The following is a 120197-nucleotide window of genomic DNA, read 5'->3' as shown; positions in this document are numbered from 1 at the left end:
AAATAATAACAATAATAATAATAATAATAATAATAATAATAATAATAATAATAATAATAATAATAATAATAATAATAATAATTTGTCAGACAAAGATGATCTTAGTAATTACAAATTTCTTTGCAGAATATTTGTACATGAGCCATAACGGAGGCCTTTTGAACATGAACAACCTAAGGTCATGCTACAGCATCTCAGTAGATCTTTGGGTCTGACTTTGACCTTTGGTGTGCATCGTTTTCCTACACGAACCAACCAAGCAGAGGCAAAGATGACTGAATTTTCTCGTCCAAAGCAGTTCTAGATCACCACACTGCCACTACCATGTTTGACTGTAGGTATGAGGTTCTTTTTCTGAAATACTGTGAATTTTATGCCATATTTAATGGGACAAATATCTTCCAAAAATGCCCACTATAGTTTTGAGTCCACACAGCATTTTACCAAAAAAATTAGGGTTCTTCAAGATATTTTGTTTGGAAAATTTAAGACTGTTTTTTATGTTTTATTTATTAATTTTTTAAACTATTATTATTTTTAAATTGGTCAATTGTAATTGTAATCAACATTTTTAGTTAAATTTATTATGTAACTCACATGTTCCTTGTCACCACGCAGCTTTTATTAAAAGCAGAATATTTTATTTTCTCTCTAAAGTTTTTGAGTTGCATACACCTTTCCCAAATATTATATGGGTTGATTTTTTTTAACTCAAACTCAGCTGTGCATATGCATTTTTTGTGCACTAGATGGCAGCATCTACCAACATTATGTTATCCTCCAATCCGCCGACACGTCCTGAATTAAATCTCGCAGCTCTCTTTCAACACCGTGAACAATGTAACCAACATACGGAGACATATTCACAATAAATGTGCCTTCCAGACTTAAAATGCTATGTTGTTTTGATTATTTAGTTCCTTCATATCTAGCTTTTAGCTCCCATCTACAGTTTATTTTCCCACAGCAAGTGGCACTCATGAGTGTGCAGGGAAGAAAATCCAATGTTGATAGTTCTATGTCTGCTTTCTACAGATAAGGAGTGCTGAATTTCCTCCATAGGCCATTTGGAAATGGGTCACTCGAGGCACATTATCCATCAAAAAAGAGGAACAGCAAGGCCACGAACATAGGTTCGCTGTTAATAAGGCCTTTTTTTTTCTTCTTTTTTTTTTTTACAAGTTAGGTTGCCTTTAAATTTTCATGCAACCATGCATATGTGAACAAAGTTCCCGGAGAAAATCCTCACTGGAGGGCAGATAAAATAAGGCGTATCAATAATGTACAAGTAAAAGTATCCTCACCGAGAGTGAGTCTTCTTCAGACTGTCATATTTTCACACAACAAAACAAGAAGAGTAGCTTTTGTGTACGATGTAAGAAAAAGGGTCAGGGCTGGCAGTTTTGCTTGACTCCTTAACGCGGGTCTGTAGTATCTGGGGCATACAGAATACCTGAAACTAGCAATTATGTTTTGCTGCAGGCATAGTTGTCAGAGGATATAAATTTACAAGGTTTCTGGTTTAGGTACAGCCCATAAAATTTTTGCCACAATGCTAGGTTAATGCTAGCCTGCTTCACCTGTTCAAAGCCAGTTTTGAAGTTTTTGGGGTTATTGTCCAGTTGGAAGACCTCGCTGTGTCCAAGTTTAAACTGCTAAGCTATTGGTCTAAGATGAATTTGAAGGTAGTTGTCCAAGAACAGTGTGGACAACTCAAGCTGAAGCTCTCACTGCATAAAGTTTTCACAGCACCACACTTTTTCCATGGCCTTATTCCAAATTGTATTAAATTAATCTCTTTCCTCAAAGTTCAACACACATATAACCCATTATGACAATGTGGAATTTTTTTTTTAAGTGTTTTGCAAGTTTATTAAAAATAAAATTCCAAATAACTCAATATCTGTCCTTACATACCACGAAGCATTAGCCAAAGCTAGTCCGCTTGGGCTTCTGGATTGTGTCTTTGGTTGCTCGCCTAAGTCGATGTTAAGCTAGCTTCATTGTTGCTTGTATGGAAATCAAATCTTTATCTTTTCCTTGCCTTTTGATATTTTCTTTAATGTCTTTTTTGCTATCGTTTGTCTTCTGCTTCTACTTAAACTACAGAAACTGCATTTGTGTATCAATCTTCAACCCTAATAACCTAATGTCTTTACACAGGTGTCCTGGATCCGAGTCCCGGCACCTCGGTCATTTCCCTTCTCTCTTTGGCCTACTTCCTGTCTATCTACGTATGAACAAAGAATATTAATTAAAAAAAAAAAAAAAACAGCTTTTTTTTTTTTTAAAGAACTGTACTTGGGGAAAGTATGGTGTGGAAAACTAGTCAGCAGGAGGGCAATGTACAGTTCTTTTTGTTGCATGGACAGAGAAATATAAATGGCTGTGCAATAAACATCTTCTTTTCTTACTTACATGTCCAAGTACTGAATCCACTTGCTTTTCGTTTTTGATTGCACTGCATTGCATTAGGAAGAAATTACTAAAGAGGAAAGTCTTTCACTGCAACATTTTATACTTTTGAAATCCCTGCAGAATAATTAGGGCACCAACAAAGGAAGCATGATCACAATGAACCAGCTGACCATGACTTCAACCCAAGTCAAGAAATGGTGCAAAAATGCATCACTTGAGTTCAAAGTAAATTGTAGGTGAAGGAATGAGCACAGTGGAATGAGGCAGTGGCTCTCAAACACAGGCTCCTAAGAGGGACACTGTAGAAAAGTGCTAAAAAGATCGAGGCCATCTTGATTTCTTGACTGACTCAAAAGTAAACCACTACTTGGTGTGTACAGGTACATCTGTACACCCAAGCTTCTGGCATGATTCTGAATTGGCTAACTGACCACGATTCTTGGCAGGACTTATTTGAATTGGTTGTTGCCATTAGCCTGTTTTTTATTGGGGGGGAGGGGGGTTCATCCCAAACCCAGTTGGGATTATTGTCCTGTTAAAGAGGCAGTATGGCAGTATTATGTAAAATGAACAGTTTTGAGCTTTACATTGTATTAAAGTGTTATTCCCTCATCAAAAACATACCTGGAGTGTTGCTTTGGTTCTTTCATGCTTGTTTGAGAAATCCTTTAATCTCCGTGGCAACCATTCAGATGTGCAAAACATGTGGGTGGAACTAGCACCGCCCCGGAGGACGAAGCTCATCTTTGGAGCCGCAGTTTCCAGTCTTATCTTTGACCCATCTGCTTCAACGCCCCCACTCAGCCCCTTCAGACTAGCCAGAAGCAATTAGCAAACACCTGGTGGAACTGCTGAGCTCGTTATGCAAGCGACTTCACAGTGCAACTCTTGTGAAAACATTGTTGAAGAGCTAATAGAGGAGCCATGTTATGATGACTTCCTGAAGAGCGGGAATTTCTTAAAGAGACAGAGACTCAATTTCAGTGAATTAAATTACAAAGTCAAATTTCTTCTACGTCATGTTTGGCAGCATTTTTATAATAACTGAAGGTAACATAGTTACTTGATTGTGCTATAAAATGACACTATGTCACTGAAAAATACATAATACTACCCCTCTAATTATCAATAGTAAAATAGTAAGATAATGTGAATTTATTTCCTATTTTTCAGGCTATATACCGACGCTGTTTCTATTAGGGAACATATGGTCTTTCTTGGATATTTCATAACATTTTCAGCCAAAATAAGGTTGAGCTCACTGCAGTACTTCGCCTCCAGCTGTTAAAAATCTCTCGGTGGTCTAAACTCTAATCAACCAATAATTATGCGCAAGACTTGCCTAATGGATGTGTAAATCTCAAGTTGAAAAAGCACCGTTTTAATGAAGAATGCTCATAATATATTGCACCTCTGCTCTCTCTTGTGGTGCTTATGAGGTTTGAGAGATTATTAGTTTTGCAGCTTCTGGCCTCTTGTTCTTAGTAGATCAACCACTCAGCGCCTCTTCCTCATACAGGGAAGCGTGGTAGACTTTGTGTGTCACGCTGATCTGTTTAATATCCTGACTGTATGAGTGGCTTATCATTAAATGAGCAGCAGAGGTGTTTATTAGGCAGCCCACACACAACACCACACGCCATAGCGAGGCAGAAATAGGAGTATGGATTTCATACCTGGCAGTGTGAGGCGGTATGACCTTCGGCGGGAGAACTTGGAGTGGCTGTGGGTTCGTGACTCGGTGTGAAAAACAGGGTTTTGTGTGAACAGTGGCAGGTTAAGTTAGGCTCTTCTGCTGATCCCTCATACAGCGACGGCTGGCCCTGACACTTCCTATGAGCCTGGCTTAGTTTGATCCCGTCCCAGTGGCGCTCTTCATTGGACGAGACGGTGTCGCGCCACATCATTTGTCTGACAAGCAGACAAGCAGGGCACCTGCCTCATCAATATTTATACCGCCCCATGGGAAAGGCAAAGGGAAGGGGGGGCAATTTAAAACATTGTGTATGCATCAGTTGGACGAAACCTTGGCTGTGTGTGGGTCTTTCCTGTGCTTTAATATTTGAACACATTTTTGTGAGCAGCAGACTAAATACTGTAACAGTGCTCTTACAGTTCACATGCTAGCATAGTTTCATGTAAGTTTTATTGCGGGCCCAAAGCGTCCACCAGTTAGCATATAGCATCACTGTATAAAAGTGGTCAAATGTGAAATTCCACAACTGAAAATTAAAATTAACTATTCAGCTTGGTAGATGTTTTTTTGTCTAGAGTTAAAACAAAGAAAAGAGGAAAGACGACATAGTGTAACTTTTTTTTAAATTGTAAAGCTTTAAGTCTTACCCTTACAGAAAAATCCAATGAAATTCACATGTTCTCATTTCTCCACATGTAACCAAGTACATTGTTCATGTGTTCCATATTAAATTCACATCTAATCATGTGATGGATTGAAATTTGGTACCATCAGAGGTACATTAAGAGATTGTAATGCTTTGCTACCAGTTTGGGCTGAACATGTTGATGACTTGTCTGATTTGCAGTGTTCAGATGCAACCAGCAGGGGGAGTCTAGCGCTTGCGCTAGCTATAGTGAGGAGTAGAGGTCTTGTGAGAAATTCTGTTCCCCTCTTGTGAGAAATTCGTGTGTCCGGCTTTCATTAAAATATCCCCTTTCTTCAGGTATGAGTATATATAAACACACTTGTATGTTGTAAATTAGTTTAACTTTCAGAAAGCTTGTCAGTTTTTTGACGCTCCGAATGTTACAAACTCCATTGTTGTTAGCGCCTTTGTTAGCTATCATACTGCTGTTTGTGATATCATTGTGTATGTTTGTCAGTTAACTTAGATAATAATATACGCTGGAGCAGAAGCAGTCCGACTCTTTTATTAAAATATTCCCCTTCTTCAGGGCGTTTACAGTCACACATTTCGCATATGTGTAAACAATATGTGAAACCCATGTGAAGATGTGAATCACGAGGCTTTCTACCATCAAGCGTTCCCGATCCGCAAGTTATTTTCACAAGTGGAATTCATGGGATATTTTTTAGTTATCAATTTCCACTGGTGTCGTTTGTAGTTTTTCTGTTTATTTTTCTTCATTTAACCTTTTCATTTCATCATTGTCTGTTTCACGTGGTTTCGATTCTATTTTCTCCTGGTTTTGTTACTTGAGTTGGCAATATGTTTATCAGTGAAGCTTCTTTTACTCCACTCACTAGAGGCAGTGTAGCATGTCAAAAATATTTACTCAATAAAGCCTTGGTCTGAATATATGAAATGAAAAATTGCGGATCGATCTTTGATGTAAAATGTTAAACTTCAAAACAGAGGTAAATATTGGCTCTACCTCCAGGCGCAGAAAACACTGCGGTTTTACTTGACAGCTGAAGTGAACTTTACAAAAGGTCAGAAGTCTATTCTTAGATAAATATGCAGCCATCCAAAAACATTTGTAACTATTTAAAATTTTGCTAAGCTGCAGTGAATTTCATTGGGGTTTGGTTTGACCCACAAACACAAAGTGGTGCATAACTGTGAAGAAAAGGACTCATGGTTTTCTCATTTATTTGTTAAATAAATAAGAAAATCATCCACACAGCATGAAGCAACTTTATTTACTAATTAGATGGCTTCTAAAGGCAGTTGGTTTTATTTAGGGGTGTCAGGGAGAATTGGGGTAGAATGTAACAGACATGTTTTTCATATTTTTATTTGTTAAACACTTGGAACCAAGTGTCCTCATTTAAAAAATGTGAGGATACCACAAGATCTGTAAAATGAATTCACAGCACTCTAGTTAACTTAAGTTTTTCTCTGCACCATGTCTCCCAATAAGTGAATTAACATTTTCTTTCATAGTTAATGAGTTGGTAGATATTTAATCAGGTATTTTTTGTTTTTATAGAAAGTTAATTGGTGGGTAATTTGAAAAATACTGCTCTAAAATGGAAAATAAATATTGAAATAAACAGTATCCAAAATCTCTTTATTTTACTTACCATTTCTTGGGTAGACTTATGTTTGATTTTAAAAAAAAAATACACGGGGTAATGAAATCTTCATTTAAAACAATTATCAGAGATGGTAGCCTCAACTCGGAGAGCTACACATGTTCATCATGAAACAGACAACAAAAAGCATAAAAAGTTTTAATTCACTCCATTTTGACAAGTATAATTCAAATGATTGGCGACAGTAAATACAGTGTAACTGTGGACTTTATACTGCATGATCTGAAAATAGCTTGGTTACTAATGGTAACAGAAGCACTTCTCTTATTATATATCAGAGATAGACTTTCAGAATCTAAATATTTAAGAAACTGATAAAAACCAGAAAGTCTTACAGCTATCGTCTTCTGTCTACTGTAATACTGTTACACAAATAGATACAATCTGAATACCAAAATATGACACACAATTCATACATTCACAAAACAAATGTACGTCAAATAACTTATAGTCATACCTAGCTCTGACATAAGATGTATTATTATAAAAGATACAAATTTTTCACTTGATTTACATGTATTTCAAGACCATAAAAATGTGTTGAACGTATAAAAGACAAAGTTTTAATGAAAATGTGGCACTTGAAGTTGTCCTCTGCTACATTCATGATACAGTCTTGTGGGACAGATAAATAAATATACATTTTTCAAAAGAAATAAATTAATTAAAAAGTTCACTTTAGCAATAGTTTGACCTTTCAGGTTAATTTTACATGACAAAATATGCCTTTGTGCAGGCTAAAGGAGGAATAACATCCACTAGCTAGCTTAGCATCTCTTAGCTTAGCATAAAACTAGACTAAATCAGACCTCGCTCAAAGGTTACAAAAAAAATCCACATACTTTTTCTAATGTTTTCTAATTAAAATGTCCAACTGTTAAAAATGTTAGTTTGTGCCTAGTCATATTTAGCTACATAAATAAAGGCCAGGCTGTGATCAAACAAAACAGAAGTTACACATCAACGTTATGTGATTAGTAATGCAATAAAATACAATCAATGCAACTGAAAACTATAAGCTCAGTGAATATTGTGTTACTTTTATTATGCAAATACAGTGCTGTGAAAAATAATTTGCTGCCCCACAGATTTCTAATCTTTTTCCTTAAATCTTAGATCAAACAAATTCAATATCTGACAGTCATGAACAGAACAAAACCAAAAAGGAGCTTAATTTCCTTTATTAAAGATAAAAATCCATCTAAACACACCTGGGCTGATGTAAAAAAAAACAAAAAAACAATTGCTCAAATCATGAAGTAACTATTATTAACCACATTTCCAGCATCAGTTTCTCTAGCAAAATATAGGGATTACTGCCAAACCGTTAAGACTCAAGAAATCACCATAGAACTTGACTAAAGTACACTGAAAGACTTCAGCATGCTAAATGCCTACGGCATAAACTTAAAAATTCAAGAACAGATGGGAAATCAATGTCAATGACACCTAACAGTCTGGAAAAGGCTACAAAGCAATTTAAGCAACATTGGGAGCCCAGACAAAGAAAATGAAAGCTATTATCCACATATGGACAAAACGGGACATTGTTGAATCTTCCCAGGACTGGGTTCAAGAACACACAGGTCACAAAAGATCCAAGAAGTTGAGATCAGTTTTCATGGGACAGAGCCTAAACAAAAATGACATCCATGGCAGAGTTCTAAGACCAGGACCGAAATGACCACATGGCCCTGTTTCATGTTTCCCAAACAACCTCTCAGTCATCCCCAAGAAGACATATGGGAAATTATTCTGTCGACTGTTGAGACAGCAGTGGAGCTTTGTGGAAAGTGTCCCATTACATCCGGAGCAAAACTAACATGTCACTACAGAAAAACGACATGATACCAGCATTGAAACACAATGGTGGCAGTGTAAAGCTCTGGGCCTGCTCTGCGGGTTCAAGACCTGGTTTTAGGGTTTCTCAGCACAGTACATTCATTTTCAACATTCACAGTTGACAACAACAACCAACCTTTCTTGCAGATGCCATAGCTGTTGTGGTCTGCTCAGACATTGTGTGTTTTTGCCCTTTCGTGCAGTAATTTTGCAATTGATTTTTTTGATTACCAAGTGGAGCTATATGCCATGGAGCGTTGTGTACAGGGAATTTCTCAATTTCTATCTACGAAAGTAGACATTTGTGGACACTTTGACACAAATGTCAAAGTCAATGTGTTTTCCTATCTTTTAAATATAGCCTACTGTGAGGATATGTGGTTTTAAGACTCCATTATTTCATGTCTTCCCACAAGAGGTCAGCCATAGTTGTTGGATTGATCAGGGACATAATCTGACATAATTCAATGGAATCAGCTGGTCCAAATAGAGATCAGAAATGACAAATAGATGAGAATTTAGAATCTTTAGAAAATAATGTAGATTACTAAATTATATGTGACCATTTTATGACTATCATGAAAATAATTAGGGAAAAAACTGAACTGATATACAGCTGGAGTATACAAGGGAGGAAAATAATATGTAGGTGCAAAATGAATGTATGAGTTGATGAAACTGAACCACAGTTTTAATAATTGGAGAGATTTTATAAAGAAATCCCTGCTCACAAGTGAGAGAGAGTGCATTTTGGTAGTGAAGTCAGAAAAACTTGAGGGAAGTGTTTTGTAGGGAAAAAAAAGTCTGAAATGGGAGTTGATTGGAGACAGATTGTGGCCATTTTGGTGAAGAAACTTATCCGTCTGGTTTTATGCTAAGCTAATGTAGAACTTGTGTATCTTGGCTGCACTGTTCTTCAGCTTAAACTTCTACGAGCAGCTTTTTCTTCATCTCACCTAATTCTACAATAACATAAATGGGACAATCTAAAACCCAACGGCTGCTTATATCCTCCTCTTATCTGATGAAAGACAGCAGTTACAATGTGTAAACACAAGACACATTTTCCTTAGCATACTGTCAAAGTGAATAGTCTTATACTGAAACTATTGTTAGACTGGTTAAAAATCTGTTTTCAAATAAATAAATGTACATGTATCCATTGGCAATCTTATTCAATTGTCAAGTAAAGGCAGAATCTACTTAAATGTAAAATATTACATCAGAAATATACAGCGTGTTTGCAAGATATTTCACTACTGCATACGGTGTATTTAATTCTTATAAAATGTAGGAACTTAAGTAAAAACTATCGAGTGAAAATGACCACAGAGTGACTTTTTCCTTATATATTATCACATACAGCGCATGTCGACGTAAACTTGAACATGTAGCAGAACTCTTAAAACTGCAGTATGTAACTTTCATAAAAAATATTTTTTACATATCTGTTGAAACTGACACTGTCGTGACATTTTTGTTTGAGACAGATAAATTGTGAAAAAAATAAAAAAAGATCAAGCTCCTCTGCCTTCTCCCAGTGCTATCTAGAAACAACCAATCAGAGCCAGGAAGAGGGTCTTACCGTTGTCAGTCACCCCTCTGTGTGGCGCTGCTCATTCTCCCATTTATCTCCCCCTTCTTGCTCTCTTCTATGCTACCGCGAGCACAGTCTGTCATGAATGCTCAAGCTAGTTAGTATGGCGACTGATGACTGTGATAAACGGTTTTCCTGTAATGGTAAGTTATTTCTCCTCCATTAGCATATCTAGCAGCGTGTACACAAGGATGAATGGCAGCGCTAAGACCCTCCTCCTGGCTCTGATTGGATGTTTTTGATTGGGAGTGGTGCATTTCTTCAGATGACCGTAGTAGCTCATGGAGGAGTTGGAGGAGATCGATCTTTTCACAAATTGTCTCAAACCATACTGGCACGACATGGTGACAGTTTTAACAAATGGGTAAAAAAGACATTTTAAAAAAATTCAAGTTACGCACTGCACCTTTAACGTTTAGGGCATCAAATTACAGAGTCGAAGCGCTCTGCTTGTAGTCTCCAAGAATGACAGAGGCATACGTCACATTTGGAGGTGTGCACAAGACGGACTCGGACACTGGTGAATTGGGAAATGGGCTTATTGGGGTACCAGAGCGATCGCGGAAAGGGGATGGAGGCATCAGGGCGACGGAGTCCTCCATTGCTAATTTGACCTCAATCATGTCCTCCTCCTCCTCGTCGTCGTCGTGAATCTGGGTGTTGTTATACATGTAGCCCTGTAGGAGGCCGAACTGCTCGCTCTCCATTTCCTCCTCCTCCTCTAAAGGGGAGACGGGCTCCTCATCAAATGGGTCAAGATGGACAGGCAGGATGGGTTCCTGCTGGATGAGGTGAGCCTGGTGGTACACCGGCATGCCTGAAACAGCCGGAGGCAGGCACACGTTGTCAACGAGCTCATGGGTGTCACTGCTGAACTTATTCAGAACAATCTCCTCCTGCAGGCGGTCTGTGACGCAGTGTTGAGGGATGACGCTATTTTGCTGGAGACGCTCCAGGGAATAGAGCTCCATGTCCCCGGCCGCCTCTTTTGTCATGTCACAGGCTGGCATCTGTCCGTGGGCCATCATGGGGGGAGTGGTGGGGGAGCTGTAAGTGAGCGGGTCGTTTTCATCCTCCTCAGCCACATTGTACAACGTCTTAGTGCTGAGGTCTGAGAACTCCCCGGCAGTGTTTTGGTAGGTATTAGTTAAGGGTTTGATGACAGCCATCTGATTGGAACCTGCTTCCTGTCTCTTCACATGCACTGACAGTCTGTGCCACATATGATCCCCTTTGGGAGGATGTCTTGCACCTGGTTCAGACCATGACACAGACTTTCCATTAGAACTATGAACAAAATAAAGATGGCTGTTACTGCGCAGGAACCCGCAAAGGTGTAGAAGAAAAGACAGGTTCAAGTTCATGTCAGAAAATCATGCTAGTTTGAAACTAACAATGGTTTTTATATATGTTCTAGTTGATTTTAAGTGTATAGATGGTATTTCAGGGTATCTTCAGGTTTAATAGAGAGTTGAATTTAGCACACAAAGGCCTCATAGTTTTAGTCTGAAGCTTACATGCATTCAAGATTGGCATGAATGTCAAGTAATGTTCAGTAGTTCCTTTCAATCTTTCTTTTTCCTGAGTAGACTAACCATAAAACAATGAATTTCAGTATTTTTAAAAACAAAACTTCACTGCACTTGATTGATTGTGAATTTTCTCTAATCCACAGAGGCTCAATTTTGACTACACACTCCTATCACCATTTGGTCTCCTAGTAAGTTGCACCTTACCAACTTAAACAAGCTTCCAGATCAATTCTAGTAGAATATTTGACCATTTGTCTTGGCAAAAATTGCAGAATTCACTTAAATGTGTTGGTACAACGGTCAAGCATGGTGACGGCAGCATCATGTAATGGACCTGTTTTGCTGCCAGTGACAGTGATGCATTGCAAATAGAGGTGGGAATAATGAAGGTTTACCATTACCTCCAGATAAGTAGCTAACATTTGTAAAGGAGTGGGTGTTCACACAATACAAACAGGCCAAACACACAACTATAAATTGGCCAATTAATGTATATATTTGAGCCAGTATGGAATATATAAAGTCAAGAATATATAAAAGTTGTGCTACCAATTTTTGTAAAAACAAACAAAAACAGTCGATCGTGAAAAAAGTTTTGTCACTGAATAAATTACTAAAAGTTTTAAATAAACAGACATTTATGCCAGTGGTTAATGTATGCAGACTTCTGACGTGAGATGTATTATTTTCTGGTCTGATCTTTAGTTCAATGAGTCCTGTAGAAACCCTTTTTATTCTTTTTTTATCCCTCAGCACATAGGGATGCTTGTTTTAATTTCGCCAACAAATCAAAGGATGACACGTCTGTGTGAATTGAGTGATGACCTATATTTGCCACACTTTACAACAGGTGCCTCTCTGACAGTAAATACAGCTAGATGTCAAGCTCCCTCAGAGAGGGAGTTCCAGTAAAACGAGCATCCCTGAGGTGCCTCAGGAGCAGGACTCAGACTCAATTAATGAACCCACCTGCCGTTCCCGGTGTTCTTCTTCCTCTTGAACATGTTGAGGAGACTGTTGCTTCGGCAAGCTATCTTGCCGTCGCCGACATGCATGCGCACAGCGTCAGACGTGGTGAACGCGCTGCGCACGTTCCGCTCCGGCTTCGCGATGATGATGTACATCTTTGGCGTGAACATACACCCCAAAGCCACAGTCACGCTGAGGCTCACGGAGAACGACGTGGTGATGATCTTGTAGTTGCTGCCGAAGTAGATCGGCACAAAGGCGAGCCAGATGATGCACGTGGTGTACATGGTGAAGGCGATGTACTTGGCTTCGTTGAAATTGGCGGGAACGTTGCGGGTCTTGAAGGCATAGTAGGTGCAGCTCATGATGAGCAAACCGTTGTAGCCCAGTGGCGCCACAACGCCGAGGTTGCTGGTGTTGCAGATCAGAAAGACTTCTCTGATGCTGGGGTAGGATTTGATCGGTTCGGGAGGCTCCATGATGATAAGCGTAACTTCCAACGTCAACTGAAGACTAATAAGTATTGAGGCAATGACCAGCTGAGCCCACGCGCTCATGAACCTCGGCTTCCTGGTGCAAATCTTCTTCTTGCTGCCCGCCAGGATGCGAGCGATGCGATTGGTTTTGGTCACGAGTGCGGAGTAGCACATGGCAGCCGAGAGTCCGACGAGAATTCTCTGAAGGTAGCAGGACACCACCGTGGGTCGCGCTATGAGGGTGAAAGGGCACAGGTATCCCAGGAAGATCCCCGCGAGGATAATGTAGCAGAGCTCACGGCTGGATGACTTCACCACAGGCGTGTCACGGTACAAAACGAAGACAAAGGCAACGAATGACGTAACCAGGATGCCCAGGCAGGAGAAGACAACCTGGATGATGGACTCTGGATTGCTCCACTCCAGGTAGTGCAGGGGAATTGGTTCGCAACCTGACGGAAGAATACATGCTATTTTACATCATGTCACAGAATCACAAAGCTCACAGTGGTTGTTCGAGTTGACCAGCAACATTATGGGGATTTTATGTGTCAGACCAAGATGAAATTGCATTGATCAGTAATGGATTATTAGGTGCTGTTGCACGGTTATTGTTTCTTAAGTTAGGTTGTTTTTGAGGTTGTACTAGAAGAAATCTTGGGATGCTTCTTGGGAGGGAGGGGGCTGTTGTTGGAGGATGAGAGAGTTGGCTGGTATTTCTTTGAGAACTGCCCCGTTATGTTTGATCTAAATAAACCAGTGTTAGTCGCAAAACCTCTGTCTGGTGCTTGGGGGTCAAAATGGAACATTACAATATTTGTTTTTTCAAATGAAATAAATTAATTTAAAGGAAATAGAGCTTTCTAAGAAGGCATCAGATGTTTGCCAAACAACATTAGCATCACGAAGACCCAGGAAGACTGCAGATAGGTCAGGAAAAAGGAACGTTTAGGCAAAAATCACAACAAAATTACGTAAGAAAGCAAAATTCCAAACTTTGAACATCTCAAAGGATGCTGGTCAATCCTTTATTAAAAAATGAAAAGAACATAGCCAGAATGCAAACTTATTAAGGAACTAACCCTAATTTGAGAGGCCAGCAAAAAAGCATTTATGAGAGGAGCAACAAGAAGTCCATGATAACTTAGAGGGAGTTGCACAGATCGACAGCTCAGGTGGGAGAAACTGTTCACATCTGGCCATTGTGGAAGAAGAGCGGCCTATAAGGCTAGCTACATAATCTACAGGGGCAAGATGAAATGCGCGTAAAAATGGTGCTCGGACGAGACCAAAATCTAACTTTTTAGGCAACATGCAAAATAGTATGTGTGGTGGAAAACTAAGACTACGCAACACCATTACAGAATGGCGGTGGCTTTATGATGTATCAATATATGGACGTTTGTGGCTCCAGCCTGACAAAATATGATTATATTAGATTGGCTATCAACTCAAAGGTGAATAAATAATTTTGAAATAAAAAGCCCTCAGACTTCAGGCTACTTTACATGACTGCATGTACAAGAAATGACGAGCATCTTAGTCGGAGAAAATACAGTAATTTCTAAAGTAGGTTTTTAGCTCAACTATAAATAAACGCCTTTCAACTGAGCCATGGCCAGGCTGGGCTGCAGCCAGGCTAGAGGGGGCCGAAGAAGCAGGACAAAGTAAATAGCTGCACATTTCAGTCATCAGAGTAAAATCACCTACGGTATATTTTTACATTCGTAGAGTACAAGGGGAATGTGGAATCTGTATATTTTCTAACACTTTTAAACTAGACATAGACAGTCAAGGGGTGATCTGTTTCTGTTGGTGTCATCAGCACTGTTATGCTGTTGCTGATAAAAATGCAAAAGCTTACGTTTGATGAATGTGTTAAGAAGATGTCTTTTGTTTGGAAAGGCGTACAAGGCCTTGCTAAAGTGGGCCAGAAGAGTGGTAAGTGGAATAGGGCTGCTGTCGGATGAAATGGTGAAGATGATGAATGTGCTCTCAGGTGTCATGGGAAGGCAATGAAAATAGGACAGAACAGGTTTGGGAAGCAGAAAACTCTTAGCAGGACAAACTGTGCAAGGTGCAGTAGTTCTGGCAGAAGAAGTAAGAGCTTAGGGGAACTTTTTGGTTTTGTAAGTCAAGCAATTGTCGCTGCTTGAAGGCATAATGCCAAAGGAGTGGGTACTCTGGCAACTAAAGTAACCCCAGTTTAAGTCAGCATGAAAGCAAACAAACCAAACATAATAACCCTTTTCTAATCAGACAAAAAAAATCATCTGATTGGGTCCTCCATAAAAAGAACAAAAAATCTGATTGTTCTTGTGCATCTTAATCAATTTTCCTTTGAGGGTGACCGCTTGGGTCAGATGGTGGACAATACCAAAACCGTCAACTCTGGTTGTGGAGTGTGTCATCCAGGAAAACATTAAGATTCAGGAATTGTCCAGACTAAAACCGGGTTGTACATGTGACTATACTTAAAATGTATCAATTACTACAAAAATGAGTGGTTGAATATCCAACTAGAATTACTTCAGAAACTTGATAAGATATGATTTCTCTGAAACATGCATGATTCATCCAGATATTGGTGGTGTATGTATTTATTTGAGCTTATATGCTGTATGTTGATTCTATGTAGAGGAAATGCACAATGAATTTAAAAACCATGCATCCAATTTGCAATTGAAGATCACTGAGTGATTGGCCCTTCACAAAAACGCCCCCCCCCAAAAAAAACAAGAGTGGTTGAAATCAAATGTAACAAAATGTGTATGACATTCATGCCATCTGACTGGAACTCCACATAGTCTTATTTATTTATTATCTGGTGATTTGGTACAGTTCTGATGATAGCTTTTTAGTTCCTCTATCATCTTGTCTCCAAAACTGACATAACTTTACAGCAGTTGTAAAAGTGAGGAGAAGAAGACAAACAAACGCACCCTCCAGTTCTTCGTCAGGCCACCAGCCCAGCTCACAGGCCTTGCATGTGAACTCGTCCTGCACATATTCATTGTCCTTGCAGGCAGTACATATCCAGCAGCAGCTCACCTCCCCCTTTCTTATGACCTATCCAAAAGAAACAAATATATATATATATATATAAAGTACTTATCTAAAAATACCACTGTGTGACTCTCTGCTGCCCAGAACAAAAGGAAAGCCAGTAAATATTTTATATTAGCTTAAAACATGGAACATGTAAATAAATAAAAGTTATAAGTAACAAATTGGTAGTGTAACTATTATTTTTTAAAATCTTTTACTAATAAATAACTTATTACAGTTGTGAGTAATAACAGAATTATAGAAAACAAATAATATCTCAACTGGAATTACAATGCTTTTAACAATATTTTTATTGTTGATTAATAAAAAGTCTATCTAGATCTATTGACAGGCTGCTAGCTAACTACCTCGCTGGATAGTTAGCTAGCAACTGTCTAACTATTTAGCTAGTTAGCTAGCTGTCTAGCTAAGTATTAAGCTAGCTGGTTAGCTAGTCAGCTAGCTATCAACAAACACTGTATAGTTAAATAGACAACTAAAGAGTATGACTAAAGTCTGTTCTGTCTCTAATGGGAGTAGACTTTCTCAGTGCAAAAACATTAAAGATGTCAGCCATCAGTGGAGTCTAATCGCAGCGTGTAAAAGATTAGTCCTGGACCTTGATTTCTCCTTTGGAGCAGGGCTCGCTGCAGACGGAGCGGACCATGTCACTGCTGTTCATATGGATCATTTCATCGTCGAGGCTCAGCATGCCCTCATGCCACGAGCCGATGTTGATGTAGTCATAAACACCAGGCTCCACGTGCTGGAAGTTCATAATCTCATACCTGAGTGAAGATGGGCGGGACAAAGATGACAACAAGGTTATCTAAATAATTTATAGCTAAAAAAGACTCTTTAACAGACTCTTTTTCAAATCAGTTTTTCCCATTTTGTGTTGTTCAAATTAGTGATATTTCTTTTTTTGCTTTCCTTCCCAATAGATTTCTTGTTCATTTGTAATGCTTAAGTACTTGACTTCATCATGCAATTTTTTATATAGGGCACAGATAATATGAGTAAATACAACAAGCAACTTTAAAATCATAATTTAATTTATTGAGGGACAAAAAGGTATTCAGAAAAACCGTGGCACATCTATTTCAAAAACAATTAACCACTTCCTGAACCCAGTAACTTGACTTTCCAGCCTTGACGGCAATTGTCAGTAAAAACTGGTATTAAGTCTTTTACATTGCTAAGGATTAATGTTAGCCCACTCCTCTTTATAGATTTGTTTTCAATGAGCCACATTGGAGGGTTTTCAAGCCTGAGCAGCTTTTTTTTTATTTTTTATTAAGACAATGCCTATGAGATTTATATTATCTGTTAGCCACAATTGTGGCATACAACCACGCTTTAAACCACACATATAAAGTAGCTCACCTTCCAGGCGAGTCTCCATTCTCATCAAACCATATGTCCTCCCCGGACACTCCTGTGAAGGACGTCTTGAGTAGAAACTCCAGCAAATGGCTTCCATCGATGGGCTTCATGTCATCGCACAGTCCCACATGGCCATCACAGAGGTGAGAGTGCATGTCATGCAGACCGTGTGCCATGGCGTAGATGGCATTGATGACAAAGCCCATCTTGCTGTCTTGAACATAGTTGTCTTCAAGACTTTCGTAACCTGCCCATGAAGGAGACAACAGTAAGGAATCTCCTACAAGATAAGTGTATTCGTTTTTTTAAAAAGGGAAAAGCCGTACAGTGCCTCGTCAATGCAAGCAGTAGCATGTTTTATGTCATCTCTCAGGTTCAGATGTACCCAACAGGTTGCCTGGCAGGATGCAAGGTATTACAAAGGAGTGATAGGGTGCACATAGATGCAGAAAATGTTCTCTGAATTCAAGCTGCTGGAAACACGCTCGTTTTTTTTTTTTTTTTGTCCTCTGTGGGAGACTGCTTTTAAGGAACTGGAAGTCTCAGAAAATGGCTTCAAAGAAACCTTGTTACCATGGCAAAACTATTCATTCTTGGAGTCATGAGTCAGGATTCAATTAGAAATGGTCCAACTGTTTAAAACCTGCACCGCATCGACTCTGTATTCTGCTCGACCACGGTTAATGTCACAAAGTCTCACGGGTTTGTCTTTTATTTAGCTTCTTAATTTCATCTGTCACTGCGGGGATTAACAAATACTTAAAAAATGAGTAACATTAGAGTATGTGATCTTTCAAACACACCCTATCAGTTCAGTGTAATGCAAGCTGGAGAAAGCAGTTTTTTAATTAAGTGTTTCACATTGTACTTAAACCTCTCTTGCGGCAAGCTTTTTGTGTTAATAGCTGTGTTCAATATTTTGCATCTTCTCGCTGAAGGTCCCTGAAGTCTGATTATTATTATTATTTTTTTTGCAATGCAAGCTAAAGCAACTAGTAATAATGCATTACACTGCAGTCTTTACCTTGACTATCAGTACAAGATAGCATTATCCTGTACATGCACATGCCTTGGAAAAGTATTTGTACGTCTTAAACCTTTACTTATGTAACACTTCCTGTGTTTTCCTGAGACTTTACTGGACACAATAAAAATATAAAGAAGAGCACAGCTGTGAAGTGGAAGGTAAATGATAAATGGTTTTAAAATATTTTTGCAAATAAAAATCTAAACAGTTCAACACACACACACTTGTTATTTCGAGAAAACCATCAGGAAAAGCTACATACATAAAACGTCTGGTCTCGGCTTCCACACGTGGCTACTAATTGTGGTGCGTAATATAAATTATCTCAAAACCAACAAAAAAATATATATATTTTTTTTTGTTTTAAAAACAGCCCTTTTCATTATTGAACCATTATATTTTAGCAATATTTAACTGTAGTTTATCTGAATGTGTGTGTGATCTTGGTGGTGCCTTGATTTCAGCCAAAAGATAGATGGGTCCAGGCGTTAATGTTGCAGATCTGAGCACCAGTGTGAAGGCTGGAAGTCTGGCAAGGTTTATCCTAAAGCAAGAATTATTAGTATTTCGCCTGTCTAAGTATGATCCACTTTTGAACACAGACTGAATGTCCATTCCTCCTTTGTGTAGAGAGCGATTGCACTGTTCTTCTCCTTAAACTATGCTGTCACAGAAACACTGCTTTCTCTGAGCTTTGTGTAAACGGAGAAAAATCTATAAGGGTTGTTTTATTTTGGAGATATGGCTTCCTACAAGCAGTCCCGAAAAAAGAAGGAAAGAAAGAATAGGTTTTCTATTGCTTGCTTGCATGTCCAGTAAATATTCCAATCCTGTGTGAGCAAAATGATGCTGGAGAAGCTGGTGTCTGAGTGTAGGAGATTCTGTTGTTGCTAAGTTCAAATAGCCATTTCACTCTTTTTTTAGGAATATATTTGATCATCTTTAGTCTAAAATAAGAAAAACCAGAGAATGATCAGGGTTAATCTCCATTAAACTGAGCTTCTGTGATTTATGAAACATCATACTTGTAAACATACAAAAAAAAGGATTACGGTATCTTAGATTGAGACTAGCATCAACGCGTCAATTTCACAGAATCCTTAAAACACATTTTTGGATTTGTAAAAATCAAAAACAGGGTGTGGAAAAAAGATCTTGGCTGATTTCCAGGAGAGCAGTTCATTAAATGTATCTTACAATTGGATTTAAATTTTCTACTTGTTTTCTGCTGCTGGTTTGTTCCACTCTCCTGTTACATGGCATTTCAATCATTTGTTGAGAATTCATGCAATACTTTCTGTGGGGGAAAAAAAACAGATTGCAGCAGCAGGTGACGATATTTCTTTATAAGCATCCCCTCCTGTATGCTGTGCTTGTTGCAATAATGATTTCAGAACAACTGGTGGGAAAGCTGCCTGTGCAAACAAACACACAAACAGTAACTACAGTCGGGTTAGCAGCTGGGTGAGCATCCGAAGGGAGCGACTGGTGATGACCTACTTTAGCAGCTCCTTGTCTTTGACGCTCGCTGCACTCACTAAGCTGTAGGAGATTCAGTCATGATGCGGCGATGTTATGATGTCTGCATGCAAGCAGAGGGACCTACTGCTGCATGTCGGGATTATTCGGCTGCATGACAGCGGGACTTTGTCTGCTTACTATATGAGTAGAACAGCACGGTTTGTGTGCTCACATGCAAATTCAGCAAGATTCAGCCAGTTATTGGGCTGTTTTATGCGACTGCCTTAAAGTCCAGAGGGAGGGCGTGAGAGCACAAACGAACCCAATTATTGGGCTCTCGGAACCCCAAACAAAACATCCCAATAGCTTCATATATAAGAGGTCCACTGAGATTAATTGTATCATTAATGTGTTTCAATTTTAATGTCAGTCAACCTCCAGGTATATTTGTGAGGTGAGCAGCGTTATGTTTCCATTCAGAAAAAAAATAAAAATAAAAAATCACTCACCATCTTGGAGTTCTAAACCAAAATAAATTAATAAATAAGAAATAAAAACAATAAAAATGACTAAACAGCAAACGGGAACTACTTTCCACAAAAAAGACAAAAATAAGTATTTTTTTTATACAATTTTTAATGTGTTGTTTTTTCTTAAATTAAAACATGACAGCTCATGGGAGCAAACAAAAGCTTCAGGTTTGTGCATCAGACCAAAAATATCACACACAAAAAAAGTGTGAATGCTGCAAAAAATATTATTTAACAAAAAGTGCAACATAAATCCACATAAGTAGAGCCGGAGGTGTCAACTGAAGAAAAAAAAATAGGTGTTGCATGCACCAATTTATATTTACGTTTATCAGTTTCTTTAAACGTCATTTATATCAAGAGAGAGAATCTTTTCTTTTTTATTTTAAATAAAACCCTCATATATTTTGATTAAAAACGTAAATATATATACAAGCTTTTTGTTGGGGGAAAAAAACTCATGAATAAATAAAAAGAGCTGTGTCATAAAAAAACATTTAGAAACATGCTTGTTGAGCATCATTTCAAGAAAACAAGAACCAAAGCTAATGCATTAGCAGTGTTCCTTTAATAATGAAAAGCACTTAATTTACCTAGATCATCATCCTCTGTGAAAGCCAAGTAACACACAAATGAACAATATGAAAAAATGTACTGGATTCACTGGTGGAGAATTTTACCCTCGGGTAGTCTAATTCATATTTAAAGAGGTTGTTCCACTTCATGGGGCCTTTTGGCTCCTTCGCTCTGGCACTGAATACATCACAATATTTCAGAGTAACAAACGGATACTTTCTCTGTTAAAAATAAATACTACCTGAGCAGTTGCGTGCGTAGTTCAGGTTCTCCTGCGGGTGTCCGGGAAGGCGGCACTGAAAGCGGTGCTGCCAGAACTCCGGGAACCACGGGTTGCGCGTGTTCGTGCTGAGCTTGAGCTTCAGGAAGTAATTGTCGAAGGAGGAGACCTCTTCGGAGTGTAGCTTCACGGTGATGCCGCCAACAGCCTCGTGTTCGTATCCCTCCACTACCTCCACGCGGTCCGCCCAGCCGTCACTGCAGAAAACAGCACAATTAATCAGATTAACTAATCTGAAGGTATGTGTCTCTGCTGCCGCCATGATTCATCGTTGAGATTGGAAGCTAGCGTTTTGAAGGCACGTGCACACATGCTAGGTGGTGCTAGCAGCGGCGGTTATGGGCGACATGCCAGGGCGCCATTTTGTCAATGAGACGCTTAAATACTTTAGAAAGTATTTAATTTAGATGTTCGCTTTGCAAATGCTGGTGAACACCGAAACTTTAGCCAATTTATTTTTTACAATTTAAATTTTTTCATTCACATAAGACAAAATATTGGAAATGTATTGGGGCAACACCCAGTCTTGTTAGAATGTACTTTATTAAATGACACACAAAGTTGTTCCATTAGAACACAGACCTGCATGTAAACAACATATTCCCTCGATGACTACAGCCCTAAAATGAATGTGGGAAAAAAAAAGAAAACATCAAAAGAAAAAAAAAAAGAAAAAAAATCAATGGTCATAAATTCAGAGCTCTCTCAAATATCCTCCTGTGTTTCCACAACTCCATTTTCCAGTTTCCGAAGGGTGTGCGGTTCTCACTGTACTTGCCGAGAAAAGACAAGAAAAGCCTCCGAGTCCACTGACACAATCACAAGTCCAGTGAGAATTCACAGATTAGGAGCGTAGCTGTGCCGTCTGCCCCTGAGAGATTCAAACTCTCACCCGGCTCACACACTCCGAGCCTCAAGAGGGAAATCTGTTTCTGCACTGGTCATAATCTCTATTTCCTGCATGTGTCGCTTATTATGGTTAACAATCTGTCTGTCAAGAACTCACCTTCATCTTCTGCAAGGAAATAAAAACATGTTGAAGAAAAGGCAGAAGTGTGTGCCATGTGAATGGAATATAGAGGTGGAGAACAATCTGCATGAAAGTCCTTTAGAAGGAAGTGTTGGCGTCTTTTCAGGTTTTCTTAATGGTAACTTTTTTATGCCTTGCATTAGGTTTGATTAGTTTCTTCTGTAATGGGGGGATCAGCAGCTCCACTTAATGAGAAACCTAATTTTCCATGGGACTGTAATTGGGAGAACGCTGACTGCCACCTTGGCTGACTCTGCCACCGTGTGCATTATTATTTTTGCTCCCTAGCAGTGGTTATATAAGCCTAATTATTATGTTTTTCGTAGGAATAAGCAATAAGATCCTCAGCACTTGCTGGGAACAACCAACACGGATTCCCCAGAGTTTTTTCCTCGACAGAACTGAGAAAGCAGTAGCCCATAGCGTAAGGTAAATACGGATACTAGCCAGGCTTCCGCTAAATACCGTGGTTTGGGGAAAAAAATCCTATCCTGAATGTTTTCACTTTTTGTCACAGTACAACCACAAATGTGATGTGTTTTATTGGGATTTCATGTGATAGAGCAACACAAAGTAGCATGTAACTAAAGAAGTAGAGGGAAAGTCTGAATGTTTACACATTTTTCACTGATAATCTGCAACTTCCAGCTGTTTGGGGATACGCCTCTAACAGGTGAAATGGCCTGGGTCAGATTAGCTAGAGAGTTTCTATGAACAACTATTTCAGCATCAAAAATGGTCACAGACTTTTGATTGGATTTAGGTTTGACTTTATGTCATTCTAAAGCAGTGGTTACCAAACTTTTTCTCCTGGGCCCCCCCAGTGGTTTCCAAACTATTTCTGGGCCCCCCTATGGCTTACAAATAGCTGTCTGGTTGAACGATGTGTGTGAGCGAAAGGGGTGCAGGGGGATTCTTAGAGACTCCCTGTTATATTCAGCCCCGTCTCCAGATGAACAAGGGGGGGGGGGTCAACTTTTTGGGGGGCAAAATGAATCATAGCTGAACATAGACAACAACACCAGTACCCTACAAGCTACTTCTTAACAAGCTTAAAGGTGCTGTATTGATATTAGCTAGCTAGTCATCTTTTAGCTAACTTTACCTGCATCCAACACCTTTACTCAACTCAGTCTGTTAGTTTGGAGGAAAAACTGAAAAGTTCTTTGCGTTTTGCTGGTTTGCTGCCATGATTCTAACACACCTGCGTAGCTCTGGCCAGCAGCAGCAGGTCTCCTTCACTGGTGGAAACCCAGCGCGAGCGTTGTAGCGCTCATGTTTCGTTTAAAGGCGGCTCGGAAAAACAGGTTAAGACATGTTAACAACGGATTAAACAGTTTTAACTGCTGATAAAAGTGACAGAGGACACAAATATGGGAAGTGTGGAAGCCTCTACTGTATCAAATTTACAGAGGAATAACAGAGAGTTGGCCATTCTAAGGTAAAAGCCCAGCGCATACTGCGTTCAAGTTTTTTTTTCTTTTCATCCAGAAGGCTTCCCGCGCCCCCCTGCAATGGCATGGCGCCCCCTCAGGGGTCGCGCCCCCACAGTTTGGGAACCTCTGTTCTAAAGCATGATTTGATTTAAACCAAAGCTTTAGCATTGCTAAAAGCTTTTCCATTGTCTCAAGTCTTTTGTTGCCTCTTACAAGTCTTCTAGTTGCCTTGAATTCAGCTTCATCCATCTTTTTTTAATGTCTGATCCACCACCACAGATTATATACTAGTAAGTTCCATTACAATTACACAATTATGTTTGTTTCATTCATTTAGAATTTAAAATGAACATGCCACATGTTGCTATGAAGAAAAGTTTTGAATGAAAATGAGTAGTTGGCAGAATAAAATCTTATGTTTTGTGCTCGATCTATCGCATAAATCCAAATTAAACAGGCAGTGGCTGTAGTGCACTAAAATGTGAAAAAGTTTGAGGTGCCGTAATCGGTAATAAATCTGGGTCATAGCATGCCGTTTCCGACTTAAAACATAATCTTTGGACAAATTGCTGTTTATCCGCAGGACAGAAATATCCCACCTCAAACCCTCTTTTGGGTTGTGGGAGCCAGTCGCACGTTTGGCTTGGCTGACACTTCAAGAATGAGCCGACAAAGGCTGTGCGCTACGATGGTCTCAACAGTACCTGGCCATCTGCTTCACAGCATCACGCCACCCCCAGGCCGACACTCCCAGTGCCAAAAACCTACAGCTCTGACGTCCACACACACATGCACGCACGCACACACACACACACACACACACATACTGTAAAGTACTCTGAGTTCATACACTTGTACATCATTTAGCTTCGCATGGCAAAACTGAAACTATTCATGTGAAGACGATTTTAAAGTAATTATGCACGAGAGGAGGAAATTATTTTAAGATAGATTCGAAACCAAATAGAGTACATTTTCATTGAACGGGGGCATCGCTTCCGAGCTGGTTAAAAAAGTTATTTGTTGATTGGGAGGTGTGAGAATAGCCTTCCTCCTCCGTCTTCCTCTACACAGCAGAACAGAAGATGGATGGCCGATGACCAGCACCTCCAGGCCATCCAGTTGGCCCGCTGCACAGGCGACTGCGTGTGTTCACTTACTGCATTGCTCTAAAAAACATTTTCCATTTTAGAAGTCTCCTTGACCCAGAAAGCACTCCGTCACACGCACACGCGCACACACACACACACACACACACACGTGCACACACAAGCTGCTTTTCTGCACCCTTCCCACCAGCCGTGGCAGGCATGAAGCACAAGAGAAAGCGCTTTTTACTTGATCGTGTGAGTTTCAGAAACATTCGGGTGACATTTTAATGCCCACACAACCAGCAAAACATCTATAATGAATGAAAGAGATTTAACTTTAATTACGGCCTCAATTCAGCTGCTAACTAGACCAGCGACAAACCACGACTCCACAATAGGATAATTTCTGCCGTATTAGCTTTGATGTTTCTTACTGCACACTCCCCAGATTATGCTGGAGGTGCTGTCCCATATTAGCCCGTCCTGCCGGAGATCTGACAGGGAGCGGGAAAGCTTGCTGCGTGGATGCATTATTCATCAGTGAGCCTGATTCAAAGCGTCTCCTGCCTTCAGAGGAACTCTTTGGCAAAATTGGGAACATTTGAGTTTTGTGTGAATTTTGTGTAACAACTGATTCAGGCTGAGAACATCTACACGCAAAAATATGGATTCCAAACAAGAGACAAGGATGAGTGATGTCCTTTTTCCTTAAGTTATGAGGAAAACCATTCGATGAACAGACACTAACATTTAACCTTAATAAAAGTTGCAAAACTTTTGCATGATACGCTGTTCACAAACTTCAAAGTATTAAATTAGGGTTTATGTTATAGAAAAATATGCATACTTGAGAAGTGTTAGGAAAATTGTCAATTGTTTCTAGTTTATTATTGTTTATTTATTTTGTAATAATATAGGTTTCATACTTTTCAAGCATTTTCAAGGTAAGTTTTTAAACTTTTCCAGTTTAAACCACACTTTGGAGATAGAAAAAAATAATGTTAAAGAACTATAAAAAAAAAACAATTTCAATTGACTATTGTATGATTTTATTTATTGTCATTAAGAATATTTTGTGATAGTATTCTACTTTCTACTGCAAGGACACGGTTGACTAAAACCCTAAAAGTGTCTGAAAAGTACAGCATGTATTTGTATTCAGTCCCCCTTACTCAGATACCCCTAATAAAAATCCATTCAGAGTGTATTTAGAGGTAATCTATTCATTATATAGACTACACTTGTTTGTAATTTATTCTCAGTTTTTATACAATTAAGAGACCTGAATGCAGAAACCGACTGAGGCAAAACTGAATTTCAGTGATAAATAAATACAGTGGAGACTTTGAAAACGACAGGAAGAGACTAGAGCAGGGAAGAGCCACAGGCAAACCATGGACAAACAGAGAATGAGAGATAAATACTGGTTAGCTGGATTATTGAAAAGAGACAGGTGGTGGAGGGAAAAAAGAACAATAATCACAAGAGTAGCAGAAGAGGACATAAACAATAAACCAAGAAGGGGAGGCTAACACTAATCTAAGGAAACTACAGTAAATTCAAATGCACAACCAGAACAGGTACGGCAAGACTTTCCCACCATTATTAATGAACTGAATACGGCAAGACATGTTGAACAATAAAGCATGCAGGAACTAATAAAGTAAATAAACAAGAAATTGACAAAAATACAAGCAGACAGGCCAGGTAAACAATTGTAAATAAGTTTAAAGCAGGGTTAGATTATAAAACAGAAATGCCAAGTTTTAAAGATCTCAAAAACACGGCACAAACCTGAAAACAGAGAGGAGTAATTGGAGAATGGGTGCATGTTTACTGTAATCTGAGATGACAACGATTAAGTCATGGACTCATTAAATTTAGGCTTTATATTGGAGTGACAAGAAGAAACCAATTGGTGACAAAATGCTGAAGCAGCTCCTGTTTGCAGCTTCTTTGGTCAGATGAGGCAGAGATTTAGGTTTTTGGTGCACATCCAAAATCATATATGGCAACACTACACATCACCCTGCACACACCATTTAGACATGGACACATGGTAGTGGCAGCATCATGCTGAGGGAGTGTTTTTTTTTTCTTCAGCTGGTAGAGGGAAGTAAATAATAATTGACAATATTTCAGTCTCCAGGTGTGCATTGATTATAAAATATATCCTAGTTTAACGCCCTCAGAGGAAGGTGATCCAACAAAGTGCTGATTCAGGGCTTTGAATTCAAATTTGAGCTACTTGACTCAGTTTTTTGTAAAAGATTTTAGAAATCATGAATCCTTTTCCTTCCACTTAAAGACAGACTGTGGGATCTGAAGGTCGTTAGAGGGGGGAGGACTTTACTTTTCATAGTTTTACTCCTTTTACTATTTTCTTGCACTATATTCATGTTGGTCTGTCACAACAAATCAATACAAACCACAAAAAAATAAATGCTGAGGTTTGAAGTGATAATGTGACAAAAATGTGAAAAAGTAGTAAATATGTTGACATGGCGCTGTAATTGAAATGGAACTGGAAGAACTATCTGCACAAAACTCTCAATAATTGTCACATAAATACCACAAAGTTGTAAAAGAAAAAGGAGTTAATCTTAATATCACATCTACTGTATTTTATGAAGATATTAAAAGTTAGTGGATCATTTAATGATAATGACAGAATTACCTGCATATTCTATAAGGAACAAAAACATGCTTTGACAGAGCCATTAAGTGCCGTTTTTAGTCCTACTTGGTATCATCAGTAAGGAGCTAATCTGAGTTTTACAGCCTATTTTTACAAAAAAAACAGCTAAGGATAAAAGCAACTTTAGCTTGTTAGTGTTTCATCTCCCGTCCTCCAAAAAACAAAACAAAACAAAACAAAAAAAAAACACAACACATAAAGCTGGAAGCCCCTTGGGAAAACATTCCCTAACGAACCTGCCAATTAGGAGGAACTCTCCCGCCACTCCGAGGCGCCTCATAGCCATGAGCAGCCCGCGGACTGTCATGCCTTCACAGAAGCAGACAACAACCCTGGCTTTGGGAAGACGCTCCCGCAGCTTCCTGAGCAACCGGTCGAAGTGCTTCTCGCCAGCGTTGCTGTAGATCTTGTCAGAATGAGCGATGCAGAGGCCTTCCTGCGAGGCGAGCTCCTTGAACGCTTCCATCCCGCTCTCGCCGTAGTTACCTGAGAAAGACAAGAGGAGCCGTCAGCAGAGGCTCATTTGCAGGGGAACAGACGCGATCAGTAGGCTGTCATTCATAACTTTTCTCGACGGCGTGGTTTTTCAGATTCGATGAAGTGTCATTGAACATGAATTTCTTGTTGTTTTTTTGGGCACAGAAGAGAACATGGGTTGTAAAATATCCAGAGGATGCTGTAACAGAAGTTAAAGACTTGCATCTTGTTTCCACTTGCCTGCTCGGATCTTAAGAATAAATCAGTTGTGGCAAAACACATTAAAACGCGCCTCGTGCTTACTGCAGGTTTTGATCTGTTTGCCAAATAGATTTTAATCACCTCAAAGAAATCTTACCATGTTTTAACAGGATTATCATCTCCTCTTCCTACATTTATCATATTCTGTTGTGAAAAAAAATGAAGCAGGCATGAAATTTGACTCCAAATCATGTGAGGGATTTTTGATATTCTTGTAATTGCCATACAGTGTTTTTTACATATTTTGTGACTTTTAAATTTGCAAATCTCAATGTGCCTTACTTGGGTTGTATTTAGCTTCAGCTATTTTGGAAATACCTCTGGCCTTCTTCTCTGTCCCTGCTGAAGAAATAAATCCCCTCACGATAATGCCTGAACCACCATTTGTAACCATGGTTACAGTGCGCTCACGGCGGACATAAAAGTTTGGTCTCATCTGACCAAAGTGTCTTCTTCCACATGCTTTCCAGGTCACCCGTATGTCTTGAGGAAACGTTTAGATTTGACTTCTTAAGGCTGTCGCTCAACAATGTCTTTCTTAGTCATTCGATTTGTGACGAAAAGTTCAGTTCATATTCCTCCACCTGAGTAGTGGATCTGTACGGCTCCTCCAGACTTACAGAACCTCCTGACTATTGATTAGAGATGTGAATCTTTCACTATCTACCAATTCAATTGCAATTCGATTCGGAAACAATCGGTCTGCAGATTCTGTTTAAATTATGTGACTGATAAGTGGAAAAGACAGTGTGGAAAAGACAGAGCTTCTGTATCAAATTCAATCAGTTTATATTTAAACAAAATCGGTTTGTGCATAAGCTTAGCAGGCTGGCTTTCCCTTAAATAAAAATATCATAGAATAAGTCAAGATATATACAGAGGCCGACTCAGTCTTCTGCGATATGCAGTGTAGTTGCAAAGACGTACAACTTAAACACATCTTAAAATTGATTTAGCATTTTGATTCAATTCAGAATTACCAGGCCTATAAATTGCAGTTCTCTATAGAACTGATTTATTTTTCTGCACCTCTACTGCTGATCCCCTTGAAATGCCTGTAAGTTTAGGAGAAGAAAAAAAACAACAACTTTGTGTTGGTTTGTCACATAAAATGCCAACAAATTACATTGAGGTTTTGGTTTTAACATGACAAAATGTCCAATGGGGGTATAAATACTTTTACAAAGTATTACAAAACATGGCTTCAACTCAATATGTATATTTTTGTTGCTGTATAGGTGAATACATCGTGACCTTTATTATAGTGGCTTGACTGCAGGACTTGGTATTGTGAACAGAATGTTACAAATGCAAATTACACTTCTTAAATAATTCAACGGCTTTTATAAAGAAACCCAGAATCAATTAAGGAAAGAGGCTTGATTTGACCTTCGTAGACCTCAAATGATCAGTGCTCCTGATAAGCCAGGAAACTCACAAAACTGAATGCCTAATGAGCACAGATCATAACCGTGGCTAGAATATCTATTTGTCCAAAAGCTGGACGCTTTGCCTAATTGAGTGACACGACACATTGAGGGACAATCAACAGTTTCACCTTTTGAAAAATGTACCAATACTTGGATGCACTGTTTGTTCTGTGTCTCATTCAGTTTCCTGTGCCAGGAACAGACGAGAGGTGGAGTAGACCTCGAACAGTTCATCAATCAGTTCCAGGGATCAGAGGAACACCTGCAGTGACTTGCAAAAGTATCAGGACCTCATAAACATTTGAGCATTTTGTTGCAATTTTACAACAAGCTTCCGTTTATATCATTTAAACTCGATGTGATGAGTCAACATGAAACACTGAGTAAGTATGAAACATTTTACAGATTTGTTTAACTAATAAAATGTGTGGTGTGCATTTGCTTTCTGTTCCCTTTATTCTTTAAGCACTGAAAATAGAGAATCAAGAAATCCATAGTACCATTAGAGATTCCCAGAAGAAGGTGAAAAAGTGAACATTTGGAATCACTCTTGATCAAAGTCAGACTTTTCAGCCTGTCTCCAAAATGCTGCGTGTGTTGGAAACAGACTGTAAATCACCCTGAACATGCCATCAGCAAGGTAGAACATGGTAGCAGATGCAATATATCGCGGGAATATTATTCATCAGAAGGAACAGGGAAGCTGGTCAAAGCTTGGAAGGATGGAAGGATTGGTAGTGAAGGTTCACCGACTAGCAGGTTCCCAAAACTTATAACCGTAGTTACACTATTCGTGTGTCAGAATGGCCAAATCAAAGAACAATCGTAACAACGGAAGATCATTCTACAAAGTAATAGTCCAGGTTTACTGAACATGAATGCATCCTAGAAGTTTCAGGTTTAAATCTGTCCAAAAAACTTTACTTGCACTTCTGAATTAAATGTTAATTATCACATATAAGCCCAATAATAAAGTATTTTTTTTGTTTTGTTTTGTTTATGAGAGTATCAAGAGAAAACCCAGCTGGTTTGATTCTTGACCCAGTGGATCTGATTTTTTTTTGTCCAAAAGATTGCATTAGCAAGTATTTAAGTAAGTTTACAGTCACTCCAGAACTACAAAAATTAAGAAGCAAAGCATTCATTGAAGTCATAAAAGGAATATAAAATATATGATCAACATATTAACTAACCGGTTCTATTACCCGGGACAAGCTATTGACACAACCGCAAGCAATAATGGAAAAGGAAAGTAAATGTGCTGCCCTCTTTGTCTTTCTTCCTCTAAAATAACTTACTGAAGAAACGTCACAAGCAACCATATAACAACGGAGCCACTGTACTGCACACGTATGCTGTTGATTTTATGAATCATCAAGAAACAACAAAGTGACTGATCCCGCTCAGCTTGTTCTCAGAGACAGTTATTAAACTGTGATCCTCTCGTCTTAGACTTTCTTTAGAACCTTCTCTGGTTTATTGAAGAAAATATGTTCTTTCAATGAAAGAAGAAGAAGATGATTTATTAAAGAGGCATTGTATGAGCTTTATGCCATATGGGGGTTGTCTCTACTATTCAGAGATTTTGTTCATGTCAAGACACATATATACATTGTACTATTTAGCTAACGATTTTGAAAATCATGCATCGTTTCCCTTCCATGTCCCACTTCTTTGCAACTTTGTTAATCATTTTTGGATGCAACGTGGCAAAAAGCCATTAGGCTCCAATAAAAATATCACTTAACATCTAAAAAGAAGGATGATGTCTTACCCTCTGTGTGTACTGCTGACACATAGGTCCAATTGTACTGTTTGACAATGTCCAACAGGGCTCTGGCTTGGAGAGTGTCCGAGGGCACAACTCTGAGGAAGTACTTGAACAACGTCTTATCACTGAGGTCAATGCTTGTTGCAGAATAGGCAATCTGCGGGATGTTGAACAGCTGCAGAAGGTTCTGGACTTGAATTGCAACCGAGCTTGAGCCAGGACCGATGACTCCTGCGATGGGCTTCTTGGTAGGAGGTGGCTGGCTGGAGGGTGACCCTTCAATGCACCACTTGGAGCCCTCCGTGTCATCTCGGATGGAGATGAGAGAGTCCCGTATGAACTCAATGCTCTGCTCCAGGGCCACAGAAGAATGCCAGCAGGAGTCCCTGATCTCACAGCCAAGGGTGATGTTGGGTAGCAGGTTGGGGTCCGAGTTTATTCGATCCAGGGTGTGGAACATGGCCTCCACTCTCTGGATGCCGTACTGCTCACGGACTTCTCCGCATTTCCTCTCAGCAACCTTCTCCGCTGATGGCTGGTGGTGTACGGAAAACAGGGCACCTATTATTACATCCCCATCCATTCGTGCCACCAGGCGGGAGGCAGAACTTGGGACAACTGACCTCTCATACTTGCCTTTGGACAAGACGAATGCCTCAAAGAGTAAAATGGGCAAGTACAAATTGCTTATTACAGTCAGGTAAATCATGCTTGTCATTGTACAACAAGTGATGGGTGTACAATCATCTCCTTTGAGCCATAGTAGAGGTCCATTAATCCCGTATGGATTCAATGGGAACTTCACAGGACCGTCTTCATTGCTTTTAACCTGCAATTGAGACAAAAACACTTACGCTACTTTCCATACAATGTCTGTCGGAGACATTTGAGTGGTCAAGATGACATTAAGTTTCCTGCCACTGGTAAATCTTTTCAGTTTCAGCACCTTGGACAGCTGCCTCTGCTGTGTGAGGAAATCAGTTGTTTTAATCTCTTTTAAACTTTTACCGAAAAGCATCACATACAATGCCAATATCTAATTGCGACATCTACTATCAACAGGACAATAGTTGACTGCACTACATTACACTACAGCTTGCATCCACATGCATATCGATCAGAGATAGCTGCATATCTAAGCTGTGTTAGGAAGCCTATTGTCGGGTAGCAAACATGAGTTTATTTACCTGCGACAGGCAGCTCCGGGTATGCGGGCTCTGTGTCTCCGGTGATGCAGCCAGACTGAACCCCAGCTTCTCCTTACCAACAGAACACGGTGGGACTGACTCCCTCTCTCTCTTTTCTATCTGCACTGATGCCCCCTTCTCCTCCTATTCCTCACTGCATCTTAAAAGCGGGTCATAGTCGCTGCAGTGTCCCTGATTTGAGTGCACAGTTTGTAAACGTCGGGGCGGGACAGTGACGCATTTACAAATCAGATTTTGGGGGCGAAGTATATTGGGACTGACGTGAAAAGAAAATGTATCCGGGGAGCAGAAATGTTAACTTTTAAAGCTAACATGACAGCACAAACACAGTACGATATAGGACGACACGCCAAATGATAACTAACTATGTAGGGACTAATCAAACTTCATGTACAGAAAACGCTCCTGTTTCGTTTGGTCACTGACAGATGTGATGCACGTGCAGTTTACCGCTGCAGCTGAAAAAAGGGGAAGCTCTCTTGTGACACCATGTGGTAAATATATGGTATGACAACCTTTATTTCAAATACAAGTTTAAAATCCTTTTAAATTGTTATCCCAATGAATAATATAAATAATTCATTAAATATATTTGAACTATACATTTAATTGTAGTTACATAATTAGATATATTAATTTATTATATTGGCTTTACATTATGACATAGGGAAAACTAATGATTTAGACTCATCAATCCGTTATGAAATACACAAGTAAACTATGAAATGTGGAAATTGCTGTTTAAAACTTGAATACATAAGGAGATCAAATTAAAATTAATTATGTATTTAGTATGTATTTGAACAATTCTTGTGATACATTCGAACATGGATTATTGAAAAAAAAACCTTCAGTATTTAACTACGAATTTATTAAATCAATAAATATGATACATTCCAACAAATATTAATCAATTACTTTTATTTTATTTGTGATATAAATATAGGCTAAATTATCTTACGACTTCAAAACTCACTATCTAATGAATAAGCCAACAGTTATATGAATTTATATGATGAAACATAAATATTTATTTCACAATATAGTAATGTACATACTTGTATCTTTTTACCCTCAATACACATAGGTATCAGAACCAGAACAAAAAGAAAAAAAAAAGTTTTTAATTGAATAACTTGAAAATATTACATTTGACATTTTGGTATTTTTTTATTATTATCTTCAAAATATATGTATATGCTAAATTTGACCTAAATTGTATGAAAGTAAAGATCTAATTTCTTATCGTGGAAACCCTTTTTATTATTTATTTTTAGTATGGCTTTTGACGCAGAACGAAGATGTTAAACTCTGGAAATTCTACGTCCTCAGACGGCAACAAAACAAAACAATAATAATAATAAAAAAGACGTCACTTAAATTGATCAGAAAAGACATTGTGAAGGGTTTTAGTTTCCAAAAACTATGCTTTTTTGCCCCCCTCCGACGTCACTTCCTGTATTTAAAAATGGCGGACATGAACGTCGCTGTGGATAATTGAACTGTGTTTTTGCTGCTTTTTCTGCTCGTTAATGAGGAGCTTCTTCATCATGAAGCGACTTTTGCTACAGTCGTAGTCAGCGGAGCAGCTTGGGGAAGGCTAAGAAGGTAAATGTTTTTAATATAATTTGCTGGTATGTCAAACGATAAATCTACAACGTTAGGTGAAAGCGCTCTCTGTACCGTTGTTTATATTAGCAGAAAGGCTTCCGTATTTCAAATCCTGAAACAGTGCCCTGTGCAGGTGGATAAACAAACTAGTTGCTGGTTTGCAGTAGGTTTTACCCTAAAATTAGAAGCTGTGTTAATGTACGTCTGTGTTTCACCTGATGTAATGGAGCCAAGTACATTACATAGGTTTTGTAATGATACAAATGCTCTTAACTGACAGGTTAAAGTAGTAAAATGACGAGAGCATCATAGTTAAAATGGTTGCTAATAACCCTTTAAAAAAGCCTCTACTAGACGCAGCAAAATATAAAGGTTGCACTTGCATAAAGCATAAGAGACATTGTTGTGCAACGTTTTTTAATCATGATACTCAGTTCAAAGAAATGTAAAATATGAATAAACATTATTTACAGAGTAAGGCTCAATTCCAGCTTCTTGGCTCTCTCACTTTCTAGCTCTAGAGATTTAATTCAGGTAATATGGGACACTTCAGATTTTACTATTCTATTCTAATTTTATGTATGTCTCTTATACCCATAAATAAACAGAATAAATGTTTGTATTGCCTCATAATGACACTTTATCTTGCTTTGTTTAGTTATGTGGCTCCTATTTTTGATGTGGTACAAGGTAATAAGTAATTCCTTATTAATTTTGGTCTCTGTTAAGGTTTTTACAATGAGCAGTCGAAGGAAGAGGGCCCCTCCTGTGAGGGTGGACGAAGAATCGAAGAGGAGGCTGGAATGGAACATGCTGGAGGACCGGAAGAACGAAGCCATCCAAGAGGACGACCAGACTCCGTCCTCTTCTTCCTGTCTTTCAGTTGACCCTACCGCCTGCAGCTCTTTTCTCTCCGCCGTAGAAGACATCACCGAGGAGGACGCCTGCGCTCGTTCGGTTCAGCTTTCAGATGAACTTCCCAGCACGTCCTCGGACAGCAGCGGCGCCGCCTCCGCCTCTCTGGCGGTCTCTGTGGTGCCGGCTTTAAAGCTGGGTCACGTCTGGAAGGCTCTTATCGGGGAGTTCAGCATCAGGCCGGCTTGGCTGCCGTCTGACTACGAGCACAGATCTTTTCTGGCGTACCGGACGGGCAAGCAGCTCTACCTCAGTTACAGCAGCTGTGATGAGAGCCCGGGGCCACAGTGGAGCTCTGAGGAGGACGGCTGTGCCGTGGAGTGCAGCCTCAGCAGGATCCCATTCGAGGACCTCGACTGGCTGCAGAAGAGGAGGGTGGTGCAACTCTGCCACCAGACCAAGGAGCAGGAAGTTAAGGTGCAAGTTAGGAGGTCGCTTAAACTTTTCCACATTTTGTCACGTTACAACAGAAAACTTTGTTTGGATTACATTTGACAGACCAACACAAATTGGAGCATAACTTGCTCTGTAACTTATTGGAACAGACTTATGTGCACCTATGAGTAATTAATCAATTTAATTGCATGATAAACTAAAATGAGCTTGATAATTTCCAGGGTGATGATTAATATTTTTTTGACAGGCAGTTCTTTTCACAGAGACTTCATAATCCTTCTTATTTACGGTTTGGGATGGGTGTGCTTTTTATTTCCATGTTATTTATTGATTTTGGTTGTTGTGCTTTGTTTTGCACATTTAAATATCTTCAAGTTCCAGTGTTAAATGTCCTTTACAAAATGAAATTATGCCATTTTGCCATTATAAATACATTACTGGAAAATGGTCTCAAAACACAACAGTATTATCATTAATCACGATAATTACTGGGACAATTTATCATCCTGAAAAACGTGTTATTGTGACAAGCCTACTTATTGTAACATAGCAATACTATATCACAGGATTAGTGGTTGTAATATTAGGAAGACATATTTTTGCAATTAACTACAGGCATATTCACAAAATTAGATTACACACACCGATGAGGCTCGTTTGTCAGATTAAGCGTATTTTTGAAAATAACAACCTTTAAGCAATTACTAAGCATGCATTTCATTAATCCCATATTTCTGCTTTGAATATGTGTTTTTTTTTGTTTTGAGTTCTTTTTTTGTTTTTAATTTTTGGTTTTTTTTGGGTTTTAGGCGGAAATTCTTCTTATTTACCGGAATTGGGGGTTTGAAACCTTTTTTTTTTTTGAATTTTTTTTTTTTATTTTGCCTTGATTTTGTTTCTTGAATTAAAAAACACCTAATTTTTAATTTATTGAACATGACTGTACAGGTTTATAGTCTGTACACAGTAATGTTAATAATCCGGTATAATTAGTGATTAATTACAGATTTGTTTTCCGGATGCTTTAGAGCTAATTTAAGATATAATAATATTGTTTCCCTCATGCTGCATGAAAGCTGAGTGTTGTCTTTGTGTGACAGGTGGGAATTTACCTGCTGGAAACTGGGCTGGGGAAGCCAGAGTTCCTCAGCGAGGGAAACGCTCGGCCGAAGAAAGCGACTCAGATAATGCAGAAGCTGATGGAATATTTCTACGATTTCATCATTCCTGGTGCGCGTTTGGGCCCAGTTTGTAACGTTAGCCACTAAATGAACCCTATGCTCCTTCAGAGCCCTCTCTTAACCGTTTCTCCTTCTTTTTTATTTTGATGCAGAAGTCGTAGAGAACGAGGAGGAGGAGTGCGACACTGATCTGGAGAGGCAGAACGTGGAGGAACTCTACGACTACGTGAGGCACCAGCACCAGGAGGAGAACCAGGACGTAACATACGACGTCCAGCACAAGGTTCTGATTCCCGTCCTCAGGCCCTACCAGAGCCAGGCCGTCAACTGGATGCTGAGGAGAGAGAAATATAACATTAGTGCACCTAAAGGTACATATGATGATGATGATAGTGAAAGGTATGCATGTCCATTTCAGGGAAACTTGGGAATTTAAGTGATTACTTGAGACTATATAAAAGGTGAAAAAGACGTTTCGAGTGTTCGTAGAAAAAACCAGAGATTATGCGAGCTTTATATATTGAAGATTGTGATGTATTTTCTGCTTTTGTTTGTAGAACACTCCCTGCATTTCCTGTGGCGAGAGGTTGTGACTTTATGTGGCAAGAAGTTGTTTTATAATCCCTTTACCGGCTGGTAAGAAGAACCACTTTTTCTGAAACACGTGTAATCAATAATAAGAACAATAACAAATCTATTTATGTTCCTCGTCTTAGGTTGTATTTTAGTGCTTTCTCTTTGAGCATGTTTTTTTTTTGGTCATAGTGCTACAGTTGTTACTTAAGAAAAACAAGCCAGTAGACATTGAAACTCTGCTGAAGTTGCGCTGCCATTTTTTTCTCCCCCCAATTAAACTCACACTGCAGCCTTAACCAGTAAAACTGGAGACTTCCCTTGTAAATAAAGAAAAGTTCATGCACTGGTTTTTGGATAAATGTAACACCACCCACCAGTAGGTGGCGGTATAGCTCAACACAAATGTTATAGTTTGAATATTATATGGTGCTAAAGGAGGGTTTTACTCCTCAATGAAGCCATCTGGGTTTCACTTTCAAATCTGCTCACACAAAATAAAAATAAAACAACATTGAATGGATAAAATCATTGGATGTTTCTGCATGTGATGAGCAAAGCCACGCCCTTATGTCCTCCAAAGAGATTTTGTCACATCTTTGCAAGGAAATTTCAAAACGTTTTAAGCCTGACTGGTCCAGAAATGTGCATGTCTTACTAAGAAACAAAGCCGAATACCATAGGTAGTACAATTTTTGAAAAATAAACAAGATGCACGTTTTACAGCTCCTACCTAAAAGCTAGATTTTAAAGATATTGTATTAGTACCTGCAGTTTTATCTGTTTTTTTTTTCCATCCTGAAGCATATGTTTAGTTTTATCTGCGTTTCCTGTTATTTTAGCTTAATTCGAGAATTCCCGCTGGCCGGAATCGAGTGGCCCGGTGGGATCCTGGCCGATGAGATGGGGCTCGGGAAAACGGTGGAGGTTTTGGCGCTTATTCTCTTCCATACTCGTCAGAATCTGGAGCAGGAGGCCCTCACTTTGCCTGTGGTGTGAACTTCTTGCACAGTATTATCTTTTTGAACGAGACCTTTGAAAACTGCAACCCTTTTATAGCTCGTTACCTTCTGCTCACTGCAGGGAAAATCTGTGAATTACTTTGTTCCTCCTCGTCCGTTAGAAGTGAAAGCTACGTGCTACAAGCCTGAAGCTCAGCCGAAAATAAAAACGTCCCACCCAGGTGCGACACCCTCATCCGTCTCTTGACACATCTGTATGTTCAAAGTTGATCTTGCATTTTTTTTAAAAGTGGGTTTTTTTGGGGGGCGTTTTCTGCAGCTGTGCGTGTGATGTTGCTAAATGCAATAAAGGAGATGCGGACCGGCAAAGGAGCCTCTGTCAACGCTGTGTTCACCTACATCCGGGCCACTTACGGCTACGACCTCCTGAAGAACCGCAATCACATCAAGAAGACGCTCGCGAAGCTGATAAATGAAGGATTTGTCGACCGCGTAAAGGGCCGGGGTCTGGCAGGTTCTTTCAAGTTGGGGAAGAACTTCAAAGAAACAAAGAAAATCTTGTCTGCAGCGTCCAAGTTGGTAAGAATCTGCAACTTCCGTGTCAAAATTTGATGCCGTGATTAATCGGTCACTTTGATTTCTCTCCTTGATCAACGTTTGTCTTTGTTAGATCTTCAGACCAGCAGAGAGCACGCCAAGGAAGACGTTTCAAAGGCGAGCGAAGGAGAAGGCCGAGGCGGCTCTCCAGAACTCCCTCTCAGACGATCAGAGAGATCTGAGCCCCGCATCGGACCGGCGTGACACAGAGCGAAAAGAACAAAAGCAATGGGAGGAAAAAGCGAACAAGAAAGCCGATCTGGAAGATGGTGCAACGTCGACGGGTTCTGCCGCGGTATCTTTACGGCTTTCTCTGGGTAAAGTTGAGTCAGACACACAGGGGATTCCCGGGGCAGACAGAGGAGAAGAAGCCTCTGGGACGGATTCGCAGGACAAGACGGAAACTCCCACCAGAGTGTCCGTAGTCCCGTTCAACACTGCCGATTACCGCTTCGAGTGCATCTGTGGAGAGCTGGGCATTATTGACTACAAGCCACGTGTGCAGTGTATGAACTGTCAGCTGTGGCAACATGCAGAATGTGTGAACTATAAGGAGGAGAGCCTCACAACCACACCCTTCTACTGCCCTCACTGCCTGGTGGCTATGAAACCAGTATCCACTGGTGCCACACTAATCATTTCGCCCAGCTCCATCTGCCACCAGTGGGTGGAGGAGATCAACCGCCACATCAGATCCTCCTCCCTGCGCGTGCTGGTGAGCGAGATTTATTTACTCTTTTTTTTTAAAGCGGCTAAATAGTTCTGCAATCAATTAGCTAATCAATTGATTGGCGATTAATTGATTCATTGTCAGTTATTCTGATGATTAATTGATTAATCGGATAAAAATACTGTCACATTCTACAGAGTTTTCATTTAGCTACTTAAGCCTTTTCAATACAATATTAGAAATACATTAAAAGATGCAAAGAAACGTTCAATTAATTTTGTAAACTTTTGCCTAAAATAAATTAACTAAGAATTTCTTTAGTAAATTTGAACCTGGTGAAGCTAAAACTACAACACCCGAGGAGTTTTAGATAAAACAAAGGCATTTTACAAAATGGATATATATTTTGTACAATTTTGACTAATCGCTGCTAATCACTGAATATATATATTTTTTTATTTCAGCAAATGACCTTTTTTGAGGCTGTATATTCCAGTTAATGATTAATCAATTATTAAATTAGATTCATCACGATTAATCCAATTAATCGTTTCACCTCTATTTGGTTTTAAAGCCTTCTATGTCTTTCTATGTGTTGGAAATAGTTGTCATTCTGTCTTATTAAACTCCACCTTACATCTGTTTTCTTACATTTGAGTTTATTTTTTTTTACAGCTCCTGTTCTTCTCTAAAATAGCTCCGTGTGTGTGTGTCCGTCTCTCAGGTGTATCAGGGCGTGAAGAAACATGGGTTCATCCAGCCTCGGATGCTCGCCGAGCAGGACGTGGTCATCACCACCTACGACGTTCTTCGCTCTGAGCTCAACTACGTCGACATCCCCCACAGCAACAGCAAGGACGGCCGACGCTTCCGCAACCAGAAGCGCTACATGGCGGTCCCCAGCCCTCTGGTGGCCGTGGAGTGGTGGCGCATCTGTCTGGACGAGGCCCAGATGGTCGAGTGTCCCACTGCCAAGGTGAGTCGAGGTCGCGCTCTTCTGTTGTTCATAAACGTGTCAATTTACGTGTGCTACTTTTCTGGCCGCCAGGCTGCAGAAATGGCTCTACGTCTTGCCTCCGTCAACCGTTGGTGCGTCAGCGGCACTCCCGTCCAACGAGGCCTCGAAGGTAAAGTTGTCGATGGAAAACCGTCGACCTGAGTCCATTGAATCTCTCCGCTCCCCACTGAACTCGTCGTGTTTTGTAGATCTGTACGGCCTGACGCTTTTTCTCGGAGTGGATCCATACTGGGTGAAGTACTGGTGGGACCAGCTGCTTTATCGCCCCTATCGCCGCGGAAACACAGAACCTCTGTACAATGTGATTGCTCAGATATTGTGGCGGTCGGCTAAAAAGGACGTCATCGATCAGGTAGGGTTTTTAAGAGCTCCGCGCCGACTTTTCAGACAATTTCACCGAAACTAAATGCATTATTTATTCTTCCCTCTTCAGATTCAGATCCCCCCTCAGACAGAGGAAGTGCACTGGCTTCATTTTTCTCCTGTTGAGGGCCATTTCTACCATCGCCAGCACGAGGTCTGCTCCCAGGATGCTCTGGTCAAACTCAGGAAAATCTCTGACTGGAGCCTGAAACTGGGCAGCCTGGACCGCCGCACCGTCAACACCATCCTGTACCCGCTACTGAGGCTGCGCCAGGCCTGCTGCCACCCGCAGGCCGTGAGGGGGGAGTTCCTGCCTCTGCAGAAAAGGTTTTCTTTTAGCACCCACTAATTACTAACCCTGCTAGACTAGGCAGAGTCAACCAGGAAGCTAATAGGGCGCATTTGTGTTTATTTTAAGCTCACCAAGTCTGCGTAGGCGAGATTTAAGCGCGTTTCTCTTCTTTCAGCACCATGACAATGGAGGAGCTCCTCAAGTCCTTGCAGAAGAAATGTCGAGTGGAGTGTGAAGAAGCTCACAGACAGCTGGTGTGCGCACTCAACGGCTTAGCTGGAATTCACATCATCCGAGGTATAAAACGCCCGCCCGCTTTGCTCCCGTTTCCCATGGGAAGAAGTTCAAAACAAAACACGATCTCATCTTTGTTGCGTTTTGTACGGATATGTGAGGTTATTCCTACAGTCTCATCTCATTACCTCAAATTGCAGCAAGAGTCACTCAGGACAACTGCTTCTTTTGTCACCTGCAGGCGAGTTTGTGGAGGCCGCAGAGATGTATAGAGAAGTTCTTCGCTCATCAGAGGAGCACAAAGGCCGGCTGAAAACTGATTCATTACAGGTGTGTGGGATCATTGTTGATTATTTTTCAACACTACATTGACGTTTGTGGTTGAGGGTGGCAAACGTAGAAAAATTCAAGGGGTTATAAATGTAGGAAGTCGTGCTCTTCTCCGGTTTTGTCCAGACATAAGAGTTTAATATTATTCTTTCACCATTAATGCAAACCAGCGACTTCACGCCACTCACAACCTAATGGAGCTGCTCAATGCAAAGCATCGTGGGATTCCTCCAACACTCAGAGATGACCGACTCGGTGAAGAGGTACGCAGCGCAGATTTGTTACGAAAACAAGTGTAGTGTTTTAGATATAAACATCGTTGGAGGTCTGTTCCAAATTCGTTTCCTTTTAAAATATTTGTCTGCAGGCTGAGCAGCTGCGGCAGCATTACATGACCAAATACGACTCGGAGGTGGCCGACGCCCACCAGGCTCTGCAGCCGGTGCTGCAGAACATCAAAGAGCTGAAGCGCAAAGTGAGAAATGGCACATATTCTTTCAAAAACATTCAAACATTCGTTGTTGCTGTCAGATTTATTATTTTTATGCTACAGAAATAGATGAATTTTTCAATAATTATCTGAACAAGATGAGCAGTTACAACAGAAGTATTTATTATTGTTTTATTGCTTTTTCTGTTACTTGTATTTTCTTGTATTTCTAGTTTTTTGAACATAACAAATAAACTTGAGTAAACAAACTGCAACATCAATAGAGACAAAATAAAAAAATATAAAATGAAAGAAAATTTACTCAAAATTAGTCCTGAGATTTTGGGCAGAAATGTTCCATTGCTTTCATGTTGCTGTTAATTAAGAATCCAGTAGTGTAATTAAAATAATTACCTCACTATTTTCTGAGATAATTTGAAAAAGATAAGCTTCCAATCAGACAGATTTACTTTTTAATCTCCAGGTGAACTTGAACTCCCCCTGGTGGTTGGAAGTCGTCCAGGTGTCAACTCGCTGTTCCACCGATGAAGATCTGGTGTCTCGTGTGAAGAATGAGCTAACTTCCAGCTACAAGCAGCAGGCCAACAAACTCTCCATGGCAGACAAGTAAAACGCCTCTGCTTAGCTTCCACTGTTAGCAATCACGCTAATAACAACTAAAAACATGCTGGGTTCCCTGCAGGTTCCGTGACGCTTGTGGTCTGCAGTTCCTTCTCACCACACAAATGCAAGATCTAATGAAGTCACAAAAGACGGTCCGAGACGCAGTGAAGAGTCTTGAGGGCCCAGCTTCTAAGGAAGTGATTGAAGAGGCCACCATTTGCCACCTTAGGCCAATGCGACTGCCTCTCAATAAGTAAGTTACCGATACCAGTACTCTGGGTCATCATCACATTATACATGATGCTCTACAATATGTACAATATGTAGTTGTATGAGCGACCCCTCTTAAAGCTTTTATAACTAACATGTGTTTTACATATTTGTTAAAACTGTGACTGTGTCATGACAGCAGAGCACGAGACAGATAAAATGTGGAAAGAAAATGTTATCTCCTCCATGTGGTTCTACTGCCATTGTGAGAAATACACCGCTTGGCCAGAAACAACCAATCAGATCCAGGAGGAGAGTCAGTTATGCTTGGATACGTGCTGCTCACACCTCCCTTCTTCTCTGCTACCCTACAGCTAGCTCCCCTCACAGCTAGCTCCTCTCAAATTACTAAGGCTAGTTAGCATGGCCACTGATGACGGTGGATATGCAATTTTTTATAAGAATGTGCCATTAGCACATTTAGCACCATGTACATGAGCATGATTGACAGTGCCAAGACCCTCCTCCTGGCTCTGATTGGTTGTTTTTGACTGAGCTGTGTATTTCTGCAGATGGCAGTGGGACCACAGGGGAGCTTGATACATATATATATATTTTGTTTGTTTTCCACAGATCATCTGCCTCATCAGGACATAGTGACAGTTTTAACAAATATAAAAAAAAATATTGTTTATAAAAGTTGCATAAATCAGCTTTAAAAGTCATGAACTACACCTCATCTCTTTTTATGTCACAGCTGTGTGTTTTGTAAAGCCGACGAGCTTTTCACTGATTATGAATCCAAGTTGTTTGCTCACACGTAAGTAAGCAGGCGCCTTGAGTTTTCCAACTTGTATTGAAATTGAACACCCAAAGTGATAGAAACTAAATCCGTCCTCAGGGTGAAAGGCCAGACGGCCATCTTTGAAGAGATGATTGAGGATGAGGAAGGCCTGGTGGACGACCGCCTCCCCACCACCAGTCGCGGTCTGTGGGCGGCGAGCGAGACGGAGCGCACTCTGAAAGCCATCCTGTCGTTCGCCAAAGCTAAGCGCATGGACCCAGAGCTGGTGGAGGAGGGCAACACGTTCATGGAGCTGTTTGAGAACTGGAAGAAGGAGTATAAGGTAAGTGGGCTTCTCTTATATTTTGGAATTGAGGAAGAAAGTTTCCTGTCTGCTTTAGGAAAAATGTCAAATTACAAAAGGTCAAAGAGATTTTTATATTTGTCTGTAACTTGTTAGACAGTTGTACTTTTGCAAGTTAAAAAGAAGATTCATTTGGTGTTATTCCAGGTGTTGCATGAGTACTGGATGGTGCTGCGCAATCATGTGTCGGCCATTGACGAGTTGGGCATGGCGACTGAACGGCTGCGTGTTCGTCTGCCTGACGAACCGAAGCCCAAACTGCTGCACATTATAGAACCACATGAAGTAAGTAAACAGAGTGATACAATCTGTTACTAATCAGATGTTTAAACCCGTCTTATCAAAGTAGGACTGTACTATATGACTGAAAAACATATCATGATATAATAGTTTCATATCAGTCAATATCGATAATTACTGATTAGTTTTTTGTTTTAAATATTTGCAATGCTGACAATCTAGTGCCATGACCTTTCCTGTTTTATCCACAGTTTTTACTCTGTCATTATTTTATTTTTAAGCAGTCATAACAAATTTTGCTGGATGATAAATTGTCTCAGAAGTTATTGTAATAAACAGTAATGCTGTTTTACACAATTTTAAGTTATATAATGGTATATATGTATGTGGGTATTTTTATTTAACTAGGAAAAGAATCTAACTGAGTTAAAAATTATTGCGCCACGAAAGCAAAACCTGAAACTGCTGCTTTGCATGTTACTCCACAGGTTGTTGCTAGGTAACCAAAGAGCGAGTGAGTTAGTTGATGAGGCTCACTTTGCTTAGCTAGTCTTGAGAGGTTAAAGTCTTTTCTCTGCCTACATCACCCAGAATTCTGTGCGGTTCTGAATTCAGTGAAATTATTGAATATTCTATCAGACATATTATCTATTGATTGATGACGTGTCTGTTGCATTGTTATTGATTTATTGTCCAGCCCTACATTAAAAGGTAAAGTACGTTTATCTAGTTTTGACCCTTGTGCTCGCTGACTTTAATTATGAAACATTTTCACTGATAGTCTGTCGCTTTTGTTGCTTTTCTATCTTTTTTGCCCTCTGCTCTCCATGGTTTTGCCGTCAGGTGGAGCAGAACAGGGTGAAGCTCCTGAACGATCAAGCTGTGGCCAAGTCTCAACTCCAAAAGAAGCTTGGACAGTTTCTGTATCTAACCAATCTGGAAAAGGTACGTTTATAATTGTTAGCAGCATTTCGTTGTATCTTTTGGAGTAATTATGAAACATTTAATGTAGTCTGACTCCATGTTCCATGAATTTTGTATCCAAGTCACAGGACAAGTCAACTGGAGGGCTGAACCCAGAGCCATGCCCCATCTGTGCTCGTCCTCTGGGGCAGGAGGTGAGTGTTTTATATTAAATATATTAAAAGAATGAAAGAACAAGGCTCAACTTTTAAGCAATATTCCCATAAATATCAATTTAAACAATTTTGCTTTTGGATGCTTACTGATAAGCTTGTCAAAATAAGCAATAGATCATGATAAATTTGAATGATAAATTAAAATGAGTTCAATATTTTCCATTTGTATGAGTTGGCGTTTTTCTCTTTTCATACCAAAAATTACCAAAAATTGGACAAAAGTCATCAGTCTGGTGCTTTGGTCTCAACCAGCCCTAGTTTTATTTACAGACTTCATGATTCATTTTATTTGCCGTTTCTTTTCTTTTCTTTATTTTGAATATTTAAAATGTCTTGCATTTTCCGTGTTAAATGTTCACGAGAATTTAAAGTTTATTGATCTTTGACAATGTCTGGCGTTATCGGGCTATGACCATTATATCACATGAAAATGGTCTCAAAACAACACTATTATCATTTATTGCAATAACTTCTGGGACAATTTATTGTCCAGTAAAATGTGTGTGACAGGCCTACTAATTGCTTTTGAATTTTTTATAACATCTAACATTTGACATTTAATCAAATTTACCACAATCTCACTGCTATTATGCTGTTCTCTGGGAGCAGTGAGTCAAAAATAACCTCAATCAGGTTGCAAACTGTGAACTACTTACTTTCCACCGTTATTTCCTCCTTATAGTGGGCCGTGTTGACTTGCGGCCACTGCTTCTGTAACGAGTGCATTGCCATCATCGTGGAGCAGTACAGTGTGGGCTCAAGGCGGCGAGCCATCAAGTGTGCCATTTGCAGGCAGACCACTTCCCACACAGAAATCTCCTATGTGTTCACTACCCAGTCTTCCAGCCACGACCAGGACATACCAGTCAAGGTTGATCGACAATTGCATTTTAAACATGTTAAGTTTTGGACTTTTTGTTAACAGCTGTAATTGTTTTGTGCAGGGCAGCCACTCTACCAAAGTGGAGGCGGTTGTGAGAACACTAAAGCAGATCCAGATGAACAATCCCGGAGCCAAATGTCTCGTCTTTTCAACGGTAAATGAAGCATTTCTGCTGCGAAGGACTGTTGTTTGTTGTGATATTGAGCTTGGATGTGATCTGGATTGTTTCCTCGTGTCTTGCAAACAGTGGCAGAGTGTCCTGGACATCATCGCCAAGGCCTTGTTGGACAATAATCTGGAGTTTTCACAAATCAATGGAATTCATAAGTTCCAGGTTTGGCTTTAAACATTTCACAGAAATCATAGCAAACCATCTAGATCACTGATATTTTTTTTCTTGTGTGTTTTCAGGAGAATCTTAGTTCTTTCAAATACGATGAAAAGATCAATATTCTCCTCCTCCCACTCCACACTGGCTCCAATGGGCTGAATATCATCGAAGCAACACACGTGTTGCTGGTCGAACCAATCCTCAACCCAGCTCACGAACTCCAGGCTATAGGGAGGGTGCACCGGATTGGCCAAACAAAGTAAGCGACAGGAAGCTGCACATCAAGAAAGAAATCTAACTTGCGTTCCCACAAGTAAAGATGTAATGAGGGGCAATGTTTCCCATTTTCAAAGCTTTCTTATACAGACTCAAATGATCACTTTATGACAATTACAAATTCACAATCTTACATCAAGCACACATACAGAACTTTTCATTGATGTCTTTTGTATATTTAACTTTAAGCTTTTAGTTTAGCCTTCACAGTACTCTGCAAAAATGCGCTTCCCCTTTAAATGGTTTTACAATCTGTGTTGCTTCGACCACAAACGTCAGTGTATTTTATAGGGATTTTTATCTGATGAATCAGACAAAGTAGTACATCATTGTGGACGACTTTGGCTGAATTAAATGTGTTTAATTATCTCTTTGACCTATCATAAACACATGGAAGTTTGTGGTTGGCACATGACAAAATGTGGGAAAATGTAACATTGGTGTTCTCTGTCCAACAGGCCGACATTTGTACACAGATTCCTGATCAAATCCACTATCGAGGAGCGAATGCAAGCGATGCTGAAGACGGCAGAAAAGAGGTGGTTTTCAAAACACCATCATTGGTATATGTACTATTAATTTAAATACTAACAGAATGTGTTTTGCTTTAATTGTAGTCACACCAGCACAGCCATGAAGCATTCGGAGGCTGCCGTTCTGACGGTGGCTGACCTGGCTGATCTTTTTACGGAGGACACCGAACCTCTGGAGTGAATCCGAACTGACTCTGTACCCAGTGGCGATGGAAGTACTAAGATTTTGCACATTCCTTTTTATATACATATGTAAGCATCTTACGAAATGCATTTCCAAGAATATATTGTTGTTTTTTTAAGCAAATCACTGACAACAAGCAACGTATTTAAAGCCACATTTTAATGTAAGTCAGTTCTCGTTCTAACAGACTCAGCTGTTTATATTCACTCTCGGTTGTAACGTTTGACTAGACTGCACAGCATCATGCGCTACTCTGAATCTCACTGTACGGCCACAATAAAACCTCATTCAGGTGAAGCTACCACAAGCGGTAAATAAAAGTGTGTCAGTGAAACAATGTTGGCTTTTCATTTATTTCATTAATGAACGAATAAACAGGAAACCACTCAATCCACTCGTATTTACTCTTACAAATGTCTGCTAAAACAATGACAGGGAGACGAACCAAATTGTAAAACATGTCTCATTTACAAAAACAAACCAAACACAAGATTTGTTGTGTTTGAAATAAAAGAACATATAAAATCTAACAAAGGTGAAGAGGATTTCTGCCTCACTTCATCTTTTTTTCCCCTTTATTTCCATTTGCAAAGTGCCTGAACAAGTTTAATGTTCAAAATGATTTAATACATGTTGGTGTTAAGTTTTTTTTTTTTTTTAAATGAGGATGTATTTCTTGAATTTGCATGCGGTAGCAGGATTTTACTCCGTGTCTAACTACACACATGCAAACTGGTCAGTGAATTGCCCTTGACCTATAATGAGTCTCTTTTGTCCTTGCCAACTGGGATTCCCGCACCAATAAAATGTTTTAAAGTGTCCAAACAAAAGACGGAGAGAACAAAGAGTAACCCTTTCAGGGTTTTTTCCACATATATAGTTGCTCCCCGCGGTAAGCAACTTAGTAAGGTGTTTACTAAGACGACATCCCTGTAGTAGGCGGTGTCATCCGTGTTACCTTGGACTCGCCTCGGTCAACCCTATTCATGTGTGGAATCTCATTGTTGTCTGAAGCATCATTCAAACTGGTGTTTTAATGCCAGAGAAGGGGATAGTGGGGTGGGAGGGTGGTCCCAGTTCATTTAGAGCTGGGTTTCATGGGTTGGAGAAGGAGAGGCGCTACATCTTCTGGTGACATTGAGATTTAGGGAAAGATTCAAACGGCAGCAGAGTGGCAGAGCAGAGAGAAACCAGAGGGACAGGATGTGGAAGATGGTGTCCAGCGGTGTGGTTTTCACCTGGTTGCTCTTCGCTCAAACGACGGCGGTCTCGGCAGTTCACCTGGAGCCCATGGTGGAGGGTCAGTGCACACTTTACAAACCGCATACATGATTCAGTATCAAAAATCAGGCAGAAAGCTCTTTTACTACTTGTTTTCTTCACTTCTAAGTTGTAGTTATTTGCATAATTTAAATATAAGTAATGTATTATGTGTTGAAGGGAAATCTGACTCAATTCGAAGAGTAGTCGTCCTACAATCAGAAAGTTCTGGGTTTGATTCCAGTTTTTTCCTGTTACTTATTGTTGACTTAACCCCAAGTTGCCATTATGAAGCTTTTCATTATGTTGACAATTTTTAAAGAGAAATTCACAGTTCTGTAAAAGAAAAGTTGTTTTTATTTGCCACACTTAAATGTTCCTAGTCATCTAAAACAAAAACAAAAAAGCTTGATCTCACTAAATAAAATCTATTGAAACCAACATTCCCTTAGGCCACATTTTTGGACAGCTTAATTTCACTTCTTACACCCATATCATTTGTATCAGTTGCCTCAGTCCTCGCACGCACAAGGGTTAAGTACCTGTCTGACAGTATGAAGTAGGTGTGATCTAAATTCAATGGAAGGGAAACAGAGTCGCTGACATTTATTGATCTGAAAAGGCTGATGAAGCCATTCCTAGGGGTTGGCTTTCACTGGACTGACGAGACAAAGTGCAACCTTTTGAAAGGTGTACATGTGCTGAAGTGTATCAGACGAACATCACACTGATAATGAAACATTGTGGGGGCATTGTAATAATCTGGGCCTGCTTTGCTGATTGAAGCACATATTCTGCTCTCTTATAGAGAGAATCCCAAATGAGAATGTCTGGTCCTCAGTTTGTGACCTTAAAGTCAAACAAATTTCTGCTATGTAGTAGAATAAAGATTCAGAGAACAACATCAAGTCCACTTCTGACTGAATGGCTCAAATTGAACTTAAAGGACTTCTCTGGGTCAGGACTTCAATCTTGTTGAAATACCGTGGCGTGACCTTGCTTTCTCTAAAGGGATTTTTTTATTGTCCTCTTGTTTGAAAACCTTTTTTTGCCCCCATTTTTTAAACACCAGAGCTCAATGAAACGGTGATTTGTACCAATGACCAAATGGACGTCATTATTCCAAGTGTGTTTTTCCTCAACAAGGTTCCTCCGGTTGATGTGAGCAAAACCGTCCCAACATTTTCTCTTCAAGTGCGACCACAGCAAAACGTGAACCTGTGTGACTTTGTTTTTCAGGTCGATGATTTGCATCTAAATGATCCAGAATGCAGAGGAGAGGAAATCGGGGACAACTTTGTTTTTAGCATAAAGACGAATCTCTCAGACTGCGGGACCATAATGGTAGGACACTAAACCTAAATGGTAGAAAACTTTTTTTGTTTTTGAGTGTTTTGCAGCACTCATCTAATTAATCAAACATTGCACGTGAGCTCAGACATTTAGAACAGCTCCTTACAAATGAGAGAGGCTTTAACTTTAACTGCTATGGAGACAAACAGCACTTGGTATCAGCATAATGGGCGATGTAAAACTGCCACTAATAAATTTTCTATTTTACGATGGCTACCTTTGTTCTGGGGCTAGTTCCCAGCCAATTAGTGTTGCTTTTGGCACCAACTTGTGCTATTAACATCTTTTTTTTAAACAAAGGTGACTTTTGAGTTGCATAAAAATGAGTCAAGGAAATGTAAAAATAAATTAATTAATTAATTAATTAATAATTTAAAAAAAAAAACTGAGAGAGGAACAAACTCTGAAGTCCAGCCAGAAAAAAGTGAGGCAAAAAGAAATAGGGAGTGGCTCTTTTTTCATCAGGAATTATGGGTAGTGTTTCTTTCAACCTCATTCAAGGGAACCCTGAAGATTTTTATTGGGAAAGCTAAATTATTTATTGAAAGTTCTCTGAATAAGAAGGTGGTGAATCACTGGCCATTTCACCTCCTGATCATTTTAATCCGGTCACTTTTACGAGTTTTGGGGAGCTTTAAATGCCGGCTGCACCACACAAGTTTTCTCAAACTTGGAATGTTTGAAGGTTTCTCGTATAAAGAAAGCCAAAGGTTAAACCAGCTTTCACCGGGGGAGACAAACCCTGCCAGCTCTCCACCTCAGTGTTTTACAAGGTTTCTGGCACAGCAGCTGGTGAAAGTAACCCTCCACACAGGATTAGGCTGTGGGTTGCTAAAGAAGACTGGCTGCCTCAGCTGCCAGAGCCGCTTTCACCCTGACTGTAGATCTTTAGAAACTTTTAGAAACGTCATGTGATAGACAAATTCGCAGTTGTGTAGCGAAAGGTCAAAATGTGCTTTTTATTATTTTGATGGAGCCTGGATGGAGATTGTCAGGTGGATTTGGTGACATCTACCTGCCACTGATAGCCCTAACCCTTTGGTCCCGTCTCACCAGAGCAATGTTTTCTATTTAACCTGTCATTCGTGAATGACAACCTGTGAATGACAGGTTAATACATTTGCTTAGCATAAACAAATGTATTGAGTAAATTCCGAGAGGTTAGAGTCCTTGTCAAACGGCGTTTTGACTAAAGTCCAAAGGGTTGGAGTCCCAGTTAACGGTGTCTCAACTAAAGTTCTTCAGCTTTTTATTTCTTTTTCTCACTGTTTACGTTTTAATTATGTTTTTTAAATCTCTTTCTCACATGCTGTTTTTATTTTAATTATGTAAAGCACTTTGAAATGCCTTGCTGCTGAAATGTGCTATACAAATAAAATTTGATTGATTGATTGATTGATTGATTGATTGATTGATTGATTGATTGATTGATTGATTGATTGATTGATGCGGCCTCATACCTTCTGATTTTAGTTGACCTTGAGTTCGTAGGGGGGCTTTTTGGCAGCAGTGTCCTCCACAGCAGGTTGCTGGACGGATCCTTTTGTGTTTTTCTTGACAAAAACTTCCCATTTCGTGCTTGCTACGCTAGCTTGTCGAGCAAAGCAACTGGCAGCCAATCAGAGAGATGAGCGTGGCAAATAACATTTGAATATTAACGTATGTTTTACATTAATGGCTAAAAAGCAGACTGAATATTATGATATCAAAAGCTACAATTGAAAACTTATGATTAAAAATATATAAAATTCAGTTTTTTATTTTCGCATTTTTTTCTCATCTTTCGTCAAATTATCCGAGTCACCTCTAGCGACCCCTGGTGGCCTCCACTTCGAAAAACACTGCTCTTTACCACTTGTAGCTACTGATGGCTTACTTTTGATGATGGTTTTGTTTTTGCCTCTTTATTTTGGTCTTAAACAAATATAAAACACTGAACTTTATGACTGTAATGTGACATGTGAAAAGGTTCAAAGAGTATGAATAATTTGGCAAGTGGCTGTGTGTAATATTATGGGATACCTGTTTTCCTCAGCATGCCTTACACATGAGGAAAACGTCTCAACTAATTACTCTTGTTAACTTTCTGTTCCTTAATCTCTTTATAGGTCTCTGATGATACACACATCATGTTCATCAACACTATACACAATAACTATTCAGATATCATCACAAGAAACTATATAAACATCACGTTTGTGTGCCGCTACCCCATAAACTACATGGTCCAACAACCCAACAGCGAAAACATGATCCGAGTGGATGTTCGGTAGGTGATTTGTGTGCTGCTTCTTTTTATTTATACCCCTGACATCTGATTTAACAATAAGACTTGTGTTTGCTTGACCTCTTCAGAAGCATCACCCTGAACACTGAGGATGGGAATTTCTCAGTGTCAATGCTGCTGTACAAAGATGAAGCCTTTGAGGACGTGTGGACAACTGTGCCGTCCCTGACCCTGGATGAAAACATCTTTGTCAAAGTTTTTATGGTATCTCTGCAGATAAAGAAAGCCCTACAATAAAAAGTAAAAAGTAGTCCCCCACTTTATTTAGTGGGGGACTATTTATTTAGTCCCCCACTAAATAAATACACACATTTATTTAGTGGGGGACGTGGTATGAGGCTGAATGAGGACCCATATTTATCCTCAACTCTCCATAACTTACAGTTAGAGAATTACAGCCAGGAGTGACATTTTGGGGACATCAAATTTGTATAAAAACCATTAGAGGCTATCTCCATGCCAACTGGTTGTTCCTGTCCTTCTGTCAGAAATAAAAATGGACTTTGTTTACATTGAGTTTCAGTTGAAATTCAACTGAAACCCTGTGCTTCAAATCAGACTAAGATTAAGCATTCTGGTAACAAACACTCCTCCGTTTTGCATTAAACAAAGGGTAATTATGTGTAAATGTGCCGCTGTACAACATCTGTGGTGCTTTGGGCCTATCTCTCCTCCAAAGACCCTTGGAACACACGAAAGGAACTCTGAACGATATAAAAAAGTGAACAAAGATGGCAAATATTCTCTCTTTATTTGCTCCAAACTTGTGAAATGCAATACAGAAACAGTATGGGCTGCTCTGTTGGGGTTTTGTTTCTTAACACAGAATATTTCCCATGTTAAGAAATACCCCATTTAATTTATATACATCAAGTAAATGTATATAAATCAAATATTAAATTTAAAGAATTTTTACACATCCTAACCAAGTGTGATAATGAATATGACCGTCAATGTCTGAATTGTACTTTTATTCAATGGTATTAAGTTTTATAACCCAATGACACCAGAACAACTAATACGATTGGGAAAACTAGTTCTTTAGAATTAAAAAAGCAAATTGAGAGATGACAATGATTACATCTGTTATCTGTTTGCTTAACAGATTGGGAAGGGATGTCCTGGACCATTTTAGAAAACTGAGACGAAAATGTTTCAAATATTCTTAGTGTTAACAGCTATTTTTGGATTAGTTGTACGCTGCCTGCCTTAGTTGCCCAATGTTAAGAAATACTGCCTTGTGGATTGATGTCCCAAATTATCCCGGAAATCTAACACTTCAGCCGTGACTAGACGGTCATGTGAGAGCTTCTGCACATCTTCTCCAGGCTGTCACCACCCCTCGGATCAGCTGTTGTTTACACACAGTGAATCAGCAATTCGTAGCACATCGTGAAACAGGTTTTGGCTTGCATTCAGAATGACTTGATTGCTGCTTGACATTCAGATTTTTTTATTTTTTTTTCGTTTAAAGATACCGGCTCACTTGATGCTCCGTTTGGAGAGATGCTGGGCCACACCCACCAGGGATCCATACGGCAACATTCAGTACACCTTCATCAGAGACAGGTGTGTCACTGTGATAATGCTCAACAAGTTCATTTTGACTGCCTGCCTTTCTATTTACAAGAGAAGCTTGTTTGTGGTGCGCTCTATTTCAGTGTTATTGCTCCACGTTTGCGACGAGCTCTAGAGCACTGTTGAAATCTGAAATAAGAGAATTTGTTGCCTAGAGAGCGGGTCAGACAACAAATCTCAGAGCCAGGTCATGTGACTCCGGTCTGAAAGGCCACATGCGGTTCAGTTCAACAGCTGTGCATGCCCTTGACAACCGGGGCAGCGTTTGGTACTATTAGCGACAGCAGGACTGTGAAATGCACAATGATTTCACAAGGTCAAGAAAAGGAGGAAAACACTGCTGGCTTAGATGAGCTTAAAGGAGTAGTTCAGAATTTTTAGGGAGAGTTTCTGTGAAATGGTTATAGCAGCTAATAACTAAACTCTCTTGGCATCTTCACTTACTCTAAATTCAGATTAGCTGGACCTGGAAGCTGAAGCTAACAGCTAGCCCGAGAGATGCAAGGCTAAAGCAGAGGTTTTTGTGTTTTAAAACAACTTTAAGTTTTAAAATGTCATAGTTGTTGACGTGAATGCCAGTTTCTGAGTCTTTAATCCGCTGTCATATTCAGAAACAGATAATTATTTATGTTTGAAATGTAAATAACATTGGTAGAGGCAGGCCTTCACCAAACCTCTTCCTGAGTTAATATGTTCTGAAAAAAGAAAAAGAAAGATGTGTAAATAAATACATTTAAAAAATAATTCACATAAACCACTATATTTTTCGTCACTGTTTAACTTTTATTATTTCAGTACTTGTTTCACATCGGAAGATCATTGGTGATGCACTGTCTCCTACTCCTATTTCCCTTCTAAATCATAAACCTTTGTATGAATAATCTCCCAAATATCCCAATAATCTCATAAAACAGGAACGCTTTTAAGAATGGACCATCCATTAGCTTCAGCCTCAGCGATAAGCTAATCTGGATTCATGCAAAATGAAGACACCAAGAGAGTCAGGAAAGACATCAAACATGCTTTAAAAGAGCTGCACTCATACATTCTGAACCATCAAGATTAGGTTCAGAAATGTTTCTAAACGGACAGCTCACTCCTAGCTCGTTTTTTTTTTTCCACCTTCCTAGTTGTTCAGTGTTGGCCGACAAACAGACTCTCAGCGTCCTGAAGAACAGCGAAGGTCCGGAGGCCACGTTCAGGATACAGATGTTTAAGTTTGTTGGCAGCTCTTACGCTTTCGTCTTCCTGCACTGCAACGTCCAGATCTGCCACAGCAGCTTGAGTGTGTGTAAGCCTGTGAGTGAGACCTCCTTACACACACACACACACAGCTCAAAGTGAAAGCCAGACGCCAGCTCAGAACAGCAGTCAGCAAGCCTTGACTTGTTTTTACTGGTATGAACTGAGACTTACACAGTCCTTATTTCAACTGAATTACAAGTCTACATCGTTACAACCAGACATTTACTTTTTTTTCCAGCTAAATTTTTGAGATTAAATCTAAACTTTTCCTTTTTCCTGCAACCTGTAAAGTATATTTTTATGCAATTTTTCAAGTAAATGACATCTTCTTCTCTGAGTTGCGTTTTAGTTCACATTAGTACAGGACTCGTTTCCCTTCGATAGGGTTGATGTGCACATTCTAAATACATTATCTGGTTTCAACTGTGATTGTTTGTCTCTGCATTTGCTACGCAGAACTGTACCACCGAAGACGGACAGATGAGGACACGGAGAGACGCCCCACTGTCCCACACTGTGTCCTACGGCCCAATCAGACGACTGCTCACCGCCAGTGAAAAACCCAACCTAAGTGCGTCACTTTACAATCCCTGCAACTTGCACAAGTTAAAACAGTTCATTTAAGGGATAATTCAACCTTTCTCTGCAGAGCCCAGCGGTTTCCCTCCGGTGGAGACTCTCGTCCTGGGAGGCTTGCTGGTCGTCTTGGTGCTCGTCACTGGGGTGTTTGGGAGGCTGTGGCTTCGCTCCAGGCGTTTCTACCCACCACAGGAGGCACAGCTCACCCTATCTAACATTCACCACATCTCAGAGGTGGCTTCATGAAGTGAAGCTTTTATAGAACTGACAAATGGACATAAACCTCACATTGTGATTGTAACAGCAAATGTTTTGAGTGTTTCCTGTTCATATTTTATTATTATTATTATTATTGTTATTTTAAAGAAATGACTAAGTCATCAATCATTTTTTAACATCTCTTTCAGAGTGCTATATTGCAGATTTAATAATAAAACAACTAAATAATGTGTGCTTTATTTCAAAAATTTAAGTAATAACCATATCATTGCTTTCTTTGTCCTAAAATTGTCTAAAGTGACATATTTCAGATATATGTTGTAAAATTGCACTTAGGGTATTTCCTTACGCTATTTCAGGACCTTAGCCATAGTACTGTGTCCATTGTATGGCAAGCCATTTATTATATTGAAGTACAAATCAATTTTTTGTTCTTTTTTCCTAACATAAACCAGAACATTTTAGCTTTCTAGAGTTCATTTTGTCTGGTGCACAATCTTAAATTCTGATATCTCAGTAGACATTCTTTATAGTGATTACTAGGGGTAAAGTTTGATTTTTGTCTATATTTTTGGCCACATTACTTATCAAAATGGAGTCAATATTATCTGTCAGCAAGTGATTTCATCTGGTGTTTATGTTTTGGCTATTATAATGGTATTTGGGATTTAAAAGTTAGCTTTAAGCTTTGACAATCTACAGAGGGGTCTTCAAATTCAGACCTTGACGACCAGTGTCCTGCAACTTTTAGATGTTTATTTGCTTAAACACAATTTTTCGCTCTATAAACACCCCAACCAGCACCAGTGGTGGTACCAGTTTGAGAACCATGAAGCAAAGCCATATTTTTTAACCTTGGAAATGTTAAGGTTGCAAAGGAGTGGGAAATCTTTCAGAAACCTTTCATTAGAAGTTAGGCAGAGGAATGTTGAACCATTGTGAAGAGACATTCGATGAATAAAGATTTCTTAGGCTGTATAAAGCTCTAGACGTTTAAATCTAATAATTAGCAGATAATGTTAATTTTTTGTATCTTTATTTTCAGCTTGGACAAGTAAGTATGTTAATTTGACTCAGATTGTTTCATTTAGCTAAAAAGAAAAGAAAAGATTGTATATGACAACGACCTGCCATAATTCGCCCATAAACCTAAATGTGACAGGCCACTTTACGTGATGAGGTAGTGCTGCGACGTCCTAAACCAGGATCAACACTCGGAGAGAACCAAAGGACCCGCACCAACTAAACCAGCTGCGGCCAATTCACAAGATTTGAAGTTGTTAAGTACTTTAAGTTGTTGATATGTAGGTATAGTTTCCGGCTCTTTGAAATTAACGAACCAAATTTAAAGAGAACAATATTAGCATAAATAAGACTTCAGGGACTTCAGTAACTCAGGTAGGTTGTTTCCAGAAGCTACCGGCGAGCTAACAACTGAGAATACAGAGTTGTACACGCTAATGCTAACAGGCTATTTGTGTTGTTCTTTTGTTAGCTTAAAAAGTTTTTTTTTTCTATCTGTTCGCCGCTGTTCGGCTGTTACTTGTTTAGTGATAAAACAAGTTTATGTAAATCCTATTATTTTTAGTGAAGTCATAGGAGGAAGGGATAAAAGTGGGCAGAAGGAATTACACCGGCTGATGTGTTGTTTACGTTTAGCTGAATGCTAACCTGCCAGCTGTTCTTGCGCAACTCTGCTGTCAACTGCAGCAAAGATTTCAACAATAGTTATTATGTTTTAAACTTTTCATTTTAGACCAACAGCGTTGTTGCGGGTGTTTAAATTGCTGTCTGGAGACACAACGCCGTTCACATCCGTAACCTGACCTGATAAACAGTAAACTCATAAGCCATCAACTGGTTGTGTTGGTTTGGGAAAAGTCTTGGCATGTTTTTCTGAATACCAGAGATTTTGAACAAAAGCTTAGTTTCAGCTCTGAAAGTAACATTTCAGGTTTTCACCAAACCTGAAAACCCCTGTTGTGAAATGTTCCTCACCAGACAAAAATATTTTTATTTAGTGTAGTTATTATTAGTATTCTTTGTTGTTCTTTGTGTGTGACAAACAAGCACTAATTATTATGTGATGTGGAAGTGAAATGTTCATAATTCTTCCTGAATAATTATTTGAAAAGTGTACTTGTATCCAGTGGTGAAATTTGAAGCAAATTATAACCCAAAATATGCAGTCAGAGCTACAATACAGTGGTTTAGATCATGAAATTTGTGTTTTAGAGTGGCTCGGTTAAAATCCGATATTTTAAATTCCTTTAAAAATAGCTGAGCTTGTTTAGTATAAAGAGGATTAAACAACATTTTTAGTTCCTAGATGTGCAAAAGGCCTTAATGAGAGGTTCATTTTGGTATTGCATGTTTTCTCTGTATGTGAATAATGGCTGTAGTTATAAAGCAACCCTTTTCACAGTGATTACACTTTTTGCATTTGTTGTTGAATTTCTCTTTTTCAGGGTACAACGTGTTCCTTTTTGAGATTTTCTAGTCTACAACATGGCAGGTTCTGTTTAAGTGATTAAAAATAATAATTATAAGAAGAAGAAAATTACAAGTCTTGTAGTAATCAGGTATGGGTGTGGCCAGTAAGCAGTAAATCTGCTGAATCACAGCTGCTATGATTTAACATGGGGGGGATTGCTTTTTTTCTGTAGTCACTCCGCTTATCTTCATCTAATTTGTATGTATATATATTTTTATAATCTGAAACATTTTAGTGGGACCAAAAGGTACAAACAGAATTCATCTGTAATGGCACAAACGCTGTTTCACATCACTGTATATACACCAGACTTTTCAGGTTTCTATTTGAAAAAAACAATTAAAAAATACAGTCATACTCACTAAACTAGCATATGCGTTCCATTGAACCTCGTTTGTCAAATTAAAAATATATTAAAGCAGGTGTTAAACTTTTAATTAGGCCCACATTTCTATGTTAAATGTCTTTTTTTTGTATTAGTCTGATGTGATGTTCTAATTTTAAGTCATGTTTTCATCAGTTTTGTGCTGAAAATCATTAAACAAAGGCTCAAAAAACATCAGTCTGTCTGTAATTAATCGTTATGTGTTTCACTCGGTGAATTGAGTTACTAAAGTAAATAGTTTTCAGTAATATTCTAATTTATTGAAAAAATCTGTACGACAATGTATAATTTTTAGGACTTCAACTAACAATTATTTTAGCTATCGATCAATCTCTGTTTGTTCTGGTGATTAATCAGATAAAATAAATTGGCACGTTCTGCAGATTTTTATTAAACTACTTGAGCCTTTTCAATGCAATACTAGAAATTCTTTTAAAAGGTGGAATAAATTAAATTAATTTTTAAAAATAACAAAATATTTTATTTCCTAAAATGCAGTAGTTTATTGAATTGTGTGAATATATAAAAAAAATCCACTTGAGGATTTCAGGGTAAAACACATTTACAGACAAAGGTGTTTTTTTTTTTTTGTGTGTTTTTTTTAAATCTTAGAAGCAAAATATATACATGTCCAGTTTTGGCTTAATTACAGCTTTGAATATTTTATTTTTTATCAGCAAATGGCCTTTTCTTGAGTCCGTATTCTCCAGATAATGATTAATTGATTACTAAATTAGCTGACGAGTATTTAAAAAATTCATTAATCCAATTAATCGTTTCAGCCCTAATAGTTTTTCCTCCACTTACCCAATAGGTGTACAAATCCTAGTACATTTGAGTTTGTTGTGTTGTGACACGATGTGAAAAAGTTTTAAGAATAAACATTAAAGGTGAGGGATTCACTATAAAAGTCTTTTTTTAATCCTTTGTCTTTGTTTACAGGGTCCAGCTTTTGACCACCCCACTGCAGGCAGGAACTACTTTAAAATGGAGAACCTGCATCCGCACTGCCTTAAATGCATCAACAGAAGGTGCATGGCCAAACCAGAGCCGGGTGTCTCCTGCGATCTGGTTGGCTGCCCTCTCGTCTGCGGGGCTGTTTTTCACTCCTGCAAGCTGGACGAACATCGTCTCCTGTGCCCCTACGAAAGACTGCCGTGCCTAAACAGCGGCTTCGGCTGCCCCTTCACCGTCAAGAGAATCAAAATGGCGCAGCATCTGGAGACTTGCCCTGCCAGCATAGTTTGTTGCACAATGGAGTGGAACCGGTGGCCTGTGAGCTACGCCGATCACAAGTCCTACGAAAACCTGAGCAAAGACTTTGACGAGGTGGAGCAGCTGGACATGGCTCTAGCTCTTCAGGATCAGAGGATGCTATTGGAATCGCTGAAAGTTACAACCAACGTGTCGAAGAACGGAGAAAAGGGAGCAGGTTATGGGAATGAAATGGCGTCGGTGTTGGGCAGTGAAACGGTAGAAATGGAGGAAGAACCTTACAACAACTTGTACAGAGCTTCAGGGGAGGCGACCAGGAGCTTAGCTGCTGCGCTCGACATCCTCACTAATTCCAACAACATTGGCAAAATCATCGAAAATATAAATGGAGATAAGAGTGGAGTGGTCCATAATGGAGAAAATGGGGAAAGCAGGCATGTTGCTGAAGGCGGGAGGAACGTAGAAATGCTTGAGAGTGACAGTGATTCAGAGTGTGAGCTGGGGGCTGTGGGTGGAGTTGATTGCGCAGTGGAAACGGATGGAGATGAAGATGCTGCTAACTGGTCTGAAGAAAGGAACTTTGTGGAATTGCATTTTGAGGAAAAAGATGTCGTCATCAATGAACCAATTCAAAACGGTGACCTCGTCTGGCCTCTCATCCCTCAGGACTACATACCCGTCGTAGCACCGGAGCCTCCCGCGCCCCAGCTGGTCCCGCTCACACCGCCATTCCTGGTGTCGGATCAAGTGAGAAGGAGCTTCTGCAGGTATCGGTGTTGGAAGCAGAACTTAGAAGTGCTCAGCATGTTTACATATAACGTCCCCCAGGCCCTGATCAACCCTTACTTGTTTCGAGTAAAAATGGAGGACAAAGCGGTGGACACATCTGACCTGGAGGTAGAGGAGGACCCGATGGGGCTCCATGGCATTGACCTCATCACTGCAGCGTTGCTGTTTTGCCTCGGGGATTCCCCGGGAGGCCGGGGGATCTCTGACAGCAGGTTCGTCGACGGCTACCACATTGACTTTGGCACTCAGACATTCTCCTTCCCTTCCGCCATCCTTGCCACGAACACCATGGTGGGCGACATCGCCTCAGCCTCAGCCTGCGACCACGCCAGTCCGCAGCTTTCCAACCCCAGCCCCTTCCACACGCTGCGGCTGGAACTGGTGCTTGAATGCGTCGCGCGGTACCAAACCAAACAGCGCTCCATGTTCACGTTCGTGTGCGGGCAGCTCTTCCGACGCGACGAGTTTTCGTCTCACTTCAAGAACGTCCACGGGGACATCCACGCTGGCCTCAACGGCTGGATGGAGCAGCGTTGCCCCTTGGCGTATTACGGCTGCACTTACTCCCAGAGGCGCTTCTGTCCGTCCGTGCAGGGCTTTCGGATCATCCACGACAGACACCTGGGTTCCTTTGGAGTGCAGCCCGGATTGCCTTTGAAAACCGGAGACAGCCACTCAAGAAAGCCCCACCACATCGACGCTCAGTACGATCAGTTTAGCAATCTTCCTTTTGAGGTGCTGCAGCACATAGCAAGCTTTCTCGACAGTTTCAGTCTGTGCCAGCTGTCCAGAGTGTCTCGCACCATGAGGAACGTGTGCGCCAGTCTGCTTCAGATGCGTGGCATGGTCGTCCTGCTGTGGGAGAAGAAGCGGCGCGACGACGGGTCTCCTTCGTGGCAAATAACGCACAAGGTTAGAACATTCAGGTGCTATGTTGTATGGTCATTCAATTGTCAAAATCCTTGTCATAATTAAAGCAAATGTGAGTTTTTCTCGCCATGGTTGAAGTTGCATGCTGTTCTCGTGTTCTGCCAGGTGTGGCGCTTCAGCACGGCCTTCGGCACGGTGAACGAGTGGAAGTTCGCCGACATTGCCAGCATGGCCGACCACCTGAAGAAGTGCAAGTTCAACACAATCGCCCGCCGGGAGGAAGCCATTCCTCTGCCGTGCATGTGCTTCACCAGGGAGCTCACGAAAGAGGGAAGATGTTTACGATCGGTTCTGAAACCAGTAGCATGAACACTGACGGCATTTTTTGACACCTTTTTCTTTTTGACTGACCAAGAGAACTTTGATCTACTTGTACGTTCTTCAGCGTTTACAGACATTTACTCTCTCCACGCTTCAAAACTGCAACTCCAGTTAAAACGGTGTCAATTTCAGGTTATTCTTTGTTTCACTTTAATTTACAGGAGACTGTCAGCAAGGTGTTGTGGTTCAGCTGAGGTCGCGCTGAAATTCAAACGTTTTTCTCCACAGCATCTCAAATGGTTCCACTAAAACGTACATCAGCTCCGTTTTAAATAGAGATTAGGTTTTTTACTGAAATATAACGTTGTGATATTCAATATCTATTATGATTTACCTAAATTTTCCCCTATTTTCTTTCTATTTCGTCAGAAGGATCTTGATCAGGGAAAGGCGAATAGTAAAAGTTCACCTTATTGGCAAAATATACAAGATCATTCCTATTTCTTGGCCCAAAACAAATGCCTACAACCTATATACATGTTTTGCTAAACCCTACTTTTCTATATAATGAATGATTTTTATATATATATATGTGTGTGTGTTTTTTTTAATGACTTAAACTCGAATACTAAACATCTGACAGATTTCTTAGTGAGACGTCATCACTGCTGTTAGCCGGTTAAAACTCTTTTTCACAGCTTTATTAGAACATATTGAGACAGACAAAACACCTGAGCAGAAGTTGGATGTTTCCCAGGATCCTTCTGCTTTCAGCTCAGCAGCGTTGGCGTGTCGACATCGCCGTCTCTGCGAGGCACGTCTTGTGGTTGTGGAGTGTTTTGTCTTCATTTCTACTTGTCATTTCTGAGTAATTATCTGGCTTATTCAGGGTGAAATGAGAAACGCTATTATTCAGTCTGTTTGGCCAAACTTTACCAGCAGCTTATTTTTTTTTTTGTGGGTTCTTTGCTCCAAAAATCTAAATGGAGCAATGAGATGAATATGAATGTACTTGGTGAAAACATAAGTGACATAAAACCCTGCTGGCCAGGTTTTAGGAAGCTTAACCAATGATTTTGAACATCACTACTTTTTTCATCTTTGATTTTGATGTGTTGAATGTTTTTGCCATTACCTGCCAGGTGGGTAAAAATGGATGGCGTCTCAGGGTTTTAGGATGTTTTTGTTGTGATGTTGGTTGTGAGACGACGATCACAGCGCACAGTATGACGAGCACAGGTTGTAGTGCAGCAACAGAGAAATCTAAGATTTTATGGGTGTTTTTTCTGATTGCTGATGTATTAAAACAGGTTGTTTTTCAGATATTGAGATTAATTTCATTAGCATAAAAACACGTTTTGAAACACCGTGTGTTTTGTTTCTGTTTGAAAGAAAATGCTTGAATCGTTTTTTTTTTTAATAAAAGGTAGCGGAAAATGTCAGCTACTTTAGGTTTTAGCTGCCAGTTTTCATCTTTGTTTTTTTTCCCTCCTCTTTATGTATATATTTTTTAGAGGTTGCTGTAAACTCAAAGCTTTATTTTTTATCCACTTGTGCTATTACACTTTTATTTTGGTACTTTAAGCTTTTTTTTTTTTTTAAAGAAACCTGCCTCAGTAAGGTGTAGATGTGAATTATTGGTTTGCACATGAATGCATGTACTGTAAACTCCTACAGGTGACCGGTTTGTTTTTGCTTGACATTTTGCTGTCACTCTGCATGTGAGTTTGAAACATGTATTAATCAGTTCAGCTGCAGATTGATTTTTTTTTTTTTTTTTTTTCCAATTTTTTTTAGGCATCTGGATTACTTTTTTCACTTTTCTTTTGACTTGAACCACCAGGTACTTAAGCTATACTTCATCACATGTGCCCAGTGTTCAAATTTAAACAGATGTATGTATAGTAAGGGAACTGGTCTTTCATCGGTCCATAAGTTCATGATCCCAGGAAGAAGGCAAGAGAAAAAAAAATTAATCTGCTGATTTTCTAAATGTAGCCATTTTTTGTGTCTGCAGTGTGTTGACAGTATTTTAACTTTTATTTTCACTCCTGTGTTTTGTTTTTCTTGCACCAAAGTATGTCAGTTTGTTTGTAGGTAATAAAGAGATCTGCCAGTATTTATGCATTTATTTGTATTTATTGATGTGTATGCAGGTTTAACACCATTCTTAACTGAAAACTGCCATGTTTACACAGAACTTTTTTTTTTTATTTAAAATTTCCTGGTCTAAAGTAAGAGCTCAATCAGTTTTAACCAAATAAGCACTCGGTGTTTGCTGTTCACACTAAAAAAAATTTCTAGAAATTTATACTAATAGTTTAAAATATGATCCATTTCCTTTCTTGTCCTGTTTTGGTAAAAGGGTCTAATTTTTTTATGGATTTGTTAAGGTTAGTTTCTCGGAAACGTATTCATAATCCTTGTAACAGAACCACTAAATTCTGTTATTTTATTTGACAGACCAACATACAGGAGCACATTTCAAGGACTATTTCATCTCGTATATTTTTACCATGGGATTTTTCTGCCAGGCAAACGTTTGCGTCGCATACGGGTATTTTTATGACGTTCTGTGACTTGAGGCTACTGCTAACTAGCTGTTAGCATACCCTTGCTAGCTAGCTAGCGTTGTGCGTCTAGATAAAAGCGTCATTTTATTGCCAGTTGCTGGACGACAGTCTTTGCTACTGATTTGCTTCTGTTGCCAACCCATACGATGCTGTGCATTCTGTGCAAGAAAGCTTGGAACTACAACTATATAAAATATGGAGTGTTATTTTGTACATTTTTGCCATGTACAAAAATGTCCATTAAATTTCGTTGATAATGGACTTAAAATGTATTTGAATTGGTGAAACCTGCAGAAACCCTGCTTACAGCTAGATGGCACCAAATTCACACAACTTATTCCTAACTGAAGATGTTTAATGAGTCCTTGTGTCTTGTAGTTTCGATACCGTTTTGTCTGTGTGTTAAGACCGGACAGCATTATAAAAATAGTTAAATAAGGTTAAAATTGACAAGTGACTTAATGATGTTCCAAGATTACTAATGTAAATGTTGTCCTTAACTTTGAAGCCTGGATGAAAAGCCCTTATTCATCATATGTAAATATTTTAAAGGAATTTTTTCTTGAGTTTCCCACCCTCCTACATGTACAGGCAATAAGCCCACACATAACTCTCAAACAGCCACACTTCCCATCAAACCTGGGGGTTGCAAACCCACAAGGATTTAGCCCATCGACTCTAATCTCCCACACCTAAACCTTCTCTGCCAGGCTGGGGTCTGCAGCTAACCACAACAAAACAAACGTGAGCAGTCGTGTGCGGACGACGGGCAACTTTGTAAAGTCTTGGTGCAACGCCTCTGACAGAGCTGGTCACACTGCCTGTAAGCCCCCCCTGCCTCAGCCATGTAAACCACAGCGATGCTGCTGATGGAGGAAGTGCAATCATTGCAGACTCATTTCAACATTGAGTGGCGACGTTGCAGTTTGAAAACGCCCACGACAACCACGGCCATCTGACTCACCTTCATGTTACCAGCTGACAACTGGCAGCTCCTGTGGGAGATGGCGTGTCGCACATTTTCACCTTGCTGTCGCGCGGCCAGAAGGCCCGCTGCACGAACCGAGAGCCTTCTGATCTGCTCTCCATTCTATTGTTGTTCCTCAGCCTTAGCAAACACATAGATTCAGGTCACGAGAAAAGCTGACGTATTACGTGACTGGCTTCTGTTGTGTACTGTTGACTTAAGATAATACCATTTCATCTGAAACTGCAGGAGCTCTCAGTCGAGAAAGACAACAAAAGGCCTGTAGGTGAATTAGGTTGGCCAGGCTATAGTTTCGTAAAGCATGTAAACATATCTTCCCTTAATTAGAGGCCTTAATGTATTTCTAAAGACCTGCTGAACAACAGCAGCTGCAGCAGGAACCAGAACCGCTTTTATTTCCAGTTTCATGCTTGCGCCGTCCAAACCACTCGAAGGCATTTAATCTCACTTTAAACAAAATCACATTTAAATATTTTACACTGCAAAAATGACAAAGCTGAGAGTCTAAACACAAAGTTAAAAGGTATTGTACTTTAGATTTATGTCTTTGCAGGAGGTCAGAGGGAACTGCTTAAAATATAATCAAAGTAACAATCAGGAAATGTAACATCCAAATTACACTCTCAGTTTTGCATGAGTGTGTGGTTTGAAGTGACTCTTCCTTCTTAACACTGTAAAAAAACAAAAAGAACTGTGATGTCAAAGTACTGATGTTGGGCTGCAGTGCAACACTTTAAATTAAACAGACACAGACACATGGCCGGCCCAAGATTCTACAGGATCCTGGGGCAGCAGCTGATTTAAGGCCCCGTAATCTTAAAACTCACTTAAAAGTAGACACAAATTTGAAGATTGTGCTCATGCCTGGGGTCAGCTCTGTAGATATGGATAAAGGAATCGTTTTGCTAAACAAGTCTCATTTGCAGCAAGGGAAGCAGCAGCAGAAAAGCTTCTTGCACGGATTGTTTTTCTTGTACTTCACAGCCTTCTTGATCTCAACCGTAGCCTTGGCGACGTAGTCCTGAGTCGCGCCAACGTTGGCCTCTATGTTGTCCAGCATGGAGCCCTGCTCCTCCACCAGCAGCGCCAGCTGAAAGAAGAGTTCGTGGATGTCCTTGATGCGGCTCTCCAGCTCCAGCAGCTCCTTGTGCCTGTTCTCTATCTCGTTCAGAGCCGACCTAGCAGTCCTGCCCTCCTGGAGGAGATTATCCACGAAGATGTTGCACTTCCCCGTCTCGATCATCTCGTCTATCTGCTCCCTGCTCACCTCCTTGCCCATGATCTCCGCTTGCCTCTGGATGCGGTTTTTGCAGTTCTCCCTCTGGATCATTTCGGCCTCGTTGAACTCGGATATGGCTTCGTGGAAGGCGCTGGTCAGGGACACGTACTGCGAGCGCACCATGCGAGCCACGGCCGACGTGGGGCCATGCTCTTCCTCCAGCTCCTTGCTCAGCTTCCCCATCTTCTCCAGCCGGGCGTAGATGGCCTCCCCCCGTGCCTTGATGTCCCTACCGAGCGCGTTGGCGTCCCGCTTAATGCTGCTAAACCTCCTCACCGACGTGAGGAAGCGTGTGTTCTGCTTCCCCATGCGCTTCACGTCCAACTTGAGAAGCAGCATCTCCTTCCTCATCATCTGGGCGTCTTTGTAGATGCTGTCCATCACGTCCTCGCCCTGGAAGACGACAGCGTGCTGCTCCAGCAGCTCCTCGTCCTCGTTGGGGCCCCTCTCCTCCTCTGTGGGGGCAGAGGGGAAGGTCTGCAGCTCGCACAGTCGGTCTTTCATTTTGCCTGCAGGAGTGAGCAAGAAGCTTAGTCAACCTCTTTAGGGAAATAACATTTTACATTGTAAAACAGAAGCTACTGTAATACCATAGATCTGTTGATCGAATGTCTACCAGAAAAGGGAAACAGAAGCAGTTTTTTTGTTTTTTCTTCTCTTGTGAATTATCTGATCTGCATCAAAGCCTTCCTAAACACAAACTGGGCCACAATTGTTAAAAATAGGTCAGTAAAGTGGCATGCAGTCACCGTTTCAACAGCTGCAGGCAGCAGAGTTTCACTCTCAAAACAGTAGAAAGGTTAGGCTTTCATTTTTGGGCAGATAGAGTAAATAAAAGGTACCAATAGCCTTAGCAACAGTTTCAGCCATCTGCCTTTTTAGTTTCATAATTATGAAATAGCTGAAAACAGGAAGAGTGAAGATAAATTTGTGTATAAGAACAACGAGAAAAGAGAACTTGTTGTGAGGTAGGCGGGAAGGTTACTTGAAAACTTCAAGAAGATTCTGGTAAACTAAATAGAATCGTTTGATTTGAGAAAGAAATTCACTTCTGGTGAGACCAAGTTGCAGTCAACCAAAAGTGGATTGGAAATGCAGGAAAACCAGCTGAAGATAAAAAAAAGACCAACTCAATCAATTAATCAAGTTTATTTGAACTGCAGACACAAAGCAGTTCAAAGTTACATCGCATTCTATAAAGATTACACTCTAAAAACAAATTTTGGAGCGTGTTAACTATTAGATATTAAATCTATTTACATTTCAACTAATTACTGTAAATGTACCATCCAATAAAAGTAACATTCTAACAACACTTTTCTTTAGTAACAATTTTTTTTTTATTAAGGATTAACTGAGGAGCTTAACTGAGCTAACCATAAGCTAGCTATTACCGTTTGTCTACAGCAGTGAACAGAAATGCTGACATGTTCAATGTTGATATGATACGGTTTTGTTATGAATGAACATGACAACAGCAAAAGTTGAGATTTGTCATTAAGAATTGTGGGCCAGAAAGTTGCAGTGGTGGGGGGAAAAATTAGGATTGTACCCCACCATAGGTAGCTTAGCGATAGCGCTAGTGCTAAAGTCCAACTTGTATAGAAGGAATCTGGATGCTAGTCTGTTAAATGTGGGATATTGAAGGTATTTAGACTTTAATTAAGTGCATAAATGTGCAGCAAGTTTCAAGAAATTATATATATTTTTAGAAACATTAGCTACTTCATTGGAATGTAACAACACCCAACATTTATTGAGCACACAAGAGAAGGGTGATGTTGGTATGTTTTTATGGACTGTACTTTAAATTAATTTCATCAAATGTTTTTCAAGATATGTCTTGACTTTAACTTCTTGCCTTTGGTGATTATTTGCATAATTAAATCATGGCTAAATATTTTAATATAAATCCATAAATTGGTTTTCTTTAAAAATCAAATATTCCTTAACTTGTCACCTTGTGACCCACAAAAAGTAGGTATCAGAAGCTTAGCTACTGGTTTAGTGTACTAGTTATTCTATTTACTCAGTAGGCTGTAATAAAGGTGCCAGCATCACTAGTTGACCTAAACTTTGGAGACGCTGCTACAGCTCCATTAGTTTTCATATCCTGCATCATTTCATAGTTTTAAACAGAACCTTGTGATTCGTCAACATATATATCTAGCATTAATACGCCCAGTTTCAACTATAACCAAGAAATTTTAAGATAAACTGACCTAGATTTTTCAGAAACTTCTGTAAAACTTTGAGGCTATTCTGAACAAACTATTTTTAGAAAACTCCTATAACAAACTTCCGATGTTCTTATTCAGGTTTCTAGGAAGGAAACCCGTGAACTACTTCCTCGGATGTGATGATGCGCAGATATACTTAGCCGCTCGTCTCAGACTCAGGCTTGTACAGAGAATCCGCTATTAACATTTACTGATAAATGAGCGATTAAAACTTGTATTTTACAGTCAAAACGTTAACCAGAACGCGTTTTTTTGTTTTTGTTTGGTCAGACTGATGGAGAAAAACTGACAGAGACAACCTGACTCACCCCACCACTCAGTGAACTTATAGATGCAACATTACAGAAAATATAGTTTAAAAGATTGCACATACCTTGAAGCGTCACCCTTCAGCGGTACTACGAAATTAAACTCACAGAAGCACAAGGAGCGAGCGATGAAAGACTCATTTCCTCTTTTTGACTCGGTTCCAAATGTGAATATTTCAACATGCAGCGTGCAGTGAACGGAGTGAGGGCGTCTGACAACACTGCAGCGCCGTGAGCCAACGCGGAAGATCACGCCTTAAGTTCTTCATCACCGCCGCTGGGTACAGGAAGAAGATCCAGCAGTCATTCAGAAGGTGCAGCCCCACACACTGTGACATGTTACGGTTATTAACAGAAAGATATTAAACAAACGTCAAAACGTTTTATTTTATTTTTTTTTAAATCCATCCACCCATTTTCGATACCCGCTAGTCTTGTCAAGGCCTGTGCCAATCTCCAGCGGCCATTGGGTGAGAGGCGGAGGGAGAAATAACCTGGACAGGTCACCAGCCAATCACAGGGCAACACAGAGATACACCTGGGAGTCGTGTAGTTGGACTTTGGGAGGAAGATGGAGACAACCCAATAATACACAGGCTACACCAGTGCAACTAGGATTAATAAATGTTCAAAAAAATGAAGCTGAAATAAATGATTTGTAAGATTTTAAACTTTTATAGTTTTTTTTCCATCCCCGTAATTAATGAAATTACTTAACTACATTAGACACACACTTAGAATATGTGCATGAATGCTAAATGGTTTAATTAAATGGATAGAGGGACAAACTGGCATTAAAATGGTGTGGAAAGGAGGCACAGACTGGCAAATGCCATTGTAGCATGTTTACGATGTGAAAGATACAAAACATCAGTCTCTTCGACCTTTCACCATCGTTGTAGTTTCAGTTGTTTGTTCCAGAAAAGAGCCGTCTCCGACACTGGATCATGTTTTCCATACCAACGAGGCATCAGCTGGAGAAGTTTTCTACAAATTGAGGACTAAAAGGAAACGATCTCTAATCAGTTGCTAGAAGGAAATGTGCTTACGTGACCCCAGTAAATAATCAGGAAGTCACTCAGAGTTGGTTTGGTTCTGTATGGGTCATAATCACTTATATTTCATAAGAGTCAACCGGCCAAACAGGGATCAGAGGCAAGGTTAACACAAATGTGGCTCATAAGATTAAATACACATTTGAAATAAAATTAAATTTGTTTTACATTCATTAGAATTTCATGCATCATTTTATGTGTGCATTTGTCAGCTGATCAATAAGATATTTAAATGTAATGCTAAACAGGGTTAAACAGAAATTACAGGAATTAAAGCTGATTGTTTCGTATCTGTTTTTTTTATTATTGACCTACTAAGCTGGTCACAGAATGCTTTTCATTGCAACATACTTCATATCTTTACATAAAAATATTAGTGTCAAAGGCATGGAAATTTAAAGCAGCACAAAATTAATGTTGGCTCAATTAGAACAAAGCGTTCCACATAAAAACAAGTAGAAATATTTCCTCCACAGATTCTGAGAATTTACAGAAAGCGCTTCTTTGTCTTTCAGTAATAAAAATTTCTTTACATTCAGAGGCTTACATTCCTTCAGTACTTATTAGATTTACCTTTTTGATTTTGTCCCATTCCTACCGAGCAGGTTTGCAAATGTAACAGTGGTCACTACTATTTAAAGATACTTGGATGATATGAGTTACAATATTTCATTTTCATTTGGGATAAACTAAGCATTTTTTGTATTTGAGTTGATTTGAATACCATCAGCTTCAATCAGCTCCTTCACAAGACCTTTAGCTTTCTTCTTTTCAGAGATGTATATGCAAATTTTACAGCAAAGCATCTTCATTTCTTCAACCATCTGGTTTCTGAATGACAACTGCTTCTCTTGCTTCATATATTTGCTTAAATAGATGAATATAGTAGCACAAAATTTTATTCACTTTAAATGAGAAGTTTACAAACCCTAGACAGTAGCATCCAGACTGTCCAAAATAGTTTTAAAACCATGAATTTTGAAGAAGTTGGTAAAACGTCTTACTTATGCATGCATTGTGGAAATAGGTTTTCAGTAGCTTATTGGTGTCTGACACAGCAGTTTGTTCTTATACTTCCTGTCATGTAGGTTTTTGGATTTGCTGCTTATCTTTTCCGCGTGTGTAAAATAAGCACCGTCATAACCAGATCTGTTATTTCCTCATCACAAATCAAGGCATTTTTTTGTAACACGGAAAACAGCCACAAAACATCTTCTTGAAGGGGTTGTTTTTGTCCGAAGCGAGGGCCCTGTCCAGCTGGAACGTGCCCTCCTGGACGGTCACCTCGGCTCTCTGGACGTTCCTCTCGATGCTCTCCACCCCGGCCCCTTGCTCCTCCACCAGCATGGCCACGTCCAAGAAGAGCTCCTGGATCCCCTCGATCCTCCTCTCCAGCTCCTGCAGCTCCCGGTGTCTGCTATCGATGCTCACCAGGGCCGAGCGGGCGGTCTGGCCCCCCACCTGGATGCTGAACACGCGCGGCTCCTCTCCCTCCATCATCTCCTCCAGCTCCGTCTCGCTGACCTCCCTCCCCACCACCTCCATCTGCCGCTGGATGTGGCGCTTGCAGGCCTCGCTGTGGCTCATCTCGGCCTCGTTGTAGCCGAATATGACCTCCCGCAGCGCGGCGCTCAGGTAGCGGTACTGGGTCCGAGCGACGCGGGCCGCGGGGTCAGAGGAGCCCCGCTGGTCCTCCAGCTGACCCCGGAGGTCGTTCATCCCGTGCAGCTGCTGCAACACGGCTTCCCCTCTGCGCTTGATGTCCATCCCGATTGTGTTGGAGTCTCGCTTCGTGACATCGGGAAATGAAGTCTTGTTTAACGTCTGGAAGTTCACTTCCTTTAGCTCGCCAATGTCGTTCTGGATCTGCTGGATCTCCAGACGGATCCGCTGGGCCTGCTGCAGGATCCCATCCAGATCCGGGTTGGAGTCTTCGTGTTCTGAGCGGCCGTTCAGGTCCACAGCGCTGAAACCTTCAGGATCAGTCTGGGCCTCCTGCAGGTGTCCCAGTCGGTCTCTCATGTCTAAAAAACAACAGGAAGGAGGTTAGATCCATTCATTTAACAGTAACACATTAAGCACAGCTGTGCTTCCTACAGAGGCTAAGAAAACCTTCCAAACCCCATCTAAACACGTCCATTTCTGCCATATTGCAGCCACAAACTTAAACATGTTTCATTGACATATCATGCGAAATGAAAGAAAATGTATACATTTCATAAAACGATATTCAAATCTGAAAAGAGTGGCTTGTATTTGGGTTCAGTCCTCCCTCACTCAACACCTCTCCAATCTGTTTATTTTGGTTGTGGTTGGTGTCCTGTAACTTTAGGTGTGGTCCTGCTGCATAAAGGCTGAATCAAAGGTTTACTCATTTCCTCAGTGCATCATCAAGTTCTGCAGGACTTCATCCATCTACCCACCAAACTTGACCTGACCTAACAAGATACTGCCACCACCGTGTTTCAGTGTGGGAATCTACTTCTCCAGTGTGTAACATTAAATATGGAGCAACAACAGTTACATCTGACAGTTTCATTTGACCTTCTTTTGCATGTTTATTGTGTCCCCCACAACTTTATAAAAAACTTCAGTTAAGACATCTTATGAGTTTAATTTATCTATTTTATTGCAAGTCTTCCAAAGTGACTAAATGAGTGGAGTGTTTAAATATTACTTCTGTTGACTGATGGCTCCTTCTCTGGGTAATTTTATTTTAGGGTATCAGAATAAAGGCTCACCGAACTTCTCCAATTTTATTTAAAAATTGTAACATGAAAAACATTGTGGTTGGATTGTGACAAATTCTGAAAATGTTCAAATTTTAGCTAATTTCTTTGGTTTGTAACTTTGGCCCTGCTAGAAGAACTAAAACCCTCTTTTAGCCGATAAATGTCCCACTCCATCAAAAGCTGCTAACAAAACAGGAAGTAGGTTCTTAAAGCATTTTTCTCCGTTTTTGACACAGGCCATGCTGATAGGAGTGGTACGTGTGAGCTGAAAGATTTACATGTGTCAAGTTTTTTGCTCCCTTTAAACCACCTCAGCTTCTGCCCAAACTTGAAAAAGCTTGCTTCCCAAATGAAAAAAAAAATCAATTATAGATCACAACAAACTAATTAACTAGTTTTCCAGGTAATGTTAATAATCTACTTTTAAGTTAACAGTGAATGAACAAACTACATTCCAAACACATAAAACCCATCGAATCACCAAGGCTAATTTGATCTTCTGAATGCAGATTAAATGATATAAACTGTGCATAATGTCCAGTTCCTACCAGTGGTGTCTTTGTGAAAGTTTGAAGGTGAGGCTCTTTGTCTGCAGAGATCATTGTGAGCACAGGTGTGCCAAGTTATCTTATAGACTTCAGATGGGCCTGAGTGAAAGGGATGGGTGCGCTTGATTCTCTGTGATGTGTGTGCCAGTTGGGTGGAGATAGTAAATGCACTCACAAGTGTACCATTTGCTATTTTAACTTGACAACATGCTACATTAACTCACAATTCTGGGGGGAAATCCAATACTACAGGGAGCTGAAGAGAGCAGTTCTGAAAGTAAAACTTTGCTGTCAGAAAATTACATTTTGAAATACATGTTTCTTCATTTTCATTTAGTTCTCTAAAAGGCTCTCAAGTACGTGACTTTAATCTTTAATGAGAAGATTACAAGATATTTAGCAATAAAAAAATAAAAATAAAAAAAATAAAAAATACTGCCTGCACTTAGAGAGGAAATTAAAGTACAAACATGAACTTTTCACAGTTTTAGGTTTAGGGTAGATGTGGGTTCAATTCTAGAGAAATTATAAGTAAAGGCATTTAAGTGGACTAAACAGATTGCAGGTGAACTTAATGAACTTCCTACATCTGCTACTGCTGATTGCAGTTTTTGCAGGAAAGTATTTAAAAATCCTCGATTGTTTCCACATTCTATCACATTACCATCAGCTACTTTAATACATTTTCTGGAAACATTTTAATGTGATAGACCAGTTGCCACCACCGTGTTTCACTGAAGGGATGGTGGGATCAGAGTGATGTGCAGCGTTAGTTTTCTTCCACACAAAGTTTTGTATGGAGGCACATAAAAAAAGCTAAATTTTGGACTATTTTCCTTAATTTCTTTCTCCCCGAGTGGGTAACAGCAAATTGCAAATATGCCTTCCTATGGTGTTTTATCAACATGCAAAGCTTTATTCTTCCTACTCTTAGCCAAAAAATACTGAAGCTATCACCTGCACTAAAAAACATAAATAACTTTATTTTTATCCCTTCATGTTGGTTGAAAGGAGCATCCATTGGCTGTTTTTGAACGTGTGAAGGCTCCCAGCATGCGGCCTCACTAAGACAGGCCCTTTTTCTCATTGGCTTCGTAAGGCCGATATCCTCTGCATCTCCAGTAATCAGGTCATCTTAGATGAAGGTTCTTGATCCAGCAGGACATTTCTCAAAACTCACCAAACAAGTTCCAGTACAGAAAAAAAGGACAGACTAAAAAATAACCGAGCTTGTCTGATAGAACCTCTCAAACTTTGAATTGAATTATTTACAGTGAAACTCAAGTGATGAACAAAAAACAATTTTCTCTTATTTTATTCCTAAGAAGGACTCCAGTACAGGCCTGTTTAGAGGCCTTTAAAATCATTTCTATATTAGAAGAAATCACTATAATGGCAGAATTTTTTCATCCCTTACTTGCGCTGGTGTGATTTTTCTGTAGAGGCCTCGCAGCTCGTTTCTTTGTGACCCCCTAATTAATCCCGATCATATAGAGACAGGTGCGAGGTCCAGCGAGCGTGGCGACGGCTCGGGCAGCTCCAGATGACTTCAGGTAAATGTTAACCCTCATCACTGATGCGCCTTAGAACCAAACTTTCTGCATTCCTGTTGCATCACATGGAAACAGAGTAAAGTGAAGACCGGCCTCTCGAGGATTTTATCAGGAGGAGAAACTGGTGTTGATCCTCCGCATTCCTCTGATCGGCTGAAAGTGCGTGAACTTTTCTAGAAAATCAATTTCTGTTCCTTTTTTCTGACAGGTTAAAACAGAGCCAGTTCCTGGACTCTAGAAGCAAAATCTTACAAAGTGTTTTTGGTCTAGTTTCTATGAGTGACCTTTCAGCAAGCAATGGGAGCTTGCTTTAAGAAAGTGACTCCTGATGAAAAAGTACTAGCTGTAAGTGAAGTAGTCTGCCAGTGGGACAAGATATTTGTCTCATATTATAAGTTAAAATATCACTGATGTTGGTTTTATGTTTTTGCAGTGTAAGAATAGAAAACAGGAAGTGTTTTAGATATGCTATCTCCACAAAGGGTGTGACTTACATGTTCAGACGTGATAAGACATCAGAGAGATTTGTTCTTCTAACATTGAGGTTTCTGTGGAAAAGGCTTCTGGTTTAATGAAACACAAACTCTGTCCAGGAGAGCTGCGAGAAAACAAAAAGCTGAAAACTAGAGCAAGGTTTTAGTGGGTGTGTGGGAGGCAGTGTGATATAGTTATTTCCAAAGAAAAACAGTATCTTTTTTTTTGGATCCGCATGATTAGCAATTTCCACCACCCTCTGTGAGTCTGAGTCACACTCGGCTTGCGTTTCGAAGGGGATTTTTGTTGCAGAGTCACTGGGCTGCTGCCGCTCACTCTTCAGCTGTCGTTCCTATAAAGAGACGAGAAGCATGAATGAAAACCGCCACCGCTGCCGCTTGAGGATTCCCCTAGAAACCACAGCAAAAGCAGCGAGTCTTTGTCGTCTCCTGTTCCACTCACCTGGTCCTGAGAGAGCGCCTCCAAAAAGTATTCATCTGACTCTCCCCCCCTCCTCGCTTATCAATTAAAATCCGGGCTTTCATAAATATTGCTGGGTAAAACCCAAATACGGTGATGTTTTTCATTTCAAATGAATGAAGTTTATGAACTGGAATTTATGTTATGAAATAAACAGTGAAGTACATGTAAGTGTAATTAAGACATTTTTCTGTGCAAGGAAACAGTATGTTGGATCCAGTAATTGATTTTAAATGAACACTCCTCTTTAATGAAGCAGAATCATCAGTGATTACATGCCCAAATTGTGTTTTTGAATTTGCAACACTTTATAATACTGAGCATGTATGTAGTAACGGCATAGAGGAAAAAATAACCTTTAAGAATAAACCTTTAGCTTAACCTGTCTGAATGTAAAGTGTCATCTGCTATGTCATGCGCTAGGACTATAATTAGGTTTCATGTAAAATAATAAAAAATATTGATGAAAGTTGTAGCTCCTTTAGCGACTTAATTTGAAAGTCCAAGACAATAAAGAAGTTTTCAAGTCTGCAGGAAGAATGAGAGAACATATTTGGTGCTCAGTAAAGTTCAGCGTTTGGTGTCTATAATAAATTTTGTGAAACAGTGAAAGAAGGGAGCAATTTTATCATCCATGGAAGATAATTGTTGGAAGCTGGGGTTTGGATTCTGTGTGGATTTCTTCAGGTTCTACAGTTATCCACCAGAGGGAGCCAGGGAGTTGCTACTGAGCAATTACACACACCTGTTAATCATCTTCTGTATGAGGATCAAAAATATACCAAAAAACATGACTGTAATGGAAAGTAGCATTATCTTAGACAAAGTCTTGCTGCAGAAAAACATGACAGCTAAAAAGAACATGTGGTATGACATTCCATCTATGAAGAGACCAAAAAACAGAAATGCCATGTAACATTGAAAAAGTGAAATATTCGGAGAGTAACAAATGAATGTATGAGTGGTGAAAAGTGATCATTATATGCTCCACCTTTTGTATTAAGCACCATTAATAATCATTTTGTCATTTTGAGATCCAGGCGAGGTTACACAGCTGTGTGTGTACAAATGCTGCAGTGGCTGATGTAGTAAGAAGATATAGCTGATGGAATAACTTAGGGGGCACAGTGAAGTCCAATTACAATTGAATGATATCGGGATCTTTAGAGGTTCACAAAAGTGAATCATAAAAAGTTTGGTGCAAATCTGATGATGCATGTATGATTTAGAGACGACTGTATCCATACAGCAAGGGATTTTAATTCGCCATTCGGCCACAGCCACATGGTTCAGCCAGCAGCCAGCGTTGACAGTTCATCATGTCATTTTGTGTCACTTGGCACAGGTTGAAACCTATATGAGTCAAAGTGTAAAAGTAAGACATTAAGACATTAAGCAGAAAAAATAGGTGACTTCCTGTTGGAAGCAAGGGGGAGGGAGGGACTCAAAACTGAGGAATTTAGAGCCACCGTATGGCAACGGCGTTACAGGTCACTTCGCCACACCTACTCATTCCATCGAAATCCATCTGTGTTGGAAACCCAGTCAAACCCACACGTCTTCTGTCTCTGGACACAGATTAATGTTGATTAGGGCAAAGGGATCAGATAGAGACCGTTCCCAGTAAAGCATGACACTTCCTATTCTCAGGGGGCATGGCTTACGTGCTGTCATTATTTGACCATTGGGTATTGTAGGAATCCCGATGATAATCAATCACTGAAAGTTTGGTGCCTCTGTGAGTTTTTGTGTAGGAGATATAACAGTTTTGTGTTTCATGGTGAATAAGTGAACTTTGACCCCAGGTATCTCCCTTTCAGCATGAAGGAAAACTCACAGTTTTGATAACTTTTAATCGGCCATGCCGTATGAACAACCTGACCAAGTTTGAAGCCAATCAATCGAAATCTCGTAGGAGGAGTTAGATCAGATGCGAAGGCTGTAAATGTCCAAAATGGGTCAAAATTGGAACTTCAATCCAAAATGGCCGACTTCCTGTTTGAGTTGCACGATGACATTAATTGAATTTTCTGTGTATCTTGGGGAGCTCTACAAGTGTACCAAACTTAATGTCTCTACGATGAAGTAAGGTCCACGTGGACGGTATTTTGAAAGTTGCCAGGTGGCGCTGTTGGGCTGTTTCTGTTGCGATTTTTGTGACGACCTTAAAATACGTAATTTTCACGCAGACTTGACAGGTCCGCCAACTTTGGTGAGTTTTTGAATATGATAACGCCCCAAAAAGCTAATTCATTTGATGGAAGCATAATAGAAAGAAGAAGAAACAGGACTATTACGATAGGCCTTCGCAGTTTTTTAGGGCCGAGCTTAGCTGCTCGGCCCTAAAAAGTTGAACTGAAGTGGCAAATGTTCAAAATCAAGAAAGAAAATATTTCTAGAGAAAACAGGCTATAACCATTAGATGGCGACAAAAGCCATCCGGTTTCAGGGAGTTTTCTCTAAGGAGGCAATTGAGAGACGTTCAGATTTTAATATAGCTGGATATTTTCACTGTTTAATTTACAAAAATTTTCCAATTGAAACCACACAAATTGGTGACTATAGTTCAGAGCTTCTAGAAACAAATAAACATTTTATATACAACAAATCAAAGAAACTTAATGTAACTAAATAACTTGTACTTTTAAACTAGTGTCAAGTGTATTATTTCTAATCATACATTTTAAATACACCATACACCCACATGTCATGTCCAAAGGAGGCATGTATTATAATTTTCAACCAAGCAAAGTGAAGTTAGATTTATGCCTGAAAGATTTTACCGCCGTTCCCAAACTCAGGTCAGCAAACATTACAAGCAAAAAAGCCTAAATTGTGTTTCCTGTCCTCAGTCAGCTGGTTCTGATTTTTTCCTAAATCAATAACCTGTTTAGGCTTTGCTGATCTCCAGTCATGATGTTCGCATGTGAACAGCTAAAACAAAAATTAAAACACACACACACATGTTTGTGTGGCTATCTTTGTGGGGACTTTCCATTTACTTCCATACATTTCTACAGCCTAAACCTTTTTTCCTAACCCTAACCAAAACTCAATTCACACCTTAGTCCTAAATCTGACCCCTGACCTCAAAACAGGGTTTTCCCCTTGTTGGACCACACACACGCACACACACAGCCTCCTGTGGCCTCTTTCTCTTTCATTAGATATTGGACAAACTCTGGGAAACGGCTTTCTGCGAGCAAACCAAAAATACATCCTGAACCGAAGGATGGAAACCTTCAGGATTCAAAGCCAAGTAAAAGTAAAATCTAATTGTGATCTGTGCTGCCCATTAGTCCTCTTAAACCAGGTTTCCATGACCTCTTGCCAGGCTGATTCCCTGCTAGAGGAAAGTGAGCTTGATCTTCTTTTCACACAGAAGATGCGATTGCTTAATCTGAGATCTTAAACACGGGTCAGTCAAGGAACCTTGCTGGCGTCTTAAAATATAACTTTGTATGTTTACACAACTTGCAACTCCATAAATAATATCTAATGTAATTTTCTTGCTTTTTTTCCTCACCGACTTTTACAGCACAGCCAAGAAAATCTCAAAACTCTGGCTGACAGTCATGGTTTTTAATCGAATTTCACGTCCCCTAAAGGAAAAATCGCAACAGGGCCTTAGCAGGGATTCGGCCGCCGGATCAGAGCCGCACTCTCCCAGCTTGGATAGGGCACCTCAGACAACAACCAGGTATCACGGGAGCACATGCACACACATGCGGTGGGAGCCGCTCGGACCCCCCACGTTTTTATTGGATTACGTCTCATCAGGCCTCAGCAGTCAGGCCGCCGGTCTGAATGGAGAAAACATCAGCCGTTTCCAGTTAACCGGAGTTGTGACTCTAATTATTCAACTTATTAACTCCGTACTGAGGTTCACATAACAGCATCAGTGTCTTGGAGCATCTGATCAAATTAACATGAATGCCTGTCATGGGTTTGGAGATGCTCCCTTCTGATTTCCCAAGCTCTCACTTTGCTGCGCTTAGGCGATACATACATACCTTCAGTCTTGTTTTAGAGGTGACCTGTTTTACTTTTTGGTGCATCTGCATGACAAACTGCATCCTGGTATCGTTTACATGCATTTTTGCAGTAACAATAACATTATAAAACATGACTAAAAACAATCTGTTTTAATGTGATATTTTAAACATATCCAGCAACAAAGTCACATAAAACCAGGTAGTTAAATTTCTGCAAATTCCATTGCTTTCAATCAAGTTAATTCCTCATAAATAAATAGCAGAAATACCAAGAATTGAATCTAATCTGATTAACAGAAGACAGACGTATATAATGGAATATTCCTAGACTAATCTGGTTGTGTCTAATCCTTTTTGATTGTGATGGTAAAACATTTAAAAGCAGTGCCAGCAGGGGGGCTGTGGTGTTGTGTAAATATTAATTTTATGGAAAAGTTGAGCGTCCTTAGTCATCACCTCAGTTATGCAAGTTTGGGGCCCCCAAAGCATAAGCTGCTTGTTTCATTCTTTTTTTTTTTTTCTTTTTTTTTTGGCCCAAGAGGACAAAAGAGAAATAAAACACTTTGTAAAAACAACAGAAAGAGATTCAAGGAATTAGTAAATATACAAAAACCCTCTGGATGATTGTAAGGATGTCAGGGTTGGTTATAAAAGAGTCTTTCACCAGAGACAAACATATAAATGAAGTTAAATATTTATTACTCAGTACTTTGTTCGGTATAAATTTGATTAGAGTTGTTTCTTGGTTTAGACTTGAGTATTTTAGGAAGACTTTTTTTTAATAAATTGTTGAATGTAAAAAAGTTACACAATAAGTTAGGAGAGATGAGTTTTACATACTTCTGATTTAAATGCTGGCATAAATATTCAAATATTCAAACCCTCCGTTTGTGGGTTTTTGTTTGTGTGTGTGTTGCTGTTTTACATTTTTTTTAAATGTTAAACAGAAATGTCCATGTATCTTGTTTGGATTTGTTGTCAGAGTTGAAATCAGCGCTTATTCATTTGTAGGAACAATCCAGTCAGTTCTGACCCAGAAACGACTGACGCACCAATCGGACTCAGTTTGAGCTATTTTGCAAAGATGAATGGACAAAAAAAATAAAAAATTAAAAATCTGTCTCTATATGTGCAAAAGTGGTTTAAAAAACCCCAGTCCAAATCGTTCGCTGGGGCAAAATGACTCTCTAGTATGTATTGTCTCACATTTATACCATACTTTTCAAAATCTACATTTTCAAGCATTTAAAAAAACCATAACATCCAAATTAATGGTTTTTGAAATTAAGGTACTTTCGCACTTTAATTTTTGTTGGTTTATCAAATGTAATCCCACGAAATTTGTGGTTGAAGCCTAATAAATGTTTAAAAAAAGTTCAAGAGGTGTGACTTTTGCGAGGCACACACACACACACACACACACACACACACACACACACACACACACACACACACACACACACACACACACACACCTTTAATTCCTTTATAACTGATTTATTAACCCATCAGTCCACAGAATCTCAGATTCTGCTTGGTAAATCTCACCGGAGGAAGACCAAAGTCTTTTTCTGCCAGCCTGTCTGCAACCTGATTAAGTTTTTGAAGGATATACGGAAAACATGTAGCTTATTGCTCGGCTCGCAGATTAGATCATGCAGTAAATTGCATCGATCTAAGCTAGAAGCAACCTCTTTTGTTTTTAATGTTTGTATATGTAATCACTGAAAGCAAACTTTGTAAATAAAAAAAACAACAACTTTGATTGAATAAGACAAAAAAAAAACATTCACTAACAGAGAATAAATGCGTTTGAAACCTTGCTGAAGTAAATCAGAGGGTCATGTTCTTCCATAAAAGCTCCAAAAACATGTCAGACTGTTTTGGTTTTGCTTAAACTGTACCTCGCCCACATGCTCCATCACAAACCCTAAATCACATTATTTCTTGTTGGCTGAACAGTTTGACCAGTCAGCTGATTTCCATTTGTCAGAGAAATTTGTTCCCATCTTGTAAATCTTTGACATTTTCCATCTTCTAAAATGATTCTGCTGACATTACCGTTTCATAAGTTAGCAAAATATGGAGACAGTCAGTAAGTCAGAACATTCTTGTTAGTCAGATTAAAAGTACATTTTGAAAACCTTCAAGAGGGGATCAAGCATACTTTTCATTTTATACTAAATATGTCTTTTTTTATTGGTTTGATGTACAGTAATAATCTAAAGTTACAGTTAAGTACTTGTTTTCATTAACCTTAAGCAGGAAATCATCATAACACAATCAAAGGCTTTAAAACTCCAATTTGTGTGTAATTAATCTACATAAAGTGTTCCACTTTGCAAATTGAGTTATCGAAATAAATAAATTAACTTTTCATTCATATTCTAAGTTATGACATTGGTCTGCCTGTTACAGGCTGAATTATTTCAGTATGAAAATAACACATGACACCTCCTGATGTCCTGTGCATGAATCTTCTAATACTCTCTGAAATCCAATCAACCATGTCGCCCCAAGAGTCACAACTGGACAAGACCAGTGAAAATCAATCGTGTTTGTTCCATAATAATCGCAGCGACTTCCCGGATGAAGCAACATCCACTCATTCCTCCTATGTAGAGCTTAAAGCCGTTCGCTGACGTGACATGACGCGTGCTTTGGGTCTTTGTGATGTCCTCCGTTGAAAATCTGCAAGTGTAGAAAACTGCATTATAAAAACTAAAAACTTTATGATCCTCACAGAGCAACGTGTCCCAGGTCACGCCCATGTCAGCGTCCATAGTGATCAGAGGCACTGTAACGTTTTGAAAAGTGAGATACAAGTACGGTTTGTTCGGCTCTTTGGAGTAAAGTCTTGTACCAAACATTAAAATGTACAAAACCCCAATAAATAATATTAATATTACAGTGGTGGATGGACGGTTTGACTATGTGTGAGTGAGTGCACAATGCAGGATCCGTAAAAGTTTCATGTGCACAGAATCCTGATTCAACACAACTCAGTTGGGACGAAATCTTCCCACATCCCACATCAGTGTCTAACCTCATAAATGTCCTTTTAGAAAGAGAGATCAAATATTCTCATAATGACGGCCCTAAACATGTGGAAAAGTGTCCCAGAAGAAGCTGTTAAAGCTGCACAGGTTGGGGGAACATCATCATAAACTATATTCATTTAGAGCTAAAGGTCAGTCAAGGTCACATACGTGTGGTAATCGCATAGTTTAGGCGATATAGTTTCCGTGTATACAATTTTTTTATTCATTTTTTCTAATGGTAAGCGCTTTGGGAGTGCTGTTATTTTTCTTCTCTAGGACAAAACAAGTCTTGGTGTGTAGTTGGAATAATTGTTAAAACATTTCAATCCAGATTTTCCCATCTGACCCAAACTGACTCATTAGATGAAATGAAATGGGTCAGAAAGTTCAACAACAACAACCACCACCACGGTTCAGCCCAGAATAGACTGAAAAACTGCTGGAACATCAGAATCTCTGTCCAAACTGGGCTGTGTTTTCATATTAGCTTGGACCAAAATTCAAAACGGTCAAAACTCAACTTGACATGAGCAGGGTATCACTGAACCAGCCAAAAAAAAAAAAAAAAGATTTTTGGAAGAATACAGAAGATTCTTCATTTCCACTTTGAATCAACGGCTACATGCGTCAAATTGAATTAGTTTTTCACATCATAGTTCCCCAACAAACACACAACTCCATGCCCCTCATGACGGACCACTTTGACCTGTTGAGATCGTGGGCCTGGCGCGCTTTCAGACCATGCAGCTGGCATTGCAGAACCAAAGAGGTTTCAACTGGTTACACTTGTGTTCACTGTATTATTTCACTGTGACCGCGGTGGATCAGGAGTGCAACACCAGTGGGTTGACTTCAACCCCCCTATTACACGTAAATACGAGAACAAAAGTCTGATCAGAAGAGGCTTTGCTTCTCCAACAGGACGACAATCTCGAGGATAAACATCGTGGCATCCGGTACGGTTCAGGACGGGAGGTAGGTGTGTTTTTGGTGTGAAATATCTGCATGCAGAACAAAAGCAGAAGACCTTGTGAAGATGCCGACTGATGCTGCCAAGAGAGTCTTATTGTACAGCAGATGTAAATATCTGGTTTCAACTGTATCTTTGAGAAGAAGGCGGCTAAAATAAATCGACTTGCCAGGTTTTTGCAGTGATTTACAGTCACCATGACATATTTCATAAACAGGTTTCAGTATGGAAAAAAAAAATGAAAACATGAAATAGCAACAAGAAAAGAATCAAGAATGCTACTCTAAGTTAGTATTCACGCTGTTTCACATTAATTCTCAAAACTCATACATTCTCACTTACCCAGGAATTTTTTTTTTTTTTTTTTTTGGTGTGTGCAGTGTTTAAGACTTAATTTTATCCAATTAAGAGTGAATATATATTTCTAATCCAATTACACCGCACAAAATGATCTTGGAATAACTTTTAATTTATAACGGGCTGTGAAATAAGTTGGTGCATGTTTGCTGTTTGCGTCTGGAAGCGATTTGTGGTGAATGTACAATGGCTCCGTTTCATGCTTCCAGCTCGGACATGGTTTCCTCAGTCATCTGAGTACAGGAGCTTGTTTTTCCTCTTTATTTGATGCATTCGGAGGCGTGCCGAGCCGAGCCGGTCCGGGTCAAGCCTTATATCTTCATGTGATCTCGAAGGGAGGTGTTTTAACTCGGTGGGGAGGAGGAGGGGGAAAATAGTTTGTCAAGATCCATCCCAGCAGCAGTCAGGAGCTGACCTTCTCCTCCACGGAGTTGCCGGCTCGTTGGGATATTTATTATTTTTTTTGGTTGCGCGGCTCCCTCCGTCCGGACAGTGACGCGCTGCAGATCCGATTATGGGAGACGCTCAGTCTGCGCCACGGGAGGCCAAAAGCGATGCAGCAGCAGCGGAGAAGGAAGAGGAGGAGGAGGAGAGGAGCGGGGAAGTGAAGGATGTGGAAACCGGACAGGACATCGACGACAAGGTACAGCGTCATGTTTTCTTCCCGCATCGATAACTTCTGCTGGTACAGGCGTCATGTTAGGACACAGGCGCAGGGAATTCACCTGTTATGAACTGCGCGGAGTTTCTTTCTTTTACGCAGAATGGGGCTGATGTGTGTAAAAAGCAGAGGAAGATGCTGAGGCTGGTTTTTTTTTTTCTTCCTGCTGGCAGGACAACGCAGATGCTGCTGCAGAAAAGAAGGGAGGGGAACAAAAAGCTCTTTCAAACGGAGAGAATTAGTTGTACTGTGACACCGAGGTGTGTAGAAATTTGCCTGATTGCCAAAAAACGAGCTCACTTTTGATCGAGTTTTGGAGAGGACCGACTTTCATCTGCATTGCTTTTCTTTATGATGCGGTAGTTTTGAATTTCCTGACTGGGGTGGGTCGCTGGGACAAAACTCCAGGAAGAACAAAAGTAAAGCCCAAGGGAGGGATAAAATTCCCTCTCTGCTGCACTCAGCAGAAAGCAGCATCGATTATTTACGTGCACCGTCATTACCTGGTCAACATGGGCAGGAAGTCCAACATGATGCACTGTTCGGAGACAGTGAGGAGAGGCATGGACACCCGACACTTCAAATATAGCAAATGTCTGAATGTCAACAAGAGCAGTCAATCCACGAACCTGGTTTAAATATAAAGCAGTAGAAATGCCATCTGAACCCAAATGAACTCACTTTATGAGTCTATAGTCACACAGGGAATAAGTGGAAGATGGAGGTCTGGTCAGAGACTAAAAATGAACCTTTTGGCCCACATGCTAAGCCCTGTGGCTGGCGGACCTCTAAACCACCTGGAGCACCACATCTCAACCACAAGATGTGGTTCTGACAGAGAAAGAATGGCCTAGTCAAAGGGTCTACACACTTTAATCCAAAGAGCTATTTTTGCCCTCAGTCCTGCGCTACAAAACCTGCTTAGAGGCACTAAGCTTACACCAATTTAAAAAAAAGAAAAAGAAAAAAAAGATACATTTTAATATTTAATAAATATTTACAACAGCAAATTTGTTGTAATTTTAAAGAACCGTTATTTTATTTATATTTTTAAATTTTAAAACAAAGAAAAAAACTTTTTAAAAAGAGGATGAATACCTGGGATTGATGGGATGTTAATATTTGTGGTAAGAAAAAAAAGCACATTTCCAACCTGATAACATGAAAAAAATATCTAAAAAATATTATAGGTGCTTTTAGTGTCGTTCTGATGTGGAAATTTAATGCAATTATTCCATAAAAAAACTGTAAAACATCTAAAACTTGCATTTGTTATCATATCTGTATTTAAAAAATGATTGGTTCTTTATAATTTTAATCAAAATTATTAGGAGTAACTGAGAAATATCCAAAGGAAAGCTTGTAGATCCAGAGACACGTGTTGCAAATCTCTGGCCTAGTCAAAGTAACAACAATTGGGAATCTGTGGCAGTGCTTGAAAACTTATTTACAGATGTTCTCTATTGTACCTGACTATAATGGAGGACTACATTAAAAAAAAGAAAGAAAAAACATGCCAATCTAAGTGTTGTAACTTTATTTACTTTGACAACTTTTATAAATAAGATGCAACAATGATTGGAAAAGACATCTGTCATATCTTATCTGTTAATGCAAAAGCATTAATCAAACCATTCGTTAGTCACGGCAGCTCATACTGAGTCCAGTTCCTCTGGAGGTCTTCTCCTGTTAAAGGAAGTTGTTCCTTTCCTACGTTGCCAAAACCTTATTCAGGAGGAATTGCTGCAAAGCCAGTGACATAATGTAACCAATTACTTTTTAACAATCACCTTTATTAAATTAATTTAACTGCGCTGAATCATAACCAGGATAAAATTGGTATCTGTAAGTATCATTGGATCAATCCCGGAATACACTTCTGTATATAAATTTGGTCTTTTCATTTGCTGTGAATTGGTGCTGAAATTTCATAGCCTTAAACTTTTTTTTTTTTTTTTTTTGCTTTATTTTCTGAACTGTTCAAAAATACACACAGAGACAAACAAGCTCCAAATAAATCAAAGCAAAAGAAAATCTGCCGAACCGTCTACCACAGGTCAGGCGCTCGCTTGTTTATGATGCTGAGTGTCCGTCGCCTGGAAAAGGAAGTTTTAATCACGTTATGGCATTTGATCTTTTGGCATCTGGTAATTCTCTTAGTGGTTTTGCCCTGCATTTCCTCAGAGTTAATCGTCCTCGAGGATTACTTGGAAGACCTGTTTTGACATCAGCAAACAACAGTGAGAAACATCAGCTCTAGAAGATTGGCCAAATATGTTGGGACACCGACATCTATCAACTCGCTGACAGCGACGTTTATCCTGATTTATTAAGTGAATGACCTCACCCTAGTTGGACATGTGTTCCTCATTCTCTAAACCCTGCTCAGACCTGCTGCACTAATCTGTCTCAGGGACTTGAGATTTAGGCTATTAGGGTTGCTAACGGAAAGGTCACAGTTGCCACCATCCAACAGTAACTGGATTGTATCGATTGTTTAGAAAACACGACTTAAGATGGAAGAAATACCCGGGAATCACAAAGGGAAAGTTATTTTTTCACCCTTCCACAAAAGACAGAAGTATGATCAAAATGTTTGTAACTTAAATGTAGAAAGAAAATACTTCTTTGTCATTTGTGAATAACTGAAGATGAGTGCGGATCGACTGCTGTGTTTTATCTTAAAATTGGCTCCACCATGATGCAGATGAGAGCACCACTGATTTGCACAAAGAAGGTCCTGGGTTTGAATCCCAGCCTGGAGTTCACCTGCACCATCTTCCTCCAAGTCCAAAACCGTTGCTGTTAGGTTAACTTGTTACTCCAGGGTGAGTGTGTGAATGGTTGTTTGCCCTGTGATGCCTCTTGCCCAATAACAGCTGGAGATAGACAACAGTACTCCAAACAGCCCTGTAGGGATCAGTGCAAATGGACAATTGATGGATAATCTATTACTAATCGTATGATTTTTGTTCGTTTCAGGTTCTCAGAAACAACGGACAGATCTCTGATATCAACAGAAAAGCAGAGAGCTCCACAGTAGAGCTGAATGGTCACTGTGAGGATGAGATTGGCATTGAAGGTGAGGAATCCTAATTTAAATACACACGAAGCCGCATATTTACATACACTGACTTTAAACCAGACCCAAGACTTTCCAATTTTTAGGGCACTCAGGATAATAAAAACTATTTCTGTTTGCTAAATGTCAGAATAACGATTATTTTTTTCCTCCTATTCAGTTTCTTAATATGTTGTAGTATAGTTTGTTGTAATTGTCGCCTGGTTCTCCTGTCTCCTGGTGTGTCTGAGTCGCCTTGCCTGGACACACCTTTTAAGGATCTGCTTAAAGAAATCTTTAAGGATCACTCCAAATCACAGACTTTCTACTCTTCAAGTCACTTCGTAAATACTTCCTTGGTAAATACTTCAGGGTCATTGTCCACTTACTTACTGACTGAGTCTTGAGTAGTTGCATCAATGTTTCCACATAATGTTATTTTCTTTAAAATACCATATATTTTGAAAAACGTACCAATCCCTTGTAAAGCAAAACGCCCTCATGACATTATTCTTGATATTTTGGCTGATTTAATTTAATTTTCAATTGATGGTATGCAAGAAATAAGTGTTACAGAGACAAAGACATAATTTTAGGAGACATTTCCTCTGGTCTCTTGAAACTATGATTGAAGTGTTTAGTCATAATGACCACTGTTGCATTTGGAAGAAAACGAGGGAAGCTTGCCAGCCTAAAAGCACCGTCCCAACTGTGAAATACAAGGGTGGACCTCACAAAAATGATGACATTGTGAGGACAAGACATGGTGGAAATATCAAAGCAACATCTTCAGCCATTAGCCAAATAATCAAAGCTTGGGCACAAATGAATCTTACAAATGGACAATGACCAAGCGTACTGCCAAATTAGTTATAAAGGATGACAAAGTCAATGTTTTGGAGTGGTCAAGTGCTATGAATAGTATAACACTTACAGTATTTAAAGAAAGTCTCTTAGTTTTCTAACATGTAGCAAATAAATATAATTTTATGACAAGAAAAGTGTGATTTAACATTGGTCAGTGAAGAAAAAGTGTCCTTATGGAGTTTCAAAAATATATACATTTTAGCTGTATTACTGTTTAATGACAAAAAATCTGAAAATTGTCTCAGCAGAAAACTGACTGGTATATAATTTTCTTCTATCCTGGTTTAGCTGCCATTTGTCCAGACATAAAAGTTTCAGAGCCACCAAAAGAAGAAGAGACACCCTTAGAAAACGAGGACATTAATTTGAAGAAAGTGACCGAGGAAGCTGAAGATGAACAGGTTGGACACGATGATCTGATCGAAATGGATGCCAAGCAGAATGACATCAATGAAAGTTTCAGGAAGTTTTTCAGCAACATTGGTCTGAAGCTGACAGTGAAGAGAGGCTCCACCGACAGAGGTGCAGTGCCAATAGACGTGACGGAGGAGGAGCCGAGCAAACCAGAAGATGTTAATGTTGAACCACCTGCGAATGAAATAATTGAGGAGGCTCAAGAAAGCACAGACCTCAACATGGCAGAGGAGGCTGTGGAAAACGATTCAACAGTGTGCCAGACACCGACAGATGTTACACCTGATGATTTTCAGGAGAAAGAAGATGAGAAAACAGCAGGAACCAAAGAGGACAACACGTCCCATGATGCGGGAACGTCTTCACCTCTCAGCGAGGACGTTACATCGCAGGAGGACCCACGTCCAACATCTCCAGCTGGGCTTGACGAAAATGCAAGTCCATTTAAAAAGTTTTTTACAACTGGAATCTTTTCCGGCCTTCGAAAGAAAAAGAAGCTTGAAGATGATGAAGTAGGACAAAAAGAAGAGGAAAATGCGACCCAGGCGGCATGTGATCACCACCATGAGGAAGACTTTGCTCCAGCTGAGAAAGAGCTTCATGAAGAGAAAACTGAAGAGGAAAAGCCAATCACCACGTCAGCTACAGCACCATCTATTGTCGTAAATGAAATCACCAACTCTCAGGAAATTGTTCAAGAAAGCCCCCTGAAAAAGCTTTTGTCAGGTTCTAGTTTCAAGAAACGAGGCAAAAAGCAAAAGGGCAGAAAATCGAGTGACGCAAAGCTGTCCGACTCTGGAGATCATGTTTCAGACCAGCTTCTGTCATCAGCAGAGTCTGCAGATAACAAGAAAGAGGAAACTCCTTCAGAGGCGGCGAGTGGGGAAGATGGGGCTTGGTTTTCATTCAAAAAGCTTGTAACTCCCCAACGGAGGAAGAAGTCATCTGTGGACCATGAAGAGGGGCCAATTCCAGGTTCAAAAGATGGACCGAAATCAGCTGAGGCAGAGCAAATATCAGATCACAGCACAGAGGAAGGGAAGAGGAGGAAAGATTCGTCTGTGTCATGGGAAACTGTGTTGTGTGGATCTGGAAGAAGAAGAAGCCGGAAAACATCAGACTCTGAGGATGACATGCCTCAAAATGGTGAAGGTAGCAAGCAAAATGGTGGCTCTAAAGAACCACCGATTGGAGCGTCTAATGAGCTGCAGGAGATTCTGGCGTCATCCCCAAAACAGACAGGAAGTCCTCCAGAGGATGACGAAAGCTCAACATGGAGGTCGTTTAAAAAACTGGTTACTCCCAAAAAGAAAGTGAAGGAGGAAGAGGAAAGCACCTACGAAGCTGGCCAAGATGATTCGGCCTTTTCCATAAAGAAACTCCTGTCAGGAAGAAAAACAAGAAAGTCTGTTGATGTTTCTCCTGAGGAGGTTGGTAAAGAGGTGGCAAGTATCGATGGCGAGGACTCCGAGACACCCGCTGTGGTTCCACTGTCTGAATTTGATTTACCTGAAACAGAACCAGTGGCAGAAAAAGAAAATAATATAGCAAAAGATGCAGATGGTGAACCTCAAATTGAAACCATTGAGATCAAAGAGGAAGTTCAGTTGCAGGACACTGCGCCCGCTGAGCCAAAAGACATCCCAAGCCACGAAGGGGCTTTAGAAAAAGAGGCTTCATCAGCTGCAACTACAGATGAAGAACCAGACGAGCTCACAGACTCAAGCAATCATCAACAGCTCAGTGATATCCCAGAGGAGGGGATCATTACAGAGACCACCCCAGCCTCAGTGGCGGAGAAGGAAGCAGCAAAAGACGAAACAATAGCAGAGGACCTGCTGGAGATCACATCTGAAGCCATAACCGCTCCAGAGCCAGCAGACGTTACCTTGGCAGATGAAACAGAGATGGTGTCTGCAGTTTCCCAGTTATCAGACTCTTCAAAAACGTCTGGTAACACAACACCTGTCCCAGCAGAGTACACCATCGTGAACACAGAGTCCCTCCTGCAGCAGGTTTCTGAGACGATAACCGCAAGCCCGAACGCAATTCCAGTGTGTTTGGAGAAACAGAGTCCTGAAAAAGCGGTTTGTTCAGTAACACGTCAAATACTTGAATCGTCTGTATTAGACCAGCCCAAAATGCTGGAAATACACCGAGGATCAGAAGCAACAAGCATAAAGACAGGCCTAAATGCTGAAGGAATTGATGCGGTGAATGAAGTCGCAGCAACAATCCATGCCAAGAGCATTTCTCACCTTAGTGAGGACATTTCTACAGAAATGGCTTCAGAAGTTCCTAAAGAGGAGCTCGACACCGCTGAGCCAGCTACAGATGACGTCTGTGAGGTCAATGTTTCAGAATTACAAAAAGACATAAAAGATTTGGAAATTACACCAGAGCGGCAGCATGTAGTTGAAGGTGCAGGGGATGTAGATGAAGCAGTTTCAATAGAGAGTTTAACTAAAGGAGAAGAGGTTGCAGCGACTGAAGAACCTATTACTAGTCAAGCTGAAAATAACAGAAGAAAAACAGACTCCAAGGAAGAATTAGTGGTAACATCAGTAGATGACACCGAGGAAGTAGGTGGGAAGGAGGAAGACCAAATTGTGACAGAGGAGGACACTGAAACCAAAAAGCAAACTCAAAATGATGCAGTGGATGAGCTGGAAGAACAGGTAAGAGCAGAAACAGCTGAGGTGGCCAAAGTAGAGTGTGATATTCACTCACCTGAAGAAAGGTCCCCAGAGACCATTCAACTAACTGAAACACCCTCACAGGATCTTAGTGAAGAAACCAAAGACAACAAAGAACCTCCAGTAGTGGAAGCTAAAACTGAGCAAAGTGCAGAAGTGACAGAAGTTGTAAAAGCTGCAGCAACAGAGTTGGAAGAGGATCTGGTTCAGATACTCAACACAGAAGTATCAGTTTCAGAAAATATTTTCACAGCTGATATAGACACCGACGAGTCAAAACCAGTAGAGTCTCTCCCTGAAGTGACAGAGGAGACAGAAAAGAAAGAGCCACAAAATGATCAGTCTGAGGTTACAGGAGAATTAGAAAGTGTTCAAGCACCAACGTTAGAGTCAGAGGAAGATGCAGCCCAATCCCTTATTAAGGAAGCACCAGTGGCAGGTGATACAGCAACTGAAAGAGATGCAGAAGAATCCAAGCAAGTAGAGTCTCTTCTTGATGTAACTGAGGAGGTGGAGAGGAATGAGCCAGAAACAGCAGCTGCGCAAATTGACAGCTCCAAAGTTACAGAAGCATTAGAAAGTGCACAAGCGCCAATAACAGAGTCAGAGGAAGATGCTGTCCAGTCCCTTCATAAAGAAGTGTCATCATTGCCAGATTCTTCACCAGCTGAAAAACATACAGAGGAATCTAAACAGCTGGAGTCTCTTGCTGAAGTCAGAGATGGGCAAGAAGATAAAGAATCACAAATAGATGGAGCCCAAATCCGTCAGTCAGAAGATACAGGAGGATTTGAAAATGCTCAAGCCCCAACGTTAGAGTCACAAAAGGATGCAGTTGTGTCCCTTGATGAAGTGTCATTGCCAGACCTTTCGCCAGCTGAAAAAGAAGAACCCAAACAAGAAGAGTCTCTCACTAAAGTCACTGATGAGCAAGAAGACAAAGAGGTCAAAACGGATGTAACTCAAACTGACAATGCTGAACTCAAAGAAGAATTGAAATCTGTAGAAACACCAACGGTGACATCTGAAGAGGATCTAGTTCAGTCCCTTAATAAAGAGGCTAAAGCAGACATACAGGATGAAAAACAAGAGGAACGTGATGAACCAGAAGACAAAGAGCCACAAACAGATGCAACTCAAATCAAAGAACTGATATGTCCAGAAGCACCAATATTGACTTCAGAAGAAGATGCAGGTCAGTCCATTAATCAGTCAGCACTGTTTTCAGAAAACATTTCATCTACTGTAACAAATGCAGAAGAACTTGAACTGCTAAAGTCTCTCTCTGAAGAAAGTGAAGAACAAGCTGACAAAGAGAGACAAAAAATAATTCCTACACTGGAGTCTCCTGATGTTACACAAGTTTCTGATGTTAAAGAAGCCACAGATGTTGTACAAGAAGCCACAAACGAACTTCAAGAAGACATACTGGCGTCAGAAGAAAGCAGAGTGGAGGTTCTAGGAAAAGATGCAACACCTACTGATGCCATACCAAAAGCAGAAACAGTTGAAGAAAAACCAAAAGAGGAACCTGAATGTTTGATTCAAGGAATCATTCAAGTGGAGGACGCTCCTGAAACAGAGAACGCTCAGGAACCAGAAGCTGCTGCAGTTCCGCCAGATGCAGTAGCAATTAGCTCTGGAGCATCTGATGTGGAAGTGATACATGACACTTCAGCATTGGAAACGGTCACAGAAGAACTAATTATTACAGAGTCAAAGGAACATCCATCTGTGGAACTGGAAGGTTTACCTCCTAGTCCACAAGATATTGCCTCAGATTTAGAGACATGCAAATCAACAACTGCACCAAGTGATGAGGAAAGTAAGACTCAGGAACCTGAAACGCAAACGTTACTTGAAGACGTTCCACAGCCAGAAGACATTGCTCCAGAAAAACCAGAGGGGAAAGATGTATTGCAGCTGGATGAGGAAACTGATACTAAACCATGCGATGCCAAGGTTGAGCATGAAGAAAATGTTCTTGAAAACATGGAGGGGTTACCAGCATTGACAGCAGTTCATGTATCCTCAGTTAACGAGGAGGCAAGGACTGGCGAGGTCCTAGAAAGAACAACATGTCCTGAGGAAACCCAGCCAGTTTGTGTAGACCTGGTTGAAGTTTCAGAAGAACCTAAAAGTGAAGTGAATCTCTGTGAGCAGCAGGAGACAGTAGAGGGGGATAAAACGGACCTACTGTCAGCTGCCGAGATAAAGGTGGCTGATCACACCTTCATATCACATGAAGTTATGAGTAATTTACAAGACGTTTCAAGTGAGAAACCTAATGTGGTTCAAGAAGTTTTGATGAGTAAAACGGCCAGTGAGATAGAAATAAATGATACAGTAGAGACTGCAACCCCGTTAGTGCTAGATGACATTAATCAGGCAGCAGAGCCGAGCATTGCTGTTTTGACAATGCGCGTGCCGCCTGTGGAGATCGAGGTGAATCACAAAGTCCAGGTGCACCTGATGGATGTGGACATCACATCAGCCCAGAACGCCGTTGACACAGTGATCCAAGTAGGCATTACAGAAGATAAGGAAGTCATTGATGTGTGCCATGAAAGCATTCAGAAAGTAGACAACCTCTTAGCCACTGCAGGAGTTGAAGAAGAAACTACTGTTGAAGAAATCCAGGTGACAGTTCAAGAAGTTATGCAGCATGTGACGAGTAACTTACTGGAAACGCCGTCCAAGATGGCCACCCAACATGTAGAACAAGCCATGGAAGAGTCAGTAAGTATGATAGAAGTATGTGAGACAGACCAAAAGGAATCAGTTGAGACGGAAGATGAGAAGGTGATCAATGATGGCACTGAGACGGCCATCGAAAGACAGGAGGAGGAGGCCACTGTCATCACTGACAACTCTGGAATCCTGCCTGAGCAAGAATGCCTTGGAGGATCCGAGGTACCTTTAATTATTCCACAAAGCCCAGAAATCTCTGTTGAGGATCACAAAGAGGATTTGGAGGAAGCAAAACCTGACAAGCCAGAAGTATGCACCGCAGCAAGAGATGCAAGAACAGAGGAATTAGCTGGAAAGGGCCCAAATGAAACCACCATGGAACCTCTGACAAGTACGCAAAGACAGCTTGCTACACCTGGCAATGCTGGATTAGCAGTCCCCCAAAACACTGGAGTAATCTCATCTGTGGGCAACCTGGAGTCCCCTTCTAGCCTGTCTTTAGAGTTCAAACTGAACATACAATTTGCTCAAGCCAAAGCCTCAACGTGGCCCTCTGCTGCACCTGTAGAGAGAATTGAACCTGTGAAGCAGGTGGATGTTTCTGAAGCTGGAGTTCAGGCAGAGGAGTCAGCAGAGTCTGTACGTCAAAGAGATGAAGGCAAGAAACAGACGGAGCTAAATGAGGTTGCAGTGCAGGCAACCAGTATCACAGAACCAGAAGCGGACTCGCATTTAATCCAAAGGGCTGTGATCGCAAGTCAGCCAGTGCTACAGGATGTGGGTATCCAAGCAGTGGAAACAATAGAACCATTGGAACAAATACAATCCACTGAAAGAGTCATCGCAGAGGTTCAGACAGTGGAGGTTTGCCAACCAGCAAGACAAGAGAAGAGAGCAGTGTTCCTGAGAAAGCCTCTGCTTTCCGAGGCGAAAAAGAGCTGGGCTTTCAGACAATCAGAGGACGAAAACGATCAAGATGTTTGGCTGGACGCGGAGGAGGACATCTATCCACAGCAGGACATGCAAGCATCCACAGAAAAGGTGGATGAACGAGTCAAGCTGCAGAGTGAAAGTGAAGAAAAGGATGAAGCAGAGCCTGAGCTGGAGTTTGAGATGGCATGCAGCCTGGAGGCCGAGGACACAGAAAGTCAACGAGACGCGCTGAGAAAAGAAACGAGTGAAATGGAAAGTGAAGGGGAGGATTTCACTGTTGCACTCGAGGACCTGGGGACCAGCGTCTCCGCGGTGGAATGAAGCTAACACATCCCGTCTCTGGGGTTAACGACAGGTAAATCTTAGTGCATTTTCAGAATCACTTGTTCATTTAAGAAATTTAGTCTTCAATTATCTGTCTCAAATGACTAACAGGTGCTTTATCTCGTCTTTTCCAAGGTTGGACAATCATAACAAAGGACGAACGTTCCGAAAAGCCATTGCAGCGTTTCCCGTGACATCAAGTTAATCCAGTACGATTCCCATATTTAGTGGTGGAACCATTCTTGATTTTAAACATAACATTAATTATGATGGAGGTGTGGTTAGAGAAGTTCGGACAGGGAAGCTGTTGACCTTCTCAGGGTGACTGCAGTGATTTCAGATGTGAATGCATCAACCTCTCACTGAAACATGGCTGTTCCAAAGTGTGCGACTTAGACTACTAATCATGTCCAATTCTTCCACTTTTAACATTATATTAATTTTTTTTATCTTTTGAAAAGTAAAAGTGATTTTAACAGTACCTGAGAGAATTCGGAAGCAGTATTTACGTTTGTACTCTGACACTGCACACACCTTTTTTATATACTAATGTATGTAGATATTTCGCAGCCTGTCCTATTTATGACCACGTATGTTTCATCATTCAGTCTTTTAGTTGTTTCACCTGCAGAGCCTTGTGAAAGGGTTCATACTCCTTGAACACTTTCACATTTTCTTAAGTAACAACCACAAACTCAAATGCATTTTGAGTTTGTGGTTGTTACGTGTAATTGTAGAAAAAATTACACGTTTTTTTCTACAAATAATCTTAAAAGTGTGGAAGTAATTTGTATCTCCTCTGAAACAATTCTTTGTAAAGTGAGCTTTTCCTGCAATCACAGCTGCAAGAGTTTTGGTATCTACCAGCTTTGCACATCTAGAAACCAAATTTCTTTGCTTGTTCTTTACAAAAAAGCTCAAACTTTGACAGATTGGTTAGACAGTGTCCATTTCAAGCGTGTCACAGCTGATTTAAGTCCAGATTTCTACTTGATTATCCTAACACAACAAAAAATGATTTGATCTAAACCATTCCATTGCAGCTGTGGTTTCATTTTTAGAGTCAAAACCTCCTTATAGTAGCTCGCACAAGTGCCATATCTACTCTTTCAATTTTCAGATGACGAATTAAACAAAGCTCCGATTTGTTCAGATTGTGAAATGTTTTTGAAAAATAACCCAGAAGGCACTAAATTTTATTTAAAGCTAGCTGAGTAAAGGGGCTGGATATAAAAGCACACCACACTTTTGAGATGTGTTTGTAAACAAAGTAGAAAACCATGATGTTCGTTCCACCTTACCGTTGCACGTTATTTTACACAGTCGTAATAATACAGCGCTGTTTGCGGCTGTAATGTGACAGAAACAAAAAGGTTTGTGTGGGAATGAACACGTTTGAATGCGAGTCCTTTACAATTTTACAAACTCTATTACAGACCTAAACATATTTCAGATATGTTACTATATTTTATCTTGTAAATAATGTCTGTTTTAAAGCTCATACAGGCTCTACTGTGCATATTTACAATCAAAAAGAGATACCACCAAGTCAGTTTCAAGGAGACAGGGAGCATGCCACATCACCGTAGAAAAGTCTGACATTGAATGTACCCAAATATTGATCTTTGAGCCTTAATAATAAATAATAATAATAATAATAATAATAATAATATACTTCTTGTTCCATTTTTCTGCCCAAATGTTTATGAATCAACAACTAAAAGGATTATCTGGATACAATCAGCTATGTATTCAAGCTGAAGGAAAACAAAAAAACAAAACAAAAAAAAAAACAGTTTTCTTCTTTCTTCCTTTCATTCCATGTATTCTGATTTCAAAGAATTTGTCAAAAGTTGCAAGATGTAAAACCCAACTCTGAGATGCCTTTATTCGTGTATCAAGCAAGATTTTATTATTAAAACATTGTTTTATTTTAATAAAATAATACCTGCACATATCCTAACTCTCCTGTGTTATTGAAACGTCTTAATTCAGCCGTCAGTTTAACAGATTATTACGGCTCATGTTTTACATTCAAACAGTGGTCTGCATATCAAAACGTCCAGGACAGAACTCACGCTTTTTGTTGGGGGACCAAATAGGAGCAGACACATTTGTGTAAGAATTTATTCTTCTTTCTTTTAACATGAATGAGTCACACGAATAACGTTTTCATAATTCTCTTAAAATTTAAATACAAAAACAGTCAAATACTCAACAAGTTTGAACAAAAATCTGAGCAAACATTTAGCCAGGCTCAGCACCAATCCATCCTGGAAGGATAAGCGAGAGTAAACAATGGATGAATGGACATGTTCATAGATAAATTGTGCGTTTGAGAAGTGTCCCTTTGTTGAAAGAGGAACAAACCTAAAACTAATCGGGTCCCCTTCACATTTTCAGGTTGCGTCAGCGATTCGTTGTGAAATAGCAGTGAATGAATACCTGAGCACAGCACAGCATTCTTCCGTTGAAGTCTCTAATGTCATTCATAGATTTGTGTTTTCTGTGGTCAGCAGGTTAGAAGATCATTTTTGCGAGTTCAAACATCACCTTCAAGGAGAACAGGACACAGATTAATCACACAGCCGAGATATTAAGCAGTGCTTTTGTAAAATATATATATTTTTTTTGCATTTTGTGACATAAACCTTCTATTTCATTGAGATTTTATTTGGTACACCAACATGTTGCAGTGCAGAAATGCGAAGTAGAGAGAAAAGTAAACAGTTTTCAAACAACCTCTGCAGCTGGAGGTGTTTGGGGTTTTTACCCGCTAGTTTTGCACATCAAAAGACATGAATTTGTACACGAAATATTTCCACATCAGTTCAAGCGTGAGGTTAAATTACACACAAGTGGACAAACAATTAGGTTACTTCTGACAGCAATTCGTTGCACTGGATTTTATTTAGGAGTCTCAGAATAAAGGGGACAAAAGACAAATTCCCTTTTATCTCACTTCTTTGTGTTGGTATTTCAACATAAAACCCCCAAAAATCTAGAATTTGTAGTTTTAACATCATGAACAAATCTTTCTTTACTGTAAATAAAGGGGTGAAATAAATCCACTGTACCTCAATGGTAATGAGGATGACTATCATCCACTCCAACCTCAAACTGTGCTTTTCACTCAGGTGGCTCCTCATCAGGTCCGTCAGCTGCGTGCAATGCTCCAGCTTCTCGTTCACAACCTACAAATGACAGTAACGCACAAAGAAGGGAGCTAAACGTCTCGCGACGACTCTTGTTCATGACTCATCCGTGCTCTGCAGCTGCATTTACGTTGACTCTGCGGTTGATGCTCAGGAACTGACACGTCTTGTCATAGAGCTTCTCTAAGTTTTCTCGGTCCCAGTAGAAATCGGGAGTGAGGAGAAGGTCGGACCTCAGGTTGATGCAGTGTCTGCAGGAGGCAGAGAGCAAAAAACGATTAAAGTTATGGTCATGACTGAGGCAGGCGACCGTAAACGTGACCGCACAATACGGGCACTACGTCGATCCTGAAGTGGTAAAAATAGCAAATCAAGTGAAGAGGCTGGCGCCACGGGTAATTGGAAAGCTTTGGCTTTCTCTTAAGTCGTAAAAATGAAATAGAAAACGAGTGAGCCGCTGTTTGGAGAAAAATGAATTTACCTCAACGTAAATAGCTCTCCAATCTTCTGCATAACCTCAGCAGAGGATAGTTTGATTCTCCTGCCAGACTTCAGCATCTAAGCAAAACAAATTACTTCACATTTAGATTTTCAAATAGCTGGCATTAGGCATCATAAAATATGCATAGAGTCTCTCTCCGCCATGTCCATTGTACCTCTGGGATTGACTGAATTGACTCTACAAAGTTGTCCAAAGCCACCTCCCATATCGCCAACTTTACTGAAAAACAAACAACAAAAAAGAACTAAGAGTAAAAAAGTGCTTAAAACCGAAACCCAAAGCAAGTCAGTAGTATTCACCTATTCTCACCTGACAGACAGAGAGCGTTTGAAAATGCAAATTTCTCCAGGACAGCCTCTTGTTGATCCATGTCGTAACTAAGAATGAAGTTGCCTCTCTCCAGCTTTGTGTTTCCTCTGAGGAGAAGATTTAAATGTTTTAATGAAGAGGAAGCATTCAGGAACACCAACAACCCCGGCTGACGTTGAAGCAACTCGTACTCTCCCACAGTGTAGTTGATCTCCTCATTTTCCCAGTGAACTAAAGCAACTTCGTAAGGCTGGATCTCATGATGTTCCAATAACCTCAAAACTTTCTTCATCTGCACAAAACGAGAACAAACTCCGTTGTCAACAGGTGATCTGATGTAGAAACGGGTTCAGTTTGGAAACGCTAAAGGTAACATTCACCTCTTTCTCCTGGACATTCCAGAAAACGACGGATCCTTCCCTGAAATTCAGATTTGGAACGTCAGAACAAGTTTTTCCAAAACACCAAGGTTCACACTGAGAATCAGAAAATGATAGAAAACTAATTTCCACAAGAGTTTCTTCTTTTCCAGTTGATTCAAACTTTAATTTAATTTTACACAGGTTATGTTTTAGACCAAGCTACACAATCTTGATGAAACATTCACAAAATATTTATAAATTTATTGGCTTTTAATTACTTATTCCAACATTTCTTTTTCCAGGGTAAAATTATGATACAACAAACAATCCCAATTATTGTTGATTTAACAGTTTGAGCAGATTTTCTCACAAACTTATACCTAAATGCTCAACACAAACCTGAATATGTGGTTAAATGTCTCCGAGTTTGTTGCAGTAATTTTTTTTTGTAGCCACCAACAAGATCCCTGATTGAATGACCAAGTAAATCTCATTCAATCGGCCTTATTTTGTGTTTTTGAGTAAAGTTCACACATTTTCAACAAAGAAAATTTGTGTTAAGTCTAAATACTAAATGTCAGATGGCTGTCCTTCCTGAACCGGTCCTGATTGTGTGTTCAGAGTCTTTCTAGAACCAGTAAACGGTGTCCAAGTTTCGACCAACTAGTTGTGGATTTGAAGTTAAAAAAAAACAAAAACGGAGGTAATCCTCCTTCGTCATTACTCCAACCACTTAGTGCAACGCACCTGTGACAGTGGCAGCTAAATGACCCCCTCAGCATGACACTGCCACCACCATGCTTGACGATTTGTGTGTCCTTTGAATTAAAAGCCTTTCCTCAGATTCCCTAAACATACTTCTAGTCAAAGTGGTTAAATAGCTCTCAGTCTTTATTTCTTCTGTCCCAGAAGGCATTTAGTCTCTCTCCTTTCTTTGTCGGATATTTCTATTATCAATATTACATAATATATAACTAATAAAGGCCACTGTCACCACAAAATCTAAATAAAAAGACATAATAATACTTGGAGGTTGTTATTGGAATGCGTGTAGGTGAGATGTGATCTGCTAAAGGGGATTTATCTAAACATTAACGGGGCTGCATGCACATATTAGGGCCCGTATTTATATGTTTGAGTATTTAAAGATTAGAAAAATGAAATGAATTCAAATTTGTGAACCCAACTCTTTGCTTTGAAACTCCATAAAGTTGTTTGTTGTATCGTCATTTCGTCCACGGTGTGGGCAAACTGTGGTTCTCACGAATCACTAAAGTCCACAATTAAAATGATATTCAACAACTATGATGTCATTTTAATATATAAAAATATACAATAAAGATGTAAAAAAAAAAGAAGAAGAAGAAGAAAGAAAGTCATAAACACTTATTGTTTGTGACGAAGCTCGTCGTTTCTACCTGAAGAAAAAAATAAGCGCATCGTCGTCTACTTTAGCAGCGTTTTCGGTGCTTATCACCAGGACGTTTGATGCATCTGAAATGAAAACAGGGCAGTGAGAAGAACTCAAAGCAGCGTTCCTCAGAGTCAAGTTGTGATATAACAGCTGCTTGGCTAGTACCTCTTGGTAAATCTATTTCTTGAAAGCCGTGGTTTATCAAGTCGTGGCTGAGTGTTGGCAAATGATACTGGTCTGCTGTTGCAAAGGCTATGCATTGCATCATATCCTGCAGACAAAATAACACCTGAATTAATGACTTAACCAGGCAGCAACCGATGGGAAAACAAACAATCACTAATTTCATCACCTCATCCTCTTTCTTTGAAGGCTGGTTGGACCGAGAAGGCTGTTTAGTTCGTGGCCCTTTAGGAGGTCTTTTTCCTGTAGGAGGCACTATTACTGGTTTTAAGGTTGGCTTTAGCACTGACTGTACAATGTTAGATGAATAAAAACGAGCCTGATTACATATGAAGTTTGTAGGTGTAGGATTATGCATGCACTGCTGGTTAAATGAGTTTAAGTAAAAGGTTCTTGTGGTTGTAGATGACCAGGAGTTAATCATTGGGGTAGATTCGTTGTTGCTGGGCTTCAAACATTGGGTAAGAGTGGTTGAAGAAACAATACAGACTGGTCTGCTCCCAGCAAGCTGCCGAGCTCCCAGTCTCGACCACAATGTCCGAAGAAGCATCTTTCTGATGCAAAGGTGTTCTGCAATATAAGGGGGAAAGAGAAATACATAAAAATACAGACAGCAGGAACAAGAATAAGTAAACCCGATTGGCTCAGATTATAAATAAAAATTTAAATAAGCTTACAGTAAAAACTACGACAGTTCAGAGCAGGTAATAACCTCTGAAAACAAGCTAACAACATGCTAAAAGCCACCGTGCAACATTAGCCTTTGGCTTACCGGGGACGGAAAACACAGCGTCTTGAAACAAGCCAGAGATAATGTGGTAAAACAGCGGAAACTGGTAACAAAGTGTTAAAAGAAAACCATAAACTGTCTCAAATTACTTGACAGCAAATGTGACTGACCCAGGAGGCGTGTTTCTCCTCGCACAAGCTGATGTTGTTCCGCACTTCCTGTGTAGCGTGACGTATTCAGTTGGGTCTTGTAAGTCCAGAGTCTTGACTTGCAGGTAAAAACCTCACAGCCTTAAGTTTTATGTTAAAACTACATGAATTACTCTGACACGGTTCCTACAATGTGGCGAAGTAATGATCCTTTATGTGTCACATTTGTTCATATCACACAAAATAATAATTAATACGTCATATGTCAAAATGCGTTTTACCACTGCAGTTGCGATTCTAGGCATTTTAAGGCTGCATTTTAAACTTCACGGTGCATTCAAGTCAACTCGTGCAAAATTGATGTTACTCCAACCTTTATTATATCTATGAATGTTTACAGGTTTAGATAAAAAATATGTTCTCATTAATGCAAGACGTTTGTTTGTGATAAGAAACGAGAAAGGCTTTAAACGATGAAGACACAAAATAAAATGGGAATCAATAATAATAGAGAAATGTTTTATTTGTTATTGAAAGTTGCATTTCTAAAATTATTTAAACTCTTCGAGACTGAACACTGACCGGGCCCCTTCAAAACAGCGATGTTACTTATATTGTGGGGAAATGTGCGGGTTACAGTAGAAGATTAATAATTTTTTATTTCACTTTGTCATACAGAAATTCAATCTCAAGAACATCTTTTCTACGTTTGGTTTTGTTAAATCTTTTATTTTTTTATTTTTTATTGATTGAGGTTAATACCTGGTAATCAAAACAGGTATTAATGCGTTAAAATACGGGGTAAAGTCACTCTGGTTGTACTTGAATGCAACTTGAGGTTACCACTTGTTACGTTAAAACACTGTATAAAAGCGCAACGACATCAGCACAGAGTCGCGGTGAAAGCTGAAACACCCGTTTAAGATAAATTATATGCTATGTGGCAAAAAGGATGCGTATTCTTAACTGAGAAGGATTTGTGCTTATTTTTTAACATTATTCTGGTGAAGTTATGCGTTGCATATTATTTATTGGTATTAGCAAGAGCCTCGTAGAAATAGAGTTAATGTTTTGCTTAGGCATTTAACATAAGAGCGCCCCCTCTGGTTGAACTATGTATACACTGTTTGACGTTGCCATGAAACGTCATACAACAGAAACAACTTTCTTCTGCACCCTCACTTCTTCTGCTAAACTTGTGACATGGAAATCTTGGAAAATTCTGATGAGGTATGTTTATATCTCTTTATTGGAAACTTTCTGACTCAAATAAAAGAAAAAGTGTACGCAGTATTTGTGAAATGTGTCATTTGCCCCTGTTACCCGTCTAACGAGGAGGAGAGACTGAGGATGAGGATTGCTGTTTTGGAGGAGAATGTCAAATCTTGTGAGCTGGAGTGTAAAGCCAGCAGAGAGACGGCACAGAGGCTGATGGCAGAGCTGGATCAGGAGAAGAAGAAGACAGCCGGCAGTGCAGCAGCACTTGATTCTCTCAAAGAGGTAGAAATACTATTTTCAATGTGTTTTAGAGTTACATTCACTCTCAAAGTTGCCTCTTTTTGTCTGGATTTTACACTGTTTTTCCCCTTATTAATTAAATAAAACATCTATTTGCTGGTTACAAATGGATTCAAACTGAAAACATCACTCAAAGTTTGCGTCCATTCTAAATGTTAACATGTGACGCTGGGTCTTTCAGGAGTTGGAAGGCCTGGTGGTGGGAAGGAGGGGCGTGGAGACAGAGAAACGGACCTTAAGCGAAAGCCTTGACGCCAGCAGGAGAGTGATAGAGGCCGCCAGGCGAGAGTCCTGCTGTTTGGAGAAACGGGTGGAGGAGTGTAAGTCCAAGGCCCGGGCGGCTGAGTTGAAACTTCAGCGGTTCCTGGAAAAGGTGGCTGGTCTGCTGCAGGAGAAGACTGAGCTTGAGTTCCTGCCCACAGAGAGAGACGTCTTACACCATTTAGACGGCTTCTGTAACAAGGTGACTAATTACAGCAGATAAGTCTCCTGATTTAATTTTCTTTCAGGCCGCAGAGGAAAAGACAAAGACATCACAAATTAGCTGTTACACTACTTGAGTGACTTTTGAAGTTTTTTTTTATAGCGCCTTGCAAAGTTATTCATTTTCCTTTGATCTTTCCACATTATCACTTTACAACCTCACATATTTATATTTTTTATTTCATTTTTGATAGACCAACTCAAAGTAGTGCACATATGAAAAGTGGAAGGAAAATGAATACTTTATTTACAAGTAGAAATCTGAAATGTGTGGTGTGCTTTTGAATTTGGTCCACTTCACTCTGGAAGCCCTAAAATACGGTACAAACAGATCACTTATTTTTTAATCGAGCAACTAGTGAATTTTATTCTCAGTACAATTCAATTGTTCTGTGAAGAATAAAAGTGATAAAGCAACACATCCAGAATGGTTTATTTTAATTTCTCTTCATTATAAAACACTAACTTGCGTTGGTCCATCACATAAAATGAAGTTTATTTGTAAAGTGAAAATAGAAAGGTTCACTGGTTATCAATGATAAAGAAATTAGCTGAAGTATCTGTTATATTCATCATTATATTGCAAGCTATTGTAATTTGAATTAGGAACGTCGTGAACACAACCAAATGCATAAAAGCAGAAGCGCATTTTATTCAGTACTTGAATTGTTCTTACTGTTTTTCATTGAAAATATTCCAAGATATGTCAAGAAATCCCTTCACCACCTACACCTTGAGCATGTTCCAACTATTAATGTTGATTTCCTCGGCGTGGCAGACCGTATCACAGATGGAGGTGAGACTGCGCCACACCTCTGAGGAACTGAAACAGCTGACGGCGCTCCAGCTCGGCACGCTGCAGAGGGCTCAGCTTGCCGAGCAGCAAGCCCAGGACCTGAGGAGGCAACTGCAGAGTCTGGAGACGGAGCAGCTGGAGGCAGAGCTGCATCGGGACGAACTACAACGCAGCAACAAGCAAGTGAGAGAAGCCACTGGCGCAGATGAGAGACGAAACTGATGGAGACGTAGCCAGTCATTCAGGTGTTTTGCCCTCGATTTCTCCGCAGTATGAGGAGTTTGTGGAGCGGCTGTCTGAGACGATGAAGGTCGACGGTATTGACCCTGACCTGGGCTTTGACATGAGGCTGAAACTCGTCCGGTCACGCGCAGAACAGCTCGACAGACAAGAGGCAGCCGCTCTGGTGGAGAGCAAAATGCAGACATACAGCTTGAAGCAGAAGGTAAAACTGTAGAAACTCACTCTGAAGATTTTATGCTCCTCTAATCCAGAACAAACTTCCAGAAAACTGCAAGATAGTCGAAAGACTGAGCTCCTTTAAATCAAGGCTAAAAGTTGCTTTTGATAATAACTGAGACATTTATCAGAATATTTGGTGATGACAAAATCTAATGTTTACTGCTTATTTTGTAATAATTGACTATTTAACGTGTTTACAATGTAAACCACTTTTTACTACGTTGTTGGTGAAAGTTGCTACACAAACAAATAAACCTGACGCGACTCTTTTGCTTCCTCTCTGAACAAAAGTAAAAATCTGCTCAATCCTTGTAGGTAAAGTCCCAAAAGGACCAACTGGACAGAAAAGATCTCCACGTCCAGCTTTTGAGGAAAAAGGTTTTGGAGTTGGAGGAGGAGAGGAGGAGAAGTCGATCTGTGCTGTCTGCAGAACAAAACGACGCTCTTCTGGAGGCCCGGAAGTTAAAAAAAAGGCTGGAGCGTCTCCAGGCAGAACTGAGGGCAACCAAGCTGTCCAACACCGAGCTGAAGGCCCAGCTCACCCACACCGACGAGCTCAAGGTAGAGGGGAGAAAGGCTGGGATTCAGGGTCACTCTAGAGGCTCTTTTACCTCGAAACACCTTGTAAATTTATCTTTTTAAAAAAAATCATTTTGAATGATTGTAAAAATCATTTTGACATAATTTGAGCACGTATTCAAGTGTCAGAGTTACTTACCTAATCTAAATAAAGGTCAGCATAATTTGGCTTAAGCGCAAACATTTGGGTCTCCGCTGTGTTCAACACGCCAAGCTGAAAGTCACAGAGCAGAGTCAGAGCGAGCAGGAGCAGAAGACGAATCTGCTGCTGGATGGGAAGGCGAAGGAGGAGAAGAAGCTGAGCGGCTCAAACCTGCAGGACCAGGAGAAGAAGATGAGAGAGGAGCGAGAGGAGCGAGAGGAGCTCAACGTCCTCAGACTCAGCCTGACTCAGCTGTCTGACCGGCAGAGGGAGGTGAGTGAGGTCCAGTCGTAACATTTCCAGCAGAGCCAATGGATTCGTCTCCTTGTTGTTCAGTCATTTTCTCGACTCGGTGGAGGAAAGTCACAAGGTTAGGGCAGAAAGCTGGAGGGAAACCAAGACTATTCTTCTGTAAACAAATTAAGTTGTTTTTTTTAAGTAAACAACTGGTCCAAAGTCAGAAACTTCAACTTTGGTTAGATAACAGTTTGAGAACCAAATCTATTGAGCAGACATTTGACCTTTTTTTTTTTATCAACCGTCTGCAGTGTTTTGCAAAAACATTCATACACCTTAAACATTTTCAAATGTAATTTTGCACTGCATTTGATCAGATATCTGTGAACAAGCTTCTATACTCCATTGGCTGTTGATAGTTAAACAGTTTCAAGTCTTTTTCAGCTTTAATAAACTCTGACCAGCTTTACTGTCCTTATAAAAACAAAGTATGCCCACAGCATGATGCTACTGCCACTGTGTTTCATCAAATGTTCTGCACAGTAAGCTCACGTCTTACATAGCTCTTTGCTAATAAGCAAAAAGTTACGTTTTTTTTTGTCTCATGTGAACAGATTATCTTCTTGTCTTCAGATTGAAACTGTGAATAACTTCCCTGCTTTACTTGCTACTTTAACTGCTCATATTCATGTGTTTTTATAAATGCTGAAGAAAATGTAACACCAGTGTTCACTTCCTCACATATGAAATTCATTTTAAGATTTTATTGAAGAACTTTATGACTCACTTCATGGGTTTCTGGTAAAGCCTTTTTCGGTGCTTTTATGGGATGATTTTATTATCGTTTCTACTTTATTATTACTGCTTGTTTCTGTTGCAGAGAAATGTGTAAAGATTGTTGGTGCAGCTCTCGTTTTTAAAGTGTGCCATTGACATTGTGTTGGTTTATCACACAGAATCACACCACCGACGTTTACAAAAGTGACAAAGCGACAAAAACGTCAGGAAGCGTCAAAGTTTTGCAAGGCTCTTATTAATTTAGAGTAAAGCTTGTTGGCTCACAGTGAACCGAGCGTTTTCGTCTCTCGTTGTAGCTGCTGGATTTCCAGTCAAAGGTTTCTCAGACGTTGGGCCTGAACTCGACGTCTTTATCTCTTTCAAACAATGAAATCATCAAACTGCTTGAGGAGCTTCTTCACAGCCATCATCATCATCATCATGTGTGTTGTCACCATGGCGCTACACCCTGGCATTGCTCCACTCACCACAGTCTTCCTCTGCTCCCGGACCTCCAAGAAGGTCGTTTCACCCCGGATGATTCTGTCTCAGGTTCTCCATTTGCTGCCATTTAAAGGTCTTTATGTACAACAAATGCCACCTAAGATACTGACAAATACGTTACTTAGCAACCAGGGCTTTAAAGTTATGTTCATTAATAAAATGGACAAAAGAAAAATCAGATTAAAGACAAGATTCGGAGTGAGGATTTGGCATTCATTATTGTTGGTAGTTGCATATACATCTTTTCTCATAGTAATCTTCTGCACTATGTACACATGTTAAATAATTCTGGACTTTTATATATTTTATACTTAACCAACAGTCATACAAAATATACATTAGTTCAATGTGTCATAGTTTCGATCTTTAAGATACCTGATGTTATGAAAAAATAAAAAGCAGAATGTAAAAAGATCATGATGTTAAAGGTTAAACCCCTCGATTTGCGTCCAATCATAAAACACTTGACTTGACAGACGAACGTGAATGGATGTAAGTTCAAGTTAAAAACGTCACACAGTTTAGCACAAACACAGTCGTAGATGTAAGTAAAGAAAAGTAAATATTAAAACCACATGCCCAAAAATACAGGTAAAAAAATAAACGCAATGAAACTGTTTCGTGTTCCTTTTTGTCGCCCCAGGCTAATCTTTCAGCGTTTGACTTTGGTGCTTTCCACTGACAGTCTTCTCCAGAAAAATGCACGATGAAGGACCCGTAAATTCGTCCAGCAGAACTCCACCGCGAGTTAAGCCAAAACACACCTCGAAATGACGCAGCATTTCTTAACGTAGTGCGATTCTCGATCCTCTGAGCTACACACAAAAGAAGAGATTTTTCTGCGCACGATTCTCATTCCTGTCCCACGGAAGCCAAATTACGGAGAGTTCTCGTTGCCACCCTACACAGGAGGCGGTCCGTTAGTGTAGCTGAGCATCGGGTAGAAGGAATGAGCAAAGTTGTTGGACTGGGTGCAGTAGTCCTCCTCCGCCAGCGGCAGCAGGAAGGCGAGGACCACCAGCAGGAGCAGGAGGATTTGGAGAGGCAGCGCGAACCAGAGGACACGGCGCCAGAACGAGGACCTGCGAGCCGTCGACACGTCCCGATCAGAACGGCAGGAAGCGGATCCAGCGGCGCTGCGAGACCTGCTCACACACATTCACAACCGGGCAGAGGCTAAGCGTTAGCTAACCACTGCCGACAAACACACACAGCATCCCTGGCACAACTACACTGCTGCTAACACAACAATACTGTACAAACTATGTAACTCAAACTGACTGAACCAAATTTTTAAACTTGCACATTTAAATAATCCTAACTCCTAATTTAATATCCATCTCTCCATGTGTGAAATCTGTTTTCAATCCAAATCAGATCTCATTTCAGCAGCTTGGCTGCTGGATGTCGATGCTTTTACGGCCGCACGGCGCTAATCGTTTGAGAGTGACGATGTTTCCAACTGTGATCCACATGCTGACTGGAACTTGGTGGATAAACAGGATAACAAAGACAGTCACAAAACAGTATCCAAGCATAGACAAATACACTTAATGTTTGCTTGCATTCCTTTGCTGTAGGTGTTAAAGAGTAAAAAGACAAAAAAAAAAAGAAAAAAGCATGCTGCAGGAATCAGCTGACCTGACTGAAAGGTTTCATCCTGGAGAAAAGTGCAAAGCATGCCATGGCAAGAGCAGTGCAGCATCTTGAAACAGGTTTTCGTTTTAACACTGTGGTTTTTCACTAACTTCTGTAAAGAACAGGTGTAAAGAAATATACCACTTTGCTTCATTGAATGTGGCCAACAGTAAAATGCAAAAGAATTCATGCTACTTTAACCTTTTCACATTTTGTCATGTTAAAACAGTCACTGCATTTAATTTGGATGCTATGTGACAGACCAACACAACTTAGAGTAGTGTGGAGAGAAATGTAAAAATGATTTTATGTCTTTTTTTTAAACTAAAGATCTGAGAGCTGGTCAGGGATAAAACTGGAGAATTTGTAGTTGGCTGTAAAACAATAACCTCACAGACCTGGACCTGGATGGTTCAAATATAAGCATTTTCATGTGTTAGGATGGTCCAGTCAAAGTCCAGACCAAAATTAAATTGAGAATTTCAAAATTTTAACTCGGCTCAAAATAGTCGCAGCTCTGATTTCAGTGGAAGGTGGTTCTACAAGTATAAAATTATGAGAGCTAAATACAAATGCATGCTTCACATTTTAGATATTTTTTGTTGTTGCTAAAACAACATTCAACATTTTTCTTCCACTTAACAATTTCGAACTGCTTTGTGTTGGTATATCACATAACCAGGAGAAAACATACAAGTTTGTGACTAAAAAGTGACAAAATGGGAAATATGTAGTTGAAGATGTATGAATAATTTTGCGAGGTGTTGCTACTTTATACGTTAAAATCATGGGAAAAAAAACCCAAACTGGAGCCAGAAGACTTGCTCACACAGTAAAATACATCATTCATTGTTGAGTGAATTCAAATGTTCCTGGTAAATGACTGAGGATGAAATTATTTAATCTTTCAGGGTCATAAACTTTGCATTATGGAGTTATCTTATTACGCTGATAACTAAGTTGTAAGTTAGGACAGGGAAAAAAAATATAACTTAAGGGAAACATCAGTAAGGTTTATACTCTCATTAGTACTTAATACTTTGTCCAATAAATTTTATAAGGAGTCTTCAATGAATTAATTGTGCTGACATCGTTGGAATAAAACATTCTATGTAACAAGAGCTTGTAGCTTTGTGATATTTTTCACACTGCTCCAGTTCTTGGAGATTTTAATGATGTCACATTCCTCATAATGAACAGTAAAGATGCTCAACGCTGAAACAACCCCACAAAAACAAACGTGCTGAACTTGACAGCTTCTGAGGGAGAAGGGAGAATAATCCCCAAGATCCAAAGGGTCCATCATCAACAAATTATCTCCATTATGTTATGATTTTTTTTTTTTTAGCTAAATCCAGAGTTTGTTTTCTGGAAATGACGTTATGTCAAAGAAATGTCCATTAAATTAATACAAAGTCATTTTGTATTAATTTAAACCCATCTAGAGCTTAACAGGACTTGCTAAACACCAATGGTTATGGTGCGTTCACATCAAAAATGCGTCTGACGCTTCAAGTGTGCACCGTGAATGCAGACTCTTGACATTTTGCTCTACACCTAGCGTTTCACATGCTAGGTGTAGAGCACCTAGTGAAGTCTATGTGGAGGCACATCAGACGTGTCAAAATTGCTCTAGCTGTTGTTTTTCGTTGCCGCCCTATTTGTCGGACGCGTTGGACGCTCTTGATGAGTCAAACGCTCCAAACGGTTCACATTGCACCGCGCTAGACGCCTCGACGAGTCTCCACACAGACTTTGAATAGAGCGCGTTTGGTGTGAACGCACCGTTAGGTTTCTGGATCCCACTGTATGATAACCTTGAGTAAAAATACTACTTTGGTTTTACCGAAGTTTTTACTCGGGGGTCCTAACTCGCCACTGAATGCGCATTTGTAAAAAACGATGCAAAAAAAAAAAAAAAAAAAGCCTTGTTCAGGGCACAACTGCTGCATTTAAGTTAAACTTTTATATGTGCTTCTTGTCCGTCGTTTTTTTTGTTGCCCTGGGTTACTACCCTTGAACAACATGGGCGGCTGCGTTCACACTGCAGCCTGAAGTGACCCAATTTAGATTTTTATTTTTTTTTTTACATAATTCGACCTGTATCTGATCGTTTCATGACAGTCTGAACAACACAGGTCGGATTTTTTTTCGAATGCGACCCGGGCCGATACGTATCCGATTCAAATGTGACCCAACGTCCAGGTCGTATTCATCCGACCTGAACGTCACTGATACTCGACTAAAAACAACCAAATGAGGATTAAGTTATTGCAAGTAAACATGGATGAACACTACTTCTTCTTTTTATGGCGGTTGGCCAAACTCTGAGAACGCTGACGTTATTGCGCCCTCTAGTGCGCATGCGGGACACTTTCAGCTCGTTTTTCCGTTCACACTGGAGTTCACACGCAGGTTGCACATATTTGGAAGTGTCAACAACCACGGAAAAAAAATAAATAAATAAAAAAATCCAATTTGACAAAAAATGGGAATCGGGTCACTTCAGGCTGTAGTGTGAACACAGCCAAAAATTTCCACTATGCTTCCTAAAAATTAGCATGTTTTCGAGGGATAATACGATCAGTGAACACAAAAACAATCTTATTAATGGTCAACATAAAGACATAAAGTTTTCTTATGTTGTTACCAAAAAGTCCCCCTTTACCGCCTCACAAATGGGCACCTGAGAGGCAAGACGCACAGATGACAGACTGAGGAACAGAGATGGAAAGTCGGCGAGGTAGAAGCAGCAGTGGAGAACCAGCACACACACGAGGTAAGAGTGAAAGAGCTAGAGAGAAAGAGAAGCCGCAGCTTTTGCATTGTTCATTGCAGACATTTATTGGCTCGACACTTTCAAAGAAAAAGGGGGAGTTTGCTGGCTTGCTTAGCGAGAAGTGTTGTTAGCTGTATATTAGATAAGCAGCCGAGGACACAAGAAGAAGAAGAAGCCTATTCCTCGTGAAACCCTTTCCTGGGTGGATGTTTGGCCTGCAGCTCACCTCATCGTCTAACCTACACAGAGCACCCAGACTGGCAGAAGATGATGGAATTCACTATCATGAGCCGGCACGAGGGTTAACACGTGAAATAGGGACTAATGCAGAAAGGGTGTGTACGTTAGAGAGCCCGGACTAGCCTCCCAGTGCATCATGGGTAGAGTTCCATTATCTTCTAGGTGTGCTAGAAGCAACAAAAAGGTACCTGTGGTGTGGACTGCTCACAGACGGTCCAGGCTGTGACAGACTACATTTGCCCCGTTGCTGTTTGCAATGAACAGGGGAGGGGAGGGTGAAAGAAAGAAAGTATGTTTCAGTCCACGCAAATCAAGACAAAGCTACTGATGAAAAGACAACCCAAAATGAAAAGAAGAGCAGCAAAAACAAAAACAAAAATCAAGACATGAGCATGAGAGATTTCGTAACTCAAAACAATAAAGGAATCTGGCTTTTCAAAGTGTGTTTTTTGGTGACTTTGAACGGCTTCCTGTGAGGAAGCGACTGCAGATCCGAAGCTACACATCAGGCAATGTGATGCATGACTCTGTTTGGTAACAGTGACATTAATAAGAAACAATAACAGCAGTGGCACCCTTATTTGGACTGATATTATTGTTGTGCCTTGCAAAAGTATTCCTACTCCTGAGACTTTTCTACATCCCGCCACCTCACAACTTCAGGTTTCAATGTTTCATTAGGATTTTATGCGATAGAACAACACAAAGTGGTGTGTATTTGTAAAAGGGAAAGACGATTACTGAACATCGTCCTGGAAAAACATTTCCTTATATAGGAAATGGAAGCTGATAGGCAGTGATGGAAGGATGAATGGAGCTACAAACAGAGCAATGCTGGAGAAAAACACATCTGGAGCTGGGAACTAAACACGTCACCAGTGCTAAAATGGAAATAATCCAGTTTGAAACCAATGGCAACTCTTGAAAATTACAGATTGGACGCCAGGCATTCAATCTGCCTGAGCTTAAACTATTCTGTAAAGAAGATGTGCAATGATGGTAGTTAAAGTTGGTCCTACAAATTATTGACTCAGTGATACAAATGCACACCTCACTCTTCAGATTTGTATTTGTCTACATTTTTCTTCCCCGTTGTAAATATGAACTACATTCTGTTGATCCGTCACATAACATCTAAACAACAGATATTGAATTTTTTGGTTGTAACCAAACAAAATGTGAAAAAGGTCAAGGGATGAATCCTTTTGCAAGGCATTTCTAAGACAATCGTGGTATCGTTTTTGTCAAATTCAAAAAGAATCTCATTGGTAGATTAAACAGCTCCAACCCAGCCAGTATTACTGAGATTAAACGTATGGAAATTAAAATAAATGTACAGAGGAGAAGAAGTCAGAGGGAAATTCTAGGGAAAATGTTTTAGTTTGGAAATGAAGGGAAAGTAAAAGAGAAGAAGGGGAAAAAGTAGAAAGGTTTTGAAACACAGAACAAAAAAATAAACATCAAAAAGTAAAAATAAAACGTCCCAGTTTCCCAAGGAATTTACATGCAGGAATATTAAATGGTTTGAAAAAGGTTTGGGGCTTAGACGGTATAAAAGGGTATGGCGGTGTGGAAACATTTACAGGAGAGATACTGGGAAGACGGGGGTGAACTGGGCCATCGACGGGGCTGTCGGGACGTTTGGCGTCGTGTTACAGACGAGTTATCAAACTCCTGTTTCTACTCCGTAAACAGAAAGAGGTGAACATTACCGATCGTGAGCGACTCGGTGTGCTCCTCCCTGATACCGGACTGAGGGAGCCAGACGTGTCCAACTCATCAGCAGACGACCAAGAAGACAAATCCTGAAGATAAACAAAGACAAAAAACATCCGCAAATACAAAAACAGAAGCACAAAGACGGTGAGTATCACAATATGTTAGGCCTTCTGTGTACCGGAGCCAAAAAATCTGATTTGATTGAATTCATTTGAGTTTAATCACGGTCTTCATGTGACCTTTTAATAAAAGAATTACAAAGAGCAAAAACTATTTTGATAGAGGTACAATGTGAACTTATTCTGTTGGCTAACTGAGTTTAAACTCTCCTGCGGCAAATAAACCTGAAACGTGTTGGAAAACTTCTCTGTGTGATATCTTAAATCAGGGTTGTAGAGATTCAAACTGGACATGCAGATGCTTGTAGAAGTATTTATAGACCTGGAACATTTCACCACTTTATAGCTATAAATGCTGATATTTTATCTGACAGACCCACAAAAAGCAAAACACGACTGAAGTGGAAGTTTATGAAGAAAAATCTGGTATGCGTATGGATTTTTACTTGTGAAAAATGTAACACCCATTCATCATTTTCCTTGAACCCCAAATTTATGCGCTAGTTGATGATGATCTAATGGATAAAATGCCAAAAAAAGACCCTGAAGTTTGCAGTTGTGAAATAAAACGTGAATAAAAGGCATGAATAATTTTATGTGAATGAGTCGACGTACCTGTTGGCTGCTGGTGATGTCCAGAGTCCTGGAGAGCTCTCTGAGATCTCGGGTCACTTCCTTCAGCAGCAGCTTGAGGCGGTTCCCGATGACATGGACCTTCTCCTTGGCCTCCAGGCAGTCGCTGCCCTGAGAGTTGACCAGCAACTGGAGCGACATGTCCTGCAGTGACGCCACTTTCAGCTGCGAGTCCAGTAACTCCTGGCGGATTTGCTGCCGGATTTATGACGTAAACCGAGTTAAAATACGCAATAGGGTAACACGTTTAAAACAGTAATTTTTCCGGTTTTGTACCGTGAGTGTCTTGTGATGCTCATGAAGGGTTTCGCTGTCCTGGATCGGGTCGATTGGGACGATCTCGTTCCTTCGGCGATCAATATTTTCCAACCAGAGGAGCAGACCGTGACTCATTTCATGAAAGTCCTGTTGGACATAAATGTTAATACGGAACTGCTGGTTGAATTCGTAAATAGATAAGACAACATGCACTTACATGACACTGCATGAGAGCTTCCTGTAGCAAAGTCCTCCATTCGTCCAAAGAGCTGCCCAGTTTGTCCCAGCTGTTGTTCATGTCCTTCAGTTTGGCCTGCAGCTCTCTGGACTCCTCTGTGTCCAACTGCAGGAACTCAGCGCTGCACAGGTTGATGGAAAGTACGATGGCTTTGCGCTTGTCAAACGCCTTCTGCAGCTCCTGGAGTCAAACACAAACATCACAGAGCAGGAGAAAATCAGGCAACATGGACACAAAGTCATAAAATAGAAAGATTTTGAGTGTTTAGAATAATTAAATTGAGCAAATAATGTCAGGGGAAAAAAAAAAAGAGAATCTGATTTAATTACCTTGAGTTTTTTGATGCGGAGCTCAATTATCTGGATGTCTGTGCTGACGTCCAGTTTTCGCTGCTGCTCCAGCTCTTCCTCCGTTTCCCCCAGCCAGGTCCAGATGTTATTCAGGTCGGAGTTCAGCTGCTGCCACTGTTGCTGGTTCTGCTTGGAGCGCATCTCCTTACTGAGATCCTGAGCCTGCAGGAACTCCCAGCGCTCAATCACACCTGGATCGAACAGGAAAGAACAAAAACGATTCGATGAAGGTAAATACGACCTAATAGTGTCACACTAAGCATTTATTTTGAGTGTGTCCAGCATTTTCACACAAATGGGAGAAAGACGCACAGCAGCTTGGCTCATAGTTGGTAATTCTGACAAAGAAACTAAATCCAGATTATAAAGAGCAACTAAACTGTGAAGCGTGATGTTGCTGAAAACATGAGCGCCGTCTGGGTTTCGTGGTTATATTACCTGAAGTCTGGGACTCTGAGCTGCTTGGGTCTGCCAGCCCAGACACGGCATCCTCTTCCTCTTTCAGCTCGGAGCCCATCCTCTTCACTGTGTCAATGCTGCCACGACACTCACCCAGCAGTCGCATCTACGGAGCAAACGCAGACTCGCTTGAAGAAGACTACCAGATTATTATAACCATGATGCCATTATCTACCTTTGAACATAAAGACTGCCTTCAGGTGAAAATAACTTTTAACCTGGTTAAAACGACTTTATAGAAACACCTTGACAAAGTAATCACGCCTCTTTTACTCTTCTAAGTTTTGTCAAGTTACAACCACAAACCTTTACGAAAGTAGTTGGAATTTTATTTGATAGATCAACTTTAACATGCAAATATTATTAAGTGGAAGGAAAACAATGCAAGTTTTTTTTTCCACATAGAAATATGAAAAGTGTAACACGAAAATCTCAGCCTCTCTGAGATTTTATAGGACCAACTTTTACGACACTCGGTGCTGCACAACGTTTGACATTTGCTTTTACAAGTGTTCCCATTTTTTGCCCATTCTTCTCAAAGTAAGCCAGGTTGAATAGAAAGCATCCGCAAACATAATTTTTTAAGTTTTGCCACATAGCATCAGTTGGATTCTTGTCTGGACTTTGACTAGGCCATACTAACACTTGAATGTGTTAGATCTAAACCAGTTGTGCCCTAAACTCATTTTCATTTTGGGCCAAATCAACAATCTGAATCTTCTTAAAGGGCCGGTTGTGCCAGAATGTATTGATAAAACCAATTCAACTGTTAAAATATTAATAAATAGCAAACAAAACACATGAAAGCTTTCAGCTGTAACATGACATGCGGAAAAAAATACTTTAGAGGTGTGAATACTTTTGCAAAACAAGAAAATAATCAGATGCAACATCAAAAATGTAGATGTAAGAGAGACATACGTAGCCCATGTATGATGCATCCGTTTCTGTGCTTAAAGGAGTGCGGCTGCGACTGCTGTCCAACTGCTGCAGGTGGGAACGGCTGACATCAAAGGGATGCATATGAGAATCTGCTGAGGCAGCCTCTCCTGTTGACGCAACAACAACTGATCACCTTCAAGCAAAGGCGCCAAGTGACCATGCAAAGTGATTATCTGAAATGTGATTGACAGTCCAAGAGAAGGTGGACCTGTTCAGACAGAGAAAAACTAGACAAAATGTAGGAGATGAGAAACCAGGAGTGCAGATTGGTTTTCCAGACAGCCTTGTTCGCGGCGTCTGCTGCAGTTTAAGTCTTAGGGTCAGCTGGGATCAATTTATGAAAATGACCATTTAAAAGCGCAAACAAATCTGCAATCCTTTAAAAAGAATAAAGAAGTTGCTCACTGTGACAAAATAAAACAAAAACATGCTTTTCTGAGACATAAAAAAAAGAATCCAAACAGGTTAGCTACCCAGCAACACTGCAAGTCAAATGAAAGAGCAAGTTAGAAAGAAGATTTAGGCTGAACTCCATTTCTGCTCTTTTGAGTGAGAACCCAAAACCGGGAGCAGGAAGTTACAGAGGAAATGGAGTTCACCCTATAACACGGTGTTAGGAAGAGCGACTATTAGTGACAGTGTATAAGTGAAATCAACACAAATCAACCAAGCCGGTGACAGGGCTACAGGGCTATTTGGAGTAGTTATTTCTGGGTCCAAACAAATGCATTATGCTTAATTCTGCTGTTGCCTACCAGTGGAGGACCTCAGAGTTTGCTCTGTTAGCTTAACAAAGGCCTCAGGGCTCTCTGGAATCACTACATCTGGAAGAAACATTGTACAGTACAAACATTTAGCACTGGGCTTCACACTATGTCACCAAATTAATAGATGAACCAGGAATTCATCTGTATTTAACCTGAATTACATCAAAATATGTTTGTTGAAATATCTAATTGAAAGAAGGATGTTATGAGAAAGAACTTTTATTTAGAGACGCACCAAGAGTGTCAATCAAAAATGTAGCCTACGCTCTGCCAGGTGGCGCTAATCTCAACAATCTTCACTTTTTATGTTGTTACTGACTGAAGAAAATTAGTATCAGGTGTTTAAAATGAACCAGAGATGAAAGGGGCTGTTGAAAAGAAAACTTCATTTTCTACAATGTCTCTGGAAATGTCTACGGCTCATTCAGGATGCAAAAGAGAGAGAGAGTGAAACTTTCAGCAGAGAACAGGAAGGCTGTTTCTCTCTGAGCTTTCTGTCTCTGTCTGCTCTCAAACAATTAGATTTGAGAATGCTAGCAGTTTTTTTGTTTTTAATTTCTCAGTTGTGCTAAATCCCAGAGCATTTCCACATATAGACAGTACTTTTAGCTGCACTAGCTAAGCTAATCTCTAGCTAAAAGTGTTTTAAAACAACACTAAAAATGATTTTACTTCTTAAAAACTTAACTGATGAGTGCTAAAAAAATATTTCAGTGCTTTTTAATAGTTAAAAAAAATCATAACTAGCTAAAACAAAGTAACATTTTTGCAATAACAGGAAATCATCCCTGTGCATCTCTACTTCTGACTTCAAAATGTTTTTGTAAGGTCACTTTCTATTTCCTAAACCACAGTTATAACTTAAAACGTACGACTTGATCCATATTTGTAGCTTTCTGGATCTACAGGTTGCTAAATGGAAAACCTTCACAGCACGTTTTGAAATGTAAAAGCTCTTGCTGCAATTTAAATTTAGGTTCAAATTATTTCATTCGTCTGTAGCTAACCTGACAGGCCAGAGGCGGGGCGCTGCAGGAAGTCTCCCTCCTCGCTCTGCTGCTCTCTCAGGGCTCTGCTGGCACTCTCAAGGCCACGGCTCAGGTCATAGTCGTGGTCCCACTCCAGGGGGATGGAGTCCACGCTCGCAGGCGTGTCCCTGCCGGACCGTTCGGCCCGAAGCTGGGCGGCCAGCGAGGCCGAGCGCCCGGAGGACGGC

General features: G+C 40.1%; 10 protein-coding genes and 2 long non-coding RNA genes across 20 annotated transcripts; 5 read left to right on the top strand and 7 right to left on the bottom strand.

Moving 5' to 3' along the window:
• Positions 1–9788: 9788 nt before the first annotated feature.
• On the bottom strand, positions 9789–32930 carry grm1b (glutamate receptor, metabotropic 1b). 4 transcript variants are annotated; one of them, XM_016676278.1, is made up of 11 exons: positions 32542–32924; positions 31358–32183; positions 27652–27901; positions 21122–21357; positions 20898–20912; positions 20284–20295; positions 17287–17533; positions 16520–16688; positions 15795–15921; positions 12377–13304; positions 9789–11162 (listed from the first exon to the last, which is right to left on the bottom strand). In XM_016676278.1, exons 2-11 carry the CDS (start codon positions 32070–32072, stop codon positions 10304–10306), a joined length of 3558 nt encoding a protein of 1185 aa, XP_016531764.1. In that variant the 5' UTR covers positions 32073–32183; positions 32542–32924; the 3' UTR covers positions 9789–10303. The 4 variants fall into 4 exon arrangements, with proteins under 4 accessions (XP_016531764.1, XP_016531765.1, XP_007561850.1 ...); XM_016676280.1 differs by having other exon boundaries at positions 10928–11127; positions 32542–32930; XM_016676279.1 differs by lacking the exon at positions 20284–20295.
• Positions 32931–34008: 1078 nt separating this feature from the next.
• shprh (SNF2 histone linker PHD RING helicase) lies at positions 34009–48035 on the top strand. Of its 2 annotated transcripts, none has more exons than XM_007561787.2 (30): positions 34009–34170; positions 34903–35505; positions 36585–36714; positions 36818–37036; positions 37223–37301; positions 38081–38231; positions 38322–38421; positions 38520–38779; positions 38871–39512; positions 40192–40443; positions 40516–40594; positions 40674–40837; positions 40919–41175; positions 41316–41437; positions 41616–41704; positions 41875–41967; positions 42072–42179; positions 42619–42761; positions 42838–43011; positions 43726–43788; positions 43870–44095; positions 44264–44401; positions 45200–45301; positions 45403–45474; positions 46178–46366; positions 46440–46532; positions 46626–46712; positions 46790–46968; positions 47444–47524; positions 47603–48035. In XM_007561787.2, the coding sequence occupies exons 2-30, from the start codon at positions 34912–34914 to the stop codon at positions 47697–47699; spliced, it is 4983 nt and encodes a 1660-aa protein (XP_007561849.1). In that variant the 5' UTR covers positions 34009–34170; positions 34903–34911; the 3' UTR covers positions 47700–48035. The 2 variants fall into 2 exon arrangements, with proteins under 2 accessions (XP_007561849.1, XP_016531763.1); XM_016676277.1 differs by having other exon boundaries at positions 34009–34196.
• Positions 48036–48051: 16 nt separating this feature from the next.
• On the bottom strand, positions 48052–52063 carry LOC103144690 (uncharacterized). The gene is made up of 2 exons (XR_476939.2): positions 51776–52063; positions 48052–48983 (listed from the first exon to the last, which is right to left on the bottom strand). It is a non-coding gene; the product is annotated as an uncharacterized LOC103144690 (long non-coding RNA).
• On the top strand, positions 48891–56666 carry LOC103144788 (pancreatic secretory granule membrane major glycoprotein GP2). The gene is made up of 9 exons (XM_007561928.2): positions 48891–49002; positions 50035–50123; positions 50202–50306; positions 52424–52584; positions 52671–52806; positions 54077–54171; positions 55311–55479; positions 55882–55996; positions 56075–56666. Exons 1-9 carry the CDS (start codon positions 48906–48908, stop codon positions 56248–56250), a joined length of 1143 nt encoding a protein of 380 aa, XP_007561990.2. The 5' UTR covers positions 48891–48905; the 3' UTR covers positions 56251–56666.
• Positions 56667–57394: 728 nt separating this feature from the next.
• On the top strand, positions 57395–64424 carry fbxo30a (F-box protein 30a). 3 transcript variants are annotated; one of them, XM_007561786.2, is made up of 3 exons: positions 57395–57621; positions 60045–62018; positions 62142–62345. In XM_007561786.2, the coding sequence occupies exons 2-3, from the start codon at positions 60090–60092 to the stop codon at positions 62343–62345; spliced, it is 2133 nt and encodes a 710-aa protein (XP_007561848.1). In that variant the 5' UTR covers positions 57395–57621; positions 60045–60089. The 3 variants fall into 3 exon arrangements, with proteins under 3 accessions (XP_007561848.1, XP_016531803.1, XP_016531804.1); XM_016676317.1 differs by having other exon boundaries at positions 57405–57499; XM_016676318.1 differs by lacking the exon at positions 57395–57621 and having other exon boundaries at positions 60090–62018; positions 62142–64424.
• On the bottom strand, positions 63901–70136 carry stx11a (syntaxin 11a). The gene is made up of 2 exons (XM_007561785.2): positions 69751–70136; positions 63901–67646 (listed from the first exon to the last, which is right to left on the bottom strand). The coding sequence occupies exon 2, from the start codon at positions 67639–67641 to the stop codon at positions 66775–66777; it is 867 nt and encodes a 288-aa protein (XP_007561847.1). The 5' UTR covers positions 67642–67646; positions 69751–70136; the 3' UTR covers positions 63901–66774.
• Positions 70137–71020: 884 nt separating this feature from the next.
• LOC103144686 (syntaxin-11-like) lies at positions 71021–75560 on the bottom strand. 2 transcript variants are annotated; one of them, XM_007561783.2, is made up of 2 exons: positions 75438–75560; positions 71021–72764 (listed from the first exon to the last, which is right to left on the bottom strand). In XM_007561783.2, the coding sequence occupies exon 2, from the start codon at positions 72760–72762 to the stop codon at positions 71911–71913; it is 852 nt and encodes a 283-aa protein (XP_007561845.1). In that variant the 5' UTR covers positions 72763–72764; positions 75438–75560; the 3' UTR covers positions 71021–71910. The 2 variants fall into 2 exon arrangements, with proteins under 2 accessions (XP_007561845.1, XP_007561846.1); XM_007561784.2 differs by lacking the exon at positions 75438–75560 and adding an exon at positions 74021–74190.
• Positions 75561–85150: 9590 nt separating this feature from the next.
• akap12a (A kinase (PRKA) anchor protein 12a) lies at positions 85151–97240 on the top strand. Its single transcript, XM_007561782.2, has 4 exons — positions 85151–85533; positions 88534–88633; positions 89768–96568; positions 96673–97240. Exons 1-3 carry the CDS (start codon positions 85405–85407, stop codon positions 96532–96534), a joined length of 6996 nt encoding a protein of 2331 aa, XP_007561844.1. The 5' UTR covers positions 85151–85404; the 3' UTR covers positions 96535–96568; positions 96673–97240.
• Positions 97241–98650: 1410 nt separating this feature from the next.
• On the bottom strand, positions 98651–103588 carry rmnd1 (required for meiotic nuclear division 1 homolog). Of its 2 annotated transcripts, none has more exons than XM_007561780.2 (12): positions 103363–103588; positions 102632–103032; positions 102445–102550; positions 102284–102359; positions 100884–100923; positions 100695–100795; positions 100504–100610; positions 100349–100413; positions 100174–100250; positions 99823–99943; positions 99615–99731; positions 98651–99090 (listed from the first exon to the last, which is right to left on the bottom strand). In XM_007561780.2, the coding sequence occupies exons 2-12, from the start codon at positions 103010–103012 to the stop codon at positions 99058–99060; spliced, it is 1224 nt and encodes a 407-aa protein (XP_007561842.1). In that variant the 5' UTR covers positions 103013–103032; positions 103363–103588; the 3' UTR covers positions 98651–99057. The 2 variants fall into 2 exon arrangements, with proteins under 2 accessions (XP_007561842.1, XP_007561841.1); XM_007561779.2 differs by having other exon boundaries at positions 103235–103587.
• Positions 101025–102276, bottom strand: LOC107837292 (uncharacterized). The gene is made up of 2 exons (XR_001663307.1): positions 101400–102276; positions 101025–101230 (listed from the first exon to the last, which is right to left on the bottom strand). It is a non-coding gene; the product is annotated as an uncharacterized LOC107837292 (long non-coding RNA).
• Positions 103589–103948: 360 nt separating the features above from the next.
• Positions 103949–109532, top strand: LOC103144787 (coiled-coil domain-containing protein 170-like). Its single transcript, XM_007561927.2, has 8 exons — positions 103949–104571; positions 104677–104841; positions 105041–105322; positions 106121–106321; positions 106410–106583; positions 106916–107161; positions 107394–107594; positions 108653–109532. Exons 1-8 carry the CDS (start codon positions 104545–104547, stop codon positions 108908–108910), a joined length of 1554 nt encoding a protein of 517 aa, XP_007561989.1. The 5' UTR covers positions 103949–104544; the 3' UTR covers positions 108911–109532.
• Positions 109039–120071, bottom strand: LOC103144683 (nesprin-1-like). Its single transcript, XM_016676286.1, has 10 exons — positions 119989–120071; positions 118194–118321; positions 117252–117378; positions 116793–117004; positions 116443–116643; positions 116244–116372; positions 115950–116162; positions 115209–115301; positions 113685–113743; positions 109039–109984 (listed from the first exon to the last, which is right to left on the bottom strand). Exons 2-10 carry the CDS (start codon positions 118293–118295, stop codon positions 109741–109743), a joined length of 1380 nt encoding a protein of 459 aa, XP_016531772.1. The 5' UTR covers positions 118296–118321; positions 119989–120071; the 3' UTR covers positions 109039–109740.
• Between the last annotated feature and the right edge of the window lie 126 nt (positions 120072–120197).

This window comes from Poecilia formosa, unplaced genomic scaffold, assembly GCF_000485575.1.
Source record: "Poecilia formosa unplaced genomic scaffold, Poecilia_formosa-5.1.2 Scaffold131, whole genome shotgun sequence".
In the NCBI taxonomy this organism is placed as follows: domain Eukaryota; kingdom Metazoa; phylum Chordata; class Actinopteri; order Cyprinodontiformes; family Poeciliidae; genus Poecilia; species Poecilia formosa.
The sequence above is the reverse complement of the archived record's forward strand: the minus strand, read 5'-3'. Positions and strand labels throughout refer to the sequence as shown.

Bases quoted from the DNA above. Each gene is read 5' to 3' on its own strand.
- fbxo30a (XM_016676318.1), top strand. From the start codon at position 60,090: ATGGAGAACCTGCATCCGCACTGCCTTAAATGCATCAACAGAAGGTGC. The intron at 62,019-62,141 runs GTTAGAACATTC...GTGTTCTGCCAG, and splicing joins CGTGGCAAATAACGCACAAG to GTGTGGCGCTTCAGCACGGC.
- stx11a (XM_007561785.2), bottom strand. From the start codon at position 67,641: ATGAAAGACCGACTGTGCGAGCTGCAGACCTTCCCCTCTGCCCCCACA.
- LOC103144788 (XM_007561928.2), top strand. From the start codon at position 48,906: ATGTGGAAGATGGTGTCCAGCGGTGTGGTTTTCACCTGGTTGCTCTTC. The intron at 52,585-52,670 runs GTAGGTGATTTG...TGACCTCTTCAG, and splicing joins ATGATCCGAGTGGATGTTCG to AAGCATCACCCTGAACACTG. The intron at 52,807-54,076 runs GTATCTCTGCAG...TTTCGTTTAAAG, and splicing joins TCTTTGTCAAAGTTTTTATG to ATACCGGCTCACTTGATGCT.
- shprh (XM_007561787.2), top strand. From the start codon at position 34,912: ATGAGCAGTCGAAGGAAGAGGGCCCCTCCTGTGAGGGTGGACGAAGAA. The intron at 35,506-36,584 runs GTGCAAGTTAGG...TTTGTGTGACAG, and splicing joins CCAAGGAGCAGGAAGTTAAG to GTGGGAATTTACCTGCTGGA. The intron at 46,367-46,439 runs GTTGATCGACAA...TGTTTTGTGCAG, and splicing joins ACCAGGACATACCAGTCAAG to GGCAGCCACTCTACCAAAGT.
- LOC103144686 (XM_007561783.2), bottom strand. From the start codon at position 72,762: ATGAGAGACCGACTGGGACACCTGCAGGAGGCCCAGACTGATCCTGAA.
- akap12a (XM_007561782.2), top strand. From the start codon at position 85,405: ATGGGAGACGCTCAGTCTGCGCCACGGGAGGCCAAAAGCGATGCAGCA. The intron at 85,534-88,533 runs GTACAGCGTCAT...TGTTCGTTTCAG, and splicing joins GACAGGACATCGACGACAAG to GTTCTCAGAAACAACGGACA. The intron at 88,634-89,767 runs GTGAGGAATCCT...ATCCTGGTTTAG, and splicing joins GGATGAGATTGGCATTGAAG to CTGCCATTTGTCCAGACATA.
- LOC103144683 (XM_016676286.1), bottom strand. From the start codon at position 118,295: ATGCATCCCTTTGATGTCAGCCGTTCCCACCTGCAGCAGTTGGACAGC. The intron at 116,644-116,792 runs GTAATTAAATCA...GTTTGACTCCAG, and splicing joins TCCGCATCAAAAAACTCAAG to GAGCTGCAGAAGGCGTTTGA. The intron at 109,985-113,684 runs GTACCTTTTTGT...GTGTGTGAGCAG, and splicing joins GTGAGCAGTCCACACCACAG to GTCTCGCAGCGCCGCTGGAT.
- LOC103144787 (XM_007561927.2), top strand. From the start codon at position 104,545: ATGGAAATCTTGGAAAATTCTGATGAG. The intron at 105,323-106,120 runs GTGACTAATTAC...TCGGCGTGGCAG, and splicing joins TAGACGGCTTCTGTAACAAG to ACCGTATCACAGATGGAGGT. The intron at 106,322-106,409 runs GTGAGAGAAGCC...ATTTCTCCGCAG, and splicing joins TACAACGCAGCAACAAGCAA to TATGAGGAGTTTGTGGAGCG.
- rmnd1 (XM_007561780.2), bottom strand. From the start codon at position 103,012: ATGCTTCTTCGGACATTGTGGTCGAGACTGGGAGCTCGGCAGCTTGCT. The intron at 102,360-102,444 runs GTACTAGCCAAG...TTTTCATTTCAG, and splicing joins AGAAATAGATTTACCAAGAG to ATGCATCAAACGTCCTGGTG. The intron at 99,091-99,614 runs GTACAGTGGATT...TTCTCCTTGAAG, and splicing joins TCATCCTCATTACCATTGAG to GTGATGTTTGAACTCGCAAA.
- grm1b (XM_016676278.1), bottom strand. From the start codon at position 32,072: ATGACAAGCATGATTTACCTGACTGTAATAAGCAATTTGTACTTGCCC. The intron at 27,902-31,357 runs GTAAGACATCAT...TGTCTTTCTCAG, and splicing joins GTCAGCAGTACACACAGAGG to GTAACTACGGCGAGAGCGGG. The intron at 16,689-17,286 runs GTGAGCTACTTT...ATCTTCACTCAG, and splicing joins AATGGAGACTCGCCTGGAAG to GTATGAGATTATGAACTTCC.